This window comes from Aythya fuligula, chromosome 2, assembly GCF_009819795.1.
Source record: "Aythya fuligula isolate bAytFul2 chromosome 2, bAytFul2.pri, whole genome shotgun sequence".
Lineage (NCBI taxonomy): Eukaryota > Metazoa > Chordata > Aves > Anseriformes > Anatidae > Aythya > Aythya fuligula.
The window spans coordinates 125,986,891-126,131,069 of record NC_045560.1 but is presented as its reverse complement, the minus strand read 5'-3'; the positions used below and the strand labels follow the sequence as shown (position 1 = coordinate 126,131,069).

At 37.5% G+C, this 144,179-nt stretch overlaps 1 protein-coding gene across 1 annotated transcript; it reads left to right on the top strand.

The window, feature by feature from the left end:
* Positions 1–47,101: 47,101 nt before the first annotated feature.
* Positions 47,102–93,974, top strand: TRPA1 (transient receptor potential cation channel subfamily A member 1). Its single transcript, XM_032181562.1, has 28 exons — positions 47,102–47,285; positions 54,068–54,239; positions 56,972–57,134; positions 58,281–58,456; positions 59,880–59,987; positions 60,911–61,019; positions 61,372–61,517; positions 63,904–64,040; positions 66,581–66,629; positions 70,395–70,494; positions 71,581–71,681; positions 72,952–73,121; positions 73,209–73,373; positions 74,631–74,745; positions 75,989–76,155; positions 77,103–77,196; positions 77,549–77,608; positions 78,959–79,057; positions 80,970–81,040; positions 81,501–81,648; positions 84,265–84,354; positions 84,576–84,745; positions 86,854–86,983; positions 87,113–87,295; positions 88,310–88,378; positions 90,236–90,346; positions 90,880–90,977; positions 92,859–93,974. The coding sequence occupies exons 2-28, from the start codon at positions 54,120–54,122 to the stop codon at positions 93,088–93,090; spliced, it is 3,381 nt and encodes a 1,126-aa protein (XP_032037453.1). The 5' UTR covers positions 47,102–47,285; positions 54,068–54,119; the 3' UTR covers positions 93,091–93,974.
* Positions 93,975–144,179: the final 50,205 nt, after the last annotated feature.

The window sequence follows — 144,179 nt, the reverse complement described above, 5'->3', positions numbered from 1 at the left end:
AGTTTTGCACACATACAAAATCAGCACTTTGTCTCTTGAAGCATTCTTGCTGGAAAGAAGTACTCTCCTTGAGCAGAATGTTGGATCCCTTGAAGCCCTAGATTTCCATGAGGTTTATACTTGAATCTTTATTAAAATGACTTTGCAGACTGAGAGTTTGATACAGGGAACACATAAATGTCTTAGGCAAATGTGGAAAAAATAGCAGTTGCCTGAATACAAGATTTCAGCAAAGAGAATATGGCTAATAACTACCAGATTCTCATTCCTCCCTTTCTAATACAGTACTTTGTACTGCTCAATAGCAAATCTCACAAACTTACATAAGAAGCAGCAGAGCTCTTGAAGTAGTGACAATATTTAAAATGAATTATATTCCATTAGTTAAAAACACTCGCCCAGGCTTTCAGTGTTTCAAGGTTTTCTTTCTTATCTTCTCTAGAAAACTTCAATTGTTACTGTGATTGCACATTAAGGAGAGAAATTTCATCTTGTGTTACCCTCATCATTCTGTTTGTTCTCACCTCTAGTGTTTTCTGGGAAATCTACATCACATGATAATTGGAACAGTTTCTTTTCAATAAGAAGCAATCCTTTTGAGTATGCTGAGTTCTCTTTTTTTCCATCTTCAGTTGCTACGTTTGTCTTCTTATTTCCTTTAGTTGTGAACTTGGTAGAAGTAAAAATTTAAGATTGTAGAAACAGGCTTTTCACTTTATCAATTCAACTGGTGTGTGATAACATGCATAGGTTGGGTGTGAGTCCTTTTCTTTCTTTCAGTGCTCCTGTTTGGGGAAGAAAATGTTCCTGCTTTGGGTAATAACTATTTTGAGCTCTGGCACAGAACTCAGATTCTTAAGAGATCATTTATAGTACAAAGGCTCACTCTGTACTTCCTCACTGCTTGGAGGCACATTTCAGCTTCTAAACCATAAGCTTTTTATGGGTTTTGAAAACAAATTAGGGGTTTTACTTGGGCTTTTTTAAAAAAGAGAGAAAAAAATAAGAAAGCAAAAAGACAATTAATATTCTTTTCTATTTGAAACAAAAAGAAAGTTGGTCCATCCTTCTCTATATTTCAAACAGTTCTCTGAAATATATTTGACTCTCACACAGTGTCTGTGTAAAAGGGATTGTATTTCTTAAAGCTAAATGGGAAAATGATTCATAACATCCTATTCAAGATGACAACTGGGCTGATGGTTTAGCTAACTACATATCTATTTCCAAATGTACTAAATTTAAATTGATGTAATCATAGTATTTAGTACATACGTGATGTTGCATGATGGTTAGACAGTTTAGATGCATTCTTGCAATAGAAGTCTAGTACATGAGGGTGGGTTTACTCACACTGTTTATCACTATCACACTATCATTTAACCTGTCTCTATATATGCTCCACTTGTAGGCCAAGAACTGTTCTCAACAAAGCCGGTGAAAAGTTTCCTCAAAAATCCAGGGTAAAATACAGTATATGTCTCTTCATGCTGTGAAAGGGCTTTCTATTTTATTGCATGAAAGCAGTATTTTGATATTCAATATTTATTCAGTAAATTTTCAAGTATTTTATTTGCCCTTCCATTAGCAATGATGTATTGCTCTGCTTTAGTTGATATATTATCAAGGTAAATGTCTGTTTGTCCTTCTTAAATAACCAAAGGAAAGAATGAACCTCCTGTATTACTGATAAATATAGTTCAATGGGACAAAAATAGGATGAAGAAAATCAGTTTGGAAGCATTTTAAGACATCCTTTCTTTTCTGTTGTTAGTGTTTGATTCCCATTATTTTAATTGACTTAAATAATTGATGAGTATCCAGTTTGACACTTTAAATTATGTTTTTGAAGTTCTTTCTTCAAGCTCTTATATGCTTTCATTTTCTGAGAAAAGCATTTGTCTGTACCAGTGAGTACTCTGTTCCCAATGAACTATGAGAGCTTTGCTTCCCTTGGGAAACTGCCCCTCACCAAGCAGCAAGACCTGATGCTCTGCATGATGTGACTGAAGACATGAGAAAGGGAAGGACTTCTACAACGGCAACAGCAAGAGAAAGAAGAGGAAGATAACCACCTAGCAGTTAGTACTTGTTATCTTGAGGAAAGCTGCTTAAGGAGGAAGCTGAGACTCTACAGGAAGCCTTTCAGGAGAAGGAAATCAATGAGAGTGACGGACAGCTTTTCTCCAATCTATATTTAGGGAAAGTGAAAGTGTACAGATGAATGTAGCAAAATAAATAAATAAATAAAAATTTAGGAAAAACAAAACAAAACAAAACAAAACAAAAAAACAACACTAGGAGTAAATTTAGTACTTCTAATTAAATTGAATGATCACTTCATAGTCCTGATTTTGCTCCCCTCTATCTTGGGTCAGTAGTTCCTTATTCTGAGCATCCCATGAGGTTCAGTAGGAATTCTCTCAGTGTGACCGAAGGTCTTCTTTGTGAACCCGGGAGGTACAAGCAGCTTTATCTAGAAGGTGGCAAGTGAAAAGACACATGACATTTTGTATTTTTGCATGCAAATAATCAGAATCAATTTGCCAACCAGGAGACAGGTACTAACAGAAATGTTTAGATGTTATGTAACAAATTTAAAAACAGCACTAGCTTTTCTCTTTTTACATCTGCCATATACCTGTGGCCATTATTCAGAAGTGATTTAAATAATATGAAATCTCTGCACTCTTCTGGGGAAGCCTTTCCTACTGCTTTCATTTTCTGTACCTATTGTCTAAGTAGCTTCCTCCCACTGTTATGTATCTGAAAGTCTGTGCTTCTGCAAGCCAGGTAACTGCTTTGACAACAAAGCATATTAGATGCCTGCAGATCCCACTAGAGCAGGCTCTGCACCTCCAACCATACCACACTTAAAGGGGTATGAATTATGTTTCTATTATTATCACCTTCTTGACTTCCACTTGGGAATCATCTGTCAGAGCAACACCACCCAAATGACAGTAGGGTCTCCATGATGCTGGCTGGTCTGAGCACATGTGTAAAGCTTCTGCCCAAACAGATGGGAAGAAGAAATGGTTCAAGTTAAATATTTTTACTGCTGGTATTCACAAGACATTGTAAAACATGTGCCTTAGAAATTAGTCAGTGATTCAGTGTCATGGCAGGAGGGACATGGCAGTAATTGTTCAGGCTTTAGCACTGAATTGTCATAAATTGGAGTAGTCTGGTTTTTGTCTCTATTTCTGTCTCAGGCATCTGTGTGGGATACTCTCCCACACAGTCCTGGCTGCTGGTAGTGGCTAGGTAGGAAATACAAGTGGAGACACCTTCATGTGAGAGATGGATGCAGCTGTAAATGTGCCACTGCTGAACCATCTGCACATGACTCATAACTGCTTAACTTGGGTGAAGTTTTGAAAGAAAACTCTTGGTACAATTAATAAATAAAAGTCTTTTCTTTATGTATTACTTCTCTTTCATTGCTTGGGTGCTTTCATTTCTGCTTATTCCACATTTCATGGACAAAACATATGCTAAGGGTTTTTTTTCCCTTCTGAAAACAATTTTTGTGTGTGTGTGTGTGTGTGTGTGTGTGTGTGTGTGTGTGTGTGAAAATCTGCATGAAAAAGCCCTGTTTTTGTTAGGATTTTGATATTCAGGGTTTTTGGCTTCCAGTGTTAACTTGCAGGTATCATAAATCGCTTCTATCTTGGTTTGGGGCCATTTTATGAAATAAAGTAAATGTGAAAGGTCACCTTGTTCATGAAGTTATCATCTAGCATTTCAGATGTGAAAATTCTAAAAATATTTGAGAAATATTTTCAGTGGCTTAGGTTTATTACTATTATTATTATTTATTTTATTTTAAATTTAAGCACAGATGTACTCCAGCTAGCTGCTTTGCAAATGTCTCTGGGGTATTTGGGCAAGGTACTTAACCACATGGGTGCAAACCCATTTTTTAGAGCTCCGTTTTTTAAGGGACCTTCTTAGAGCACAGAATACTGTTTAGCTTAGTGTGTTGCTGTTAAATGTGGGCATATGCTTATGAGGAATTAGGAAAAGATTGGGAGGAGAGGAGAGAGAGATTTTCTTGTACAAGGTCTACTCCAAATTTGTGTGGTTGTGATTATAAAATAGCTGGATATCATCTGAGTCTTGGTGTCAGGCCAAGATGACTATATGGGACCATGACTTAAAGCAATATTATACTTCACACAACCCAGGTCTGAAAGACAGACTTGTGTTCACTTCCTTTTGTTAAGTCTCACTAATACCCACTTTGGCCAAAAGCTGTCCTCTGCTCTGAGGTTAGTCCATCTGTGATACTAGCTCATACACTGGTAACAGAGAAAATGTATCTGTACATCTGTGCATTAGGTGAACACTAACTCTTACGCATAATCTACACAAATAAAATGTGACACATCCTATCTCAAGTTAGATATGTCCTTGAAGCATTAAGGTCGGCAGCAATATAGCTTTGTGCTTCATGTATGGTCAGTGGAGAGGAACAGTCATCTCCAGGAGGCTGCTCTGGTCTTCATATCTGAATGCCCTGCAGAAAAACTTGTCTCTCTCCACTGCCAGCCTCTTCACTGCCAGTAATTTAGGTACCCCTAAGAAGTGTCTGATGTTAGCAGAATAAACCTGAGCCTGGGCTGTCACCTGTGTGGCTGCAATACACAATCTCTGTTGCTGTTGAGAGACTTATGTGAATGACAGCGTAAGTATGTGAACCCTTCTTGCGATTCTGTCTCCCTCTTCCAGTGTAGACCTAGGGGATTTGGAGGTGTGGAAATATAGCAACAGAATGCAACACAGCAATATACACCAGGAAAGAAAACGGGCAAGGAGGCTTAATCTGGGTTAAATAGTGTCCCTTGTCATCCTCCAATATAAAAGGGTCTTTCAGGAGGTGTTACTTCAAGAATTTGGAGGCCAACCTGATCATAAAATCTGAGACACTGTTGTGAGTGGGAATGGTAGTGAAAGCATTCTGCTGGGCATTCTGAAATCTTTAGTATATTTTCAGTGGCTGACATCTGAGAATTGCAAGTGTTGATTTCTAGATGGCAGAAAAAGACTCAAATGTCTACTCCCGTATTTCAAATAGATTTCTCTTCCCTTAAAAAGTCCTTTCACACTGTTCTTTTTCTGACTTGACTGGTGTGGTTTAACCTGACAGGCAGCTAAGCACCACAGAGCTGTTGGCTCACTCCCCCCACCACTGGGATGGGAGAGAGAATCAAAAAAGTTAAAAATGTGAGAACTCATTGGTTGAGATAAGGACAGCTTAATAAAAAAAAAAAAAAAAAAAGGAAAAACAAAGATAAAAAAAAAAAGTGACGCACAATTCTATTGCTCACCACCAGCTGACTGACGCCAACTCCCCCCAGCATTATTGCTGAGCATGATGCCACATGGTATGGGACATCCTTTTGGTCATTGGGTCACCTGTCCTGGCTGTGTCCCCTCCAGCTCCTGGTGCACCCCCAGTGTCCTCGCTGGCAAGGTGGAGTGAGAAGAGTCCTTGGCTCTGTGTAGGCACTGCTCTGCAACAACTAAAACATCAATGTGTTATCAGCATTATTTTCCTCCTAAATCCAGATCATAACACCATACTAGCTACCAGGAAGAAGATTAACTCTATCCCAGCTGAAACCAGGACATCTGGAAATGATCATCTGAGGTACTTCAGCAGAGTAATTAGAAGAATGGGGTGCAAACTGTAACACATTTAAATGAAGTTATGCTAGATATCTCCTTTCCTCAGTGATTCTACTGCAGCTGTAAGACCAAAACTACATTAGTTTCTCTGTACATTGCTTTTATACTTCAGTATGTTACTGCATATGATAAGTACTTTGCCTAAAGTTCTGTGTTTAATTGATTAATAGGAAGGTACTAATGGGGGTTTCTCTGGCACATGACACAGCTTGTGGTGTACTTTTCACATTGCACACATTAGGGAGTCACCGCATCCAGCAGCCTAGCAGACCCAAGACTGCTGCATCCCCACCCCCAGGTTCAACTGACAATGGGGCTGAGCACATATTCCTGGTAGGCACATGCACACAGAGTACACATAAACATTATGTATATAAATATATTCATGGCCAGACACATAGATCACAGACAAGTATTCTGAGCACTCACCCAAATCCAAACATCTCTAACAGTCTCATCTTGTTCTCCTCACAGGTTGTGCAGGACAGAGGCAGGCCCTTTAGTAGGAAACATGCATGCATGTGTAAAAGGTGGTTCCTCCAACAGATAGCTTGAACATTCAATGGATCCATCTAGTAAATGGCCTTAATCACAAAGCCCATCCACTAGTTGGTCCTGAGTCCCTGCAGCCTTCCTCTCCCATGTGGCCTCCTGCAGAAAGGCATGCACACAAGCAGCCCCATGGTCTTTCTAGATGTTGGCTTGGACCTCCTGGTCCCTCTTGTAGACAGCTCCTCCTGTTGTCTCACCCACAGAGGCACGCATGTGCCTGGCTCCTGGACCACTTTTCCTCCTTGCTAACTGGTCTGGTTGGCCAGATCTTCACCAATGATCACACACTGACTTGGGAACTCTCTGCTGCTCCAGCTGCTGGTACCCAGACCCATGGGTCCCCTGCCCCATGTTCTGACTCCTGTCGCTGGCCTTTGTACCCTCTACACACACATACACACAGAATGGGGGACACTAACACAGGAAAACAGTTAGAAATGGATTTCAACAAGAAACCAGGGAAGACTGCAGATATGACAGATAGGGCACCAGCAGACCAGCAGCCTGTTTGCATGGAACTGGCCCCATTTATTCTTTTATGACTCTGTTTTCCTGCTTGTTGCCCCTAAACCACATTCGTCCTTCCCTTTCCCCACCTCTTGTTCCTCCCCTAACCATTCCATAATAAACCTCATACAATCCCAAAATGCTTTTACCAGCATCTCATAATGTGTCTCACAACTCCTAAGCATCTCACGGCCATAAGGTGCTCTGCAGAGCCTTCAGGTGTCCCCCCAGCCCATGGAGATGAGGCTCCCTGAGACAGACCTGATTGGGCAAGGCAGGGAAGCCTTTCCCTGCTGCATTTTTGGGGCTCTCTCACCTTCCATGGTGTTCCCAGGCTCCTCTATGTCTTTAAAGGAGGACCTTTAATCCCATAACCTAACGTTGTGATGGTAAGCATAAAGCACAAAGTGACAGCATTCTTGTGGAAGACATACAAGCCTTGGCATGAATTTGGGAAGTCAGATCTCACCTCTTCTGGGTACCCACATGTCCACAGGAGAACATGTGTCTGTATGAAGCAGCCACATGCAGGACAGGTGTCAGAAGCTGGGAAGGGCCATTGCAGTAGCCACGTCCACCAGCCATGGTGCAGCCCCTGCCTCCCACTCTGTGTCCCCACACACAGAGCTCTTTGCCATGTCCCTGTGCCCCCACAGTGAATGTAGGATGGGGGGTAGCAAGGCAGCATGTTTTGGGCTGGCACTCTTCAAAGGAGGCTGGAAAATGTGATTCAATAGTCAACATGTGAGATTTGGCAGGTCTTCAAGCCTGGTAGTGTTTCTTCACATGTTTTGACATCAGCTACTGACCTCCTTTTAGCTCTCATTTATTCAGTCATCACTCTGGCAGGGATTTCAATATACGAGGAGTCGCACAGACCATGCTAAGCAGAATGAATCAAATAATGAAAAAATAACTTTGGAGATTGTGACTGAAGAATCTGATTAGCCTGTATCTGCCCTCTTATTATTCATTGCTTATATATGCTCCAACAACTGAAAATGTGGTGCATATAAATATTTTAAGAAAGCAAATTTCAGGCTTTTATTCCTGACTACTAACATCAAGGAATTATTCTGTCATTCATCTTTTGTTGAAGCAGAAGTAAGCTGTTTTTTAACAACAGTTTTTTCTAGCAGTATCTACAGCTTCAGATGCTGAAGCACACTACCCATGTCAGAAATGTTATCTTTTCTTTCAGTTCTGATGCATGAGATGTGGTGAGAAGAGGGACGCAACTTCCGAGGATGAAATACTTTCAGTTGTACCTCCAATGATAATGCAACATCAAGTCACTTTTTCAATGACTAACCACAAAGCAGAAGAGCTTTGATTAAATTCAGCTTTGATTAGGTACTTGAATAGTCACTATGATCAATTTGTGAATAATCCAGGGATCAAAGAGAATCATGAATATAACTGGTTTTAGTAGTCTGTGTAATGAATATATTGGTATGAAGTAGAATCGGGGACAATTTGTGAACAGAGAAAAGTTTAAATCTCAATTAATTGGTCATATTGAGAAACGTGACCAGCTGTAGTAATGGATCAGGAGAGACAAAGTCTTTCAAACTAGAAAACTTCTCCTGTTCTACAAGATCTGAGAGACGTCTGAAAGAGCTATATTAAAACGTCCAACCTAGAAAATTCTGTGATTCTGTGTGATTCTGTATTCTTGAAACAACCCCATGAAAAGTATACTAGCACTGCTAGTAGCACCAGTAGCTGATAAGGATTACTGAGAGAGCTCAGAAATGCATAGCTCTGCTCCAGCAAGAGCCTGTCAAGCCTTCCTGAACCTTCCCTTGGTGGCACTTGCAGGGCTTGGATCTGCCCCTGAGGCCAGGGAAGTGCAATGCAAGGCTTGTGGAGTTTTGCTTGAGTTCACCTGGACTTTCTTCATTCTTACTCAGTGTGCTCCTCCCCACATTCTTTCTCCAGCCTCAGCTGGCTTTTAGGGGTAATGACTAGCAACAACATTTGTTAAGGACTGAATTTCCTTCTATTAACACCTCAGACATTTCCATAGCCATGTGATAGCACAGGACACCAAGTGCAGTAGGCATGTAAGAAAATGGTGGACATAGCAGTGTGTGTGGTCTAGATGCAGAGGTGTGCTACTTCTGCTGTTTTCTGAGTTGATTATTGAAGTGGGTCAGTGTATTTGGGCTGTCCACAAACAAAGCTGTTGACATTTGCTTTTTTTTTTTTTTTTTTTTTTTTCCAGAAAAACTTCTCACTGTAAAAGGAAACATACAGCCAACAAAGGGATGAAAATGCAACACCTGTAGTGTGTTAACCAACTGATTAGGCTGATGAAGAAGCAAAAGTCCAAACTCAAAGCAAGCTTTACCCCAGAAAGGAAGGCAAGACAGAGACATGGGTAAGGCCATTAGGGAATAGTTTCTGGCATATGCAAGCATACAAATAGCAGCTCATGAGGTCTGAAATCACCAGCAGGTATCTCTGGATGATACTAGACACCACTGGAAGCATAATACTTCCGGATGAAAGCATATAACTGCAGAAGAAATATGTTCCGAGATAGATCCCTGGCAGGACTCTGAAATTACTTAGCACTGGAAACGCCGTAAGTATGTAGTCAGTGAAACAAAAGCCTGAGGTCAGATGTCTAAGATGCCTTTGGGAGGTGCAACAGCATGAGGTTAGGAAGCAAAAGTGAATCACTGGTCAGCAGACGTAAACAGATCACTTTGGACTAAGCCAGGACAGTTGTACTGCTCTGTTACAAACCTGGGACAAGCTCCTGTTTTTATTGCAGGTTTTGTATTCTCAAGTGATAGGTTCAATGTTTGCCATCTTAGTTTGGCCAGAACCAAAAAGCCTTCTGAAGAAAAATAGGCAATGTTCCTGTTTCCACAAGAGGTTGTGAGACTCTATTTTTATTTTATATTTGTAAAATCTTTTTTGAGTCTCTGAACAGCGAAGATCCCATTAAAATGAAAGCTACGTGGTTCCTTACCTCCTATTTCTCTCCACATATGCAGCCAACCTGCTCTTCAATCAGCTCTGTAGAGTTATCCACTAGGTCTCTTGGATGCTATTGCATCTCTTGTCCTAATGAGCCCTGCCCTGTGCTCGGGCAATGTATTTACAAACCGTCTCATGTTGCTCCTCTCAATAAAAACACCTGAAACTGGTGAAAATGACTTATTGTTGAATCTTTACAAAATAAGAATGCACAAGTTAGGAGAACCAACATGTTCTTTCCTTCAAACCTCATAAAAATAAGGATTTCTTCAGCTTGTCAATAAGTTGAAAACTACGAGAAAAGGAGTGCAAGATAGTTTGGCTAAGGGCCTTTGTAGTGTCCAATATAAGTGCACAACCATGTCCCACAGGATGGAGGAGCACCATAGTGCTGGGAACCTGAGAACAGCTGCAACCTTCTATTCTTGTCAGAAAACTAGAATGTGAAAAGTCAACAGAGATGACCTCCCACAATAGTGGACACAACTATTTTTGAAGATATGCAGGTATGACTGGGTTTCATACACTGGGACCTCAGAAGTCCCTCAAAACAAATGCTGGTTCTTCATGTGAGGTTTCTTGCTTCTGCTACCTCTACGACTTTAAGTACCATCCAACACTGAAAAGGCGCCTCCTCTCTCTCTTCCTATGCCACAACAGAAACAGAGAGGAGCCTGAGGAACACAGAAACATGATTATTTTTGTGTTCATAAACACAGAAAGCCTCATTCCAGGTAAGTAAGGCAGAATTATAAATGTACTGATTTATACAAATCACAGCAACTGCCTTCTCTGTGTGACCCTGAAGTTTCTCTTAGCAATTTTTGACCTTCAGAGGTCTGGGTGCTTTTATCAGATTAAGAATTATCCCCACCCAATGAAGGATTTACACCAGGAAAGGTTTACTGGAATACAGACTTACTTTCTGTGAGTTTGCCATATGCCACTATACATGGCTTGCCCGGTGTGGCAGGCCACCTCTAACCAGTTAGCTGTGTTTTTACTGTTATGCTATATAGCTTTTCACCTTCTATCTCTGCTTAAAAACAGACATATTGAAAATAATAGTTTTTTTGTTGTTGTTGTTTGTTTTTTTGTTTTGTTTGTTTGTTTGTTTTTAAACTAGGAAATAAATACGTGAATACGTGGCAAAATTTTAAAAACGTCTTAAAAACGCACAGATATCCTAACTCTTAATGGTTCTCACAAAGACTTCCAGAGCTCTGAACAGGAAGTCTTAACACCAATTTCACCTTCTGTGGCAGTTGCTATTGCAGCTTTTTGGTGACTGTACCATCCTCAGTTTCCAATTCACTTTTAAAGATTATTTCTGTAGTTGCAAATCCATAGCAAACAACAAATTTAATTTGATTTCTTCAGGGCACCACTCCAACAACACTTGATTCAGTGTTAGGATTTCTTTCCCTTGAAAACTGGCAACAAATTCACTTTGTTTTTCCTTCTTTACCTCTGCTGCTAATGAGGATGACAACATGATTGCAGTTGTTTTTTTTATTTGTTTGTTTGTTTGTTTGTTTTTATCTGGTAATCAGACTTGACTTTGCCTCTCTGCCTCTGTTTTGTATTTTGTTGAAATATATTTTGGTTAATGTAACCAGCTGACTAAATTGTGAAAACGAAGTGAGGACTGTGCAAGAAAGCGCAGGACCATAGGAATTTCTGCCTAGCAGTATTCCTAGCAAGAGGTCTTACTATAAATATAAACAAGTGTCATGATAGTAAATTATGTTATCTTTTTGCTGATTTTTTTTTTTATGATATTTGTTTAGTGGTCGTATTCTACCTACAGTATGAAAATGTGGATAGCTGAAATTAGTTAAATATCCTATATGATGCACTTTTCTTTATAATTAATCTGTGTTAGCATTCTGAAACCAAAGCAGCCTCTACTTTCCTCTCACTGTACAACCCTGTTATACTTGTGTTAGCTTCAGTTCTAATACCTGCTGTTTTACAAGCATGTGAGAAGAATGAGATGAATTTCTGAGAGAGGGAGATTGGGAATTATGGGTTTAAAATTTTAATTTATCCAGTTCGAATATAGAGCAGAGCTTCAGAAAGAGTAAAACACATTCTTATTTCTGCAACACAGAAAAATGAGGAACAGAAGCATCGTTAATTTAGGTAGAGCATTACATTAGGAAGGAAAATGGAAATTATTGATCTGTTACTAATATTTTTACCTTAGGAATTCTTTGAGCATAGAGTGCAATTATATGCCTAGTATTTCATTTTGGTACCATCTTCCTCACTAGTATGCATACATCCAAATTAAATGAAGGAACAACAGCAAGGAATATAAGATTTGTTCGCTGTGTCTGAGTGCTATATTTGACACCATCACAGCAACTCTGAGAAAGTCAAACTATGATTTAGTGGGTGGCATCTTAGTTAAAAGATAGTAACAGCCAAAATAAAGACATTCAAAACCTAGTGTGTAGTGCATACCCACAGCAGCATGACTACAATGGTATATACCTAGAATGTTACTTTACTGAAATGGGTTGAAGTGCCTTGTTAATTTGGGAACTAGAAACATGCAGAACTTTTTATTTATTTATTTATTATTATTATTTTTATTTTATTCTAGTGAAGAAATCTAAGGCAAATTATACAGGCTGATTTTGTAAATAACATAAAAAAGTCACTATAATACCTGACTGTTTAATAAATTTCTTGAAGCATGGGGATACTTCTAAAGTGCAGGCTCTTCTGTGGTTAGAGAGGTTTGAAAATATGTGAGAATGAAATCAGAGAGAAGAAAAGCATAAATAGATTCAAGTATACCTAAATTGGCCTAATTAATTTAACAGAAATATTTTTCCTTCTTCATTACCTTGTTCATTTTCCTTATTTTTCTATCTACCTACTACACAGGCTAACTATTGAAAATCTCAATGCCTTCAGTCTACTGACATCTACTTGTCCTCACATCACCCAATGATAAACCTCATATCAGAGAAATAATATCTTTACATAGGACAATCCCTCAGGCTCAAACTCAACTTGATCAACTTAATTTAGTTTTGAGAACTACCATGTGTCAGTTTGACTCTTGTAACTAATTGCATCTAGGGCAGTAACTTCCAGTAAAGTCAAGGCAAGAAGTTCAGGCTTAAACATCAGTGGGAGACAGATACTCAGTGATGAATAGAGAAGTCATAGCATACACATTTAAAACACCATATATTTTAAGTATTTTAAAATTTGTGTTCCCAAGAGCATTCCTGAAAATTCCTGCCAAACTCATTCAAGTCCCATAAATTTGCCATGTGCCAAAGCTCTGGGTAATGTAGGAATCAGGTATTCTGATGTTTGAAGCACATGTGTTAGGCTCTATCAGACATCAGTGGTGGCAGCCTCTTGCATGATGTCAGCCTTTTGGCTATTGGAGTACTCATCAGGGAGTTCATCACACCAGAAACTTCAGGTTTTAGCTCCAATGTGGAGGCAAAAACAGTATGTTCATGAAATTGTTTCTAATCTTGCATCCAGAAATGGGAAATTCATGCAAGCAAGGTGAAAGGAAATTACTTTGCAGCTTAGAGAAGGAAGAATAATAAGGTTTAATTCCTCTTGCCTTAATTATTTCTACTCTCAATTTTTTGGGGAAAAAAAAAATGTTGTTTGTGATAATAAACAAACTCATATTCTTTCTGTTCTGTTCTGTTCTGTTCTGTTCTGTTCTGTTCTGTTCTGTTCTGTTCTGTTCTGTTCTACTCTACTCTACTCTACTCTACTCTACTCTACTCTACTCTACTCCTTTTGCTGCCCTCATCAGCACATTTGAGCAGCAGAAGTGCATCATTCAGTACAGCCACTGCCAGGCACACATGGTTCCTCTTTTCCCAGCTGCTCCCTGAGGAAGATCTGTTTGCTGTATCGTGTTTCATTCTACATTGTTTTTTCTTTTAATGTGCCCTTAACTAGGTTCATGGACTGGAGCCTTTGTAAATGCTCGTGTCCCTCTTAGACAGTTTGGTGTGTACCAAAGTCACAGGACAAGTATCAACTATAAAAGTCCTTTCACTCAAAATGTTAACATTCTCTGCCTATCGATATGCACAGATGCTTACCTGACAGGCTGGTACTACCAGATGCCACTCTCTAGAAACTGGCACATTGAACAACAAGGAGTTGAACCAATCCCAGGTCCCAGTTGCCTCCAGGAACATCACATGCTGCCCATTAGCTTCACCAACGATGGCTCTCCACCTCTGCAGTCAGCTGATTCCAGGGATCCCCTTTAAAAGTAATGACAGGCTCAATGGCATAGTTATTGAAACAGATTATCTTTTCCTTATGTGCTTATACCTGAAAAGTTTACTCTTCTTGTATTTCCAGAACAATACAGTACTTAGAATAAGCATTTTTAATTCAGTGCCTATAACTTGTAGATATCTCATTATGTCTGCAATAACCACTGCTAAATCTCTATTATTTTTCCCCATTTTGGTTGGTGATGATCAGTGCCTTTAGATTATTTACTGTAATAGTAAAGCTAATTTAAAGTGTTAGCTAAAGAGGCTTTTATAGAAATATAAAAATTGAAAAGACTCTGTCTTCAAGGTTGATTTGCACAATGGGGAGAAAGTACAGTAGCCCAAATGAAAGAAGAACAGGGGGATACAGGCCTCCTGAATATTTTTAATATACACCTGATCAACCAAGCGAATGTTCTACCCCAGTAAGATTTCCAGCATATTAACCTTAGGATGTTCTTGAGTCCTTTTGTATCCCTGAAGCACAGTTTATAAAAACATATAGCAGAGTAAAAAATGGGCTAAAATATGCCATATTGATTTTAAAAACATTTGAAATGTAGTGAGCACTGCTGCCCTATGGAGAAGATTGTTCAAGTACATCTCCATAGCAGGAGGTTAAATGAGTGTATAAAGCATGTAGTCCTGAAGAGTACCATAACAGAACAGCAGTTTAAAAGGAGACACACACATATATATATCTATAAATATTGGTGAGAAATAAACATATTTCAAATTCAGCTAGATATCTATCTTTCACTTGAGTCTTATTGTTTTAGCTGACCTTGGCTGTCATTAGTCACATAATAAATTAATCTATAAACATAGCTAAATCTGTATTTGTTATGGATTGTATCTATAAAAAGCTCAAGAAGAGATGCGTTTTCTTCCCTCATGATGTATGTGTCAGTTCACCAATTTGGAGATTGCTGTAATGCAGTTTGAGTATAGATTTGAAACAGGAGACAAGTGGAAGTTTTGTTTCAGGGAACACTGCACTTTTCTGTTTGGTTTCTCATGCCCAGAGAGGTCATAAATTAGATGAATGGACTCTCTCCTCTAGTTTCCTCTCCATTTCTCTATGCTAAGTGCTACCATCAGACACCCGTGCCACAGCCTCTTCCCTTGACAGTCCTAGCTAATCCAGGAAACAGCAGATGATTTAGTATCCAGAGAGTTATGTGCAGAGTGGACCAAAGGTGGATGCATTCATCTGTAATTCTCCTTGTGGTGACCTGCTGGCTACTGAACCATTCCCATTTTCCTGCTGTCACAGCTGCCATCACTAGAAAATGGAGTGAATTCACCTTCTAGTGCACTTCTCCCATTCAGATGGAAACCCCACTACTCAGGAGGTGTATCACGGTGCATGTCTAGCTCAGAGCCTTGTAGTAAGTAGTTTTGAAGCAGCTTTTCTGATAATTATTCTTTTTTTTTGCCAGTCTTTGTTTCCCAGTTGAAATAACAGTTTAAGTAGTTTAAAGACACAACTACAAGACAAAGCCTGTGATTCAGGCTTTTTAAATCACTTGCATGTTATCTCAGACTTTTTAAAATTGTTTGAACAGGTAGACCTTGACAGGCATAAAAGTATTCAAAACTCCTTTAGTATCTGAATTGCTTTGTTGCCATCAAGTGGTATAAAGAAGCATTTCACTGCATCACAGGTTGATAAACCAAAACAACTGAAGTTACTCTAACAACCAAAATTAAGAAAGGTGGATTTAAAATGGAAACAAAACTTGTGTGGTAGCTTTTGTTTGGAATTATACTGAATTGTTTTAATAAAGTGAAATTTCTGTACTCTAGCCACAGTAATTATAAACTTGAAAATATGAAACAGATGCTGTTGGAGAAAGTGCCATTTATTTATTCTAGCTTTCACTTTCTTGGCCAAGCACAATTTATTTGCAAGTGGATGTTACAGATAAATGTTGTTATCCAGCACTGTAACTATGTGAACAATTTTTCTCAAATACCAGTGTTTTGTACAGCATCTGAATTATGTTAAGGCAATGCTGATGCCATTTTGTTTTTAAGGAGTATCTGCTTTTCTACTGATACGTATTCCTTAGAATTCATCTTACTCTTATTTCCAGCCTTCTGTCTTTCTCATTATGTCGACGTGTCATGCTTCTCAAAGCACCATATCCTCATCATTTCTTTGTATTGCCTTACATAATTTTAAGTACAGAAGAGCTTTTTTCACTATGGAGGTGAAGAGATTCATACTTTCAGATATAAAGCCCCTTTGAAAAGCAACAGAAAGGACTGCCTACTAGTCAATTTTGTTGATTGTTTTCCATCTCATCAGTGAAATTTCTGCTGGAGTGCATTAACACTGTTCAGTGGTAAGGCATTTCTTTCATGATGTCTCCACATTTTGCCCAAATACAACACATGACGACTGCCAGGATTTGGCTACAGATGGAACTGGTAACAGTCAAAGTTACAAGAGATGAGACTTAAAGGGAAAAAAAAATAAAGTTCTTAGTATAATCCAGCTTTAGACTTTACGTAAGTACTACACAGACCTAACTTAAAATTTCCTATTTATATGTAGCCTGACAGAGAATGACACAGAGAATGACACAAGAGTTAAATGATGTGCCTCTAGTTCTAATGGAATTATTTTTCTAGTGATATAATAAAAGAGCAGATGGTGATTTCAAGAAACTGAATGCTTTCATTGGCTGGAGGTTAGAGAACTAATTCATACAGTGATATTTTATTTAATACTTAGACATTTTTGAGTTCATAAATTTGGTACTAATAGATTCCATAGAAAAGTATAAATCTATAATTTGGTAATTAAATACATTGATCTATAGAGTGCTTGGAAATGTCTATTTGTGATTATTTGATACCTGAAGTGTATCTTTTAGTTTGAAAAAGTAAAGCAAGTTTGTTTGTAGTTGTAGTTTCTGATATCTGGCATATCAAATAAGTTTCATTCCTAGAATCAGGTTTTCAGCATAAGCAAGCCAATTTACAAGGCTAATGACTTCCCAAGAATAGGTACTAATAACTGCCTAAAATGTTTTGTTTTTTTTTTTTAAATTAATTAATTTATTTATTTATTTTGTTTTATTTTCTCTGTAGATAGCTCCCAAAGTCATCCTGCTCTGTTTGCTGGCAAATTAAATGAAGTGGTCCAGACAGAGAGGAAGCTCATTTAGTTTTGTATCTAAGCAAATTTTAGGAAAAAATATCTTGATTCTCTAAACTCAGGTTTACTCTGCCTGCTGTTAGCATGAGAATTACCTCTAGCAGTCCTGAGTGGACTTGGTGGACAAGATGGACTGTCATGTCCTAAGATTGTACAAATGTTGCCCTTTGAGTATTGATTCAAGAGAAACAGCAAAATGCACATGAATACTCTTTATTCTGATTCAGAAAAGCCCATTAATTTCTCAGCAGTGCATGAGGTGAAGTAAATAACAGGAGTGAAGTGTATGCTTAAAATTCCAAAGCTTGGAGAGGCAAACTCATTTTTTTTTTTTACAGAAATTTTATTCCTCCTAGTGAAGCATGTATATAACCTCTAATACCTAGAACATGAAGATTGCCCCTCACTTCTTGAGGTTTATAACCATTTTGGACATTTTTATAGTATAGTTCAAATTCATCAGTACTGGTTACAGCTTTTAATGCATCCATTAGTCCATACATCTGTGTGAATATATATACATGTTATGCATAAAACTACATATGCTCTGGAGAAGAAACAAACCTAAATCTAAGCAATTTTGAGCTCTGTGGCCATTTCCATTCATGTCACCTTACCACAGAACTTATCTCATACCAGGGCTATGTCCATCTTTCAGATACAATAAAGTGTTAATGTGAAATACCTTCTGAATCTCTTGCATAGGTTGGCTATAGGCTTGAGCAAGCATTGTTACACCTGGGTTGGTAAGAGTCTTGCATTTGCACATGAAGAAATAGACATTTTGTCACATGACTTTAAAAGTGGGAAAGCTTTTTTTCTAGCCTAGTCCTCTATACATGTTCTGACTTTATATATAGCGTCTTACAAAGTTTCATTAATCTTTCCTTCCTGACTTGTATTATAAAATGTGACTTAAAACACAGAAGTTGTTCTTGGCACCTAATGAGTGTAATAGGAAACACAGATGTTAAATATACACTTAGAGGTTAGGCTTACACACAGGAAACAAGGGGATGATTTTTATATATTGAAAAGACACTTGAAAAGGCATCATAATGGTGAGGGCAGACCACCTACTTCTGATTAATCTGCTACTCTATAAAAATGGAGGGATTTTCCATGTCAAAAGATAGCATGTTTAAAATAAAAATAAGTGAACCATAATCTAGCCCAAATGATTCTTTACTAGAGAAAACAAAACTATAGAAAGTCGAAGACCTTAAAAGACCCTAAGTCCATTCCCAAAGAAGGAACAGCTTTCTGCAAGACAGAACTGAGGTAATGAATTTGGCTGAAAGAGACATTTATCTGGATTAAATATATATATATATTAAAATTCCATTTATATTGTATTTCAGAAGACCAATAGGCAGTCTTATGTTGAACCCTACATTAATAAATACCTATTTCCATTTATTTTTCATTTTAATTTCTAAAGCAATGAAACTGGCAAACAGAAGGGAGAAACTGAAAGGTGAGATTAATGAAAATGATAAATTATTTGGTTCATTTGATAAATAAGCAGACTATTTTAATAAGAAAATAGTAATCTGCAAAGACTAGCAAGAATTTTTCACTGTTAAAAATACCTACCACTTCAAAAGAACAGACTCATTCTTCCTGACATCAGGGAACATCAGCACACTTAATAAGACCTTCAATGAACGAGGTGTACTTTGTTACACTGCTAAGTGCAGACTCGTGAGGAATGTCATCACCTTCAGAAAGACCAGGCATATGTCTGTAAGAACATAGATTCTTACCTACACTGACAAACCCATGGCAGGTCTGTGGAGTAGTATGATCACATCCATGGTCCATGTAGCGCTTTGTGATTGACTATAGAGAAGCAGCATAGGTTCTCTGGAGGTCACAGCATGGGATGTTCAATAGAAGCTGAACAGGGTAAGTACACTAGGAACAGTGATAAACAGAAGTGCAGTTACTGCTTGGGAGGAAAAAAAAATGTTTTGGCTACAATCTAGTTACTAGACTGCAGTGGGGGACAAAAGGCTAAAACTGGAATGCATACTACTACTACTACTACTACTACAATTAAATAATCCCTTAAATTTTCGGATGTGATATGACTTTGCTTGTGTTTCCACGTGCAGTGGGTTTGCATGGCAAGGTTTTGGTAGCAGGGGAGTCATAGGGGTGGCTTCTGTGAGAAGAATCCAGAATCTGTCCTGTGTTAGATAAGGGCCACATTGCTGGCCAGAGCTGAGCCAATAAGCAATGTTGTTTGTGCCTCTGTGAAAGCATGTTTAAGACAGGGAAAAAAAATAATAATAATCACTGAACAGCAGTTGGGAGAGTGAGGAGTGAGAACCAGCCCTGCAGACCCCCAGGTCAGTGCAGCAGGAAGGCAGGAGGTGCTCCAGGCATGCGGCAGCAGTTCCCTTGTGGCCTGTGGAGAGGCCCCTGGTGGAGCAGGCTGTCCCCCTGCAGCCCATGGGTCCCACATGGAGCAGATATTTATGCTGCAGCCCCAGTGGAGCAGGTGGATGTGGCCTGGAGGAGGCTGCAGACCATGGAGAGTCCCCATAGGAGCAGGCCCCGGGCCAGAGCTGCAGCCCATGCAGAGGAGCCCACGCAGGAGCAGGGGGGTGGGCACAGCTGCCGCCCACCCATTCTGGAGCAGTTTGCTCCTGGGGGATGGACCCCGTGGTACGGAGCCATGTGGGAGCAGTTCTTGAAGAGTTGCTGCCTGTAGGCAGCCCCCTCAGGCTCAGTTGGGGAAGGATGGCATCCCGTGGGAGGGACCCCGCGTGGAGCAGGGGCAGAGAGTGACCATGAAGTAGTGGTGGAGATGAAGTGTCAGGGACTGAATGAAGCCCCCATTCTCCGTTCCCCTGTGCTGCTTGGGGAAAGGATGTGGAAGAGAGTGGATCAGGGGAAGGTGTTTTTGGTTTCTTTCCTTTGTTTCTCACTTCTGTAGTTTGTATTAGACAATAAATTTTGGTGCCTCCCTACTCTGAGTCTGTTTTGCCTGTCAGGATAATTGTTGGGCAATCTCCTCATCCTTATCTCAAACCCTTGAGCCCTTTGCATCGTATTTTCTCCTCCTTTTCCTTTGAAGAGGGGGAGTGAGAGAGTGGCTGTGGTGGAGCTCGGCTGCTCACCCGAATAAAACCACCACACCACGTACCCTCAGAAATTAAATGCATATGAGAAGGTCCAAATAACAGAGAATCTTCCATGCAAGGATCTCAGTGCAGTGCTTTATGAAGGATTATGCAAGACAGAATAGTTTTGTGAGGTCTGTAAATTACAGCTGGATACACTGAATCAACGTAGCATGGCTGGATCTGGTATAACAATCAGTCTGTATTGTTTGTTGTCCTCTGATGGTCAGATATGGTATACAGACTTTGCATATGTGTGAAACAGAATAAAAATTACACAAAAGAGCTTGATTTTATTTATGTAGATATTTAAACACTGGAACATTTTTACTACATATAATTAGAAATATACAATATACTGCTCTCTATGATGAGCACAACAAAAAAACTTTGATCCAAAAAGTAATAGAGGTAGAAAGATTAATGCAATATGGAACAACCTCTTTAGAGTTTTTAAAGTTTTTTTAATATAATTTTACGGCATCAGCATTTCTAATGTCTGTCTATGAAAGGCTCTGAAAAAATGAAGGGGGATTTGAATCACAGAACAACAGAAACGAAATCATAAAATTACAGAATCCTTGAGGTTAGAAGGGACTTCTGGAGGTCATCTGGTCCAATCCCCTTGCTCAAGCAGGGGCACACAGAGTCAGTTGCCCAGGAATGTTTCTAGGCAGCTTTTGAAGATCTGCAATGGGGAAGACTCCACAGACTCTCTGGACAACTTGTGCCAGTGCTCTGTCCCCCACACAGTGAAGAAGTGTCTCCTGGTGTTAATAGGCAACCTCTTGTGTTCTAGTTTGTTCCCATTGCCTCTTGTCTGGACCCTAGGCACCACTGGACAGAGCCTGGCTCCATCCTCTTTGCACCCTCTCTTCAGGTATCTATACACATTCATGAGACACCCCTGCCCCCACAAGAGTCTTCTCCAGGCTGAGCAGTCCCAGCTCTCTCAGCCTTTCCTCATAGGAGAGGTGCTCCAGTCCCTTCACTTTTTAGTGGCCCTTCACTGGACTCTCTCCACTATGTCCACTAGGTACCCCCTGTACTGGGGAGCCCAGACCTGGACACAGCACTGCAGGTGGCGCCTCACTAGTGATGAATAGAGGGCAAGGATCACCTTCCTTGGCCTGCTGGCAAAACTTTGCCTAACACAGCCTAGGATACCATTAGCTTTCATAGCAGCAAGGGCACTTTGCTGACTCATGTTCAACTCGGTGTCCACTGAGACTCCCAGGGCGTTTTATGCCAGGCTGCTTTTCAGCTGGGTGGCCCCCAGCCAGTCCTAGTGCCTGGGCTTCTTCCTCCCCAGCAGCAGGACTTTACCCTTTCCCTTCCTGAGCTTCACAAGGTTCCTGTCAGACCATTTCTCCAGCCCGTCCAGGTCCCTCTGGATGTCGCCACGACCCTCTGGCATGTCAGTCACTTCCCCCTGCTGTGTGTCACCTGCAGACTTGCTGATGGTGCCCTCTATGCCATTGTCCAGCTCACTAATGAAGATGTTACACAAGAATGGACCTGCTATTGATCCCTGGGCACTCCACTCATTACTGGCCTCCAACTAGACTTTACGCCACTTATCCTTACCCTCTGGGCTCAGATGTTCAGCCAGGTTTTGATCCATCTGTCTGTCTACTCATCCAGCCCATCCTTCAGAAGCTTCTTTATAAGGATCTTATAGGACAATGTCAAAGGCCTTCTTGAAATCCAGGTAGACAATATCCACTGCTCTCCCCTTATCTAGCAGGCTTGTCATTTCATCAGAGAAGTTTGTCAATTTGGTCAAGCATGACTTCCAGCAAATTAGCCAAGCATAATTTTCTTTTTTTCATCAAAGAAGAAAATCTTACCTTGCAACCTCGTAGATCACTGGAGACTTGCCAGTGTGGGACTGTCATATAATATTTACAAAATATTCAAATGCTAAAGAGATAATAGCATATTACCCAGACATAGGCTAATTTTTTATTCATCGGGAATGTTCATACTCATTCACAGTTGGTCAAAATAGCTACCTTATATCTTTCATGAAAGTAATGGCACTAGGACATGGAGGCCAATGAACAATTAAGCCTGGTGTTACAATCTCTCAGTAGTACTTCTGCATTAATTCTCCTAACAGCTGGACTGTTGCATGGTTCTTCTTATTTCCATCTATATAGCCAAAATGTTAAATAATAATAATAATAATAATAATAATAATAATAGAACAACAGATAAAGAATTACTCAAAAGAGAATAGTTTCCATTAAAAAAAAAAAAAAACACAAACACCATTAATGCTGAATAATTCAAAATGAGTGCACAAGACTAGTCAAGATTGCTTTATTGTAAATAAATATTTTAGATGTATTTTACAAGAAAATAGGCCCTAGAAATGATTTATACCTACATAAAATTTTACTATTAAACATAAATATACATAAATATAAATATTATTACCAAATGCAGTAACATTTGGCTCATCTTTGAAGTGCTGAGGATGGACAATCTCAGTGAAAGCAATGGGGCATTCTTGTCACTGAGCTCTTGAGAAAGGCAGTTTCTAAGGCCGTATCTCTTGAAGGTATGTTTATTTCACACATTTCTTAATGTTGGGAAATCTCTGTTTTGGAATTAAAGACCTAATACATAGAGTATATAGAATAAAATGTCAGATCGCAATGGATTTCCTCCATTTCCTCCAAGAAAACAAAAATCTTCAAAGTTTTTTTTTTGTTTTATTTTGTTTTTTATTATTATTATTATTATTATTGGAAAGCAGGCTTTATCATATTGCAAATATTCTTCCAGACAGATGCAGACTTTCTTGAGAGATAATCTGATGATCTCTGCTCTGGCTTTCCTCTTTTAAATACAGCTCAGCTGATGAGTCAGCTGTTCCACAGTCTCTTTCGCCATCTGTTTTGATTTAGAAATTAGTTTAAATTACAGATATGAATATGATCCATTCTTCCTTTTTTCCTGATGTTTTTAAAGGAATGAATTTCTATTAGGAAAGGAAGAAAGAGAGAGGACCATTCGGTTAGCAACTGTCAGTAAAAGATGTAATAATTTACAACTCTCAGAGCAACTTAATTTATCTTCCTCTGTCTGGTTTAGAGGAGTATTTGACTACTTTTGATTTCATAGCAAGTAATTACTAGGGTTGTTTTGTTTGCTCAGCTGAACAATTGTATAATAAATGAGAGAATATTGAATGAATTCAGAACTGCTGAGAAGTCAGACATCCAGAGAAACCATCTGATGGGCATTTGTGTCGGTTTATCCTTGTAGTTGAAGAACATGTCTTTGTATCTAAGGAAAAGCAACTTTTCTCACAATACATAACAAAACCAGCATGATGAACTTCATGATAAGGGTTAGCTGTCTCTATGCAACTGATTGTAGGCAACCTATAACCACAAGAGATCCATGAGGACCTCATGAGCATGTTTCAGGCTCAATGCCTTCTGAAAGCAGCACTCAAAGACATGAAGCATTTGTGTTTGTACACCCTCATGTAGAAGCAGCAAACAGCATTCAGGAGTCCAACTATCAGTGTTGCTTGTTCTGTGAAGTTGTTGCAGATCCTAGGTTCAAATAGACTTTCATCATTTTTCCTTTGCTACATGAACCAGGAAACAAAATAAGACTAAGTCACATGCTCATGCTTACAATCTCACAATGTTTATTATATATTTGGTAAAAACTACAGACTCAGCATGGAGAAACTCCACACTCAGCAAGGAGTTAGTTCCTATTTCAATTGTGAAAAAGGGGCATACACAGCTGTGAAAACATGAAGCCAAGCAATGGAAAACATATTTGTTCAGATCTCAAAAGTATTATTTTCCCTTCTAAATAAAATACCCATCAAAGTCTCATTATGTATTTTTTGTATGCAAACTTATTTTTTTATCTGACATATTTATGGTAGGATATACTTTTAATTAAAGAATACAAGTAACTTGGGTAGGGATAAGTATCAGAAATAAAAAAAAAATGCACTTAATAAAAAAAATTGCACTTCTTCACAATACCCTCCAATAGATTTCAAAACTGGAAAGTACACTGTGTGTATTTCTGTTTCCATTCCCACTCATTTCTTCACTGATGATTTCTATTAAAGCTATTTGTAATAAGCACATCTGTTTTGGTGGATATTCATAAACTGGCAAATCTCAGAAGTTTCAATTCTTCTGGAAGAGTATATGACATTTTTATGATTTGAAATAACTTAGAACTGTGAATTCAGGAAAAAGACAAGAAGATGATGTTGCAACACTAATATTCATGTCCATATATCTTGTAGAAATACCATAAATTTATTTGTAGTGATTTTTTTTATTTTTTATTTTTATTTTTTTTGGAAAAAGATGAAAGAAGAAACAGAAGTATTAACTAAAGATCACCCAGGAGATAAAGAACATGCCCACCATGCATAAATTAGAAAAATACTGACTGATAGTTAACAAATTCTTATATACATCACATCATTATTTATGGATGATAAACTGTTCTATCAGTTGCTAAGCACTTAGTTGGCAGCAGATGACAAAGAAGTCTGCTGTTGATTCTGGCAAAGAAACCTAACGTTACTCAGCAACATAGTTATGAGCATTGTAAATACCACATATGGAAAAACCAACAAGCGGCTCTTTGGGTGTGCAAGTGATTAAAATTCCATGTACTTCATTGTGTAAGGTCGGCTGTAAACACTCATTAAAACTAATTCTAAGTCATATATCTCAGCTGCTTAGCCTGTTCTTCTTTCCTGGGAGTGTCTCTTCTTCTTTTTAACTAAAAAAAAACACAGTGTTTTTCCTGGATCTCTCCTGGTAGAGGTCAACTACGGATCCCCAAATCTTCATCTCCTGCTGGTTCACTGTTACCTTTGTTGATGGTGAGGTCCTGTCTAAACCTTGAAACAGAGTGATTCTTGCCAGCAGAGGCTGTACCTAGGTCACATAGATATCTGTGGATAGTATTTGTGCCTTCAAACATCTTTTTTAAAACAGAATATGCAATCTAATGAGGTGGGTGTGAATGTAGATGGGTTATCTTAAAGTTTTTATTTTCATTTGTTTTTATCCTTGAAAAGTGAAGAGAAAGAAGTGGATGCTGAAAAACAAGATGATTCCTTACTTTTTCAGTATCTACCTCATCAAAAGAAAAACTCCAGCCTGTTTTTTTCAGGCTTGGTATTTCTATCTTTCCACACACCCAGTTACAGATCCAGTTTGGAACAGCCTCAGAGCTCAGGGAGGAACGTGCCCAGCACTGGCCCAGTGGCACCTTCTAGGGCGATGTGTGTAACTAGACTATATCCCTCAGCACCATCACCACCATCATCATCACTACCACCACCACACAATAGTGTTGCCCACTGGCCCTGCTGTGCTCCACCAGGGGGATGCTGCTGGAGGTGGAGACCTTGTAAGAAAGCAATGGGGAAGAGGAAGAGTTGGGCTGGAAAATGCCTGGGGCTAGGGCTTCTGTTCGCCTCTTCTTTTTCTCTTGTTTCCATCCCCTTCTCTACTTCTTTCTTCCTATTATTATTTTTTTCCTTTGAGAAATCTGCATTTCTCCAATCGTCTCATGGCATGGCTGGGATTCCTCCAAAAGTGCCCAAACAGTGATGCAGTGACTGGCTGTGTCATTAGATTGTAACACATCATTGCTTATGTGAAAAATTGGCTACAAATATTGTATCTTCACCTGAGAAATCATTTTATTTTGTATATTAATATCTAACTGGAGTGGTTTTATAGCTGAGCAAAGAGATATTTCTTTTTGATTGCAAGTTTGTGCTAAAAGAAAACAGCCTCAAATTCACTGAAGAGAAGAATGTTTAGGGCATCTGTAAAAGACTTTGCAGGCCCTGGCAGAGATCCTGTTCCACCTTGCATGACACTGCTTGCTGCTAACAATCCTCACCTCCACCACACTTGAAGGCAGCAGCACTTACTCTTCATATGGATAAATGCATAGGATAGTGCAAGATGCAACCACACCACAATAATGAGACACAATAATGAACAAAAGCAAGATACATCCTTCATGATCGCTTTTCACTGAATAAAAACAACACAACAACAAAAACAAAAAGAAAACCCCCAAACCCAATCACCCACTCAGCAACAAATCAATTTAAAGAAGTTTTTTGTTTAATTGGAGTAAATAACATTTTTCCTTGTTTAAGTAGCAGTAGTTGTAACTTTGGTAATGTTCGTTGTAATTAAATGTTTAAAATTAATCTAAACTAGTCGTAACCCACTGTTCTTATTTGGGGAATGGGGGTGATACTAATGCAGAGTTTTTCTGCATGTATCCAGGACATATGGATGATGATTAGATTCAGAAACATGCATGAAAGTTGTGGTCAAGTCAAAGACTAAGGGTACTGCACTAATTTCAAGCCTGCAGTCACAGTACTGGGACAAAGGCAGGTTTAGCCCTGATATACCGGTGCCAAATGAGACACTCCACATAGGAGTGGATCCATAAACTCATTAAACAAGGCAGAGATGTGCGTAACAATAACAGGTGGGTGGAAAAAATGACATGAGCTGCTTTAGCCCCTCGGAGGTCCTCAGCTCAGACATGAGAATAGGGGAAATGCCATGCCACTATTTATTAGTCATATATTCTGTCTGGCAACAGCTCATACTATTTGCTTCAGGGAAGAGAATCCTGTAACAGGTGATCACTACGCTGCAAAGAAAGCTGCTCTCCTTTAGTGAAGGATGAGTTGTCATCATGCAATAGTAATACTGTACTGTGCTAGTATTCATATTTATCTCATGATGCAGCACATTCAATTTTTTTGCTTTTCATGCTGCAGAGCAGGAAGCCCATGCCACAAATGTCCTCCATCCCTTGCAGTTGCTGAGCTTGTAAAGAGACAGGGTGCAGGCTGGAGGCTGGCAGGATGAGTCCCCAGTGACCTTCTGTTTTCCGTGCATCAGTGCCTGACCAGGCATTATTTGCTCTTAAATATTTGTTTTGCAAAGAGACATCAGCGACATGATACTAGCCACAAAACCCTGCAGTAAGCACTTCAGAATAACTTGGGGAATATTACTAGGAACTTAAATAAAGCTCTTTTTGTTAAGTAAAATAGTAAAGGAAAAAAAAAAAAAAAAAGAAAAAAAAGATAATATAAGAATAATTGAAGATTAGAGAAAAAGAAAGACAAAGCCCTTGAGTCTTTTATAATATGTAATTAAGTAGGAAGCACTTTTTTTTTTTTTTTTTTTTTTTTAATATTCCCCCACACTGCACAACTAAACTGTGAAAATACTGCCATCATCTGGATGACTTAAAATATAATCTTGATTTTCATTCTATTTTTTGGCAAAAAATATTTGAGAAAGCAATAGAGCAAAATCCTGCTTAAGTTAAAATTGTGCCAAATCACAACAATGAATATTTCAGGAGTAGAAAAATGTAGTACTTGTGATAGCCAAAGGCTGCAATGTGGCCAGATTTATATACCAGTTGATATAGTTGGGGTGCGTGAGGGTGTGTGCATACATGTGTCTAGGGGGAGAGAAACTTCAAGGAACTGGAAAAGTGTTGTGTTTGTATGTCCTAATAGATATATATAATTAATATATTTTTATGGCATTCAACAGTTTGTTAAAAATTACTTTCTTCCCCAACAGCACTTGTCTATTTTTGAGAGAAATTCATAATAAATACAATCAAGGCTCATAGTTTTCCTATAAATGCAAACATTGTTTAATTCCTTAAACATTGTAAACATTAATTCCTTAAACTTTGAAGTCAATCAAAATAGCATACTGGAAAGATAGATTCAAACCGGAAGTCTATATTTTATATTCAGTCTTAATAATCAAGAAAATACATCAACAATACATCAAAAAACAAACAAACAAACAAACAAACAAGCAAACAAGAAGGACTGTGAAAATGTCACAGGAATACTGAACAGACAAACTGCATAGTTTCATAGTGAAATACTTCCACAGTGACTAGATTACCATGGCACCTTGAGACTGTCAGCAATCTGCAAAAGACCAGCTTTCTGAGGCCTTTCTGAAACTCATGGCTATAAACTAAATTTCACCTCCTATACCTGTACTTGAGTGTACAGTGTGCTTCTTACATACTGTATACTACATAGAGAAACAGTACAGGAATAGAAGTGTGAGAGAGCAAGAAAAAGAAAGCAGAGTTTGGCTTCTTCAAGGGTCTGCCAGGTAGAGTTCAGTGAGATAAAAATCTGCACAGAAGAGGGGCCCAGAAAAGCTGGTTATTATTCAAGGATCACCTCCTCCAAGCTCAAGAGAGGTGCATCCCAGCAAAGAGGTAGTCAGATAAAAATGCCAGCAGGCCTGTGTGGATGAACAAGGAGCTACTGGCCAAACCAAAACACAAAAGGGACATGTACAGAGGAAGGATGGGTAACCTGGAAGAAATACAGAGATATTGTCTGAACATCTGGGGGTGAAGTTAGGAAAGCTAAAGCTCAAATGGAAATGAATCTGGCCAGGGATATCATGGACAACAAGAATGGCTTCTACAAGTACATCTTTAACTAGTGAAAATGCGGGCCCTCTGCTGAATGAAACAGGAGACATGGTTTCATAGGCCTGTGAAAAGGACAAGGCACTGAATACCTTCTTTGCCTCTGTATTTTCCAGCAAGAATGGCCTGCAGGAATCCCAGGTCCCAAAGACCATGGGCAAGGGAAATGTACCTCTAATAGAAAAGGATCAAGTCAGGGAATACTTAAGTACTTAAAGCCTGGAGCAAAGCAATTATCACCCTTATCTTCAAAAAGGGCAAGAAAGAAAAAGGGAACTATAGGCCAGTCAGCCTCACCTTGATCCCCAGGAAGGTGATGGAGCAGCTAATCCTGGAAACCATTTCCAGGCACATAAAGGAGAAAAAGATCATCACTAGTTAAGGGGAAGTCATGCTTGACCAACCTGATTAGCTTCCACAATAGCCTGATGGATGAGGGCAAAACAATGGATGGCCTTCAGGAAGGCCATTGACAGTGTCCCCCAGATAGTGAGGTGGATCAAAACCTGGCTGAACATCTGAGCCCAGAGGGTAAGGATAAGTGGTGTAAAGTCTAGTTGGAGGCCAGTAATGAGTGGAGTGCCCAGGGATCAATAGCAGGTCCATTCTTGTGTAACATCTTCATTAGTGAGCTGGACAATGGCATAGAGGGCACCATCAGCAAGTCTGCAGGTGACACACAGCAGGGGGAAGTGACTGACATGCCAGAGGGTCGTGGCGACATCCAGAGGGACCTGGACGGGCTGGAGAAATGGTCTGACAGGAACCTTGTGAAGCTCAGGAAGGGAAAGGGTAAAGTCCTGCTGCTGGGGAGGAAGAAGCCCAGGCACTAGGACTGGCTGGGGGCCACCCAGCTGAAAAGCAGCCTGGCATAAAACGCCCTGGGAGTCTCAGTGGACACCGAGTTGAACATGAGTCAGCAAAGTGCCCTTGCTGCTATGAAAGCTAATGGTATCCTAGGCTGTGTTAGGCAAAGTTTTGCCAGCAGGCCAAGGAAGGTGATCCTTGCCCTCTATTCATCACTAGGGAGGCGCCACCTGCAGTGCTGTGTCCAGGTCTGGGCTCCCCAGTACAGGGGGTACCTAGTGGACATAGTGGAGAGAGTCCAGTGAAGGGCCACTAAAAAGTGAAGGGACTGGAGCACCTCTCCTATGAGGAAAGGCTGAGAGAGCTGGGACTGCTCAGCCTGGAGTAAAGAAGGCTCATGGGGTGTGGGGGTGTCTCATCAATATTTATAATATATAGAGCCAGGCTCTGTCCAGTGGTGGCCAGGGTCCAGACGAGAGGCACTGGGCACAAGAGGTTCTGTGTAAACACCAGGAAGCACTTTTTACTCTGTGGGTGACAGAGCACTGGCTGCCCAGAGAGGTTGAGTAGTCTCTCTTCTTGGACATCTTTGAAAGCTGTCTGGATGTGGCCCTGGGCAGCCTGCTCCAGATGTCCCTCTGCTTGAGAGGGAGAATTGGACCATATGACCTCCAGATGTCCCTGTCAACCTTAACTGTTCTGTGATACAGTGATTCTGAGAGCAGCTCAATTTTAAAGAGTGCATATTTTCTGCAGGATGAAACCTAAGAAAGAGATCAAAAACATGGATCTTTGTATGTAGGAGGAAAATCATTTGTTATTGCACACTATTTTGACAGAAATCTTACAAATGTATATAAATTAAGCAGTCTGAAATACCTAACTCTTCTGCATATTTAGATCAATAGTAAATAACAAGTAGCTAGAAGGTAGTAAATACAAATCAATATATTTTTTTTCCTGAAAAGGTGATGGTGCAATTGAGGTGGTAAACATGTCATATCATTTAGGACAAAGATGATACAGATAATGTCTATATAAACTTGTGTAAGCCCAGATAAGATAACCACTGTAAATGATATCAACTTTCTTGCCCCAGAGCCAGCTGATCAAACACCACCAAAGTTTGCAAAGCTCAGAATGCAACTGTTGGAAACTGCACATAGTGGTTTTCATAGATATATTATTGACAGAAGTCAGAAGTAGGGGATAAAATTTGAAAGTGAATTTTAGAAAGCAGTGTGCAAAACATAGACTTGGCTTTGCAAAACAATTTGGAAATGATGAAGTCTTTCTCAAGAACAAGGCTATGTCAGGTCAAGTGAAACACTGTGCTAGGGATGTTGTAAAAAATGTGTGGGAGTAGCCACTACATGACATTGAAAGCAGTGAAGGCAAGGTCTGGTGGTGGTTTGAAACAGAACAAACAAAGCTTTTCTTCTTTTAAAAACTGTAAACAAAGGGTTTGTGCTCATATATCCATGGAGGATTGCTTTTTTGATAGATGTGATAAATATTTTCACTTTGAATGATAAATTGCTGTTTCATGCTTCAAGAACAGAATTTGTCATTGCTTGGGCATATTTTAAGGATCTTTACTGCCTCCACGTTTTTCCCTGCCTGTCTGTTGATGCCTGTTGCATTCAGGTACCCAGACTAGGAAGAAGAGGGAGAGGCCAGGCAGACCTGGCTTCTCTGCCAGGCACCCCAGCAAAACTGGCTGCCTTCATCTGCCTGCAAAAGCAAACTGCACCGTTGGCAGGGGAGTGCTACACCCTGGGCACTTCCAGTGCCTCCAGGTGGGAAGAGAGGGCACTGATGCCACATCCTTGCAGCAAGCTCAGAGCACAAAATGTTTCTGTACAGAGAAAGAAGTGGCCTTTAGGAAGAGGCCAGGCAACTAAATTGTCATGGAATCATAGAATATCTTGGGTGGGAGGGATCCACAAGGATCATTGACACTAAATCCATTGAATCAATGTTTTAATTAAAATGCACTTAAAAAATAATAATAATTAAAAAAAAATAAAAATATCACTGATACAAAACAGTAGTATCCTTTCCAATTCAAGGTGTCCATCATTTCAATTTATTAATTTTTCAGAATGAAGATGGCTATGTTATGATGGCACCAACATGTGAAAGAACTTCTTCACGGTGAGGGTGACAGAGCATGGGAACAGGCTGCCCAGGGAGATTGTGGAGTTTCCTTCTCTGGAGATATTCAAGGCCCATCTGGATGCCTACCTGGGCAGCCTGCTCTAAGGAACCTGCTTTGGCAGGGGGTTGGACCCGATGGTCTTTTGAGGTCCCTTCCAACCCCTTCAATTCTGTGATCCTGTGATGTTATCATGATATTCAACCTCAACTTCTTTATCATTCAAATCTGATATGGGCTGAATTTCACTTCTTCTTCCACTGGTGGTGCTTAGGATTGTTAAACTTCCCATAAATATATCTCAATTAAAAGCCTAAAGATTAATTGGATTACTTCAGGCTTCAACATCTTTTGATGTAGGTCATTCAGTAGTATGCAATCTCTATTGTACAAAATACTTTACACTAAAATAAAGTAACTAGGTTTTATTTCCAACATTTTATTTTCTATTAAAATTGAATCAGATATGGGGCAAATATGACTCTGTGTATAGGCAAACAATCCTTTACTTCTTCTACCGTTTGTTTTGTTGTTTTGTTTTGTTTTGTTTTGTTTTGCTTGTCTTTAATGGCATTTCTATATTTGACAGACACCCACAATTTAGGAACCCATTTTAAGGGATCTAAGCAAAAATATTTAAGCTGTATCTATAGCTGACACTCAAAACTAAATGGAGTCAAAGCTATGCTCCCACGTTTGTGATTTAAAGATAGGACTGTTTGTTGGATCAGATCCTGAATCTCTTGGTACCTTGTCAATGGAGCTCAATGCAGTACTACTAACCCTAGATGCTTTTGCATCTTAGGAAGATGAATGTGCCTCGAGGCACAGTGATGATAAAAACAAAGATTTTTCAGATGTGTAAGAGAAGATCTGCATAAAAAACAGAAGGCTTTATTTTCCCAGTAGCTCATTCATTTACCCATGATATGGTAGCTAAGAAGCTGAACATCGAAACCCCACAGATTTTCTTTAAGCAAATACAGTCAGTCTGGAAATAAAATTAGCTAAAAATTTCCACTGAAATGAGATTAGTCAGAAAATATCAACTGATTGACAGGGAAATGTTTCAAGAAAATATATTGCTTTGTGACAGCTTTCTAGGAAGCTGCTTAACTGCTGGCTCTGAGTAGCTTTGCTGTGACTACTGCACTGGCAGTGGGGACTCTGGAGCTTCCTCTTTCTCTTCCCTCAGTTGGATAGGAGGGCAGGAGATGCCCAGTACCGAACTATGTGGTCTTGTCAGTGAGTTTGCAAGGGGACAAAGATGGAACCATAGAACATCTTGAGTTGGAAGGGACCCACAAGGATCATCAAGTCCTACTGCTGGTTCAGCATGATACATTTCTTGGATACATCCAAAAAATTCCTGTTGCTTTGGTAGAAGGAAATGTAACTGATAGTTCAAGTAAGACTACACTGCTAAGGAGAAGAAAGATACAAAAGTGTTGCTATATTAATACACAATTTACTTATGTATTTATTTATTTATTATGGTTAACTAGGGTTGGAGGAGAATAAATAACATATTATTACAAAAGCCACTACAGTAATGATACATCTCCAGTGATCTACCCAAGCTGTCAAACAATATTGTACTTCTTTCTGGTTCTTTTACCAGTTTTGCCTTTTATTTTCCGTCTTTTTTTTTTTTTTTTTTTTTTTTTTTTTTTTTAAAGCCTGTGTGCCCCAAATTAAAGTTAGAGTGTTTTTGTTTAAAGGGAAGGACTGGTTTTGGTGATTATCTACTGCTTACTGAAACAGGATATTACATGTAAACTGTGGTTGGCAGTTTTGAGCAATTGGAAATTCCAGGAATTAAACTGTGATCACAGGGAAAACATTCAGAAAACATCTTTGAATTTCTTGTAATATTGTGCATTCACAAGGAAATTGTAAAACTGCTGTTCCTCAGACAGAAATAACATCACCCTGGGAGAAGTTTAATCTTAGCACAGTCTTAAGGAAGTGTGAGTTCTGCCAACATCCTGGGGTAAAATTGTTTATGTGTGAGGAATTTGCTTTTAGACAGTCTTTTCAAGGGTTTCACATTGACGCTGGCTTCCTCTCTGGAGCCTGCCAGCAGAGGTCCTGGTGTTATCAGGAGGGAAGAAGCAGAAGCAAACCACAGTAGTGGTTTTTAGTGATGCTATGGCATCACTAAAAAAGTGTAGGTATGATTAGGTGTCCATGAGGAAGGGACATTCTTACATAGGCTCCCATTCATTAAAGCATCCAGTTCTGTAATTTACATTACTCCAAGGAGGTACAGCAAAAGCAGCCCCTCTCTGACACCTTTCCTAAATATATTTTTGTCCATCTCGACCCATTTCTCCCGACTTTATGAAGGAAAAAGCTCAATGTATATTGCTATGTAATTAAAGTGTGCCTTTTATGCACAGGGGTAATTTGACTGTTCAGCTCACTGAGTTCCCAAATTCATTTGAATACAGTGAATAGATATTTCAGTTGACTTAATTAAAGGCTTTCTGTGAAGACACATAGTTTATATCCACCTTCTTCTCAGTTTACTTGGAAGAAATAAATAAATCTTATTTTATTTCACAGTTCTGTATGTTTTTGTCTGTTCTGTATTTTTTTGTCTTTGACCTGTTAGGCCCACACAGCATGCTTAAATCTAATTCTTTCATCTCACTGACAATGGTCCAAACTTAATTTGGAATTAAAAACACTGCTTTGAACACAAGGAGTTTTGAAAGGTATAGATTGGTACGTGGGAAGTCTAATCTATTTCTGATCTTATGTAGAGTGTGTGAGTGTATTGATGAGTTATGCTCATTTTAACAGCTAATCAAAGCCACTGCCATCAGTATATTTCCTATATCTTTATCAAAACATTATTGTTTCTTTTTCTCATCACCATTTTTTCAGAATAATGGAGAATGAGAGAAGGTAGAAATAATAAGAAAAGGCCATCAAACAGCTAAAGAAAATAAATATTTCCATTGAGTGTTTTCTCTCTGGCACGTGTCACATTTCTTAATGCAGTAATCTCACTGAGAAACAAATGAGTTTGATTTGGACATGACCATGACACAGGGACATGTAACGTTACTCAATATGATCATAATTTGTAGATTTGGATCGCATTACAGATGTAATAAAAAAAATTGCTAAACGACAACATTAAAAATATGGTGTGTTTTATATTTATAATGCTCTGAATTTACAGAACATCAGCAAAGTCAACTTAACCCTGAAAATATCATTCTTTGGTGTTTGGATTGAGAGGTAGAGGGCAAATGTTTTAAAAAGGTCACACACACACATCACTAGAACACTAGAAAATGTCAGTTCATTTTGCATAACATTTCTGATGCCAGAACTGAGCTATGTTTGAGCTGACTGCACTTTTGTGAACCAAAATGAAAACAGAATCTGACTTCAAACCTATTGTTGCATTGTTGCCCCTTGAATTGCACTTGCAGTTTTCTGCAGAAATAAGACTTACTAGTTAAGAATCTAGATATCTGTTCTGTGGACTAAGAATGAAACATAAAGATCCAAATTCACATATATAACATAATGTATTTCTATTTAAAGTAGAAGAGATGTCCTGTTTTATGCAAGTGGTTAACTGGTCTATAGCTCAGATATAACTAACTGTTTAGATAACTTAGATATCTTTGAAAAAATAAGGTCATTCTTGTAACAGGAAATTACACACCCTCATATAGGCAGTCTTTGAAATCCTTAAAGCTCGTCAGTGAAAAGACAGAATACTCTTTACTGCTTCAGAGAATTTCATCCAAGTCCAGGCTAGATAAATAGTGAATGTAAGCCACATTTTCCTGAACCTTTGTTTTCTTGGAAATATGTGAAAAGAACTCTGGTCATCTCCTCCTTCTGCTGGACAGATGTGTTTACAAACTACTCACAAAAGGAATTAGGTTGGCTGCATGTTTAAAAGGACGGCAAAACAGTGAATGCTTGTGGAAATATCTTAGAGTTATTCTGAAGCCAGTCTGGGAGCAAGTGGAGAAAGCTGCATTTCATAGGTTCTTTATCTTTTGACCAGCTGAATATTGAAACCGACTCTGAATTATTTGTGAATTTATTTTCTGTGTGTATTATCTAAGAATATTTTAACTGGTATTCTGTTACTATCTAGACAGTGCGTATGCAGACAAATCAAAGAGAAAGCTAGAAAAGGGAATTGAATAAAGGTCTTTTGAATTTGTTAATGCTCCTAAAGGTTTTGTTAGTATTTTATATTTTTTCTCATTGCAAATAATAAGGAAATTTACATTTGGAAAAGAAAAGGAAAAAAAAAAAAAAAAAAAAGAAGAAGAAGAAAAGAAAAGAAAAGAAAAGAAAAGAAAAGAAAAGAAAAGAAAAGAAAAGAAAAGAAAAGAAAAGAAAAGAAAAGAAAAGAAAAGAAAAGAAAAAAAAAAAGAAAAAAAATGAAAAAAAGAAAAAGACTAAAAGAGAAAAAAAGGAAACAGAAGCAAATAGCATAAAAGTTCTTTCAGATAAATGAACAAGATAGAACTAGGTGCAGGATGTGATGCAAAAGAGACACCTACAAAATATGACATTGGTTCATGGACCAGACTGAGTATACTGGTAGGATAATTAAAGTTACAAAGCTAGTATGAATGAAAGAAGCAGTAGGCAGATATTTTGTCCAACATGCTCCAAACTAACACTGCTGAGTTTTTATGAGAACTGAGAGGAAATCAATCTCATAAAAATCCCAATACATTAAAAGACAAAGTCTCTTCAGGCTTCTACTGTATTAAAAACTTAATCTTCTTTGTTATAATGGTCATTGTCATAAAATACTGTTCAGTAATGGACTGTAATAGAAAATTAAATACGGGATCTGCCTATCATATCCTTACTTACTTAAGAAACTTTCAAAGTCATAAGAGGGTTATTGCTGTCAACTTTCATTAAGGCAAGACAGAACATAAATACTTTATATTTGTGATGCTGAAAATCAGCCTTCACCATGATTCTAATCATTTGTAGAATAAGTACACTTTGCCACTTAGTAAAGCACAGATCATATCTACTAAGTTTATATTTTTTCTCTTCTGTATTCAGACATTCAAACACCACTTATGTCTTACATTTTAGAGAAAAAAAGCCCATTCAACTCATAACTGTCCCCTAAACTTGTATATCTCACCATAAGGATGTTGTTTGTGGTAAGAATTACATATCTAAATGGCCAGTAATGTTCCTTTTTGTTGAATAGCAGGCTAGACATTTTCAATATATTTCATTTTAAAATTGAAGAAAAGTTCTGTAGTACAGCAAGTATTCTTCTTTATAAGGAATTTACTGGCAATAAAAAATTTAAGAAGACATTTCAAACTTGCACACTAAAAGCAACCAATCCCAGCATTGCCTTAGAGAACTGAGGTTTTGTTTAATAGCATAGGTTGACAGTTTCAGCCACAATTAGAAGTGTCTTCCTGACTTTCATGACAATTGTAAACTACTTTAGGAAATTATTCCTTTTTGAGTGGGCAAGGAAAAGTATTTAGAATGAAACTTACTTCAGAATCCACAAAATATTGTCTGTTGGCAAAATAGGTCAATAAACCAAAGGGTCTAGGCACTTAAGTGCATCCCGTCCCCAAGAGAAAAGTCCTCAAAATGGCTGTGCCACAGGTAGATTGCCTGAAAGTCTGTAGGGACTGACAAAGTCCCTTTTATACTCCTGAAGACAGCTAGACGTCAGTTTATACACATGCCTGAAACAGCTCTTCTGTTGTCTTGCTTGGAGATGCTCAGCCTCGTGTCTCTCATGCAGTCTTCCTTAGAATGTGTGGCTTAACCATTTGTCTGCCTATCGGCTGTGGGTGACCCATTGCAGGAGGTGAGCTTGGGGCATTCTCAATGCTTGCTACCTTGGGTTTATTGCCAAATGCTGTTGTCAAATCCTATTTCATTTGAAGCAGTATACATGTACATGTGTCTCTATCTTGTACTGGATCTATTATACAGCTTCTTAAATAGTAACATTTTTATCTCACTAATCCGGGAAGAGAGAGACTTGCATTTAATTCTCTCATAGGCTCACCTTAAAAGATGTCCAAATCCGTATTTCACACTTACGTGTGTTAGAACTCTAAACAAGGAGACATTTAGGATGCAAGTATTCCCTAGGCTACTTATTGAAGACCTGCCAGATGAGAATGCATGTTCTGCCTAGACGGAGTGTCAATGTTAGCTTTAGCAAAGTCCTCCGGGCAAAAACTCTGATTCTTAACAGGGCTGTTTGTACCTTTTACATTCAGAAACAGTCAGATAAAACAAGTGAAGAATACTTCTCTCTACTTCAGTTGCCCCCAAGCCTCAATTATTGTTACAAGGGAAGAGATCAGTAATTGTGACCATTACTTTGTGAAAAGAGTGAGCCTGGCCATATTTACAGACATGATTTACACGGTTGCAGCATCCAAAAAAACATCTTTTCATTGTATTATTACCACTGCTAGTGTATTCTCTGCCTCAGTTCCACTGAAATGTGTATGAAACTGTTGGTGTGCTGCAAACAGAGTATGTCAAAACAACATGTAGTAAAAGGAGTACAGGAACATTTAGTGCATTTCTTATTCCACCATAACCAATTAGTGCATCACACCCTGCACTAACATAAATGTTATAGCCTTTCTGTAAAGTAAAGGGCCAACTGCTGTCCCTACTGCTTTTGCATTTCTCAGTTAAATTTTTCTCTGTGAATTTTGAATACATGAATTCTTATGACCACAGAACAAGCAGTTGGAGGATTTTTGGAGGATAGTTGTTGGAAAGCCAATGGGTATAAGTCATCTACAGGTTGCTAAAGTGCCTGTAACTCCAATAATGTAGCGTCTTTCCCACAGTGGAAGTGTAGGTCAGGGTATGATGGTTTAGTGCCCCTCATGTCTATGTGATTCACAACAAGTTTGGTGATCTGTATGATGTTTTTTTTTGTGCTACTAACAGTATTGCAGAGAGAGCAAAACCTAGGGAACTATCTGGCTTGTGTTAGACACTGTAAGAGTATCAGAGACTGTTAGTTATTTACATTACACCTTGAAATACAAGAGATGTCATGTCAGCATCTCTGGAGGTTCTAGCCAAAAAGAATGAACTATATGTGACCATAACAGAACCAACTGTCCAGGAAACCCTAACAGCACTGGAAAGAGTCTGTACTGGTGCAGACCATTTTGTTTTCACAATATTATAAATGTGTTTTTATATTGCTAGTACCATATGTTGATCACTTATATATTGATAGCCCAATATTTACATTAATTTAACTCTGGGCTTAGTTTTATACTTTCCTGAAGATGAGTTTTAATATATAATACCACAAGATTACTGGACAGATCTGCTACTTTTTTTGTTTTGTTTTGTTTTATGTTAGGAAAAAAACAAACAAACAAAAAAAAAAACCAGCACGTATAGAACCTATGCGATATTTCTCATATGACCTTGTGAGAAATGCATGTATTTTCTATGCAAGCAAATCATAAGAGACATGGTAGTTGTATGACGGTGGGCAAATAGACAATGATCATGGGGAGTTCCATGATTTCATAGTAATTCATGACCATTACCCAAACATGCCAGCAGCTTATACAAATACTTGTTTATCTTAGTTGCAGACGCTGTGGTATTATTCCATTCAAAATCTGCATGAGTTCTGTCTCAGTAATGCCAAGCTTAGCAGCCCTGGAACAGTACATTCTCTTCTAAATCACAGAACGTACACAAATGATGACAAGCCATGGTGTTCTACACTGTATTCAAATTTACAATAAAACAAGATTTAATGGCCAGAGCTACTTTCAAGCTACTGCAAACAGTATAATGAATGTTACATTTGCCCACATAAATACCTCAGAATCAGCATTTAAATTGATAAAATTGCTTAGAATACCTAGTGGGAAAACATTTTAACACAAAACTAAATTCTCGGCTACTTTGAAATGCAGAATGGAAAACCTGGAAGAGAAAGCAGTAGGAATGTTTTTGAACCTACTAATATTGAATGCTCAATTTTTATTTTATTCTTTTTCCAGACAATACAAAAAAAGTCATTAAAAAGTTAATAGCTCAAGACCTGTGGTTTATTCTTTATTATGTTGACTGAATAATGTGTGAAACAAACAGCCGGATATACCAAATATTAAGAACCTAAGTCCAGTGAAATCACTTTGCAGCCATCATGAAGTTAGATGCTAGGTGTCATCAAGGATTTGGGCTTCAGTGATGAAGAAATCTTTGCCTTTTGTGAGTCATGAGATTAAAACTCTTTGTATAGATCAGAAACTAACTTTTTGCCACAAAAGGGTATGATGAGGCATGATTTAGTTGTGTAACACTCAGAGTGCTCTCTAGTACTTGTCTACATTCCATAATACAGGATAAACTTCACATAACTACATGGTGCAGGAAACTTCAAGAGGAAGTTGCTGACTGCATCATCCCTTTTGAGTATCAAAATCCAATGGCAAAAGAGCAGGAGAACCCTGCCCATTCAGAAAAAAATGCTTGTATAAATAGATGTCAAATGAAGGAGAACTTGCATTTAAGCCTCAAGCAGAATAAAGGAAGAAAACACATGCAGAAGTGATCATTGGTCTGTTCATCCAAGACCTTGAGATGCTTAAGCAGTGAAAAGAAGTAAAGGATTTTTCCCTTGGTATATCCTCCACATCAGCTTCTTAGTCTGGCCCACTGCTGCTTACACAGAATAATAGGCAAGAAATTAATTACTTTTGGAAATACCTTATTTGATCACTTCCTTTCTGTGTATACTCAGAATACACAATCTATCTGTGAAGAAAAAGAAGCATTCTATGCTATTTCTACAGTTTACTACAAATCTAAACTGTTTATATCAGCACCGGCTGTGAAGCACTTACATACTGAGGGGAAAAAAAGTGGAAAAGGTAGGAGCTGATAAATGGATTTGATCTTATGTTTCATCATGCAGTGTGTTGACATCCATCACAATTTCAATGACACTTTGACTTGTGAAATATTTGAACTGAATGGCAGTGGTCTAAGTGTAATTTAAGTACATAATTCTTCATCTTCTCAGCTCCCCATGTTTCTGAGGGCTTCCATTTCCGCATTTGTGGCCATCTGGATGCCACAAGTTGTTTTTATTAGTCTCAATTATGTTTAAATCTGCAACTTTAAAGAAATCCATGAAGTGAAAGATGGCAAGGGAGGGTGCATCACGAGCTATTTAGTAATTATTCAGGCTGTTCATTGCTTTGTGGCTGTGTGAATATTTCTTAGTTCCTCATCTGACCTATCGGGCAGGACACACACCAACTTCCTCTAGAAAGCAGAAAAGAGATAATGAAAGAATAACTGATGAGGAGGGACCTAGCAATGTTTGATGCTGCTAAGGAAATAAGGATGCACAGAGATTTCAAATAGATAAAAAGTACATCATGCAAAGAGAGACAGAGAGCCCCTCCATGATGGTTTCTAAGAAGTTACATTTGCCTTAGTAGACATTGTGGTGTGACATGCTTTAAATATCATTTATATGTAGAATTGTTCCTTACCTTTCCGCTTGTTTTCTCCCTCCTTAGTTAATATACAGGTAACTGGAAGCAAATTGTTTGATTGCTTTTGTACAGGATCAATAGGCTGGATCCTTTTTTTGTTGTTCCTACAAGGCCAGTTGTTTGTTTCCTGAAATTTTGGGGATTTTTATCATAAATTGACTCAACTGACTTTAAAGCAGTAACTTCAAAATAAAGAAACTTTTAATTGTCAGGTAAATCCATTTTCCTGTGTGATGTGTAACACAAAAAAATATGTGTCTTATGTTTTGTATGGTTTAAGCTTCTTTCATATTTCAGGTAGGAATCAGTTTATTCCTGTGTCTTGGAAAGACTAAGAAGAGGGGAATCAATTTATGCTGTTTCAAGCTATCATGACTAAATTGCTCCTTGTATTCCTGATGGCTCTATGCTATACTTTTATCACTACAGAAAGTCAGATCCAAAAGGTCACAGAGGGTAGGCTGTGTAGAAGTTATAAAATGGTTCATAAATGGATAAAAACCACAACAGATATAAAATTAAAAAATATATGCAGATGTTAACTAGAAGTCCATTAAAATAAGCAAGAAAAAAAAAAAAAAGTCGTATAAAAGGGCACAAAGACATCTGGAGAAGAGTGAAAATAAGTGGTTATGACAATATTACATGCAACCAATCTGATCCTGTTTCAGTTAATTGATGACTGTTTTCATCATCTGTGGATCCTCTTATCATAACTATATTGTGCCTTGCACTTGAGTGTCTAGATCCTCAATCTCATGAGCAGCATGGCTTAATTACAGAGCTGGTAACATTTTATTTTCTATACAAAAAAAAACACGTGTGATGTCTATAATGTTGCCTTCAGGGGGCAGTGGCGACCTGGTTCAGGAACGGCACGGCGACCAACCCCAGGCCGCTCGGTCCATCGGCTCACAGACACCAATGTGGTGGATGGCAAATGGCGTTTATTGTCGAGTCAGACCCGAGGCCCATAACGTCACTTCTGCTTGCTTACATCACAGACCACACACTACTGTCCATCAAGGGAGGGGCTCCACCTTTCCGTACAGCGCGACATCTTCCGGCCGCCAGACCCTAACTACCCACACTCTAAGTGTCCTTTCTGGCCTGTAACTCAGTTACACCTGTAACTTAACTTAACTCTGTAACTCAGTTACACCAAGGTTTCCAAACTATTTTGCTGGCATCGCTGCCTGCAGTGTTAGCAACAAGCATCACCAGTGATGGCAGCAGCAGCAGCTGTGGGGTCCATGACAAACTACTTGCCATTTTGAAGTGGCTGGAGTGCTGTTAATTGTACATAATTTGTATTACATTAGCTGACAACAATACATCTCTAGAGTTATGACAAACACAGATTGTTGTGTGCTTGAGTTCGAAAAGGTGAACACAGTGCATCTGAACAAGTCTCTCAGGTGATGCCATGGATTTTAAAGGATCCAAAAAAAGTTTATCCTGCAGGCAATGGTAGTTGACTCCCTGGCCATCATGGCACAGCTACGAGAGTGGGGAAGGACATATTTACAGACTCTTCTGAAATAGAGCTATTGCTGGCAAAAACAGCTCTCCATCTGTTTGATAGACTTATGTAGATGAGGGGGACAATATTGCTGATCCTAAGAGCAACTGACCAAAATCACTGTGGAACTAAGAGTCACCATGGATTTAAAGTGGAAGGACTGAGCCCATTTGATGGGGCAAGTGGCATTGTGACCCAGGTTATTGAATTTACTTGGTAGGTAGGCTGCTTGGACCTGCTTTTAGAAATCCTATAAGGAGACTTTCATGCTATATTACTTTTCCAAAGTCATTATTTTACAACAGCCAAGGTTTTACCCTTGAAGCTGAACAGCATTATTGATGATATTTTCTTCTATGCTTTTCCTGCCTGTTGCTTTCTAATTATCTTGTTCTATTTCCTCTTTTTTTCTTCAGTTTGTCAAACCTAGGGACATCATCAACAATGACTATGCTGCTTTCACTAACTAATAAAACATTCCACTGAACTCAGGATCACTAGCTTTATTGCCTCTGAGTTGATAATTGGTTTGGATCAGCTCACTGTAAGTGGCATAAGTAGACTGATGACTTTGTGCAACTTAATGTCAGATTTTCTCTTCTGGGATTACAGCAGTGCAGAAACAAACTGCGTATATACTGAAAGCTTCATCAGCTGTGTTCTGCTTCTTGTGTTATTTCCATATATATATATATATATATATTTAATTTAGACCAATTAAGTTAGTAAACAAAATCCCAGTTTACTGTGTTTGCAAGAACGCTATTAATATCCAAGTTAGTATTTACAGTTCTAAAAAAAAATCCACATCGTAAAGTTTCTACTAACGTTATAAATGCAAAAAAGGGACCCAGGGTAAATATTTAAAACACAGCTTTAAATAGCTTATGGCTAGAGGATATGGAGATGGCAGATGCAAACTGTCTTTTCAACACATTTAGCTAGCTTATGAAACAGGCAAGGCATTTGACATACCTCTGATTCATAAAACTTAGAGCCCATTTTTCTGTGATATTATGCCTCAGTTACTATGAGCTAATTAAAAGGTCTGAAGCATTTTTAGATTTCCAGCTTGTATATGCAGGTACATATATGTATATATATGTATATGTATATGACTCCCTCAGACAATGTACAAATCTTTCTTACAAATTCCTGTTTTGCAGCAGCTATCAGTTGTATTTTCAATTTTCACTGCAAGACAGTTATATTTTCAAATGGACTGGCTGCTTATCTTCATGTAATTTTAACAACACTTTTAGGAAAAAAAAATATATTTTTTTGAATGGCTTATAACTCTCAATAAACAGAATGAGTCATATTAACAGATGTGGTCTTGGCTGTCACCACAGGTAAGCACGCTGCTATCTCATGACTTCCTGTGCAACGTAATTGATTGGTGTATGAGTGTCACCATATCTGTTGCTCTGTTTAAGCACTGTAATCACTATGGCCACTCCAAACAGGCACTTGGAAATCTAACACAGTTGGCAAAGCTGACAACTATTGTAAAAGAACAGATCATTTCAGATGGTGTAAGAGAGTTAGAAATCCAACTTTAATAGAATACCTACCACTAATAGGATTCTTTGAAACTTGCTAACATGAAATTATGTACAAACAGATGCAAAAATATCATAGAAGGTCACAGTTGGACTGTTTATGAAAAAATGGTATGTACATATTAATCAATCAAATTATTTATTGTCAGAGAGAAAGGGGTAGTATAGAAGCAGCAATGGCTGAGAGAAGAGCTTTATTTTCTTTCATTATGAAGGTGATTCATAATGATTTATAATGAAATAGTTTTGCTAGTGTTAAAATTCTTTAAATGACCATCCTCATGCCTTAAATACACTGGATAATACTTCACAATGCCATCCCATTGAAGTCAGCAGTATCGTAATTTTCACTCAGTAAAAGAAAGGATCTATCCAAGAAACAAGATTGTAATGCACTTTTTGAGGTATGACATTAATTTTATACTTTAATTAAATGAAATGATAATGAAATAGGATACAAAAAATCTTCCTTTTCGTAAAAGTGAAACAGTCATTGAGAAGATAGCATAGTGCAGACACTTGAACTTAATACAGGCTGCATCCTTAGATATATATTCTGCATTATGTTTCTTGCTTTGAAATATAGTGCAGTATCTCTGTTCCAGAAAACAACAATAGAGCCTTTAGGCAGAGAAAATGTTGAAGAAAAATCAATAAATTATCCAGGGTATATTCAACTAGATGTATTTGGACAATTTTTCTCATGAAACCCTTCCTTTTGAACTTGTCCAATGTTTTCACCTTTTACAGTGCTGAGTACCTCGTGCACTTTGGCTTTATGCATATACTATGAATTTGTTTCCCCATCTTCAGTTTATAAAGATTGTTATTATAGCTCAACTTTCTGTCAGGAAAGAAAATACTTTGATAGTATCTTCCTAGTTTCTTGATTCCTCTCTGTTTTCCCTTTCCCACTACACCACCATATGACAATACCCTCTAAAGGCCCCTTTGCCTAACAAAGATTTGCCACTTTTCTATTTATTTATATACTTTTTAACCTTAGCTCTGGTCTCATTAATTGTGATATCTAAAATCTTTACTTTGACATTACCAGTACTAGCCCTTCACATTTTCTCAACTCTATGGAAGGTATTTTCACTAAAATAATAAGACATATTTACATTTATCTTTAAATAATAATAATAATTTCCTCTAATTTCTCTGCCGTTTTTTATTCCATAGACTATGAAGTTTTCCTAATACGTTCCTGTTGTTCTTAGGAACTGCATTCTTAAAAATGGATAAATGATTCAGGTTTAGATCCCCAAGGTACTTAAGCACCTAATTCCCACCCATTCCTAGGGCCTTTTTTTAAGTTAGCACTTAATGAGTTTTAAATGTTAAAAGGTGCTTTAAATACTTATGTGGCCAGGTCTATAAAATAAACCTTGAAATTTATTTCCACAGTGTAAGCAGCCTTGGCACTCCTCTGGCTGACATAAATGCATCCTGGAGTTCTTCCTTCATCATGTTACAAAGTCTTTTGATTGCTTTTGCCTTACAGGGACTATCTGTAACTTAGGAACTTAAATATCCCTACATATCCCATAGAATTACCTGGTGATGATAGACGATTTATGTAAGGAGAAGTTTCTAAGTTGCTTGATTTTTGTAGGTTAGAAAGCTGTTCTTCATGCATTCTTGAGTCACTAAGCTTTTCCGGTCATGAACAGAGCTAGCGTGGATGAGTTACAATGCTTGGTGCTTCTCAGCAGGCTAGGGAAGGATGAGCTGCAGAATCAGGTCTACCCTTGTCAAATGTTGATTTAGGAGACTTCATGTAAATTTAAGTACTTTATACTAAATATTTTGGTGTTGTCAAGCTTCAATGCGACCAAAATAATAGAAAAGCTTGAAAATGTGCTTCTCTGAACCACAGAACAAATCCCTGGTTTGAAAATCAGTAAGACTCTTAGATTCTGAAGCATGAAGATGATGAAATCACACAGACCTTAAATCTGTGATATTGATCAGAGTATATGAGCTGCTTTCCCGATTGCACAATTATGTATTTTAGTATATGTGGTTAGATAATTTGACTGATACATGCTAGCACACGGAAACATTGTTCCTTATCAGAAGGCTAGCCACAGTAACTGTTCCAGCATCAAACTATATAGTCTGACTTTCAGTCTAATGCAGATGGGGCCAAGGAGTCATCTGAGAATTACTTCAAATGAACGAAGCAATTTTGTGGCATTTTCAAAATAAAGTGCAGAAAACAAAGTATGATGTATATTTCAAAAAGTAGGAACATGTAACTCTTATGTTGCCCCACATTGCATTAGGTATTGATCACAGTCCACTACTTTTTGTATGCGAACTCTAATTTTTGAAACATTTATTACCAAAGTGAATCTTCATAAGTAGCCAGTATTCCTCTTCAGTGATATTTAGATTTTCCATTAAAAGCAATTAGTTCACTGCAAATAGGTAAACAAGTACCCTCCAGTGACTACCTAACAAAACAAAAACTACTCAAAGATATTGCATTAGAAAAAAAACTTCTGGTACAAAAGGTACATTTTCAGCCAGAAATGAAAATGGATGGGGTTTGATCAGAAGTATTTAAAAGAGAATGCTTCAAGGATCACTTGATGAATATTGATGCTCCTCCCATGCTGAGCAATGCATCCCACCTCTTTTAAATAAGTGTCTGGCTACACAGAGCAAGCCACCGGATGACATACCTGGTGGCTTCACACGTCACAAGAACTTACTGATATAAGAATCAGATAAGGATTCAAATAGTCATATCTTTATTTTCATTATATATGTGTTGCTTCCGAGAGAAATCACCTGCAAACATCTTGAATGGTAAGCGGAATATAGTTTTCCTGTAGCTCAAATTCTGTCGCTCAAATTTTTGTTGGGCCTATTTTTGTTACGCATTTAGGGAGCAGTCTGTGTTAAAAATACAGTATAGAATATTTGGAATTCATATTTAAATGTAATTTTCTCATACTTTCAGCTAATTGAAGAAATGTATGATACATAGCGTAGTGAATTTTAATAAAAACTACTTTTTCCAAGCAGGAAAATGAAAGTAATGTACAAATAATGTGCCATCCTTTCATGTTCAGTATGAATTTACATTTCTTTTAATTGGCAATACTTTTTCACAATCTAGCTTTTATTTTGGCCACCAGATATTGTTTCTTTTCCCCAGGAGATCCGTATGAAAAAAAAATAATAATAAAAAATAATATATATATATATATATATATAAATATTGAACCTACCTTACAAGTAAATATTAACTCTTTGTTAGTAACTGAAATATTTAATTATATTTGCTAAGACTAAAATAGACTATTATTACTGACGGTCTCATCATCATTTCATATCTATTATATATGACATAGAAAATATATTTCAAACAAGTACCATATCTATTCCACCTAAGAAACATACAGAATTTATTCTTGGAGAAACACAACATCTCAATGACTTTGATATTACTACCATCCTCAAGGATGTGAATGTCCAGAACTTGAGGAAATCAAATCAAGAATCAGCAAGTTACAAGGACTGTCTAACATGCAGGATATTGTATTTAAAGACATTTCATAAAGACAATTTGGCCTTTTTCTTTTTCCTGAATTATATTTGTTTAAACTAATTTTAAAAGAAATTCTATTTCTATATTTTATGAATTCAGATATGTAAGCATCATTTTCACTCAATTATATATGCAAACCCATTTTTAACATGAAAATAATACATATAGTTTATTTGCACTGTATTTGTATATATATATAATATATATAGTTTATTTGCACTGTATTTGCACGTAAATTTTAATAATTCTAGTTTTGAACAAGTTTTTTTTTTGTTTGTTTTTTTCCTATCTTTACAGAAATATAATTTAATATACCCAAAGTTCTGCTTCACGATTCCAGTGTAATTTCATGGGTAATTCATTGAGAAGAAAAATAAATAAATAAATAAAATCATATAGACATTTAGAAAAATAACACTGATGTTTGAAAGAAGTGAAAACCTGAGATGTAGTCAAACATGGATCATAAGAACTGCATTCTATTTTGAAAAACTGACATTCTGTTGTGGTTATATCATTCTGTGAGGATCCACAGAGAGCATATTACAAAGACCTCAAGTGTTTTCTCCTTTGGCAATATAGTTCTATTTTTTTAGTCACAGTTACTCATATAAAATGTTCAGGTTAACCACTGGAAAGGTAGGAACTATGTCTACTTTAGATATTAGAAATTCTGGGAGTGAAAGGCATGCTCTCTGTCCAGAAACTGTTTGCATATGAGAAGGTTAGAGAGTTAAGTGAATCTTCTTCGTCTGAAAAATGGAAGTATAACCAGCAGAGGCTAAGGGTAAGACAGGCTTTGGATGGGTAACAGAAAGAATGGGATGTACAGAAAGAAAATAATGTCAGGAAAATAGAAGAAAGAGGATTAAGCAACCATGAAATATGAACAGAGAAACCAATGTAGAAGAATTTGCAAGAGAGAGATGGCAGGATGATATTGTAGACAGGGTAGATTTACCATTGTAAAAAATAACTTTGAAATGCTGACATTAATACTGTTGGAAATAATGTGCACTGTTATTTTACATTCAGCATTTAGGATGAAGAACCACGTGCATGTTAGGACAGCAATGGTGGTATAAAATATGCAGTTAATGAGGAAAGAACAAACAGCACTAAGAAAAAATGTTTTCTGATTGTAACAATGGTCAATGGTCAGCAAGAAAGTCCTTAAATTAGACTGTAGGTATATTTAGGCTTCTTAAATATAAGAGTGTCTTGCCTAAAACAAACCTAACCCGTACAAAAACAAAATCCTAACCCGTACATGTATGAATATCCTGAGGCATGTGTCTTTCATGTCTGTTTCTCCAGTTGTTTACAGCTGGTACACCTAGAGGTATATCTCTGCAATATCCAGAACTGAAACGAATTTGCACATAGTAGCCAAGCTTAAGACTGATTGGACATTATGGACCAGAAAATTTCTGAAGCCTGATAGGTCAACTTTTCCTAAATTTGGCTGTTAGGGGATGTCCAGGGTTGAGGTCCCCACTTCAAAGGTGGTTGCTGGGTTTGGTCAATGATAGCTGAATGAAAAACTGCAAAAACAGTCCTGGAGGCAGAAACACGAAGGTAAGTTTTCCAGTGAGCTAGTGAGCCAGACATCAGCACTTTGACCCTGACATGGTCCTGGGCAACCTGCTCTGGGTGGCCCTGCTTGGGTTGGACCAGGTGACCTCCAGAGGTCTCTTCCAGCCTCAATCATTCTGTGTTTCTGTTTCGGTCTCTGGTTCTACATTAGCACAGCTTCATCAGGAGGAGTAGAGAGCATCACCGCCAGAAAGCAAGCTACCATATTATGGCCATGATTGTTTTCTTAAAAAGTAGGAAAAGTCTGAGGGAGTCTTATGTTGCAGTTTTCAACTGTACATGGTATGCAAAAAGCCCTATGCTTGCAAAAGGTAGCTTGCAAGGAACGTCTTAGTTCCCTCATTCACAGGAGGATTACTATTTGAAACAGGTACCTGGGTCACATTCACCTGCACACGCTTCACTCTGAAACATCCAGATCTCACAGGAGCAGGGTGTTTGGGATTGTATTCACTTTTGCAGTAGGCTACCACCCTTTTGTAGATCCAGCTTATACATGTATGTTATTTGTCTGAAGAATTAAGAGCAAGACTCAATATGTCTAGTATAGTATTTTGTATCTGGTTATCACCAGGAAAAAAAAAAAAAAGAGAAAAGAAAAAAAAAAAAAAAGAAAAACAAACAAACAAACAAACAACAACACAATGAAGCATAGTGGAATAATTATTGTTTTCTATATTCTTTTTTTTTTTTTTTTTTGAATGAGGTATGTAATAAATCTGTCAGTAACTTAAAATCTGAACATGCTGAGGATTACAGCATGTTCCTTACCTCAGCAAAATGTCAAGAAGAAAAAATACAATGAAAAATCTATTAGACGTATCTGTAAAATGTGAGTCAAATGAGTGAAATTCAACTTTTTCTCAATTGTAAGTACAACAATGTTTCTAAAAACTTGTAAGAGACAGTGTGTCCAAGCTTGATTAGGCAGTAGGTCAGACTAATTTCTAGATGACCATAACCAATATCTGAAGTAACATCAAAAATTCATTTGGCTTACTGAATTATGACAACACAAAATCCTCAATATAATTTTACACTTCATAATTTGTATAACACTGTTGCCAAACAAAGCACTTCCAAAGCAGAAAACATACAGTGCATTCTTTTCATTACTGTTATTTGCTTGAATTTGCAGTTCTTATGCCTACAAATTTAACAAAATTGCAGTACACTATTACTAAGGCTACAGGACTGGAATGGTGCATATTTACTGTATATACAATTTAATTATTAAACAATCATTTTTAATGAAATGTTACTCTGTGGTTACTTTTAGTGAACTTTGATTGTACTAATGGATCCACTATTCTACCATTAGCAAGATCATGTTTGAAATAAAATGGTATAAGTGTATTTTAATCCACTCTTGGGAAAAACAGTCGTAAAAAGGTTACTCTTTGACTACTTATGTGAATTAGTTCCTTATGTCAAATCATTATGTAGAAATAAAAGCTGTGGTCAGCCTACTTAAAATTCCATTTGATTCCTCCTGGGAATGGAAAATCTGTATTATTTTTCGTAGTCTGAACATTCTTCTGAACATTTACTAGAAGATTGAAAACTAACAGTAATTCTAAAAGAAGGGGGCAGCATTATCAGATTCAAGAAAATAAGTAAAACTGGTTGTTTGAGGATCATGACATCTATTTTTTTCACAGCATTATTCTGACTGCAGTTTATAGAAAAAATGTAGTTTAAGAAAAAATGCATGATATGAACTTAACAATACTTACCAATGTTTCAGCAATCTCTGTCTACTTCCAGGTAATGATTCTTGCAGAAAACAGCATTTGTTTTCTTTATACAGCACTTGTTGAGTTGAATTTCTCATAAAGAGGGCTATAGACAACAGAAAGGTAAAGGCTAGACAGGGAGTTAAAAGGGGCTTCACCATGGAAAGGTGAACTATCTCACCAATTGGGGCTGCTCTTAATGGAAGTACCATGAAATACAAAGGGCTACTCCAGTGACTTAATCTCAAGACATAAAATTAAAATTATTGAAGTCACTAATGGTCAACTTTCTTGAATATAGCTTTCTTGCTGTAGCAGAAATTACCCTCTTTTATGGTCATGGTTAAAGATTACATAAAAATGTACCTTAAATGTGCTTCTGTTGAACATATACAGTACCTATGACTTCCACAGAATGTGGGCTGAATATATGTTTTTTTCATTTTTTTTTAATGTTGCATGAAAAATCTGAAGGTCTACACCACAAGCATTTAAAACCACTGAGTTAGTTTGAGGACTATACATCTTAGGATTTTAAGACTATTGAGTTAAGGGTGTGTAACTTAAATCAACTTACTATACATGGTTCTGGAGTTAAAGGCTCTAAGATCAAAACAGTGAACATAGTGTTCATGGAGAGAAGTCTGGCATTACACGTGGCTGTGGAATTATCTGAAGGAACTGGCAAGTGCAAAGGTATAAATGATGCCAGTGATACATGCATTTGGGAAAGTCCTTCAGTAAGGTCTCTCCTTGTTGTCTCTTAATGAAACAAAAATTGTCCTAGGATGGGCAGGTAGGATTTCCTGAACCTGATTAAGGGCTACAAAACACAGAATAGAAATAAATGGTTAGTATTTTCAACTCAAGGAGGTTCCTTAGGACTGCACAAAATCAGTGTTGGGACCAGTGGTATAAAGATATTCTGGTGATCAGGAAGGCATTGTTGAATTTTTCAGAATGGCCAACAATTAAGATAACGGCGGGGTATCCCACAAGATTTGGTGATAGAGTAATGCAATGTCAAATGAAATTTAATGTTGATAAATGCTAAGTGGGCACACAGGGGAACCATAAACCCAACTACCCTCACACGATAATTAATGCTATTTATACTATCACCACTCAGAAAAGGGATTGTGGTGGAGCAGAAAAAATTCTCTAGAGACTTAGCTCAATGGCATTCAAAAAAGCAAATACCATTGTGAACATTTAGGAGAGGAATGAAGAAAAAAAATGAGCAACTAATTAATAGCATTGCATGACTACAAGATTTCTGTTCGTAGGTCTTGTCATCCCATTTCAAAAGAAGCACAGAAAAGAAGCAGAGTAGCAGGATGAGGATGCTCAGGGATATTAAATGGCTTCCCTCAGAAAGGTAACCATGCAAACCTAGTCCCATCAGCAAGAAGAGATGGAAAAAAACTTCTTGAAATATTGAGCAATAACAGGAATAAAAAATGGGAAACAACTCTGCATTTCTCCAAATAAAAACGCTAGGGAGCACTAAGTGAAATTAGTGGTAAAAAGAAACTTTTTTTTTTTTTCTCCCACAAATACACAATGAAATTATGGCACTTAGTGCCACAGGATGTTGTGGCACGAACACCATAAAAAGGGCTCCAAAAGGGCAGAAGCAAAGTAATGGAGAATTGCGAAATGATGGGTATTAAACAGGCTGGACTGGGTGCAACACCTGGGTCAGGAAGCTGTTGAGAGCTGCAAACCATGACCTCGTAGGCAGAAAGTGCTCCCACACGCTTCCTATTGTTTTTCCCGAGCATCTGCCCCGGCCGCTACTTTGAGCCAGGACTGCAAGCCTGACCTTTGGTATGGCTTTTCTTATCACATTAAGTAAACTGTTAGCTTTCCTGAATTACAAACGATTTCATTAAAGACTCAGTATGACTCAGTTAAAGTTGCTTTAGTGGTTAACCCTTTGACATACGTCGCACTGTTTCTTTCTAATTTTTTTCTACAGCTTTCCTAAACTGCTCCGGATTTTCTGGTACAACAAGGGCTAGAAGGATGAGTCCCCATTCTGCCGCTACAAGGCAGGGGCTGGCCCGGAGGAGTGTTTCTTCTCCTCACAGTTTCGCACCGGGTGCCCCATTTTTGCACTGCCTCTTCTTTCGGTGCAAGTTTCGCCTTCACAGATGCGCTGAGATCTCTAGGGCTGCTTGACCGGCAGATACTCCGGAAATCTCGCAGCACTGAGAGAATTAAACAAAAAAAAAAAAAATAATATGTGTGTGTGCTCGGCTCCCTCCCAACATTGACCCCACCGCAGGCGGCCGGTCGTGGCACCGCTCTCCGACGGCGGCGCCTGAAGGAGCCGGGCTTCTCCCCCTTCAAGAAGCCGGGTTTCTTCCCTGAGGGAATCGGGCTTCTCCCGCTGAGGGAGCCGGGCTTCTCCCTTGACAGAGCTGAGCTTCTCCCCCTGAGGGACGACCCCGAGCGCTGCCTTTTAGAGGAGGCACGATCCCCTCCCCTCCCCGGGAGCGCCAGCAGCCCTCGAAGCCGCGACACCCGAAGCCCCCTCCGGGCCCCCGGCCGCACAGGCGGCCCCGGCCGGGATCGTTTCGCCCTCCCAGGGGCAGCGGCGGAGCGCCCCCGCCCGCTTTCCCCGCCTCCTGCCGGCTCCGCGGCGGGGCGGCCGGGTCCGTGCCTCGGCGGCGGCCGCCACTCGGTCTCTCGCCCCGCAGGTAGCCGGAGCGGGCGGGGCGGGCGCTGCTCGGAGCCGGGCGGGCGGGCGCCATGAAGCGCTCTCTGTGGCGGCTCTGCCAGTCTCGGGAGAAGGCGGCCGGGTCCAGCGCCTACCAGGGCGTCGTCTGCGAGGCGGATGCCGCCTCCGTCGCCTCGCAGGATGTCTTCAAGGTGCGTGGGGAGGGCAGCGGGGTGCTGCCCGGAGGGGTAGGATGGAGGTCCCCGGGGTGGAGGGTAGCGGGGGTAAAGCCCGATGGGGATACGGCGTTGCCCATTGCAGGGACTTGGGGTGCGGCAAGTGGGCGAGGAGCATGAGGTGGACAAGATGGGAAGAAGGTGCCATGCTCCTGATACCCTTCCCTCCATGACACCTTTTCCATGGCCATGCCGAGGTGTCCCCGAAGAGCTGTGAGGGATGGGAGGTGACGTGGTGGTGGTGGAAAGGCCAAAGTATGGGCAAAGGGAGGGTGTGAGAAGCCGAAATGGGGCTGCCCCCCTGCCCCCCCCCCCCTCCCCAGCATGGCTCTGTAGAGGGAGACCCCTCTTCTAGAGGTCTACAAAGTGATGTGGGCATGAGTACACCCTCTAGCAAAAACATCCTAAACAGAAAGTTGAGTACTGGAGCTGTTACGGAGGGAAAGGGAGAATAGGACAAAAAGTGCATTCATGTTGCAAAGAGAGAAACCTCAACCAGATGCTAGAGAAGCCTTTTGTAACAGTCAGAATAATTAAGCAAAAGCAGAGGTTAATTAGATGCCAACCTGTTCTTAAAATTTTCCAACGTCTTCAAAGTTACCTAAACAAATATGCCAAAGTACGTGGATGGGTTTGATGTCATTTCCAACCTCAAGCCCCATGTGCCAGCTCTAGTCCCAAGCAACACCTCCTCTGCGTTACATGAGTTGCTGCTCAGGTAGGTGATCTGTCCTTACGGACCAAGTCAGACAAAGCAGAAAGGAGATGCTGTTGGTTAAAAACAGCAACTGTTTGATTGCTGTTTTTTGGTGTTTCTTTTCTTTTCTTTTCTTTTCTTTTCTTTTCTTTTCTTTTCTTTTCTTTTCTTTTCTTTTCTTTTCTTTTCTTTTCTTTTCTTTTCTTTTCTTTTCTTTTCTTTTCTTTTCTTTTCTTTTCTTTTCTTTTCTTTTCTTTTCTTTTCTTTTCTTTTCCTCTCCTCTCCTTTCCTCTCCTTTCCTCTCCTTTCCTCTCCTTTCCTCTTTCCTCTCCTTTCCTCTCCTTTCCTCTCCTTTCCTCTCCTTTCCTCTCCTTTCCTTTCCTTTCCTTTCCTTTCCTTTCCTTTCCTTTCCTTTCCTTTCCTTTCCTTTCCTTTCCTTTCCTTTCCTTTCCTTTCCTTTCCTTTCCTTTCCTTTCCTTTCCTTTCCTTTCCTTTCCTTTCCTTTCCTTTCCTTTCCTTTCCTTTCCTTTTTCTTGCTTTCCTGTTTTGTTACTGAAACACTGCAGTATTAGCTAAACAATCTAATTTTTGATGTAAGATTCTCATCATGGGATATTTCAGCCACATTTTATCTTACATTGACAAAAAGTCCCAAGTTAGTGATGAAATGTGATTTAAATCAGTAAAACATTTTAACATTATTTACAATTAAAAATACATTATAATGTAAGGAAGAATAGAAGATACTCGATGCATATATATAGGGCTCTTTTAATAATCTCTTATAGTCCTTCAGTATGTATAAAATGTGTAGATGTTTGCGTATGTAATTGACCTCTTATTTTTATGACTGTTGAGTCACCCTGAATACCCATTTCACAATGATATATTGCCTGTTTTCTATCAGCCCTCTCTGATCTCACTTTTGGAGCAGATGCTACCCCTGTGTTTGGCCCCAGTGTCCTAAATCTTTAAACACATTTCTAAGAGCATTCACATGAGTAATCACAGTGATGTCAATGGGACTATTAAGCTGAAAGAAGTTAAACACATGCTTAAATGTTAGAATGAGCAGCCCCATAACATATATTTGCTTAATGACAGCAAAAATTCTTGAGTCTTTACGGTTTGAGGGGTCCTGGGGAAGGAGTTTTTCTTTTCTTTTGCTTCAGAGGAAGGAACAATGATTTTTGGGATTTCCTTTTTTCTTGCTTCGCTTGCTTACTCATCTTTGAGGAAGTTTGCGTTACTTTTGGTATGCATTTTTCTCATTTTTTTTCCTTTCTTTTTTTTTTTTATTCCCTTTCAATCTTTTTTAATAACTTGAATAAATTTATTTTTTTGCCCATTCTATTGCACTCATTTTTGCTACCACCTTTCCTCATCTGCAAGTATGTTTTTTGAAATATTTTAACTTCTAGAGGAAGAATCTGCAGGCTTTCCATACTGCGTTTAGGTTGCAAAGTGCAGCACCAGAGATGTATAAAAATATCAGAGGGCTGAGCTGTCAGAGGGTTTTTATTGTATTAGAGTGTGATGATGCTCGGTTGTTTTGAGCTGAGGCCCATGGGATGCTTGTAGGATAGAGCTGTAAACTGAAGAATTTATTGGTTACTCTGACATATAATCATAAATTTATATGCTCTGATTTTACAATCACAGAAACCCAAAGGCTGGAATCAAAAGCCCATATCATAATGTCAGTCTCTGTAGAAAAGTTCAGAAAGTTCAGAACAAGATTATCAGTTTTTCATCTCTCTTGAATTTGTTTGATTTGTCCACAGCTGCAGAGAGTATATAACAGAAAGTGATGACTTTTTTTTAGTTCGAGGTTTCCTGGGTTGGAGGGTCTTGATCTCACTGCAGAAGATGAAATAATATATTCTAGATCATTTTAAATTCTGTTAATTTTTATTCTGTTCAGTAAAATCAGTTTCACTCTTGACTTGATCTGATCAGGATTTGTGTACTGCTTTATGAAAGTAAATGAGAAAATATATGTTCAAAATAGGTGATTTCAGATGGAAGTGCCTGTAGGCTGCGGAGCTTCATTAAGAAGAATCGTTCTGGACTTACCAAAGTGGATGAATTAAATGCCACCCCACTGCATCATGCTGCAGAAGGAGGTCAAATAGAATTAATGCAGTTGATTATAGATGATTCGTCCTGTGAAGGTAACACACATTTTATGAATTATTTTATCTAACAGGATTAAAAAAAAAAAAAAGGTCAGTAATGAAAGTGTTTGTTACCCAACATAAGCAGAATCTGTATGTTATCTATGTTTCTACATTCAAAAATAGATGAAACTGTCACATTTTGAAGTGTCTTGGGTATGATTTGGGACACCCTTATTGTCTTAGTATTATTTGCTCTCTAATGTAGTGATTTGACACATCTTACATCATTTGGAACTCAGTTTTACAGTCTTCAGATGTAAAACTTCAGTCTTCTTTCTTTCAAAAGAAAACTTCAAAGAAGTACAGCAGGCCTGAGTATCTTCCTTATATGCATTATGTATCATCTTTCATCACATTTAAAACACTGGAAACAGAAAAGTGTTGTTTCTTGTACTTGTCATTCAAGTTGTTAACACATGTTAAATACTTCCAAGTTAATTTTGTTTTGATACATAATTGAATATTTTCTGATTGCACATAAGCACTTCCGACCCGTTTTAACAGAGTTCTGATATAATTCAATAAAAATGTCAGCTTAGGAGTAATACATTGAACATATAGTTCAATATAATATAGTGGAAACATACATCTGTTAAGCTGCAGATACATGGTTGGTACTAGCCAAGAGGAAACAGCAATGGCTGCAAAGTCAAAGAAGATAGGAAAGAGGAAAGGAAAGAGGTAAATCAAGTAACTCCGGGGGGGGGGGGGGGGGGGGGGGGGGGGCGCGGCGAGAAAAAAGAAAAGGAAAAAAAAAAAAAAAGAGTGTACAATAATGTGCAGGAAAGAGACAGATGTTTCACCCTTCCTCTGCTATTATAATTTCTAAAGATCTAATAAAAAGCTTTATTGCTATTTCCTAACCTTATCAAACTTCCTCTCTGCTATTGTAATACAATAATATTTTGATGCACTAATATTTTAATAGAACATTTTCTCTCACCAATACAGTTTTCAGCACAATATTTAGTTAGTTTAACACAGCACATTGTGTGAAATGTGATCTTTCTCTTTTTCTCTTTAAAGAAGCACAGTAGCACAGACCTAAACCTTCACTGAAGACACCTTTTTAGAAAACGTGATTGTAACATATGATGATTTTGCTTTGTTTTTGGTTTTATTTGCTCTCCTTTGACCTAGTATTAAACGTGATGGATTCTTCTGGAAATACCCCACTGCACTGGGCCACAAAGAAAAACCAGGTTGAAAGTGTTAGTTTACTTCTCAGTAGAGGAGCCAATCCAAACATTCTCAACTCCAATATGATGGCACCTTTGCATATGGCCGTACAGTCCCTGCATAATGAAATTGTTAAGGTAAGTCTAAAGTCCACATAAATATACAGATTTGATAAGCAGCTCAGCAGCAGCTGTGTGCAGAACAGCAAGATCTTGTTTATATATGCTGTATCCTGGATGTAGCTCCTCATATGCCTTCTTTGGCAAGCAGAATATACAGCCTACGATGCTTAAAGAAAAGTTTGGGTCTTCTCACAGCAGAAGGTTTTTTAACACTATTTTTTGTCATTTGACTAAGTATAATGAGAATGTTTTTATTCCATATATGGTATTTGGATATAATTTAATAATTTGTAAAGTTATTGAATTTACTAGGTCAATGAAACCACAACACTTTTTTTTTTTTTTTTTTTTCACTTTGAAGATGTCTCTTCTTCTAGTTCATCTAAAGGAAAGAAAATCACATTCCTGTATTCAAGATTTAAAACCTTTAGAGATTTTCATTGATAAAACATTTTACTGTACTCACAACTTTCACAAAATCTGTATTTATTATCAATTATGAATTATAAAACTATAAAATCTAAAATACAATGACATTTTAAAAATGGGTTTTGTATAAAGTTCTTGATTTGGCTTGTCTTGCAGCTCTGCCCTTGATTAAGTATATGCTCTAATTTTTTTCCCCACTCTGTTCTTTGTTCAATCAAATTCTCATGTGGTTTCTATCATCAAATTCCCTAAGAAAGATTAAAATGTGTCAGTTCATCCAGAACCAGAAAATTAAAAAAAAAAAAGGATTATTGAAGGAGAAATAAACAAATATATGGGTAAAGAAACAAAAATGTGGTACAGTATCGTCATGTTGTTTCCAGATCCTCTGCTCCTCATAAGTATGTAGGAAGCAGTCATAGAGATACTGGCTAACACTGATAGCTCAGTGTTAGCTGTCAACAGGGATTTAAATAAATCCCTAATTTAATTTAAATTAATAGGGATTAATGACTAGAACGGTTCCTGTTTTTCTTAAGTCTCATCTCCTTCAATCTTATATATAACTGTTCAATAAATGCCTAATTGACTAGAGTCTACAGCATTGCCACTTTGCAGGGATTACAGAATATCACCGTAATAACAAACTTTATTTGAAAATCCCTATCTGCAATGTGCTACAGAAAAGTTTTTCTCCCAGTATTAGATAAATTGTTAAATAAAACTTTAAAATACATGTACTCTGGAGTTAGTGCAGCGTTTATCTTAGGCAGTTGTCTGCCATAAAGAATTTAATTTGTCTGTTCTCACCAGCATTTTTCACCTGCATGTTTTTACATTCTTCCTCATTTTGTCCCTAGTCTGCTTCAGCACTGTGAACTTTTGCATGCAAAAAGAGCAAGTCATAAGAGTGCTATGGCTGATAAACAATTAAAGTAATAGAATAGGCCTTTGTTGTTTTTTGTTGTTTTTTACTTATGTGTGACTGCATGTTTTCTTAAATATCTAGATTTTGGTCCAGCATAGCAGTACAGATGTTAATTTGGAAGGTGAAGCAGGAAACACACCTATAATTGTAGCGTGTTACAAGGATAATCCTGAAGCTCTGACACTCCTGGTGGGTATAATTATCACATTTTTTGATGTGATTCTGTTTATGTTGATGCAGTGATGTTTTATTCCTATGTTCTTTGCTTAATGGAGGAAGGATCATAGATACAACATTCAAGATATTGTGCATACGTGAGTGCCTATGTGTGCTACTTTTATGAGACGTTTATACTGCAAATAAATATTCAGTGGATGCCCTTACAGCATCCCCATCTATTAAATAAAGACAACATCAGCTGGGGAAAAAATGGGATTTAAAATTCAAAACTAACCTTTTTTTTTTCTTTCTTTTTTGGGGGGAGGGGGCTGAAATACTGTGTTTTATCTTCCCCTTTGTCAAATCTGTTTTATAGTTTTCATTTATATGCTTCTGAAGAAAACTGTTTATGAAATACTTAGGAACTGTTTGAAAAGATGGTGGAACTAGTGCTTAAATATGTTCTGCGATCCCTAGGCTATATGTACTTTGGAAGAAATGAGACATTGTATTTTGTGATTTAGAAAACAGTAGAAAAAAATCAGGCATTCCTGAGTTCCTTTACTTGTCTGTACATTGTGTGAAAAAGTCTTGCCTGGTTTGTGGAAAAAAAAATATAAAAAAATGCGTATGAATCAAGTGATTGTCTTCAAGGCTACTAACAAACTTTAATCTTTTAAGACAGTATGTAAGCATATTTGTGTGGCAAACAAACAAACAAACAAAAAACTACTAACCTTGAAGGTCATAAAAAAGAAAGAAAACAAAACAAAAAGAAACACATGTATATATAAAAATATGGAGGTAACACATAGAAGATGCATACTAATTTCACAATACATATGCAACATAAAAAAGGAGACAGCTGCAGAGGAGACTATATCTGCAACAATGTATTCATTACTGGGGATTTTCTGTATGTCATTAAGCTATATCCAGACATTGTTTTTCAGATTGAAAATGGTGGGAAAATATGTAAACCAAATAAAACAGGATGTATGCCTATCCACGCTGCTGCATTTTCAGGTGCAAAAACATGTATGGAAATTCTTTTAAAAAAAGGTAAATACTTTGTTTAAAATTATTCTTCACAATGTATTATTTGTAGTAGCAATACCAATTTACAGCTTTACATCTCAAAGAACTGTAAACAAGCACTTAAAACTGTAATGGAGCTTAGAATAAGTTAATGCAATTATTCTTATGGGCAATTAATGTTAGTAACTTTTGTAGGATTACTGCAGAAGCTTCACTGCATTTCGAAATGTTTGCCCATCGATTGTTTAATGATAGGTTTGAAAAATGGGAGGGGGAGAATGTTATTCCACAGTTGTTCTAACTGTTATTAAAAAAATAAAAATAAAAACATCGTCTCTTATCTCATCTTTGCTTTCCAATTATTTTCATCTCTCAGGTGAAGAATTGGGTCACTCTGCTAAAACCCACATCAATTTTACCAATAATGGGAAGTGCAGTCCACTTCATTTGGCAGTTCAAAGTGGGGACTTAGAAATGATTAAAATGTGCATTGAATTTGGAGCCCAAATTGATCTAAAACAGGTAAAACTTGGAATGTAGTGAAATATAGTTTTGATAAAGACTAGATATCTCTGAAACTCTGAGTAGTACAAAGAGAAGATGAACTTCATTCATTGGTCATTGTGTTTTCCGATGCAATGCCTGGGGAGCAGCAAATGAAAACAAGTCTATAGCTCAAATCATGCAAAATCATATCATAGAACCACAGAATCACAGAATGGCTTGGGTTGGAAGGAAACTTAAAGATCATCTTGTTCCAACTCTGCTGCCATGGGCAGGGATGCCACCCAATAGATCAAGTTGCCCAGGGCTTCATCCAGCCTGCCCCAGAACACCTCCAGGAATGGGGCATCCACAGCAACTCTGGGCAACCTGTTCCAGTGCCTCACCACCCTCTGAGTGAAGAATTTCCTCCTAACATGTCATCTAAATCTCCCTTCTTTTAGTTTAAAACCATTCCTCTTTGTCCTGTCGTTACTGGCCCAAGTAAAAAGTTGCTCTCCATCTTTTTTATTAGCTCCCTTTAAGTATTGAAAAGCTGCAGTGAGGTCCCCGGAGTCTTCTCTTCTTCAGGATGAACAACCCCAGCTCTCTATACCTTTCTTCTTAGGAGAGGTGCTCCATCCCTCTGATCATTTTTGTGGTCCTCCTCTGGGCCCGCTCTAATGAATCCACATTCTTCTTGTACTGGGGTCCCCAGACCTGGATGCAGCACTCCAAGTGGGGCCTCATGATGGCATGTTAGGGGGACACAATCCCCTCCCTTAACCTGCTCACCACTCCTCTGTTGATGAAGCCCAGGACACAGATGGCCTTTTGGGCTGCAAGCAGACACTGCTGGTTCATGTTGAGCTTTCTTTCCACCAGAACTCGCAGGTCCTTCTCTGCAGGGCTGCTCTCAGTGCGTTCTTCTCCCAGTCTGTACTCATGTCTGGGATTCCTGACCCAGATGCAGCGCCTTGCAGTTAGACTTGTTGAACCTCATTAGGTTCACATGGGTCCACTTATCTATCTTGTCCAGGAGGACATCCAGGATGCCCTCTGGATGGCATCCCTTCTTTCTGTTGCATTGATTGCACTACTCATCTTGGTGTCATCTGCAAACCTGCTGACGGTGCACTTGATCCCACTGTCTATGTCACTGATAAAGACATTAAATAGTAACAGTATCAAGACAGACCATTGAGTGACGCCACTGACCCCCAGCTTCTACTTGGACACAGAGCCATTGACCACCACTCTGGGTGCAGCCTTCACATAATTCCTTTTCCACTGAATGGTCAAATCCACCCTTCAGATCCATATCTCTCTAATTTGGAGATCAGGATGTCACATGGTACTGTGTCAAAGGCCTTACAGAAGTCCAAGTAGATGACATCCGTTGGTCTTCCATTCTTGACTGATGCAGTCACTCCGTCATAGAAGGCTTCCAGCTTCGTGTTGAAAAAATATCTGACATTAATCAAATTGTTTGCAAGGCCGAAACCAGCTCAAGAGAGCAAAGATAAGAGTTTATCCTTCTTGTATTTGTTTGGTTCTTGGAACACACAGCTTTTGAATGAGATAGTTTGTGCTGAAGGTTTTGTGATGGGTAAGAACCATTTTGATAATGTTCATGGCTTTCTGGAAAAAGCCCATCCCAATACATTTAATGAAATTTTCATGTTCTGAAATGGACAAAGACAAAACCCTCGGGCATATATCAAAGCTGATTTGTCCCATATACCTAAATGAAACTGTGTTTTGGCAAATCTTGTTCCAATCATTTATTTATTGTTTAATAGTCGTTATGCTTGTTTAGATTACAATAGTTAATAACTTATTAGAACAAGTTGTTTTTAATGAAACCTGCTGAAAATTGTAATTAAGAAGCACTTCTGAGGAAGATAAAGAAATCAAAGATATTCTTAAAAATACATTTTCCGTATTACAGAAATCCGTTATGAAGGCAATTTTGTTTGCTTATTCATTTGTACCATTCTGCCAATGATTTTCTGTGTTTTTCTTCTCCATCATCTTTTCTATTTAAAGCTGCTGTGTGTGCTTGTTTATTAATTCAAGTAGAAAATTGTTAAGACTCGTTATGGTATATTGTAAAGGCTTAGCGTAGAATAATGATGAGTTTTGTAGTGATCCTTTAAAACTGTCTCTTTAATGGTTTTGGTCTTTAAGATCTCTTTAGAATTCCACTATTTTAGTTAAAGACTAAAGTTTCTTCACATGAAACAGGAATTCAGGCATTTAGGAATTATGAATCCCATTTAGTATGATGGGGGCTAGGTTGGCTTTAAATGTGTTTTTATTATTATTATTATTATTATTATTATTATTATCATTATTATCATTATTATCATTATTATCATTATTATCATTATTATCATTATTTGTTTTGTTTTCCTATTTATAGAATGAAAAATGTACAGCACTTCATTTTGCTGCCACTCAAGGAGCAACTGAGATTGTGAAGTTAATGATGTCATCCTACGCTGGTGAGGAATCCATTATTGATGCTGTTGATGGGAATAAGGAAACATTGCTTCACAGGTAGGAGACTGCTCTGCCACACTTCACTGGCATGATATTCTTAGTTTTTACTGCATCCAGTAACACGTTATAAGGTGTACTTGGGAACACCCTTCCAAATGTGTTGGAACTCTATGGGATGGGAGATGGGTTTTGTACTATATGAAAGTGTCTGCAATTTGCTCAGAATGTTAAAGATTTTGGTGTTGATACCAAAATCAAAATAGTGTGGTCTAGTTACCTTGGTACCATGTCAAGGAATGGTTGCTAACAGTTTGTACTGAAAATTCACTCCAGTGAAGAATAAGGAAGTGAACAAGACTATGGATTTGTTAACAGCTTCTGAGGTTGTGGAACAAGTGTCCTAATCTAGTGTGGCTTATGTCCACATTTTTTCCTCAAAAAATATTTTATACCTGCTCAAGTACAAGTAGATGTTGGTACACTTCCCTATGATTGCAAAGTTGTAGATGGTGTTTTGGTACATAATAACCTTCTAGACTTACAGTCTTTCCCAGTCTATTTTAAACTAGAGCACCAAACTGTGGAAGATTTTCCTGTCATCTTCAGCAGAAAGGCACATATTTAAATGTGATAGCTACCAGCTCTGTGGAAGATAATATATTTCTCCATCTGCACATTTTTGCAGTTCCACTGTATTAAAGTAAAGCTTGATAATTTTACGGTATTGTTCTATGATGAGTTTTACAATATGAATTGGTAGAAAGTTGGAAGCAGTAGAATCATAGAATTAAAGGATGTCCTGAGTTAGAAGGGACCCACAAGGATCATCAAATTCGACTCCTGACAACAGAACCACCCAAAAATCAGACCATGTGTCTGAGATCATTGTCCAAATGCCTCTTGAACTCCAGGAGATTCAGTGCCATGACCATGTCCTTAGGGAGCCCACCCCAGTGCCCAACCACCCTCTCAGTGAAGAACCTTTCCCTAACACCGAGTCTGACCCTACCGGGTCCCAGCTCCATGCCGTTCTCTTGGGTCCTGTCACTGTCCCCAGAGAGGACAATATCTGCCTGTCCCTCTGCCCCCCCTGTGAGGAAGCTGTAGAGCATGATAGTAGAGATGATTGTTCTTTGGAACATGGTATAAAGTAAAATGATTCCAAGATAACTGAAGAAATTAAAAAGGATGCGTGTTGTAAGGTTAAGATAAGGTTTGAGTACATTTGGAAATGTAACTGCAATAGAATGTTACTGAAGACAAAGTGATGACAGCATGCAAAAGAAAATTGTGCAGGCCCAATATAGCCTTACTACTTAATAGATAATTGGGTCTCATATCCATGGAAGTGATTGTCCTGGAAAAAACTTTGGACCAAAAAGAGTGACACATTTTTGCTCCCTGTGTCTGTGAAAGAAGGGAAAAATATAGTATCAAGAATCATTCGAAAGTAGAAAGTCACCCAAATCTCTCTGAATATAAATAAACTGAATTAGAGCATTAACTTTTTGAGAAGTGAAGGAGCCATAAAGCATAGGCTGGATGCGATCCATTCACATTCCTACTGTCATTTTCCATCTACATATTTTTATAAAATTTCACTCTCTGTTTGGGCACCTTGGAATTTGTTTTAAATGTGTGTGAAGCACTCAGTATTTATGCCTGGCTTGAGAGTTCTGCTATAGATAATAGAGGCATGTCGACTCATTTGGAACCATGATACCTACTTTCAAATGTCTTTTGAGTAATTGGTTCTATTTATAGTAAACCCTGTGTTATTAGCTCTTCTTAAGGGAAGTGTTATCTTTGAGATACAGTACAGCCTTGGAATCATCCCTCTGTGTTGCTCACAGAGTAAAAATATTTCATAGAGGTCTGACTTCTGAAATAATTTAGAATGTGTGTATTAACTGTTCTATACTTCCTGCTTTATTTAGTTATTTATTATTGAATAACACATAATTCAGTATCATAGAATAAAACCCAAGAATGTTTCATGCATATAGGCAACTGTAATATATTTTGGTAATGTAACCACCATTTGTGTCAGGTTTTATATAACTTTTTTTTTTTTTTTCAAGTAGGCTTGCCTGCCATAGTTAGAACACATTTTAGCTGAGTCATTACAATTTTAACCACTGCTCCAGCATTTTTAAACTAAATATATTATAAAAATTTTGAGAATCAAATGGATGGAATGAATTTCATGTTCTAGATCTGTTAATGTTCTAGAATGATTCAAATCCGAAGCATATGGAATTATATATTGACGTTGTGTGGGATAGAGAAAGATCTGGCATATGAAATTAAGCTGTTTCTGTTAAAAATCAGTAGCAAAATGCCCATTCATCTACCAATGAGGTGTTTGTTTCCCATAGTGTTTTCAGTGCATTAACTGAACTGTTAAAAAATGAAACCCAATGGCAAAAAAGGAAATACCTTTTTAAAATGAAATATGTAGTAAGGGTATTTCTGTCACTTTATTAAATATATATATATATATATATTTGAAAATATTAGCAAATAGAGCTAATAACAGTTTGAAAATTCATTGTCCATTCTAATGTTACTCTAATTTTGCATTTTTTTCTCCACAGGACGGCCTTGTTTGATCATTATGAACTGGCAGAGTATTTGATTTCGATGGTAAATATTTAATGAAGTAATATGTTTATAGAGATTATTGCTATCTGTTACTACAGGTCTGCATAGAGAAATTCATAAAGGAGAATGTTTTCTTAGCTATAGGTTTTATATATATATATATTTCATAAAGCATAATTGACAGTTAAAGTACAGTGGTAGTTAAGGCTCTGTAATAGTAATCCACAGTTACAGAGAATGAAAGCTTGCATTTTAATTTCCATTTTGCTTACTTAGAAAAGTTTCATAAACATCTTTTACCAGATATGACAGACTGGTTCAGGCATCTTCACTTTTATGATATGAAATACGAAATAAAAGCTAAACATGCATTAAATTTAATCTGATTTCTCCAGAAATAAATCATTGTCTAATATATGCACATACCATTCTTCTTGGATTATAAAGCCATGTATCGAAGCTTGTTCATGATCTAGAAATGCCTTTTACTCTGAGTAGCTTGGTTATATTTCTTCACAGAGTAACTACATGGGAGAATGAGGAAAAAAAAGTAACTGGTGATGCTGCTGGCAGTGCTCCAAGTGTCCATTAATACAAATTAAGCTAAGGCTCATACAACCATTATATGCCGCACTCTGTTTGCTGAGGAAACTTTCAGAAGTCAGTAGACTTTCCCATTTTGTGACTGCTAGGATTTTTTTACTTCATTTCTTGGTAATTACATTAAGAGCAATTCCGTTCTGCATATAGTTTTGCTTTTCCCAAGATTCTCTTAAAGGGATTTGATTTAGTTAGAAATAGATGTTGTGCTTATTTTCAATCCAGATGTGAAATGGTGAGGTTTGACTGCTGAAACCTGGCTGACAAAACAACCTGTCTGCAGAGTTTATTACCTGAGAAATACCGGCACATGTTTTCACATTTGGCAGTTTGTGTGCACAAAGTATTAGAGGGAAAGTCGTTCACACTGCTAAGAACACAAATTTGCTGAAAACAAAGTTAAATTCCTTGAGTGTCTTGGCCTCTTATATGCTGAGGGTTTTTTTGGCTTTCCGTATAGAATATAACCATTTAGAAGCTTTAAGACTGTTTTCATTTGTCTTTCTGGAAATGGATCAAAATATTCTACTCAAGATTAGTAGGGTGCAGCACATGCAACCTGTGTTACCTGCTGATTGAACTCCTGGTGAGATCACTAATTTTCTTCTATGCTGTTTTATGCATGAGAATAAAAAAGAAAAAGTGGAGTGATTTTTACTGCTCAGAAGGAATACCATGTTCCAGGTCAGAATGGCTTTCTGGTTTTAAGAAAGAACAAAGTTTATTTATTTTACACATTAAATATCCATATTTGTTGGAAATTGACTTACACTGCTTACTTTCTTTATCTCGTTTTTGGTAATTTTTGTATTTGAAAATAAAAATCATTGTAAACTAAGTGTTAAATGTAGCTCTTCTAGGTAGAAAGGTTATTATCTACACTAAGCAAAATTGTCCAGACACAATGAACAATTATACTGTTTTCATTTAAATTATACCAGTTTTATTTTGGAGGTTGTAGGTCAGTATTCTATGCAAAACTCAGAATCCAAATTGGTAGATATTTCTTCCACAGTTCTTTGTTATTTTGCATTTGGCTTCTACAAACCATAGCAACGAGTGAAAGATCATGTTTCAGTGACCTGGTTTAGGTCACTGAAGACTCACTGCAGCCTCAGCAAAAGGGAAAGACAGAAACCTGTCAGCGTTCTAACATTTAAACATTACAAACTTTATAGCTTTACAAAATTGGTGCATATAAATTGCTTTACAAATTAAGCCTTTTAAGCACAGTGACTTTGACTAATGTCAAAATGATCTTCGTCACATACATGTATGACAATTAGATGCACAGTATCTGGTCAGTGCATGCACGTGGCATGATTGTATTTGCAAGTTATGTACACAATTATAAAAAAGAATTAAGACATGAAAATCAGAAAGTTTGCTTTTTTTTTTTTTTTTTTTTTCCTGTGTATTGCCTGTGCATTTTACAATTGAGCATTGAGATGTCTGTTGTTTCCTGAGTTTAATTCCTTTAAAGATTGTTTATTTTCATAGACTTTGTTGAAATGTGCTTAGTCAAAGTAAATGAGCAGTGCTATTACTTTTTTTTTTTTTTGTAACTTCCCTTTTCCCCCATTTTTTTGATCTTAATTTTCGCCAAATGGAACATATTAAATTGCTGTAAATACTAAATGATATTCACAACTTTAAACATAATATTTTTATGTACCTTCATTTCTGTTTAATTAATAGATATTAATTTACATGCCAGAGTAAAAGGAGTTCAGAAGCTAAATTTACAAGTTGTTAATTCAGCTGTATTGTAAATATGGTAAATATATGTGGTAGTATGTAAATTACTCTGTATCATGATAAATACAGGATGAATACTGCTGAACTTGTTTTGCTGAGAGCTGGACAATAGAGTGAAGGTGATTTTAAGATTGTGTTGTTGACTAGAAGTTGGTGCCTCTGTATTCACTGAAATGAACAAGCCTTTTGGATAAACAGGTTTCTGTTTGTTTCTTTGATCAATAAGAACATTTTTCAGAGTTTGCCAGACCTTGCAGAAAGGTGACTGGTGAAAGGGTCCTGCACGTGTTACCCTCAAACATTTCATCAACATACATTGAAAGCTTCCTCTTTTCTTCTGGTAAAGTAAATATAGTGCATTTATTACACACTTCATATTACTATATTACAGGTTTTACTATCCTAGAAATTAAATATTGATCATTATCATTATTAGTTCTCTGTCAAATTTGGACTGGACCCAAAGATTATTCATGTTAATATGAAAACTCCAATTGATTTTTTTTTCAATGATCTTTGGATAACATCTGAAATAGATTTTTTCTTTTTGTATGCTTTGTTCACTCCATCCAATTTTACTTGCACTTGATATCTAGAAAAACTGTATCTACAGCATTATAAAATATATATCTCATTATTTCATTTACTTATATCACCATGCTCCCTTGTTGGCAGGATTTTTTAGATAGATATGTTTATGCTCATAACATTGTACTGATATGACCATAGGTCACCATGGTGACCACACTTTCCTGCCATTATGCACCTTGTGCAAAAATAGATAACATCAACATTGTGCTTTTGCTGGAATATCTCATTCCAGTCCTTGAGCTTCACCCAAGGAAAAAGGTCATATCAAAAACCTTAAGTTTGGAGAATAAAAATGTGTCTGTTGTTGATACAGCTACTTTGGGTTTAAAAAAAATAACTTGGCTTACATAATTTATGATCAATAATAGAAAAAGAAGGTAGATCAAGCTATACAGATCAACTTTATATTCCTGGATGTATCACTTCTTGATTAGTATTCATCTAGTATAGTACAGTAGTTCAGAAGGCTCTTGTTCTGCTAATTGCTTGATAGGTAAAAGATCATCAAAAGGGATGCAATTTTTGTATTTTCCAGAGTTTTAAGTATTTTCAAGTTAGAAGTATATATTTTAAGTATTCATATGCATGGGAAGGTATCCTATTAAAAATTATGAGGTGTTAGTGCAGTATACTTAGAAATAGGCATCTAAAGACAGATAGATGACTGTGTTGTGGCTGGTAGTTTAAAAACATTTTTTTTTTTTATATAAATACATAAAATGTTTATTGAATTTACTTATCTGGAGCATGTATATTTACTAAGAATGCCTATAGTTCTGCTATGCTTCTAAAGGGTAACACAATTTTAAAATCATATTTATTCATTTTTCATGATAAACTTTAAATTCTTTATTGCAGGGAGCAAATATTGATAGTGTTGACATAGAGGGTCGATCCCCGCTTCTGTTGGCAACTTCTTGTGCATCATGGAAAATTGTGAATTTACTGCTCTCAAAAGGTACAAAAGAATATGTGCATATGACATACTTTCTTTGAGCAGGGTTCATACATATGAAATCTCTACATTCAACTTTCCTCTCAATTTTAATGCAATACTTCAGCATACAGTCCAGATGTATCTGAGTTAAACAGCTGCTCTGTGCTGGTGTTTCTGGAGGTAAAGGCAGAATTAGACTGATGGTTTCACTGTTTTTCATATAGAATGGATAGGCCGTAGGAAAAAAATGTGGGCTATGTTTCATGTTTCTCAAGGCAGAGGTGGCACTGGCACCCCATCCCTCTATTCCTTAGTAGCTCACAAAGTAATAAGAACCATGGAATAAATACACCACTTACAAAAAATAGTGTTTCATATCAGAAATCAATCTTTAAGTGTTAAAGCTCATGTTTCAAATATTACTTGTGACTTTATAGATTCATGGTTACCTTGACAATGTTTGAGCTATATTTTTCAATTGTTATGCCTTTGGTGCAAGCCAATAATTGTTAGTGTATTTCTTCTTGTTAACGGTAACATAACTGTTAATAAACCTTATAATAAAAGTTTTAAATTTGTATCAAGGTCAAAAACTTTAATAAGACACTTTTTTTTTTTTTTTCTTTCATAACTGGGAAAGCTCCCATTTCCTGTGGCTTGCTTTATGTAGTATTTCTGTGGATTATTACTTAAATAGCTTTGCTAGATAAAATTACTGTAATTTTGAAAATAGTGAAACGTGAAGACAGTATGATTACAATTGGAATGGACTGTAAAACCCATAGGAGAAGAGGTTGATCATCTGCATCTTTAAATTACCTCTTGATCTGTGGGTGCTCTGTATCTCTGAATATAAGGGCCTCATATAAATCTTAGTGCTTCAGTGAACTGCAAAATGCATATGCATTGAATAAATCTGAGTGTCACTAGTTGTGCTGGGGGGGGGGGAGGGAGGTATAAGTAAAATGATATAACGTTGACTTGAAATGATATTTGTTATTTTATGGATTTATTTTCAACATTTGTTCCTCTGTTTTAAACATAGTCAGTTACTGTCAGGGACCAGCAGTTTTGAAGTTGCTGGTATTTATTTCCATATTTATCTAGGAGCAAATGTATCATTAAAAGATCATCTTGGTCGGAATTTCTTGCATTTGACGGTGTTACAGCCTGGAGGATTACAGCATCTGAATGAGAAATTTCTGCAGGTACAGTAAGCATCAATTTATGTCTATCTGTTACCCTTAGTAGAAAAAGTAAAGGAAGAACTACCTTTTTATTTTGGAATGTTGGTAAAAGTTTTTGGTGCTTTCTAAGTTGCCCAGTGTCACAGAAAATAGTTTGAACAGGTACATATCTCTCATGAAAACTTTTCAAAGCAATAATACAGTTTTCTTATTGCCAGGCAAAGGAATAACATAATCCCATAAATTATTTTGCTGTTGGGGGATTGAATAGCTCAAGAGGTAGGCAATAAAATACAGAACTTTTCACTTCTACTTTCCCAGTTTGCATGCAGTAAAACTAGAGGACATGCTCATATTCAGTCAAGCTCTAGGACTTAAATAGCTTACCTTATATTCTGCAGGAATTCTCTGTGGACTGGACTGTAATGAAGTCTTGGATTTCTTTTTAAAATGATTTAAAATACAGATTTGTATTTGTCTATGCTGAGATGAACTCATATTGATAGAACCCAAGCTTGCTTGAAAGAGTTAAAGTTGTTAGCCTCCAAAGTTATAGAAACAACCTTTTAAATGTGAATCACGTATAACTTATCTTATGTTGGCTGGACTCTGTAAACAACTTTGATTAGTAGTGCAGAATGGATTTATTCTCCTTTTTCAGCAAATGCTGGGAATCAACTTTAAAGAGTGATAACTCTTGCTTGTCTACATTGACTTTCTCATTATTGATCATACTAGTAATTCATACAAAGGGTGGAGCAGACTGAGGGAGGAGATTCTTGGTTTCTTTAAGAAAGGATATACATAGAGTAGTGTTAGACAAGGTACAGAGAAAAACAGGGAATGAAGATGAGGAAAAAGAAATTGGGGTAAAAAATTATACCACAAAACAGTGAACTGGTAGTTCCTGACAGCCAGAAGTTTTGCTGCTGAATAAAGACTATAGACTACCCTTGCTTTCTGTACAAGCCTTCTATTAACATCAATGAGTTGTTAATCATTGTGGTTGAATGGCAGCAAAGAAGAATCTCCTGTGTTACACTTGTTCTATGGATGGATTGCAGTGAGGGCACAGTTTGGCAAGTTGCTGTGTTCTCCAAAGAGTAATTGTTTTTAAAAATGATGACCCACTAATCAGCAGATATTAAGTGCTCGTTATTACTACATTTCTTTATTTTTTGTTTTTAGATACTGCTTTAAAATTATTAATGCAATTGTTAGGAACTGTTAGAAGCTGGAGCATCATTGATATAAATGTAATTCTATGCTTTTGTTCTTTTGGGGGTAACAGATGGAACATATTAAAAATCTCGTAGTGGATGAAGATAATGAAGGATGCACTCCGTTGCATTATGCATGCAGACAAGGTGTGGCCCTCTCTGTAAATAATTTACTCAGCCTCAATGTTTCCATTTATTCTAAGAGCAGGGACAAGAAGTCACCCTTACACTTTGCTGCCAGGTTAGTAGTACAGTCTAGGCTGTGCAATCAATGCCATTTTCCCATCCATATTTCTCTGACAATAATTTACATATTTATCTTTCAAAGCTATGGACGCATCAATACATGTCAACGACTTATAAGAGATATGAAAGACACAAGACTTTTGAATGAAGGTGATAAGAAGGGAATGACTCCCCTTCATTTGGCAGCCCAGAATGGTCATGAGAAGGTAGTTCAGTTTCTTCTGAAGAGAGGGGCCCTTTTCCTCTGGTAAGTGTTCAGATTTCTGTTCATTAAGTTAAAGAACTATCACCTTACATTTTATGTCCAGTAACTGGGAAGCTAATACAATATATAATAATAAATAGTATATACAATTTCATACATATATATAAAATAAAGTAAATTTATATAATATTTATAAAAATAAGCTGATTGTACCTCCCTCCTGCCTCATGCATAGAACCAGGACTACTAATGCTGGCAAAACTGAGATTTCTCTAAATCCAACTGAGAGAAAAATACTGTATTTTTTGATGGAAAAAATACTGTTTTAGAAATAAAATAATCATGTCAGCTTCACTGATATTCCCTTCATATTCGCTTACAGGTTTGGGGATGGGTTCTCAGAATTGGTGTTTCGCAGGCAACTTGCCTTTCACTCTCAGTCGCAATTTTGACAGGATTTTCAAAGTTCCCTGCAAAACCTGGTGTGAGCCAAACCTAGTGAAAGTTTAGAATCTTTAGAGTCCTGTTTACATGGTACATTCTAGAGCTTTAATTTTCAAATGCTATGCTTCTAAATCCTTGACAATCTGTACTGCATCTGCACCTTGGAGCTAGGGATCTAGGTGTTCTGAAGAGATCTTATACCAAACAGACCTGTCATACATTCAGTATTTGTAACTGTGGAGGACCCACTAAGTGGACTGCTGTCAGGCTCTTTATTTCATGTTTCCTTAGCTAGGATAGGGATGTGTGTGCACAGGTTAGTGTTTATGTATGTATTTAGGCTTAATTTAGATTTAAAATTATCATTTTTGATGAAATGACCTGATAAGTTCTATGCGATTAAAGGCTTAATTTTGTTAAACTACAATGAAGTAATATTAATTGGAATAAATTTGTGTGCTTACAATGATTTGTATATTACTGCCTTTAAACACACAATTCTATAACACGGTCATGATCTATGCCATCTCTGTTGCAGGTATTAGTAACAGAATATTGTAAATATTTGACTCATTTTCAAGGGACACCTAAGAAAATGGGTGCAATCCCCATTTATACATGAATAGAGAGATGAAAGGAGAGAAGGGGACCAAAATACTTTTATTGCCTTGAACCTTTTACTTCAGAGTGATGCATTTTTATCACATAATAGTTGATAGAAGGCATGCACATTTCTATGGTAGTCATGCCAAAACAAAGATGTTTGAGTCAAAGAACAAGGCAATTACATTTATCTGAAATTTATGGAAGGCTTTTCTGTTTCTAATCAGTATTTTTGTATCTGCTATATGTAAGTGATTATAAAGGCTGGACAGCCCTGCACCATGCTGCCTTTGGAGGATACACTCGCACAATGCAGATAATTTTGGATACTAATGTGAAGTGTACCGACAGAGTGGATGAAGAAGGGGTATGTGTTCACATAATGTTATTTGTTTGTCATCTGTTACTTCTAGAGCAAATATCGGTGGTATACTGTTAGTAGATTGCATTTCACTGTGTATTGCATATATAATATTCTATTTTTTAAAGTCAGTTTATATTTCATTGCTGTTAAAGTTTATCACTTAGATTAGCATAATTAATGAAATTATTTTATATTAATACATATGTTATAATTATTATTATGGGATACAAAACAAACAAACAAAATATCAAAAAGCAATGTGCTGAGTATATTGGACTTGTCTCTCTTGCCCCCTTTACAGCACAACAGTAGTTTAATAATATAATACAAGCATTGGTAATTTAAATTTTAGAAACTCATACAGATTAAACGAAATCCAATAGCAAATAATACTCATCAACATACTGTTTGAAATGCATCTGTTCTGAACAGCCATATCCAACAAATGCATCTTCTGTCTTGTTCTGAAGTCTGAACAAATCTTTTGAATAAAGACAACATAGTTCCTGGGTTGAAGATTTCTTGTATGAACCTGCCTAACAGTTTTTCATCAGAAAACACAGGGCGATCATTTTAAAGAACTGTTCGTTTGTCAACACATAAGATGTTGCTAATTTCTCAGAGAAATGATGATGAAGACATCCAGAACTAGTAGTTTAGGAAAAACTGTTGCCTAGAAATCAATCAGAAGCCAATGTTTAGTTTCTAAGTTCCCTCAGGAAAATATGGGTCACTTGGGAAGGCTTTCAAATGTCAATTTCAGTGTCACTTGATTCCTATACCACTCATTGCCCTACTTTTATGAAAATAACAAAGGAAAAAAAAAAAAAAAAAAAAAAAAGGTTTCTCTTAAAAAGCTCTGCCTACAGATTTGTTTGTATGAGTACATCTGGATTGAATGCTTTTTTTCCTGATTGTCAAATGCAGGCTTTTTGCGTCTGGCAACACTGTCATTTTTACCTATCTGTGACTCACTGTTTGTTAGCTACAAAACTAAAAGATATTGACAAATTGGCCTTTCTTATCTACAGTTGAGTTTCCTCTTCAAATGGAATGAACTATTCTGACCGTAGACGTAGAATGAAGAATTTGTCTACAATTTCTCTGTGACAAGATTCTACTTGTTCATATTGCCAGTAAAAGCATTTAGGTCTTGTAACTGAGAGTGTCATGTGGTTTTCAGTGTGGGAAAGGCATTTTATTTTTTTGAGTCTCATTTGCATTTCCGTCCTACTTTTCTGTACAGAACACAGCTTTGCACCTAGCTGCAAAAGAAGGACATGCAAAAGCAGTAAGGTTACTTCTTGACTATGGTGCAAAAATTCTGTTGAACAAAGCAGTAGCTTCTTTTTTCCATGAAGCAATACACAATAGGAGGAAAGATGTAGTATCAGCTGTAATCTTGCACAAAAGGTAAAGTACACAGAAAATGCTTTTGTGTTTAATTTTACTTTAAAAAAAAAAAAAAAATTAAGATTGATTAAGGTTTGAAAATCTGTGGTTTAATAAGTAGGACTGAGTTCTTATATTAAATTTCTAGAGATTGCATTGTGATCTAGTGATAAAATAGCATAACTGTAATGAACATCAGGTATGTGGCATGTTTTTTCCACATTAGACTGTGTATTCAGATTCTGGAAAACAAAACAAAACAAAAACAAGAAAAAAACAACAACAAAAGCCAAATGTAGAAACCATGAAAAATAAGTAATCCTTCCCATGTCATCTCTCTACATATATACATAATTTTGTCCTTTCACAATATGTTTCAATACCTACAGACTTTTAATAAAAATATAACCATATATAAAAATATATATAAAAGGATACCATTCAAGGGAATTAATTTTCAAATTTTCTTTTAAATATTTTGCAAAATTTTAAAAATGTGTCAATTGAACTGCAATTTAGAATGTTTTATATTAAAATATAACCAAGTTCCACTTCAGGAGCAAAAGTATTGCACCACTGCTAGATGAGTGCATGTTTTGGTAAGAGTTGCAGGAGCACTGACAGTATTTAACTGTATTTATCTTACTCATCTAATCTTGCAACCTGAGATTTCAGCTTTAGTTTGTTTCCTGTGGAGTAGGAAGTATCCTTTGGAAGGATACTTATTCTTGAGAATGTTTTTACACAGTTGAAACATTTCTGCTTAGCTGCTAACAGAATTAGATATGATGGCAGCATCCAAAATGTTACTCAATTACAGCTGATTTTCCATGTGATGGTATGTAAACTTACTACATATTGTGATTTGCAAGATAATATCTAAAATAAAACTCAAATAATCTAAAACTAGTTTAATTTAAAAGAGAAGTAACTCATTCCTTGTTGATTATTTCAATTTATTTTTGCAGATGGGAAGAAGCTGTTCTAACATTCTCTCACTATTCTAATGCCAATAAGTGTCCTTTGCTGGAAATGGTTGAGTATCTTCCTGATTCTTTTAAAGTAAGTTCACTGCAAATATTAAAAACATAACTGCACCAAAAAGCCCCTTTGGTTACATTGCATCATTTGCCTTTGTTTTTCTAATGCCATCCTCACTAACATGGGTTATTATAAAATAGGAACAACATGAATTCATACATTGATTTAATTTTATTATCCTACATGTAAACTCTGGAGTTTTATGTATTCATAACATAAAACATATATTTACCATATAACCTGACTGAATGAGCACTCCCATGAGATGACTGCCATATTTGAATGTTATTTTCTTTAGCTACAAATGTTTTCTGTTCATTCTGATAAACATTATCTGTATCACCTTCATTCACTTTTCTGTTCATCTTCAAAGCTGGTTTTGGACAACTGCATAATTGAGTCTTCAGAGGAAAAGACAAGTCGAGACTTCTATGTAAGTGGACAAAAAAAATTATGAAGACAGTACATTTTATGGTCTTAGAATGGAATATGTCATAACGTCCCTGGTAATAACATCAGTGCATTATCTGGATAATAGTTAACTTAGAAAATCATCAGCTTGCCTTTTAGCCACTAATATTAATAATTTTACGTTTTTTCTGTAGTTACATAAGTGTCTTGATTTAAATTCAAATTGACTAATATTTTAACTTCATTCATTAATAATTCCATAGTTACAAATAATTAAATTTAGATTTATGCTTTTAATATGTATTTGTTAAAAAATTGTCAGTATTGGGAAGACTTTTTAAAGTCACTTCATCAGATACTAGCAATCTTCAACCGTTGGTCTTTGACTTTATTGCAAAGACAGTAATTCTATTTATTGTATGTTTGTATGTAAAAAAATAAAAATAAATAAATTTACTTGAAAGACAATACATATATTCTATACATATATTTTAATGTTTGTCAAGTTCTTATTGATACAGCATGTTTGTAGAAAAGTATAAGATCTTAACAGAAAACATTGGTGACTGATCTTATTTTATCCTTTGGGCTGCAAATGGCTTTGAAGTTCAGTTTCTGTAACCTTTGTGCTTATGCATTTTAGCAAGTATAACATCAAACCTGAGCAAACCATTGACTTTAACGTTGCTGTGTAAATTCTTACAGTCAAGCTGAGTGTCAGAGGTTATGGATATAGCAAAAAAACAGTGACAGAAACATTAATATCTATTAATGTATATGAAATGCATGCCTATCATAAGAAATACAGTTGTCATAAATAATTCCAAGTTGAATACATTTTTTTTTGTAAATTCTTGTCCAAAATTTTAAGCAGTAAATTGCTTCCACAATGCTGAAGAGGCATGAATGTTCTACAGTTACATTATCTTTAAAACCATATTAAAAAAAAAAAAATATGATTTACTACATTAACAGAAAACTTGAGAATTTTCTGCTACTAAACATTTTCTTTATATTGTATTACCAATGCCATATAACTTTAAAATACAATATTTTCTTTGAAGTCAACATAAAAAATGAATTATAGATATGAGAATGACCTTTTCAAGCTATAATATTTTAAGAACAAATGTCCCTTTTTTTTTTTTTTTTAACAATGTTTAAAATGACTAAGATTTTAAAATTACTATTCTTACAAGCTTACATCTTGCAATCATACATTGTATTTTGATGGCATGTGTTCACGCTGTCTGTGACTACACAATATTTTTTTTCTCTCTAAAGGATTAGTATTTTAAAATTTAGCACATTATCTCAGTCTTAGACTATGAGTTTTATCATATTCAAGTGCTGATGTATGTTTATTATTCAGATTGAATATAACTTCAGATATCTTCAGTGTCCTCTGACACTTAACAAGAAATTAAAGGATGGTGAAGATATTTTCTATGAACCACTTGCCATTTTAAATGTAAGTTGTTTTTTTTTGTTGTTGTTGTTTTTGTTTGTTTGTTTGTTTAATTGACATAATTCCATGCTGTCTTGTTTGAGATAAAATCAAGTGTTTTATATTTTTATCATAATATTTCTTCTCCTAAGGTCCTAACTGTATATTTAAAGTACATTGTAATAAAGTATGAGCTAAACTTCACAGAATCACAGAATTTCTAGGTTGGAAGAGACCTCAAGATCATCGAGTCCAACCTCTGACCTAACACTAAACCATATCCCTAAGCTCTACATCTAAATGTCTTTTAAAGACTTCCAGGGATGGTAACTCCACCACTTCCCTGGGCAGCCTGTTCCAATGTCTAACAACCCTTTTGGTAAAGAAGTTCTTCCTAACATCCAACCTAAAACTCCCCTGGCGCAAATTTAGCCCATTCCCCCTTGTCCTGTCACCAGGCACGTGGGAGAACAGGCCAACCCCCACCTCGCTACAGCCTCCTTTAAGGTATCTGTAGAGAGCAATAAGGTCGCCCCTGAGCCTCCTTTTCTCCAGGCTGAACAAACCCAGTTCCCTCAGCTGCTCCTCGTAGGACTTGTTCTCCAGGCCCCTCACCAGCTTCGTCGCCCTTCTCTGGACTCGCTCAAGCACCTCGATGTCCTTCTTGTAGCGAGGGGCCCAAAACTGAACACAGTACTCGAGGTGCGGCCTCACCAGAGCCGAGTACAGGGGGACGATCACTTCCCCAGACCTGCTGGCCACACTGCTTCTTATACAAGCCAGGATGCCGTTGGCCTTCTTGGCCACCTGAGCACACTGCTGGCTCATATTCAGCCAGCTATCAACCAATACTCCCAGGTCTTTCTCCGCCAGGTAGCTTTCCAACCATTCCTCTCCCAGCCTGTAGCTCTGCTTGGGATTGTTGTGCCCCAGGTGCAGGACCCAGCACTTGGCCTTGTTGAACTTCATGCAGTTGACCTCAGCCCATCGGTCCAGCCTATCCAGATTCTCCTGCAGAGCCTTCCTACCCTCGAGCAGATCAACACACGCACCTAACTTGGTGTCATCTGCGAACTTACTGAGGGTGCACTCAATGCCTTCATCCAGATCATCGATGAAGATTTTAAAGAGGACTGGCCCCAGCACCAAGCCCTGGGGAAGGGCCTTCATATAGTCTAAATAATAAATAACTATTCTTTCAGGATTATATATAAATTCTTGGTTTATTTAAACAGTTACGTGGGTTTCGAGAGAATATGCTGTAAATAAAGGTAGTACATCAAGGAAAACTGTTCTCCAGTCCCTGTAGTGACCATGTTCAGGAATATAAGACATTGAAAAACCTGACAAAGATGACTTTTTAATATGTGAACTGAAAAAATAATCTGTGCTTAAAGCAAATTTTACTGTTCTCACAAACCGCCAATCTGTTCTTGCTGTCTTTGGCAGAAAACATTTACAGAACAATATTGCAGGTTATATTTGATTACTTTTTGGACTTACTGTTGGCAACTAGATTTGGTATAGTTTTTAAGAATAAATTATTTTCTAATTAAACACAACTAGAAAATCACGGTCATTTCACATCTATGGTTGGCAAAATATTTACTCCCGAAAAATCATGTAAGTCTGTCTCTGTAGAGCATTTAGAGCTTTTACCTTTTTTTTTTTTAAAAAAAAAAAGCTTGAAATAGACCTGTTATTCTAACAAGCTACAGGAGAGAAGAGAATGGCTGGGTAGGCTCTTCTCATATATAAGAAGAATTCTAATAGCTTTGGACAAAAGTGAATAATCAAAAGAACTTTGCAATATTTTACAAACAATGTGGTTTTCACTAGGCTAATATTCAGGCTAAGAAGGTGGTCAAACTTGTTTTTAAGTGCTTTACTCATCTAGAAGAAACAAATTGGATCCTTGCACTTTCTCGTTTTGTAGGCCATGGTACGTCACAATCGCATGGAGCTACTTAGCCATCCTGTGTGCAAAGAATATTTGCTTATGAAATGGTAGGTGTATTTTTATAGATACAATTTATAGACACAATATTGCATGTCAGGATGAAGGCTATTGTACCTGAGAGCTGTTTAGTAAAGTACACATACTACTATGATGTTACTAAAGCAAATATGTATTTGTACAACACACTCATAAGCATACTTAGATTATGCTAATGTGGTTTAGTACTTAGTAGTGATTCTTTGATGGATACAAAAAAAAAAAAAAGCTGTCTTTTTTTTTTTTTTTTTTTTTTTGATATTTCACTTATCACTGAGCTAAAAAGAAAAGGAACAATATTTCAGAATGACTGATATACTTTTTTCCTCACAAAGCTCAGTGATTCATCATGAAAGGATGTTTGAAAAATGCTTGTTTCCTCATCATGAGAACATTGTTGGCTATTAAATTTAAATGCAGGCTCTTATAAATTTGTAAAGTGTTGTAACTGTGAACATTTTTACTTTCAAGGATGGCCTATGGGTTTCGAGCACATCTGATGAATCTAGGCATATATTCTCTGGGTCTCATCCCATTGACCCTTCTGGTCACCCACATACAGCCAGGAAGACCTTTGAATGGAACAGAAATCTATGAAGCAAGACCATTAGAATATGAGGTACTGAGTTTTCATACTATTTAGAATATGTTTAGGATTTTTATAGCAAGAAGATGTGATTGTTTATGTATTTACTACAGTTATTTATTATTTAGCAACTCTGAATAGAATTGTTTATGTTTAAACATTGAGCAACAACTTCTGTGGATAAATTTCAATTTCCATATCTTATCTTCAAAGTCTTTTCTGAAAAGTTCGTGTCTGCTACATGGCTATATCAGCCTCTTCCCTGAAGTCAACATTTCTTTAACACTGAAGAAAAAGGATTAACATGTATTTAATCATGAAAAAACAGCAAATAGTGGACTTTTTTAGAATTTTTTATCCTTTTAATTTTCAGCAAAAATAATTGGATATTACTCATTTTAATTTTAAGACATAGAAATAGTTGTCAATAATAGTGTTTCTGAATGTTCAAATACAGTTTTCTTTGCCTGTGTTATGCATTACTTCTCCTTGCTGGCCCAGTATTTCTTCAGTAGGTCCATAAACTGTGTGGCTAAGACAAAACAGTTTTTTCTAGTCTGTATATAGCTACTTTATGTACAACAGTAGTAACAAATGTAACAGCAGAATTCAGTATATATGAATGAAAAACTCTCTCAAAAAAAAAACAAACTTTCAAATGTATTGGCTCATTTCTTGTGTATAAACATTAAAAAAAAAATAATAATCGTGTTGTGCAAAAATGTGAATGACATACCCTTGTTTTGGAATTATGATATCTCAAAAGGAAAAACATAGCTAGGTAACGATGTAAATGCATATCATGTTGACTTCTGAATATTTATCTTCAAGTCAAAACTACAGTAGATGTGGGGATACTCTAATAATTTGTGAATATTGATCTTGTTCATGATATGCATTGGGTGAAAATGCTGCTTTAGGTGGGGCTGTAAGGAAAACAGGCCAGGATGAACTCTGTCTTGGGATAAACCTGTCCTCTAGAGGTACTTTGGGGTTGTTAGGAGACAGAAATGAACTTTTTTCAGAAGCTGGAACTGCAATAAGTAGGACCTGAAGTGACCTGAAGAAGTTAGATTTGCCCGATCCAAAATGACATTTTAGAAAAGACAGACATTGGTGTGACTGGTTGATTTCTTTGTAAGTGTTTCCCTCCTGCAGTTAAAACTAAGCAGTATTCTGTCCCTTAGGAAGGCTGTGTTGTCCCAAAGCTGAACATTGTACTAGACTTTCAAAGAAGAAATTGCAAATACTGCTTTTTGCTGAACCTGTGAATACAGCTCATGCATAGTTATACTCCTGTGTTCACCCGAAGAGCAGGAGAGTCCCAGAGCTCTGTCTCAAGCTGTGGCATACTGGCATTAATGGACAGAAGTTATTGTTGTGCAGTGATATCTTCAAATTAATCAATTTAAAATGGTGATTTTTATCACTAAAAACAAGGATTTTGAAGAAAATAGACAAGAAAAATATTTTATATGTCATTCCAGGGGAGAAAAAGAAAAGAAAAAAAGGAATTCAAAAAAAGATATGCTAGTAGAAATATGAAATAATGTAAACTCAAGGAATATAAAAGGTCCATGAGGATATCCTGATGCATGAAAAAGTCTGGAGAACCACACACCCAGGCCAGTGCATGCAAGTTTCTCAAAAATTCAAAAGCCAAGACTAGAACTGGAATAATTCATGCTCAAATTAACTAATCTTCCTGATGGAAGATAGGAGAAGGACAGAAGCAGACAGAGGAAAGGTTCTGATTGCCCCAGGTCTTTGAGACATCAGGAAGAAATGTAACTGGACTAGGGAGTTCTATCCTTCAGTGAGGAATGATGCCAACTGGTGGAGAAGCAGTGTACTGATGAGGAGCTGTGAAGTTGCTGCCTGAGAGACTAAAGCAACACCAGCATATGTCATGCAGTGGGGCAGTCAGCGTCGTAGTGATTCTGTAATGGGAATGAAGCCAGGAATACCAGATCCTGAGGGGAGCACAGCATTAGAGAATGTGGTACTGTTCTCTGAATCCAGGTTAAAGAGGGCACAATGGGGCAAATGCTGACATGTATAGCAGCAAGACCTCTGATGGCAAATTGGCTTTACAATTTATTTATTAAAGATAAAATTCCCTGTTGTTATCTATGCCAGTATAAGGCATTTCACAATAAAGTTGGCTTTGCTGATACTAATTGTAAAGAGAGATGTCAAAGGGAGCAGCCACATAAGGATGCCAGGACTCCAAATTGTGCATCTTCCAAAGACTTCTGTTGCTATTCCTGACACTACAATATGATAGTGAAGTTATGGACCATAGAATTTATCTTTATGTTCATGTAGTAGCAAAACACACCAAAAAAAACGTGGCATAAATACTGCAATTTCAGTTCCCAATCTTGAACAGTAGTAACAAGGAAGCTGCACAGCAGTGGTTTATCATTGGAATGTGCAAATTTTAATATTTGGTTTGCATTAAACATGATATATATTACATGAATTTCACAATAAACATTAGTAAAATATAATTTAGTCTGTTTGTTTGCTTCAGATAAGCTTATTACTATCCTAACTTGGCAATATAATGTATATATAGTAGGTAGAGCAAAAATAAACATTTAACAATTTCTGATTTGTTTTGTGCTGTTTTTTTTTTTGTTTCAGGACTCATACTTCACAAGGGTGTGTATGTGTTTAGTTTTAATTATGAGTTTACTGGGAATCTGCAAAGAAATATTTCAGCTCATTCAGCAGGTAAGTTCATAAGGAAATATATGCATAACATCAATCACAATCATGTGCATAGCAGTTTGTATTATATTGAAATATATCTGATTTTTCTCTAATTGTAAGGGAAAGATAATTTATTCCTATATATGAGATTACAAGTGAGAAGAGGATTTAAAACCTGTTATTGAATTCAGTCCTTTAATGATGCATGACTTGTAAATATGCATCTCTCTCTTAAATCCTAGAAATTGAAATATTTGTTGGATTACTCCAATCTACTGGACTGGACAATTTATACTACAAGCATAATTTTTGTGTCTTCTTTATTTATTAATACACCAGCTCATTTGCAGTGGGAATGTGGAGCAATTGCTGTATACTTGTCTTGGATGAACTTCTTGCTTTACCTTCAACGGTAAAAATTATTTACAAGCTTTACAATAAATACTTTCAATATTTTACAAATTATATATATTCTAGAGTGTAACTTATCATGTGATAATCCTATTTTTAATTTATGTATTTATTTTAAACTATACAAGTTTCCAGATTAGGATCATAGGATTTTTTAAAGTATTTTTATTTTTTAACTTATGAACTGTGAAGTAGTTTTTTGTGCTTTTCATGTATGGAATCACAGTGTGTAATGGAAACATAAGAAATAACAAAACTTATTTTAATGCCAAGTGAGCAAAGTCACTGGATATGTCTTTTAAAAAAGTGTTTTATTATAGTATGTAGACTTCAACTTGAAGAACAAGCAAACAAACAAAACAAACAAAAAAACCACAACCCAAAATAAAAATATATACCATCACAAAAAAAGAATGCAAATTACAGGAGGCAAAAGGACAACAATCTGTTGTTACAACACCTGAGGGAGGGTAATATCTTCCATCATTTTACAGAGTGAATGGCACACCCCACTTTTTTACACCATGATGTCCTGTAAAAGAATTCCAATGGGTGAAATTATTTCTTTAGTTGACATTAAGTCTATTTATTGCCATAAATGACCCCAATCATATGGGTAATACAGTGGTGTCTGAGAGTCATGAACTTAAGGAGAGTTATGAAGATGGAAAAATAGGGTGGATGTACTGCTTAATATTAATAAAACATGTTTGTACCTGAGCAGGAGTGTCTTGCATAAAGATGATATATGGCTGAACAGGAAAAAAAAAAAAAAAAAAAGTGTTTTGAGCTGCTAAAGAATCTAAGTGATAACCCAGCATATATGCTTTTCAGACTCTTATTCCATGTGGTTTGACAGATAGACAAACATGCATTTGCTAATTAATTTTAACAGCATTTTACTGTAGTTGGGATGTTTGAGGACAATATCTTTGATATTGAGACAATATCTTTATGATATTGTCTCTTTATGATATTGCCTCTGTTGACAAACCTTGCCTTGCATGTGTCTGACCTTAGATGACTAGTGAATGGGCTTATCCTTTCTTCTTGGCTGTGTTCAATGGGCAAAATGAGTATGGAACCTAAACAGTAAAAAGTACCCAACCTTACCTCTTTTGTGAGATTAAATGCTTCCCTTCCCTGCTTATGTCGGTAGAACTTTACAAGTACTCTACAAGACGTTTCTGTAACTGAGTCAGGCCATCTCTTCTGAAAGCAAGTAGTTCTGTTGACTTCAGTGGTGTTGTATCTAATAAATACAAATTTATTTGTATTAAGATTAGGTTTGTTTTACTTCCAGTTTGATGTTTTCAGACTTGCAAATAATACTGGGGGGAAGAGGGAGGAGGAGGAACCCCATGAAGGGATTTCCTCAGTTGCTATTTTCATAGCATTAAAAAGTTATCTGGTCCCTGAATCTGCTTTTTGGGGAAAACAGTTCATGTTCTGAGAATTGGTTTTTGTATAAACCAGGAATGGAAGGGGCTTGCAAGCGTACAGACTGTTGTTAGAAACACAGGTGACTTAAAATAGTGCTACTCACCTTCTCTTACTGAGCAATATTTTTTTCTGCTCATTTGTTTTCCATGACTTCTAGTGTCATAAAAAGAAAAATCTTTTAAAATCAAGTGTATGACTACTAGATGTATAATGGTGCCAGTTGTCCTTTGTTCTAATTGCTAATTTGCCTCACAAAACAGCAAAAAAAAAAAAAAAAAAAAAAAAAAAAAACAAACATACAATTAATTTCCTAATATTTAGAGAACAAGTTGTACAGTATAGTACTTTCAGTGACTATGGACAGAGTAAAAGTTGTCGATAAAAAATACTTATCTTGAAATGCAGCTCTAGTGCATTAAGCATAAGATTCTGTAATTTAATCTTGCCATAAATAAGAACATTCTTTTGCATGTGAAAATACAAAATATTTAGACCATCTCAGAATGTCCAGAGGCGAAATGTTTCTTATCACACATAGAAAGTAGGATAACTGATTTCATATTTAACTGTATTGCATATAAGAGACTGTAACTGTAATGTAACTGTAAGAGACTGTAACTTCAGTATTTAATTTTGCTTATCTTTTTCTGTTTACTTATTGCCCAGGTTTGAAAATTATGGCATTTATGTTGTAATGTTCTGGGAAATTCTGAGGACTTTGATTAGGATTGCTGTTGTTTTCTTTTTCCTGATATTGGCCTTTGGACTGAGTTTCTTTGTCCTTTTGGGTTCACAGGTTAGTTGAATGGCACAGTTAATTTTTTATCATTATAAATATTATCTTTGAATAAAGAATGTCAAGAGATTATTTAGAAATTTCATAGTTTTGTGGTATTTTCTTGACTTTTTTTTCTTCTTTTTGCAGCAAACATACAGCACGCCACTGCTTTCTGTAATGAAAACATTTGCAATGATGCTAGGAGACATAAATTATCATGATGCATTTCTTGATCCATTACTGAGCAGTGAATTGCCGTATCCATTCCTGAGCTACACAGTTCTCATTATATTTACCTTGCTTATTCCAATCCTTCTTATGAACTTGCTAGTAAGTAAACTACTTCTCAATATACAGAAGTGATTATGCATATATTTATACACAGTTTTGGCATATAGCATTACTTTAGTGCTGACTTGTGACATTCATTCGTTATTTAACAAATAGACGTTCTTAGTAACATATTAAAAAGTTGCCTTTCCCTTGACTCACATTTCCTCCAGTTACTGTACAGTTAATTGTTGTAGAGTTATCTTGTATCAGGTAGTAACTGTATGGAATTTGCTGAACTTCAAGAAAGTCTTCCCCATTTCCTGGGTTCAACTTTAGAATAGGCAGGAGCACTATTAGAAGCACTTTAGAATAGGAAAAGCACTATTTTTATTCTTTGCTGAGGCATAGTCCCTCTGGTCTCTGCTACATTTCTCTGAGTTTGTACTGACAGTGGAAAAAATGTAAGAATTAAGGCTTAGTGCTCTGGGGTGATTCTGGACCAACATTCGCACATTTTGGTCTAACTTCATGTTGGAGAGAGTAAAGTAAATAAACAAAATTAAGTAAACAAAATGAACTGGAAAACCTATACGTAGTGAGAAAGGGCTAAAATAAAATGCATGTATAATAAAAATAATAATAATAGTTAAATCATTTTCAGCCATATTCCATTGAACATCAGTTATTGTATTTAGTAAATCAGGGTTTCACAAGAGATGAGCATTAATGATCAATTATTTTTTCTTAGATTATTTATTGTCACAGTGATAGTATTCAATCAGTGGTCAACATGTATTTTTCTCTTAACATAAAAGCAATCATGGATTACAGAAGAAGGGATTTTATTCTTGACAAATCTTTTACATTGTTTTTATTAGTAGTAGACAGTTGACCTTAAAAAAGCTTACTACATTTCTTGATATGTGTTTTTCAAATATGCACAAAGGAGTTGTGTTTCCAGATTCAAGTAAGCAAATTTAAATTTCAAGTTATCTGGACTTAAATGTGAGTGAGAAATACAACAATAAAAACACAATAAAATGTTTCTTTGATCCTGTGATGTATTTTTAGATTGGTTTGGCTGTTGGGGACATAGCTGAAGTGCAAAAATATGCTGCACTCAAAAGGATTGCAATGCAGGTGAGTAGCATACCATAGAAGCAACAACTATAGGAAGTAGATAGCATAACTAGAACACTATCAAGATAATTAACTAATTTATCATCAACATCCCTAACTAACATTCAACATCTCTATAAAGCAAATTGTTGAACATGGGCATCCTAACTTAACCTTATTTTCAATCATGGGAGTCACTGTCAAAAAAGCATATGTAAGCAGGTGCATTTTTAAGGAAATTAGAAGAGCCAGATCAATGAATTTTGAGTTATTTCAATAACAGAATGTCAAAGTGAATAAGTGCACTGTTTGAAACTGGAGTGTTGCATGTTAAGGTGAGTCAAAAGAGGGTCAAAGTACACGAGAATCAAAAGGAAGCCAAATACATTGCAGTATACTGAATGCTCATGGTGGTTTGTGCACCAAGACGATACTCTGCGATGCCAGGTATAACCAAGGAGCTTAGGGTCACATTTACAAGTGTATTTAGATACCTTAAGATGTATGTAGACATCTAACAGAATTTGCATTAAAAGCAGAAGAGTTTAGTAATTTATATGCCTTTTTACATTTATTTTAAGAAACACAAAATTTGTCATATATTTTTTTCCTTGTGAATTGCATATCAAGCTTGATTTTTCACAAGTGGAAATATGCTAAGTATACACCTGTCAACTAAAGAGTAAATATTGCTTCTCACAATGTGTTCATAGAAACTGGCTGTTCATATGCTGCAGAGAGAAGTGTCTTTGCTCATGTTCCCTGCTGGCTCTGCTTTTTCTAGAAAGTTTCAGAGCCTACATAGTGCCTATAAAAGGAGAGATGTGTACACAGACAGAATATCCAAAGACAAGAACAGTTCAGAAGTACCTTCTGCTGGTAGTTACATAACTTAGAATTGTGTGCCGTACTGGCTTAGTTCAAGCATATTTGAAGAAATAAGTAACATTTCCTTCCAAGAGTTATAAAAAAGACTGAAGTAAAGGTATAAGGACAGTTAATGTTTTTCATCTGTTTAAGTATTTTGTTGCCAACAGAATGCTCAGGAATGGTGGTGTCTTGCCACTTTAGACAGTGCTGTGAAATCTTTATTAAGCATGTAACATTTAGTATGTTTGATAGGATTATGATTGTCTGCTTATAGGCTTATGCTGTATGTCCTTTTCTTTTAGATACATATGCTTAGTATTTCTGTAACAATGTGAGAATGAATGGAAAGGTGGCATCTGCTGAAAAGGCCACTTACATATTCATTTTACCTTTGGGAATACTTTACTCACAGGCATTCTACTGGCCTCCTAATCTATACTGGCTTTGCCAGAACCTAATAAAAGAATATAGCACAGTTAAAGAAAGAAAGATCACTCTCATTATTTGGTTTCAAAATCTGTTGCTATGATAAGTATTCTGTCTTTGAACTTTTTTGCTCTGTAATTCTATACTGTAACCCTCAAGGTAAAAAAGATGTTCATTTCACAAGAATTAACTCAGGTTTTTTATTTTTTAAAAACAAAACAAAACAAAACAAAAAACAACAACAACAACAACAAAAAACATTTTAATTGTAAGAGTGCATAACTGTGGAATACTTAACTCTGCTAAAAAATCTCAATGCTGTTATAAATAGTGTCTAGTTATTAATAACTATTATTATCTAGTCATTATTAATTATTATTAATTATTATTAATACTGTTATTATCTAGTGTCTGAGCTACACAGATCAAATATTATACTACGGTGTGCAGTGTAGATATCCTCTAGGACTTGATATCTAGTAATAGTGATTTGAATGTAATGACATAACTGTTATTTTCATATTGTAATGTGTCATTATCTTAAGAGAATATATCTTACTCTAAATGCGAAATAATGTTTAGGTTAATCTTCACACAAACTTAGAGAAGAAGCTGCCATTTTGGTTCCTAAGTCGGGTGGACCAGGAATCAATCACTGTGTATCCTAACAGACCAAGATACTGTGGATTTATGGTAAGATGTTGAATCTTAGACTAAAGATTTCATATTTATATGTGTTATGATTGACTTAATTTGTACACAGATTGCTGGCAATGTTGTATTAATAAGACTTGATCATTATTTGATATCACTAGAAGCATGTTTAAACCTTGATTGTCTTAACTAAAAATGAACAGTTAAGTCTTCAGTTTGAGTGCAGCCCAATTTATTCAAATATAATTAGTGTTTGAGTTCTTAGTGATCTGTGACATTATGAGATGAGACAAACTACAGAAGTCATTCAGACTGAAAATGTAATTACTCCCTTTTGGCATTTCTTCTTTTATTTGTTTACTTTTAATTTCAACTGTTGTTGGTAGAATGAATTTTCTGATTAAACACATTTTGCAAAACAAATGTTTGATATACTAAAAATAACTTTATAACTGAAATTGTTTTCAACTTTTAACAGTGTGTTGAAACTGTTACCATTCACCCTTTTGGGATTTTTAATCTGTTTTCAGACTATAAAATCTGGTTTCATTTTGGTACTTTGTTTTGTTTAGAGTGTGTTCCAGTATTGCTTTGGGTGTGAGGACTCTACCACAGATGCACAGAGCACTGATACAACCTTAGAACTGGAAGTTCTGAAGCAGAAATACAGGTATTCATTGTGTTACTTTATTACAGTAAGCACAGCGAAATTACAAATATATTATTTAAATGAAGTGTTCTAAAACTCAATGCTACACCTGAAAAGTAAAATCCAGTGTATCTTTTGTCCTTAAATAAGCTCAATCACTATGGCAACTTAGTATTTTATTTTATATTCTGTAATGCATTTACTTTCAAAATACTTGAGGGTTAGAGAAATATTTTTATCCCATGGCAGCAAAGGAGGTGGAGGTCAATTGTACATTAAACTGAACTAAACTAATGAGGAAAATGAACTTTCATTTCAAAATCAGAGGTTTGGATATGGAGGTTTTCCAGAGTTACACTAAAATTAAAATTAAAGTAATTCCAGTTGGTTTGCAGATACACACAATCTGTAACTGACATTGCAGTGGTCAGATGGTAAATCTGCTTCAGTTTTTTTTCCCAAAAAATTGATTGTTGTCCTGGTTCTCCTTCAGACAAATCATCTGTTTCCTAAAACCTTGGAAAGAATTCTCTGTATTGTACTTTTCTTACTTATCTTACCGATGTTATCCATAGGAATGGTTTCAGAAAAGCCTTCCATGAATGTACAGCTAGAAAAATCTATTTTTTTTCTCTCTCTCTCTCCCCCCCCATCAATGCCTCCCCTGCCTCCATATCCAAGCTCATTCTGTCTCTCCTTTTAATCTACTGATTTTTTTTTGCCCTGCACATAATCTGATGAAGTATGTAGGACTGAAGCATGTAGGACACAGCAAGAATTGAGGGGCTGTGGATACACCCTACAGATGTTGGCAAGCCATGGAACTTAACAAGTCTTTCTTCAAGTCTATGCCACATCAGTGTATTACGAAACAGCATAGAACATACTCTTTGTTTTTCTACAAAGAAGGAAGAAAAATAATATTTTCTATAATTATAGAATTATTTGGAATGGAATAACTTGTGGCCACTTCACTATGGAAAATTCTGCTCCGAAAATATGTCTCAAAACTTCGTTTTACTGTGTTACCAACATGTTTTTGTTGTCAGAGTTCAAAACAGCATTCAGTTCCTGCTGAAGCTAGTGGCAATCAGCACCAAGTATTTACACTCTTCGTTTTGTTTTGTTTCATTTTGTTTTCATTAATGCTAGCTAATTGTTACACTACTTTAATTCTTATGGTACTTGATTGATAGCCACATGAAAACAACAGTAACTAAAGAAACCCCAAAGTGTTCTTCAAAGAGTCTTTTCAGTCACTCTCTATATGACTTTGTGCTGTAATTTTGTGAATTCTAAAAAGTAGAATTTTAAAAATCCTGCTTCATGCTTTCATAAAGACAGTTTCTACACACATTTACTATTTATTCCATTGTTCCTTAAAAGTTAACAGATAATGTGTTCTGTATGTGTGATGCTAAATGATGCTTTTTATTTGTATTGATTGCACTTTGGATAGCACTTTTAAAGAAATTAGTATGTGTCTCATCAGTTTGACACATGTGCTGTTAAAGTAGTTGTGAAGTCCACCAGGTGTCTGAATGCTTATTTGCTGTTGCACACCTGGTCTTTTTTTCCTTGCCATACTAATTGAGTCAGAACTATGGAAGAAAGTTCAGAATTTTACTTTATTTGAGAGTGAGACTGCTCTTACATTAAATATATGTCACTTATCTCAAGATCCATAAATCTGTTCTTTAATATAATTTCCTGGAACCTGGAAAAGTACCACAGCTTAAAAAATCAAATGTACTCCAGAGATAATTAGCAGAAGGGAGAAATTGAGGACTGACAGATCTTTTGTATCTGTCCTTTGAAACCAAATGGCAAAGCCCCTTTTATGCATATATTTTTTTTTTCTCTCTCTCACTCTTTTTTTTTTTTTTTTTAATCTTCTTTTAGGCTCAAAGATCTATCAACCCTGTTGGAAAAGCAACACGACCTCATTAAACTGATTATACAAAAAATGGAGATAGTATCAGAGGCTGAGGATGAAGACAGCAATGATTTATTTCAGCACAAGTTTAGGAAAAGGCAGTTAGAACATAAGAATAGTAAATGGGATACAGTGTTAAAAGCTGTTAAAACAAATGTGCCTAACCCAAGCACAGAAAAGAACAATAGCTTCTTCTAGACATTTCTGTGATAGTATGGTGTATTAATATTTTGCTTTTCTTTGGGGTCAGTTATCTTAATGTCTGTGCATAATGTCAATGTGACACATTATTTATTCAAGTATAAAAATAAATTCAGATCCAAACAAGGATGTAGGTGCTCAAAACAGTATTTAAGGAGACTAAAGATGTCTACATCCAAAACTGTGATCCTGAAAGTAGCTGACTAATCAGGAAAGTGCCTAACTCACCAGATGCCAGCCTTGCTGTCCTGACAGTTCCCAAGGCTTCTTTCTAGGTCTATTCCTGAATTTGGCCCTAATGCTGTTATATACTTAACTACGATGCTTTCTGTTACAACTATTTTTAGAATTTCAGAATTTTTAGAAATTCAAATTCCAATTCATCTAGTGTTCAGATGTTTTGAGAGAGCCAATGGGCTTTATGTAGACTAACAAAAAGTAAGAAACTAACCTGGCAGATTCTTTGGAAGCTTTGCTGAGTAAGGACTGCAGGATCAGGCCTGAAAGGTAAGAAATAAAAAAGATTACAAAAATGTAATCTAAGGCAAGGACCATTTTCTTTTGTGGATAACTATATGCAATTCTCAGAGGAATCATTTGGACTAGTATGCCTATAGCAATGATAGAATGACATGCTAAATACTAGTAATTTACAACTTAATGTCCTTATACTGCTAGTGTGATTTTGGCCTTCCTGATATCCTGAAAACTGACCTTTCTGCTTTAATCTGCACACTGTTTTTGTTATTTACTAGATATTCAATGAATTATGTAATATACGGTAATATACCAGATGTGGAAATAAACATGAATTAAACTGTGTTTAAGTACCTGAGTATATTTGTTGCAAAAATAGTGCTAATAAAATAATTATGACTATATGTGGTTGCAGTCTTCTGTGGTATGCCTTTGAATTTAGACTATTTGTTTAAGAGCTTACTATGCATTAATTCTTCATGTAAGGAACAATTACTGTTCCTGTTTATTTAAAACCAAGGTAGACACCAGAAAATTAATTCTCACTGTACAGAACTTGTCCAATCCTCAAAAAACACAGAAAGATGCACTACTAATCAGGGAGACTTGTACCTTAAAATTACCATGGACAATGCTCTGTTCAGTAGGGAAAGTGCTTTCTCATCCAACTGCTTTATCCCAGTTTTGAGACTTTTAATCCTTGCCTGGTAAATAGAAAAAGGAGGAGGTTATCACTTTTTTTTTTTTTTTTTTTTTTTTTTTTTTTTTTTTTTTTTTTTCCTTCCTATTATGCTGTACTTATTAAGGTGAACCACAGCTTAATATCTAATGGTAATGGTAATGAGATTCAGGAAGCCCTTGGTGTTCGTTTCTTTTCACTCACCAGATTCACTGATGCCTTCGAATTCTGTAGCATAAATCCACAGCAGCTATCACTGAAAATGTTTGCTGTTAAGACTGAAGCTCTGTTCTGCTTTTGCCTCCCAAGATCTGAACAGGCATTTGGTATGTAAGTGTGACTCAATAAAATTAATCCCAAATAGCCTGAGGCAAAACATTCAGGCAATTAAATGGGTCATGGACATATGCATTGCTGTATGACTGTGTTCACAGTCGTACTCCTTGGTGCTCCACCACTTGTTGAGTCTGCCTCTGGACGAATTGTTTGTACCACCACTCTTACCTAGCACATAGCCACATAGCAGTGGCTTTTTTTTTTTTTTTTTTTTTTAGACAGAGAGGGAGCGAGGAACATGTGCCACAAAGCACGTGGCATCTACCCTGCAGGCTGCAGGAGGAGTTCAGGACCAAGTCTGACACATGACAGTGTGAAACAGGGAGAGTAAGCAGACAGAGTAAATAAGGTAAAAACAAAGGTAACTGTAGTCAAATGTATTTATTTAAATAAACTGTTCAGATTTTCTGAGCTACTGTTCATCTATGGCTCCCTCTGGCAGCTGAAACAGGAATGTCCAGGTTCTTGGGTTCAGGGCAAACTTGAAAAAAATGAAGATTTTTAATTCTTAAAGCCAGAAAAGTTATTTCAAATTGGTGACAATCTGTACCATTAACACTAGATGGCAGTAAGTGATAACATTTTTGAATAAATAAATTGGGCCTAAATGCATAGCTTTAAGTGAAAGGGAACAGCAACATGGTTACAACAGAAGCAAAGTAGTCATTACATAGTTTTGAAGTTTGAGCCTTTCAAGCAGAACTCTGATACACTTACACATAGCAGCCTCTTAGGACAGGGATTTAATGTTTTCTGAATTGTTAAATTTCGATTGGAGATTTTATTTATTTATTTATTTATTTTATTTTCTCAGGCTTTGCTGCTTTCATTCATTTAGCAGCTGTTATTATGACGGAAAATATGGATAACCATATCCATCCTTCTCGTGGAGGCATCCAAACCTGATATGAAAGCCACTGCATAGTTCGTCTGCATAGAGGACAATTTGATGGTGGGAGATAAGAAAATTCCAGATCTCTAAGTGGTTTTGTTTTATTTTATTTACCGTGAGTTAGCCATAGCAGGCTTGCAGCCTGTTAAAATTCATAGCATCTGCTTATCCACAAAACAGTGACCTACTAGTCACTAGTCTAGTGTGGGTCTAAATCCCAATATTGGTTCATAGTTAGGATGCCAATGCATATCATGGCATATAGAAGTGATTTTATTTAATGACAAGCTTCTGAAAAACTGTAGAGATGTAAAGTGTGTCATAATACATTTTAAAAAGAAAAATGCGTTCATATAATCAACTATCATTTACACATATAATATAAAAGCCATTATAAAGTAGACTGGTAATATTTTAAACCGTCTGGATTTAAGGAAAAACTATGATATATACATTGTTTACTGGAGAGTTTATATACAAATAGGTAGTTGAGTAGATATTGGGATCTATAAATATATTGTTATAGGTAGTTTCTCCTGGTTTTAGTATGCACTCTCAGGCCATGAGGGTAGAGTGGCAGAAGAGTAGTCATTTCTATTTTGGTGGTAGTAGGGCTATACAAACCAAGGGAAAAAGTAAAAAAGCTTACAGAGGTTGGGATACGTAGAGCCTAGATTTTAAGCTTAATGACGGAGCAGTTCTCAGCAGGTACAACAGTGGATAGAAAACAGTTTAACCACCTATATGTTAATTAATATTCAAACAAAAATCATTTTTGTCAAAGGTTTTTATATGGAAAAACAAGGTATTTTATAACTATCTAATATCACAATATTGAATTAGATATTTAACTCTGTATGGAAATCATCAGACTATGATTATTTGATTGCCTCGTGATAGAAATACCTAACAGTCTCGGTGATCACAGCACCGAGCCTGCTGGAGTTCGAGGCATTTGGACAGCGCTCTCAGACACGTGGTATGATTTTTGTGTGGTCCTGTGCAGTGCCAGGAGTTGGACTTGATGAATCTTGTGGGTCTCTTCCAACTTGGGATATCCTATGACTCTATGATAAGTTTCGAGCTTACAAAACTTAGTACACATATTATCAATCAGAAGACAAATCACACGTTTAAGAAGAATTGTGTAGGCTGAGGTGAAGACAGTGGGTTATTTCAGCCATCTCTATAAACAATCCTGTTGGATACATCCATATACGTTAAATGAAAGTGTTAAAGTGTGAATTTTTCCACATAGGAATTATCTAACTACAGGTACATTCAACTGGAATTGGTTATTTGTCTGTGGATGTATCCACAACCTGTAAATGGTGTTTATCTGCATCTGATCTTCATCACCCACTTCCATTTAACAAGTAGCTCAGGGCTAACAGATCTCTAGAATGTGCTTACATGTGTGTGTAATTCAACCTTTACTTCACTATTTTCTTTCAAATTATTCTTCATGCTCACCATTTAAGTGTCCTAGTAGTCTTTCCTAAAATATCCAAATGCCAGAAGCATTATGGTGATTTCACTGTGGGTAACTGAAGAGAAAGTTAAACCATGAAGAATGCCATTGGCATTGTAACTGTTAATCTATGTGGAAATGCTTCCTGCTCTTTATTCAGGGTGCAGAGGGTACTGCAGGCACATATAGGTACCATTTCTCTCTCTCATGATCTTACATCAAGTATTTCTGATAGTGAGGGTAAGTATTCCAGCTCATTTCCTTTTGCTCAGCAGCACTCCTTAAGTGAGCAAAGAGAGCAACAATGTGGGCAAGGCAATGGCATAAAGTTCTTCTATCAAAACCAGGGCGGGGACATTCTGGGACATCTCCAATAGCTCTAGGAAGGTCACAAGTTGGGCCAAGAAGTGCTTGCTGCTGCAGTATGATTTGTCAGTCTGAAACAAATCAGCAGGGCTGTGGAACATGAGTGGCAGTGTGGTGGCTGCGGAACCCAGAGGTCCAGAGGCCTGGATTTCTAGTGAATGCATCAGACTGTTGTTAAAATGGTAATAATGCTGTGTCCACACGAATTGAAATCTGTTGGAGCGATGAAATACATCCTTACAAGCAAACCTGAAGTAAGCAACTTGGAAGTGGACTACAGTGAGGTTATTTTAGGATGGCAAAACCCAGTAGGTAGGTTATAACCCGCTCCAAACTCTGCAGTGTGCATATTTGTGTCCTTTTTGTGATGTTATGCTACTGGAACAAAGACAAAGCTGCACTATAAACCGACATTATATTATGGCTCTCATTTTGTCACCAAATAAATAACCTTGCATTCTCCTTTCTCTACTGTATGATGCCATGTTCTTACCTGCAACATCTTGAAGATGTGGCTGTGAAAAACACTTCAGAGCCAAGCGTAGCCATATCAGATCTCTAGGCAATACCTGCTGTGTGGTAAAATCTGTTGTAGAGGATGGGTAGAGGAGAAAACCCCCACTGAAATCAGCCAATAAGGTTTTAAAAACCTTAGGAGCTACATCTATTGATGAAGAATAGAAATCTGTATAATCAAAGAGATGGTCATCCTAACTGCTTAGGATTTTGTTTTGTAAACTTTATGCCCATAAGTAGAGCATGCAGCTAGAGGAGAAAAAAAAAAAAAAAAAAAGGAAGTGAGAGAACACCCTTAGTTGGAGGACCCTAGAGAAGTAACCAGAGCAAAATTTTCCTTTAGATTGATTCCCTTTTATACCACTTCATCTGTCAGTGTAATGAAAGTTGCAACATAGTATTAAGCAATTTGAATTTATCTTTATATCAACCGTCTGATGGCAGGTGTGGCCAGAAATTAGACCCAAGGCATCAGTAGTAAATGGAGAAAGCGTAGGAATGTATGAACCCCCACCCTAGAGTTACTGACAGAAGGAGAGTGGAGTTTGATCTCTTTTTGAAATTAAGGGAAAGCTATTATGGATGGCACAGAATGTGAGAAAATCTTTGATTCAAACTGTAAGAGTGTTACATGAAGGCAGCATCTTCTGAGCTGTACAAAGATAGAGGGTGGTACCAAGCTGTACCTCAGCTCACGAGGTGACAGAGAGCTCCTGTGCATCTCCATACCATATATGTAGTTATGTAGTCTGTGCAGGGGCAACTTGAGAATGTCTGAGCCTCTTGCATAAAGATGTTGGCATCCATCTAGTTTAGAAAGGAAAGAATTGGGAAATGCAGGAAATATAATATCACAATTGTCAAGAGAGAAAGTGCTTCAGACACTTAACTCCTTTGCAAAGGAGTTTCTGTGCTTGCAGAGATGCGTTACATTAGTTTTGTGGCAATGCAATTTAGTTTTGGAAGTTGTCTTGCCCTTTTCTACATCTGTAGCCCCCTTCCTGCATCCAGAGGAGAAGCTGTGAAGCTTGACGTTACAAATCTCTTATGCAGAATATAAACCCCACAAAGTTAAGGTAGTTGTTCATCTTGGACGGGGTACGTTTGAATCCAAAACTCATCTTTAGGATAGAAGCAAGGTATTAAGCTCTTTCTGTTAATAGGAACGTGAGTCTTTCTGCCTGGAGCACAATTCAACAGAGCAGTCAACCATTTCTTTAGCTTTGAAGATGCTGAAATGGACCCTGGGTTAAAAAGAACCGGTTCCCAGCCTGCCTCGAAAGGTAGTTGTTTAGTGCTAAAATGTGAGTTTCCTTTCTGGTACATGAACATCCTAGCCTTAAGATTTTCAGTACTCAGTCACGGTCCCCAGAGTGTTTTGAGAGGGATTGTACTCCCCTTACCTAATGTGGGAATCCCGTTTTTTGTGCCTCAAGGGTCAATGGTGTAAGGCACTTAGAAATCATTGTGGATTGTGGTTGTTGTCAATTGTCACGGTAATTAAGGCCATGCAAGTACCTTCTACTCCTTCTTCTTCCCTTTCATTTGTTGTCCGGTTACTACTCAATATTACACATTTGCTGAGATGTCCTAAAAAAAGTATTACATCCTAATGTTAACAACTCTTGTTTTTTCTTTCTCTAGGTCTGCCAGTAGCTGACAAGGTAGAAAGGTGACCTCTTCTCTTTCATTCTTGTGAAGTTAGAGGCAGTGCCCATTTAAACTGTGGCTGAGGCTCTGCGATGGTGCAAGTCTATCTTACTCCTTCAAATTCAGTGATGCTGCCAGAGTTTTCAGTAATAAACTTTGAAGGATTCAACCACTCTAAAGCTTTTGGACAGTGGCAATTATCTGAAAACATTCCTACAGGTTTATCTTCTTCGTCTACATTTGTTTGCTCTCTCCATCTCATTCAAAGCAGTCAGGACTGGTTTGCTTCCCCCTTCTCTGGAAATTTGCACTAGGAACCATTGTTAGAATCAGAATCCTGATCTGAGAGCACAATGAAAAATGTTGCACTCCAACTTGGACATTGGAGAGGAAAATGTTCATGTATACGTCAGTATGGTACTCAAACAGCTGCTTACACCTTTTAACTTTTAAACCTGAGAAGCAACAAGTAGTTTCTACGTTGCCCTTGGGGATAGTGTACTCTTCTGTACTTTGCTTCTATACAAACAGCTCAAAATTTTAAAGTCATGTTGTCGCTCATACCACCAAACAACCTTGCACGGCATTACACGTTCCCCCCGAGATAGATCTTGCCCTGAACGTGAGACCAGACAAGGAAATAATGCCGGCACGTAAAACTAACTCATAAATACATCTCTTTTTGGCTGTTTTTGTTTTGTTTTGGTGCTTTGTGGGGCTTAGCTGTACTTCAGTGAGATGAATGTCTTCTGGTGTGAACTGAAATTATACCTCTATGCCACAAAGTCCCTCTATTTTTTTTTTTTTTTTTTGGGGGGGGGGGGGGGCTTGGGGAGGGGAGAGGAGGGTGTTGATAATTCCTTGTGGACACCTGAAGGAGTTGCAAAATAATAAAATTTAGGTGAAGGAAAAGTTCCTTCTCTTAATTTCTGTCGTTGTTTTTCTTTTCCATCTGGTCATAAAATGAAGGTCCCATTTTCTGGCTTTTGGCAAAGTGCAAGCATGCTGAAACAGTTCACGTTACATAGACTGTATTTGTCTGAAATGATAATATCATACCTATAAATATCAAAAGCAGCCTATGCCTCCTGGACTGTTTTATGCCTTTGCTTTTGTTACTACGTCCTTGTAAGTCTTCAACAGGGAAATGAAATTACCCTATACAGAAGAAACACCATCCAGAAGAAACTTCAGGTGCTAGGGCCTGAATTTTCACTGAAACCAAAGGCAGGTATCTTACTGACGTGAAGAAAGGGGCTTTAATCTATCCTGGTTTGTTTACTAATGAAGGAGCGTGAAAGAGATGCATGTCCTTGTCTCTGAAGAGGAGGCGAAGGAACAGCTAGTGCAAGGAACACAAAATTCAGTTATGCCGAACTAACAGGTGGTTGTATCCCAGCTTGGAGACCGCAACACAGACCCACCTAGGTTGGAAGAGACCTCCAAGATCACGTAGTCCAACCTCTGACATAACACTAACAAGTCTTCCACTAAGCCGTATCCCTAAGCTCCACACCTAAACATCTTTTAAAGACCTCCAGGGATGGTGACTCGACCACTCCCCTGGGCAGCCTGTTCCAATGCCTAATGATCCTTTTGATGAAGAAGTTCTTCCTAACATCCAGTCTACACCTCCCCTAGTGCAACTTTAGCCCATTCCCCCTCGTCCTATCACCAGGCACATGTGGGAACAGACCAACCCCCACCTCGCTACAGCCTCCTTTAAGGTATCTGTAGAGTGCGATAAGGTCGCCCCTGAGCCTCCTCTTCTCCAGACCGAACAATCCCAGCTCCCCCAGCCGCTCCTCATAAGACTTGTTCTCCAGGCCCCTCACCAGCTTTGTTGCCCTTCCCTGGACTCACTGGAGCCCCTCAATATCCTTCTTGTAGCGAGGGGCCCAGAACTGAACATAGTAATTGGGGTGCGGCCTCACCAGAGCCAAGTACAGGGGCACAATGGCTTCCTTAGTCCTGCTGGCCATGCCGTTTCTTGTACGAGCCAGGATGCTGTTGGCCTTCTTGGCCACCTGAGCACACTGCTGGCTCATATTCAGTCGACTAGCCACCAGTACTCCCAGGTCCTTCTCTGCCAGGCAGCTTTCTAACCACTCAGATGGCTTTTCCAACCATCTTCAAACTTCCAGATCTAGAGGAACACTTTGGCTGCAGCCTAAAAGCCACGTGCACGTAAGCTGCCGCAAGCCAGCCAACCTTCTTCCCATGACCTGCCAGGAAACAGCAATGTAGGCATGTAACCAAATTAAAGCCAAAACTTGCAGCCCAGTCCTTGACCTGAATAGTGAGTGAGGATCCGGAGCCTGGCATTTATGCGTGATAGCTTCTACGCAGACGAAGTAAATACACCCCGGGTGCCCTGAGCTGGAGGACCATGATGGTGGGAATAATCAACTCCCAACCGACCCTGAACGTGTGCGGGATTTGCTGCTCCACCTGGATCTATACAAGTCCGTGGGACAGGGTGGGATTCATCCCAGGGTGCTTAAGGAACTGGCTGACACCATCGCAGGACCTCTCTCAATTATTTTTCAATGATCTTGTGAATCTGGAGAGGTCCCAGTGGACTGGAAGCTGGCAAATGTCATACCAATTTTCAAGAAGGGCAAGAAAATAGACCGTGGCAACTACAGGCCTGTCAGTCTCACATCAGTGCCTGGTAAAATTCTGGAGAAGATGATCCTTGAAGTTCTTGAAGCACACCTGGGGGACAATGCAGTCATTGGTCCCAGCCAACATGGGTTCATGAGGGGTAGGTCCTGCCTAACAAATCTGAATTCCTTTTATGATAAGATCACCCATCTAGTTGATCAAGGGAAACCAGCTGACATGATCTTTTTGGACTTGAGCAAAGCTTTTGACATGGTTTCCCGTGGGATCCTACTGGACAAAATGTCTAGCATACAACTTAACAAACACATCATACGGTGGGTGAGCAATCGGCTGACAGGCAGGGCTCAAGGGCTTGTGGTAAATGGGGCCACATCAGGCTGGTGCATGGTCACTAGTGGGGTCCCTCAAGGCTCCATTTTAGGGCCGGTCCTCTTCAATGTTTTTATAAACGATTTAGATGTAGGACTAGAAGGTGTTTTGAGCAAATTTGCTGATGGCACCAAACTTGGAGGAGTTGCAGACTCGGAGGAGGGTGGAAAGGCCTTGCAGAGAGATCTGGGCAGATTGGAGAGCTGGGCGATCACCAACTGCATGAAGATTAACAAGAGCAAGTGCCGGGTCCTGCACCTGGGACAGTGCAACCCTGGCTATACGTACCGACTGGGTGACGAGATGCTGGAGAGCAGCCCCACAGAGAGGGATCCGGGGGCGGTGGTTGACAGCAAGTTGAACATGAGCCAGCAGTGTGCCCTGGCAGCCATGAGGGCCAACCATATCTTGGGGTGCATCAAGCACGGCATTGCTGGTCGATCGAGGGAAGCGATTGTCTACTCTGCTCTACTCTGCGCTGGTGCAGCCTCACTTCGAGTACTGCATGAAGTTCAGGGCACCACAGTACAAGAAGGACATTAAACTGCTGGAGAGTGTCGAGAGGAGGGCGACGAAGATGGTGAAGGGCCTAGAGGGGAAGCCGTATGAGGAGCGGCTGAGGTCACTGGGCCTCTTCAGCCTGGGGAAGGGGAGGCTGAGGGGGGACCTCATTGCAGCGTACAACTTCCTCGCGTGGGGGAGTGCAGAGGCAGGTGCTGACCTATTCTCCGTAATCACCAGTGATAGGACCCACAGGAATGGTGTTAAGCTGAGGCAGGGAAGGTTTAGGCTAGACGTCAGCAAGAGGTTCTTCACCGAGAGGAGGGTGGTCGCACACTGGAACAGGCTCCCCAGGGAACTAGTCACTGCACCAAGCCTGTCTGAATTTAAGAAGAGATTGGACTGTGCACTTAGTCACGTGGTCTAAACTTTTGGGTAGACCTGTGCGGTGCCAGTAGTTGGACTTGATGATCCTTATGTGTCCCTTCCAGCTCAGGATATTCTATGATTCTATAAATAGTGTAGTCAGAGGTCATGGGGCTAGATTTAGAAAAGTCCTGCATAAAGAAGGGATCTCAGAGAAGAAAATGTAAATAACATTAATATCAAGAAAAGGAATTCTGATTGCTAAATTCTTTATCTGTCATGACTAGACAGATGAAAATCTATGATGCCCAGTCTGAGTGCCACGGTGGTGCTTCAAGGACCATCTGATTCAGCTGCATTCAGCCATGTGAGATCGAGGACAAGGAGAGCTAAGATCATTTAAACTTTTAAAGCCAGGAAGCGTGTTTTGCAACTCAGTCCTAATGACAATGCTTGGAGCTGGCAATGTCCACTGGAACAATTTGGCAAGGAAGCATGGAAGCGATGCTGTGATAGATAGGCATAATGGACTGCAGAATAATTTCTCATCACTGAGGTGACTCACTTCCTGCCAACCCACATTTTAACATTTATTGGCATCTTTTACCCATGGTTGTGATAATTACAGTTGCATTAAATGGATGCAAGCAATCATGGTAAAAGTTACCACTGACACTGTTACTTTGTCATGGGGAAAGGAGCATCTATTTCAAAGAATTTGGTCTATTGTATTTCATCTGGAAGGTAATCCACATCTGTGCATGAAGAAGTAAAGGATGGTGGCTTGTGGTATTGTTGGGGCAAGAGACAGCTGCACTTTCTCAGACTGAAATAGTATATGTTGCATTAGCACTGATCAGCCTTCAAGTACTCTTTTGACACTAGGGACATTCTCTCTCAGAAGCATTCGTATCTCTGCCTTCTGCTTTGTATATTAAACCTCTTTTCTCACTGCATCTGCTGCTGGAATGCCATCTTCAGTGGCCACCAGGCCTCTGCTAGGCTATGAGAACAGAAATGATGACCACAGCTGAGTGGGTCCTTTCAGCACCTAAACTTACCAACAAAATTCCAAGTTATTAAAACTGAAGAAACTCTATGTGAGGGGACAGGCAGAATTGGATTCACATTTTCAGCTTGGGTAGAGTACTCGGCCAAGGCACTGACACCTTCATTTCATTATCCTAAGAACAAGGTATCTGTAGGTAACAGGTTTGTATGCATGCATTATATTTTAGATAAAAGCTGGGAAGCAGAGAGATCTTATCATCTAGAACCCCAGACCCCAGTTTGCTCCAGTAGGATATGCTCTCACATATCTGTGATGATGACAAGACTACAGTATTTCAGGTCTTTAATATGACTGCTCCTCTTCATTGACAGGAGCAGGAGAGAAACGGTTTTGCTTTGGGGAAATTTCAGCATGTCTTCAGGTCTGTGCCACTGCAGAAGCACGGCATCCAGGGTGTTATACATAATATCTATTTTCCTCTGTAAACAAAACAGATTCCTCTATAAAACAAATAAATAGAAGTAAATTAAGTGCTTTCAAGTTTAAGACAGATCTTGCTGGGAGCATGATGAAGAGACAAAAAAAGAAATATTTGTTCTAGACAAAAGAATCATTGTTATTCTTCAGAACAGGATCATTTCTCACATTTAGCATGGCACATGGGATGCAAATCACTTAGAGAAGAAGAAAAAATATGGGAATGCTGTTCCTTCATCCTAACAAGCTAAGAATAAAAGTCACTGCCTCCTAAATGTGCTGTTATCCCAGAGCTGTTTTGGTCACTGTTATGATGAGTTTCTGCCAGAAGTCAAGCATTAATGAACTACATTCATTGCACACCAGCACATGAACGTGTAATACTGTTACTAATTGTTGATAGGAAATTTAACTTTTAATGTAGAAAGAGAAATGTAATGAGGTTTCAGTGTGGCCTGGACTGTCTGCAAGGACATTTTATTTATAGTGAGGCCTCACATTGTTTATTGCCAAGTTAAGGACTGTACTAGTAGTTTTGTCTGTTGTCTGGCCAGAAGGTGGTTTTGTCTAGCCTTGACCATAAGAACTCAGCTTTTCTAAATGTAGGAAGGGACAACTACTGATTCTCTGGGAAAAGTAACAAACCGGCCCATTTAAATATGGAGTATGTGAAGTAAAAGAAACCCATGGTGGACAGTTCATCAAATGAAATGCTTTTTGACAAAATGCATACCTGAAAGCAAATATGTCCTAAGGGCAATACTCTGTCCATCAGAAGCAACATCTTGGCTCAACAGAGTTGCCTAAGGGTTGGATCCTTGCTCTGGCACTCTGCAAGCATCCAGCTTTCAAGGAGTTGCCTCTGTTTCATTCAGGAAAAAAAAAAAAAAAAGCAAACTAGCTTACTGTCTGGAAAAAACAGAGGCAACTTCTTTGAGCTAAGCAAAAGGATGTGTAAATGTGCATTTATGTCTGAACATCTGATTAGTAATGCTCCACGTACTTATATTGAAATAATTAATGTCTTTTTTTTTGGCCCATATACAAATACATATAATATAGCATTATTTTAACTATTATATATATATATGATGATGCATTATATATGAAATAAATGGTTGGTATTTCACACCAGTGATAGTGGCAATCCATGTACAGGGTTAGAGTGTGGCCCCCATCTCCAAGTGGAGGATGGGGGGGCACACTACAGCCAAGAGTAGAGGATATGGGACTGCCTGCACAAAGAGAGGTAGTCAATAGGCAGAGGAGCACCTCTTCTCTGAGTCTTCTCTGAGATGTGTGGGATGGGCTGGATCTGGTTCTCAAGGGCCAAAATGTTTCCATTGTCAAATTTTAGCTGGCTTGTTAAAAATGATTTATTTATTTATTTGTTTATTCCTGCATGCAAAAGAGAAGTTGAGAGCTTGACTCTCAGCCTTCTCTAGTAAGTTTGTAGGAGGTGTTCTGAGTAGGTGTACATTGTTTCATTTTGAGAAAAGTCTGACATGCTTGCCTAGGATGTGTTTCAAATTTTAATTCTTGGAAATCTGGTCCAAGTCTGGGCATTGACTATCTCTCCCTTAAGAAAGCTAGCTGATATTCCTGTAGAACATGCACTGCTTTGTGAAGAAGTTTCACATACAAAGAAAAAGACAGGGAGTTGTACATTACCTCAGCCTTTAACTTCAACCCACCAAGCTTTGCTAGTTAATAGACATGGGCTGATTTTATTTCATTACAACTTGTTCCTTGGCTAGTTATAGTAAGTCTTTCTTTCTGAGCATGAAAAAACTTTCATGGTTCTTAATTAACATATTAAACTAGTCAAAAGATTTTGGTACTTTTTTTCATTCCTTCATCTGAAGCAAATAAGTGATATTTTGTTTTGAAGCCTTCTCTGTAAAATAAATAAAAAAGTTTTAGGTATGTAAAAATATATGCTACATTATGTTAGATTACAAAGAGAGAAATGACTGTGATCAGAACCCTGCACTTCCAACCTCCTATCCTCCAGGCACGATGGGTCTTGTGGAAGGGCTGAAGGCAATCCAAAGGTTTTGCTGTCACAACCTAGGAAAATCATCTGGAGAAGTGAAAGAAACAGTTTCCCACAAGCTGTTACAGGAAGACAAGGAGGAAATACGTGTTTCTGAACACAGTAACAGGATGTTAGAAAGTGAAGGTGATAGGCAAAACTCATCAGCTGTGGCCTGCATTAGGGAAACCTCCCATGACCTGGTGGTTCCCTGTGTCCATTCCTCCCTTATACCAAACCTGAATGTTGCTTTGCAGCAGCTGAGGTGGATCTGGGATATCTTCTCTTCCTGAGTCCAGTCATACAACTGGTATCACCCCTGGGAGAGATCAGGCATAGGGTGTGCTACCCCCTCAATACCCTTTCCTGTCCAGGGCACACAGAATCACAGAATGGTTTAGGTTGAAAAGGACCTTAAAGATCATCTAATTCCACCCTCCCTGCTATGGGCAGGAACACCTCCCGCTAGACCAGGTTGCTCAATGCCTCATCCAACCTGGCCTTGGACGCTTTCAGGGATGGGGCATCCACAGCTTCTCTATGCCAGTGCCTCACCACCCTCTGAGTGAAGAATTTCTTCCTTATATCTGTTCTAAACCCACCCTCTTTTAGTTTAATGCCATTCCCCTTTGTCACTCCCTGACAAAAAGTCCCTCCCCAGATTTCCTGTAGACCCTCTTTAGGTACTGGAAGGATACTGTAAGGCTCCTTGGAGCCTTCTCTTCTCCAGACTGAACATCCTCTACTCCCTCAGCCTGTCTTCATAGGACGGGTGCTCCAGCCTCCAATCATCTTTGTGGCCTTGAAGCCTCAGGCACACCCAAGGCTTCCCCTGAGGTATGTAAGATGGGTTTCTCCGGAGAGAACATGCATTGTTAAAATTACTATTTTCTCAACTGTGTAACCTATAGATGTGGCCAAAGAGCCTAAGAAAGATCAACGTGGTGTCAGTGACAGAAGACAAGGAGAAGGAGAGATTTAATCGCAAAAGGTCCAATGCACATAAGAAGCTTAGCTGACCCAACCTGGGGCTGTAGGCAATTATGGCAGAACTTAGAGAAGACAGCATGAAATGTGTTGTAGGACAGATAGCTTAGAGGACACTGATCATGTCAGGGTTTGGTATAACGATGTTTTCAATGCTATAAAGCTCTTCAAGTTTCACTGGTGAAAGAAAAAGCAAGGGGTACTGAGGGAGTTAAGGCTGGAGCCAATAGTCCACAACAAGGAATGTGAGTCACCAAGGAGCTTTGTTTATTTTCCAGCAGAATCATAAAAGCATCATCCACTTATCTAAATAAACACAACAATGCACAAATTATTCCTGAGGAACTCATAAAACGTGTATAAATGACTCCAGAGATAAACAATAGAATTCTATCTCTAGCATGCATATTTTCTGATTTAAAAGTCTAATTTTTAATCTTCTCCCTATAATCCTACTTTACCAAAAAAAAAAAAAAAAAAAAAAAAAAGACCAAATAATTGGTAAGGAACTTGCTCTTGAATTATAAAATCAAGTAATAATACTTTCCTAGGTCACGGATTTCTTTCCTCTTAGGCTTTAGAAACAGTTAAAATGTCTAACTAGAGAGGAATGAGAGGGACTGAAAAAAAAATATAAAAATAAACATCACTTAAGCTTGGATATTTGGTTTACTTTATGATGTATCTAAATACTTAGGGTCATTAAAGGCGAAATGCTTCAGTAAGACTAAAGAACATGTAAAGCAGGGATGGTCATTCCTAGATTCAGCATCTGCAATCTTTATCTGTCCTCGTAGCTCTTGGTACGTCCCAGTGTATGCATGTGAATAGTACTGCATTAGACAACAGCAGATAAAGGTGGGAATTATTTATTCTGGTTATTCTGCCCCCCATGACAAATCCACAATCGATTTCCTTGAGAACTCTTTTTCTCTCAAGCAATAGCTCCTTTGAGGATCTCGCATGTGGGGGGTCATTCTCGTACAGCTTCACCTTATGCCATACTGCCCCGTGATTGCTTTCCTGAGCCCTGACCCAGACCAGGTGTTCATCTTTGAACCTTTGGAGTTCACCTGTATCTCCACCAAGTGGCCTATGGCTATATTGATGCTCTGTTGCTTTATTCAAATGAAATGAGATAGCCTTAGGGTAATTTATTTCAGGTAGTCCACTTCTGAGTTATTAGGGCTGTTTTTCACAGTGAATCTTCTGTACTTCTCTGCCACGTTCATCTTCATGTTGTCTAGGAACTTAGAAAATGCTTGAAGTGCCTACAGACTGCAGGTGACTACCCCAGTCCATGTCTGGAAACACAGATGTTCCTAGCCTGACAAAACTTTGGAAATAGCTGGTAGATTCATGCAAACCTTCTAGCAAATTATGCTGGTTTATGGTGGCAGCTCAAAGTCTCCATAGTCCACAAGCACATCCTTCACCCACAGCAGCACCAAGTGGGTCAAATGTAGTGTTGACCCAAGTGATTGCCCCAGTCAGCTGCAGAAATTTTTGACTTGCTGCAGAAACTGGACTTTTACCAACTTCTTTGTTTTTTGCTGGTTAAGTGGCCTGTGTTCTTCCTGTAATACAGCCTCAGTATGTTTATAAGGAGAAGCATATGTATTACTGTGGTGGTGTTATCAAAATAGGAGGGTTTTCAAGATCACCTTCTACACCAGAATCAGCAAAGCAAAGCAAAGCAGTGACTGGCAAAAATGTGTAACAGGTGGCACAAGCACTGCAATGTGTGTGGTCTTTCACAAATTGAAGCCATATGAGGTTTTCTGAAAGGCTTTCGGAGTCACAGAGCCTTGTGGATGCCCAGTCTGTAATGTCTTGTGCTAGCACTTTGCAGCATTTGTAGCACAGTTTGCAGCCATGGGAGTGGAAGGATGGTGCAACTGCCCTCGAAGCCATCAATGGCTGTTCATCCACACCTTGTATTTTTTCTGTTAGGCTAATTAAAAGCTGCATAGAAACTACAACAACATAACCATGGCTGCAAGTCTCTTAGGTCATTGAAAGAAAAGGAAAGATTTGTTTTACTTCAGAGAGCTTGAGTTTATCTTCCAAGTGTGGCTTTATGCGGAAAGCAACTTGAAGATGCCTCAGGCACAGTCAGTATAATAGATAGACCAAAAGAAAGTAGTTCCAAGAAGGACGGAAGGTTGGAAAACGACAGCCTGTTCTTCAAAACCCATAAATTAATTCATCTGTTGGTACAGATGGAGGACTGCTTGAATTTCTATTCTGATGCCTGTATTTGGCTTCCTTTGTGCTAGCTGAGAGCACTTGCACTCATAGTAAACTTTGCAACATCCTTAATTTACCAATGACTTGGATGATCTAACTTTAAAATATCCTGTCAAGGTTGTTCCTTTGGTTTGGCATAAGGAGTCTGAAGAAAAGGTTTACGATTCCCTCCTCATCCGGTGAAGGCCTAATCTTATAAAAGGATTTCACTAAATACAATAAAAGAGACATCTATTACAATACATGTAAGACAATACCGCTGGCCCTGGGAAGCTGTTCTCCCCATCTCAATATACAGTAGAAACATAAGATATCTATTAGGAAATAATAGATTCTTCCCTCCTAGTAGAAAAAATAAAGATCCGAGAATCAGTTATGATACATATATTGTATTCTTAATTATAGTATGTCACTTCAGGAGCCTGAAAGAGCCTGAAAGCTTTTAGATAGGAATTACCATTCTTCTGTTTTCTCTTCACAACAAAGCAAAAACAAACAAAAAATATCATACCTTAAATAAAGCTTTCCATTTCTATAACACCAAAGAACCTAAGGTGCTTTATAAATACTTCATAGCATCTTCATTAGGTTGCTGCTTCTAGAAAGGAAACAATAGCACATGGTCATTGGATTGTTTTTTGTTTTTTTTTTTTAAGAAAAAATAGAAGTAAGTTTTTTCATCAGAAAATACTGATTGTTGAAAATATAAATCATACACAAGAAAAGCAACATTTAAAAAAATGATAAATTGTGAAAACACCCTATTTGGTTATTTATTTATTTATTTTTAAGTTAGAAGGTGTTATTATTATTTAATTTTAATTTTGACATTTGAGGTTATTTAGTAAATAAAAAATAAAAGATAAATACTGAAGCTATATCACAATGATAGGTATCAGAGTTCACTATACCATGGTTTTGTTTATTTATTTGTTAAATAGCTATCAGCTTTATGGGTTTTATTTTGGATTAAGATTTGTAATTCACTGTCTTGATTTGGCCCATGAAATATATTTTTTAAACCTGCACGAAGTCATAGGAAGTCACAGCTGTCTCTATCTGCAGACCTGTCTGGGTGCTCCCGATTTGCCCATCATACAGATGGCTGCGGCCAGGACCTCTGGAGCTGAAAATACTGTTTTCCTTGTTTAGCCGCTGGAGGCAGAGTTATGCTAGCCCCTCTGGATGGCCTGTGGAAGGTGGAGTAACTCTCCTGCTCAAAAAACTGCAAGAAGATCTGAAGATAGGGCACAAGCCCAGCTCTCTGGAACACTGTCTTAAGCCTTTGCTCCTCCAGCAAATGGTTTAGGAAGATAGTATCAAGGAATACAGATAGAGAAACCTCTTTTTTGTTCTTCCTGCCAGCTCTCCGTTAACCTCCAAGCCCTTTGGATTAGGAATACAGTGAATATGTATGTTTTGTACATTGTTTGTTGACTTCCAAATCACTCTGTAATGCTTCTTTCTGGGAAAGTGAGCAGTGAGGACTGACTTTAGGGGAATTGTAGTTTGATGGATGTGGGAGGTTTTCATTTGGAAAAAAAAAAAATTGTTCCAATTTTCTTGTGATTACTTTTTTGTACACATGCCCAGAGATGTGGCTATGGGCCCACTTAGAGCTAATTAGTAAATACATTCAAGGCTTTGGGTGTTTTTAAGGCAAATTTAACCCCCTCTATCATTCACTACATGAACAGTAGTGGTGAGTGGCTCACTGGTCAGACACATTTTGTACTGAAGGCAGCATACAGGAGATGCAATTGTCCCTCTGTTACCAGCTCCAAGCCCTGCCACTGATGTTAATTTCAGGTGCAGAGGAGAGTGACAGTATCAGCAAATCCATCACTAAGAGTTCATCAGTGGCTTTGCCTTTCACCCGTTCCTCTCTTTCCTTTGGGTCTTTTCCAGATATGATGCTTACCCACATCTGCATGCCGCCTGTGCCCTGAGCATCGTGTCCCTGGCAGGGACAAGGCTGCTCTCTTCTCTTCTTCCTGCCCCAGAGGCAACCACCCTGAGGTGTGACACCCTACCCTTTCTTGCCTTCCTCGGAGAGCCCTGGGAGCTATTAAAGCACTGTTATAAATCACAGTTATTAGCCAGCTGACTCATCTTACAGCACCGAGAAGGAATCTCTGATCTCCTGAGTGCACCGTGTCTCGCACAGAAAGCACTGGGGTGTTGATAAATCGTTGTGGAGGCCTTATCTTGCATTTCTAACAGCAAAACTCGACCTATGTTTCACTCGTGCTGTTTATATATCTAATCAAAGTGGGTCAGGAAACGTGGAAGACAGCACCAGGGCTGCCTGAGAAACATAATATTTGTCAGAGAGCATTAACTCAGCCGCTCTCTTTCAAGGAATGATAGATGAAGTGTGCCTGAAACTCTGTTTAGATTATGTGAAGTAATGCACTGGTGGTTACATTCATCCTAAGCAAATCATTTTCACTCACACGAGCTGCCTTACAAAATTTTCCAATAACACTCTAGGCAGCCTAAAACAAAATGAAGTCTTCACAGGTCCTTCACGTGGGAGTTCCTTTTGGAGCCCACTTGTACAAAGACAGGCAGATTAAGGAGGCTCTCTGTACATAAAATAGAGGTGGGCACCAGGCCAAAGCTTGGATCAGCATTGGGATCAAAGTTTGGGAGGTGCCAGGGTGAAAGCCCATGTCCACTGCACAGTATTTAAGCTGTTCCCAGAGAGCTGGACACCAAAGGAACCCCAATAACCCTTTGTGAAATGGTAGAGTGGCCTTCACAGAGGATCTAAAAAGCTTCTGTATCCCCACAGCCACCCACTAGGGAAGCCACCCACTTCCCTTCTGGGGAAGCAGATGTGGGTACCTCAGCTCCTGCTGGGGACTGCTCCCTCACCCTGCTGGCTTCACCTCCAGACAATGGTCAGCCAGGAGACATCTCTTGAGCCCCTTGGCTTAAGAAATGGAGTCCATCAGCTCCTTGAGCTCTTGAGAAAGAGAAATAAACCCATATGCTGCACCTCTTATTCCCCAGGTGAGTGCAGCACAAGAAGCCTGCCCAAGGCCATTCACCAGCAAAACAGGCTCTGGACCGATGCAAGCCATGCTGCTTCATGAAGTGTAAATGTAAGGGTTGCTCTGACAAAGAAGACTTTAACTTAAGCACATTTCTGCTGAAGTCCAGGGACAATCACTAGGGATAATTACGGTTTGCTCAGTTTCATACTTACACAGTGATATGTCTCATCTGCATTCGCTGATTCTATGCTAATCTTGAAGTATTTAATCAAGTTTAATATTTTTTTTTTAGGGAGGGGTGTTATAATTTTCAGGGAAGGAATGCAATTAGATGAAGCCCGACAATTTTTCTGCTAGCCAGCATATTTTTAAAGAGCATTGACTTTATCTTTTTTTTTTTTTTTTTTTTTTTAAACAAACCTTTGTTGACATCAGCTCCTGCCTTCACATGTGGTGTGGCTGCAGCAATTAGGAGTTCTGGGGATTAAGTAAAAGTCCCCTTTATAACTTTTCAGAAAATACTTTGAACAAGAGAGGAAAACACTTAAGTCAGCTGCTTCTGTGCATGTCTTTTTGTGCTATGAAATATGACTTCAAAGAAAACCCTTCTGTTTCCATTTCAAGGTCTTTTTGTAAGGAAAGAAAGATAGGCAACCAGCACAGGAATGTTGCCTCCAGGAGATTTATTGGAAGTCTTGAAGGGCTCAGTAGACTGGGAAGGTAATTTTTGTATCCTACTGCACTCAAGACTGATTTAATTTTGTGTCAGTTCTGGAACTGCAACCAGAATATGAGCTGTGAGTTTATAAATTGCTCCTCCGAGTGCCTGGCCTTGCAGGGGGGTGGAAACTAGGAGGAATTGGAAGATAAAGAGATCTTGCACAGCCGAACAGATGCATTTCTGTGGGGCAGTGGACGACTCACTTGTTCTTCATTTCACCCTCAAGTGCTCCCACTCCGACAGGATGCTGACATTCTCATCAGTGCTCCTGCTGCACACATGCCATTGTCCACCAGGATAAGTCTGAAATTTCAATCCTGTTCTTCTGAATGGAGGACACAGTTACTGGGATGATACTCGTATCACCAGCACAGGAGCTGGAACATGAATTAAGAGAAATCATGTGGCATTTTAAAAAGCTTTGTGTATGACAATTATTACTAGGTATATATATATATATATATATATATATATATATATCTTAATTTTAATACTGTAATACATGAAAACCTTGAACTAAAATGGAAGTTCAGAGAAAATATTTATGGGCAGCAATTTTCATTCGAATAGCAGGAAAAATATATTAATCACTTGATTAGATTTGGGAATATACTCTGAAGGGGAATGCCAGAAGTACTATCATATGAGTCACTTAAATATACATTAGAGAAAGCTCTTGGGAAAGCATTTCAAAAAGTAGTTTGATTTTGGCAAAATTTAAAGAGAAAATGAGCTAATAACTGTAGGATTTTTCATTGTTCAGTTCCAACTCAAAAATCTATGATTCAAGTCCTGAAATGTGTGTAATCTATGAAGTCCCATTAGAACTTACGTTTCATTTCTAAAGAAAATTTGATTAGAATAAGTTGTACTTTCTCAACATTAAATCATTCCTATGCATAAAATATGAGATATAGGGTGACTGCCCTTAAAAATCATTTCAATTACCTGAGATTAATATAAATGTAATGCTGTTGTTGCAATGAGGTGGTTTTTTTTTGTTTGTTTGTTTGTTTTTCAATAGATCTTCTCAGTAACAATCACAGAGCAATTTAAACAGCACTGCACAAATCCAAATAATATTGTCTGATTGTGAGGACAATAAACACCACCATGCAGCAGATTCTCCATGTGGTGAATGTATAGTAAAGGACAGGCACTGCCAAATGGCAGCCCTGATCTGTGGTGGGCTAGCTAGTCACATTCTGCTGAATCTTATCCTTGTTTCCATTTAATATTTTTGCTAAAAGAAAGCTAAATTATTCCATAAATGTTGCCCCAATATCATCTTACCATGTAAGCACTCATTGCTGCACCAGGAATGCTATGCAATCAGTAGTGGAAAGCGAAGTGATCCATGAAATATGCCAGTAAAACAGAAAACCTGAAATCCCCCTGCTACACATCATATCAACAAAGCCTTACTGTATTATATGCAGTTCATTAATAAATGTCATGTGTGATTAGCATTGGTAGAGTTGCTAGGAGTATTACATATTTTACCTTCATATTTGCTACATTGTCCATTTCAGTGGTCATTTCACAGTTTTATCTTTTGCAGAAAATATCTCAAGGAGGAGTGGGAGAGATACCAAGCATTACCTCCTCATTCACCTTTTTCTTGTTCATTTACCACTGTGCACTGGACTCATGGAAGGACTGGGAAAGAGTTTTCTTGAGAGTAATATTTCCCAGAATTGGGATATTTCAATTAAATTGGGTATAACCTTAGAGAATCAATAGAAAATGCAGTAAACCCCATATATTCTACATCTTAATGGACAAATAAGACATTGCACATTTTTTATTATAGAAATATGCTGGTCATACTTCTATAATAAAAGAACATTTTATTGGACATTCTTTCCCTTCCACTTTCCATTTTGTCCAATTTTGGCTATCCCTTATTCTCTCCTCACTTTGGGGATTTTCGGGTGTGGGGGCAAAGGATTATTCTTTGTAGCTGACCCATTACAGCACAACTGCAATAGTCTGTTGTTTAGACCACGGTGAAATGTACCCAATGTGAAAATCCCATGTGAGACAGCCTATCAGATACCATCTTGGAAGCCTTTGACTTTATTTACTTTATTCCTACTTGCACGGGGGAGTTCACTTTTTAGTGTGTATCTTGATATGTCCTGTAAAAAAAAAATAATGAAAAAAAAATTAAATTGCAAAATGGTGGTTGGTTGAACTCAGCTGTAACTAGCAGTGGAAATCTCCAAGGGAACTTGCACATCATTTTATCTTAAATGGGGTTGGTTGCCTTCCTTGCTCACATAAGTGTTGTGATTGTACTCTGTGCCTGATGTGGTGACATTTTCTTTTTTAGACATCATTTATACTACAGAAAACTGTAGAAATAAATAGATCAGCAGTTGTCTCAGTGAGATTTAAACCTTTAAATGGGAAATCCATCACTCAAATGATCAGTAGGACCAAACAACACGCTAACTGAAGAAGCAAATACTCCTAGCTGGAAAGCACAAGGAAAGTTCTCATTTTGTGTGTTTTTGTTAGCTAAACAAGTGTGATATCCCAGCTAGGAACTGAACAGATAGGGGCTGGAACAGACTTGACTGGAAGGACCAGTCAAAAGGAAATGACAAAAGGTTAGAGCTGCATTGTTACAGTTGAAGTATCAATCCCTTAATTTTAGCTAGAGACTAATTTCCTTCTTGACACACAAGCTAAACTGCTTGTCATCTAACCATAGAGGACTGAGACGTAGTCCAATCTAGAATCCGGGGTTCTGTTTACATGACAAGTATTTAAGTCCAGAAGAGGACTTCACAGGTGCCTTCTTATTAGAGAAGATTGAGTAGTCAGATTACAACATTTGTGGGCACTCATGTGGCATTTCACCCCCTACCTTGTTTTGCACCAACCAAAAGGGGCCAAGAGTTGGAAGCAGCTCTGAAAAACTCCCTCTGTCCAGGCAAAGGGCATACCTTGGTTAATGCACTTTCAAAGAAAGCTATAAGTCACTTTCAGAGGACACCATGGGGCTGTACGGGCAGCACACTCTAGAGGCTGGGAGCTACATCTCCAGGGCTTCAGATATTGGCAATAGGTATGAGAGATTTGAGATATGCCCAAAACCCAAACCATGGCCTTGTGCCTTTGAAAGAAAGCTGAGGGGCAGAGAAGGAAGAGAAAAACTCTCAAGTTTACTCTTCACACACAACAGGGTTTATCAAGATGTGAGAAAATCGCCAACTGGATTTTGAAGCTCTTGCTTTACAACAGCTGTTTTAAAAAACTTTATGTAGACCCTGGGTATCTATATATAAATATATAATGTAATGTAATGTAATGTAATGTAATGTAATGTAATGTATTATATTATTTTATATTATATTATATTATATATGTAATATATATTTTGTTGACCTTAAGTGTCACTAAAAAAAGTCTGTTGCATCTGCAATTTGAGCTGGGCTAACCAAACTAAACCTAAAAATACAAGAGCTTTGGCCATGCCCACTGAAACCATCATTGTGTCACTGCATTATAGAGTCGTTATTGTTGTTGCTAACATGGAATAAGTTTTATGCTTAAAAACATCACTTGGAGACAAAACAGGCTAGGTGTTATTTCTAACAATTTTAGTTTTGTGTCTTAATAACTGAATTAATGCTTCCACTAATATTTAGACTTTTTATGCTCTAGAGAACATGCTGAGCTAATATGCCTTTTTTTTTTTTTTAGTAAGATTAAAAAAGATGGTGTTTAAACTGTAATGTAGCTTGATGTTAAGCATCACCTCCTGTTACAATTTTCTGGCAAAAAAACCTCAGCAGAGCTTTAATAGAAATGGCTCTGGTGGATACCATTAGGCATTGTCTGGCACTGATTTTACTCATCTTCCATACATGCTTTTTATTTTCTGATATGTTTGCAGAAGATGTATAGTTCTTAGAGTGTTTTATGTCCTCTGCACTGAGAACAGATCTACATAGTGAAAACTCACTGAGGCTTATGTGGAGATAAACACCTTGGGGGTCACAGACTGGAAGATCTATTTCATTTTTATTCTTTATTTCCCAGTGTGATTCATGCATTGTTTTGACTACATAAGTAACTCACACTATGGAGTTCTGCGCACAAAGCAAAAGAAACCTGTTTCACAACTCTTTATGAAAGAACCACCCAGACTGTCCTGTTGTTATCACAGTTTTCCCAATTAAGCAGGTACTTAGACAGCATTTCCCTTCTACATTTTATTGTAATTTCTTAGGTGTAACCTGGGGTGTTTTACAATAAAAGTTTGTTCTGGCAAAAAATACAGTCTGTAAAGTCCTTAAAAAATCTTTCATTTGGCTCTGTGGTATTCATGTATATATTTTTCTTCCCAAAACGAGCAAAAGTACTACGTGACATTCTGGTCATTTTTCCCTCTTTGGCAGCACTGTTCATTATATGGAACTTTCCCAAGTGGTTCTGATAAGTAGTAAGTATTTTTGTTAAAATGAATCATGTCAGTTACCTAAAGCACAAAAAATCAAACTTAAATAAATATTTTGGGTGAAGGAGGAGAAACATTCTAAAAATTCTCTATGTATTTTCCTGGGATCTGATCTTCTGCAATTTATCTGCAAACATGCTAAAAGACTTTTAACTGTTCCTGAATGAATACTGTATTTCTTTAGAACTCTTCCATGTAATTTATTCAAAAATATAGGGGATCCTTGGATAATTTGCTATACTATGATTCAGTTAGGGAATGAAAAGTCTGAGGAATGTCAAGGGATTATTATAACAGTATAATTAGCTTGCAGACAGCTCTGTTCTCAACAGCTTTCAAAAGCTCTTCTATCCATCTCAGTTACCCAAGTAATTAATTAAACACAGCTGCAGACTAGAACAACCACTGAAAAAAAAAAACAAAAAACTGTTGCTATTTGCTTTTCCTGCTCACTTCTAGTCGGTAGGAGAAGAGGAAGTCACGTAGGAGCAGTTACAACAGCAAAGGACTGTCTGCTTCACCCAGTGGCCTGAGATCCTGCTGAGTTAAGTAGGAGAGAGGGGCAAAATCATCTGTGCTGCACAACACCTTCTAAAGCCAATCCATGCCTGCAGCAGGGGTGAATCTTTTAAAATCGTTGCTGGTCTCATGTGACTATGTCCTGGAAATGACCTAAGGAGGAAAAGCCCTAAGGAACCTTGCCAAAACTCCTGTGTCATGTCTTTTTTTACATGGTGTTAGAAATAAAGTACATAAGTGGGAAAAATGGAATAACTGAAGCAGTCTGATTTTGGAAGGGAACTGGCACAAAACTGGAGCAGGTGACTTAAATACTTTCAAATGTTCCTGGAAGCAAACGGTGCTGAAAAATAAAAATAAAAAAAAATACTGGAAATGGTGCCGTCTTCTCAACTGCTAGATGTGGCAGACTCAAAGGTGCTAGGGACTTGCAATAAATTCCTTTGGGAAAATTAGAAGGAAAGCAAACTGCTCAGTGAAATCACCAAAATGTTCATGAATATCATGATCCATGGAAGAAAGTGGGTTTGGAAAGGTACATTTTCTTCTAAGAAGCCAGCTATCAGGCCAGAAAACCAAGCGTTATATGGCAGAGTTACATAATGAAGGTATCGTTAAATGCAAACTGTTAAGGCATGGACAAGCTGAGCAATGCTGGGCAGCCATGTTATTCTTCCCTTTTAATGGCCTGTACCAGCCAAACATAGCAAAGTCTGCAGAAAGAGAGTAACCACACTGCTCACCATAGCCAGTGTTGCTTTGCGCCCTAGGAGCATGAAGTAAGTAACTGTAGAGGTAGAGAAGAGTGAATCATGCTGTGTCTAAGTTGTCTTTCCACATATCAGCCAATTTCCCAGCAGAAAATGTGGAGAAGTAGTGGTTAGACTTTTCAAAGGGTGTCTGGAGATGCACGTTTGCTGCCACAGAGTTCCCTGTTCCACAGTTACAAATGGCCTGTTACAGTACAAAATATTTTATGAACTGTGTGATTGCTTTTCCACAAAATGCCAACACTGTGAAGGAGTAAGGAAGCTCTCTACCTGGGTTATTTGATTTTATTTTATTTTTTCTTCAATGTGTTCAATGGCAGGGATTCTGATTTGAAAAGAAATGTGGATTTTGTCCTGGAAGGGGAAACCATTTATCCTCACAAGGCACAGGTTGTGTAATCAGTGAAATGTCATCGCTCATGTCCCATCCAGCTTTCTTCACTCTCTACGTGATGATGGAGGTCTTGCCTGCTTGCCCTGCATGAGTCAAGGACCATAATGAGGTTTCCAGAGGCATGGCTGGAGCCTATGCCTCTTTCCAGACACTTCCAATGATATTTTAAGGGCAACCTAGACACGTATACTTGTCACGAGCTCCTATGCAGACTTGAAGCTTTACACTTTTTTCAGTTTTCAACTTCAACTTTTGAAAGCAGAACTATAGACTGTAAGCTGATACTTGAAAGGCCTTTGCACCTTCTTGTATATGTGAGGTGATGTGGGCTGGAGATTTGTATCTTGTCCTGACTGGTAAACAGGAATATGAGAAAGCACAGCCTTGTTCCCTGGTGAAGAAGATGTTTGGGACGTAGTGCTCAAAACAAACTGTAGGGCTCTAGCTGCCCATATATTGCATATATTATCTACTATGTATGGTACTGAGATATTTTGTCTTAGAAGGAAGGCCCAGAGAACACAATTAAATAATAAAGAGAAACATAAAACAGCAAAATGGGTCAAAAAAGCAGTGATGGCTCTTGGCAAGATTCTTCAGGAAAGGAGGCACTCTTACATATATATGTATCTCAATAGGTAGCCAGTATTCAAATTATGCAGTGTTGGATTCTTCTCAGTGTTGCATGGTCAGCAGGAGGGCAGAGTGCCAGCTGCAACAACCCATCACCTTGTACCTTCCCTGAGATCCTGAAGACGTATAGCTAGCAGGAAGAAAATACTTTTTGTTGTTGTTGTTTGTTTGCTTCTTTGTTTTTGTTTTATTTTGTTTTGGTTTTGTTTTATTTTGTTGTTTTTTTTTTTTTCTTTTTTCTTTTTTTCTTTCCAGACCTTGAGATACTATGAGATCTGGCAAAAGTGGGGGAAGAACAGTTTCCATGTTTTTCAGAACATATTTTTTTCAGGCCTTTCTTTAGGCAGTGTGGGTGGGTTGTGCTATTCCTTCTTACTCAAAGTTAAAAAGAAAGCTATATCTGAAGGCTATATATTTGGTGTTGTTCACTGTTACAATGTCATTCATGGACTCTATATAGATTTTAAGGTGTACATTGACTTCCTTGCAGGACATGGTAATAGAGCCCTAGATATTTTTTTACAGTGTTTCTCTTCAGGCTAGTTAGTAAAGCCTTATCCTGGAAGCTTATGAGAGTACTCCCACTTCTCTTTATTCAGTATTCATCATGATCCTCTTTCATTTGTATTTAACTGCATCATGTTTTAAATAAAGGATCTTATTAATTTTGTTTATCTTTCAAAGTCTCTAGGTTTGATCAGTAGCCAGTTTCCGTAATTCATTTTCCAGTGTCTTGTACATGCTTCTTGGTTGACAGTGTCTCTGCCAGATACTTGTATTGCACCTTCATGATGCACCAGTGGCTTGTTCACCATAGCACTCATTGCAATTCTCATCACATTTCTCATCACATGGCAGGGAAATCTTGACTCCCACTGCAGGCCAGGCTGTGTTGGTCTGCAGCCCACAAAATCTCCCACCTCTGTGTTTTGTCCTGGGTCAGGCTGAGTAAGATGATGGAAAATTATCAGAAATCACAACGTAGAGCTGTGATACACCTGATCTTGCACCATCTGTGAAGAAAGATCAGGCTGAGCACCATCTCACTGCTCAACTACCACCAGACAGAAACAAAGGCAAGGCAAAGGACCTAAAGGACCTTTCTCCCAGACATTTTCCACTATAAAAGGTGATGAACTTTCACTGCTCATGACTGCTCATGTTTTTCCAGTTTCTACTACATAAATCAGATAATTAGCTTGTTTTAGGAACAGTTTGAAGAGAATCTCCATATATATATTTTAAAGACATAAATACATGTTCTCTTTGTTACATCTGGGCTTTATCACTTTTTGTGTGTGTGTGTGTGTGTGTGTGTTTATGTGTGTTTTGTTTTGTTTTGTTTTGTTTTATTATTATTATTATTTTTTTTTCTTTTCCCAAGTTTCTTGCTCTGAGGTCAAGAGATGGACTCTTTTTGTGCACCACTCAATACCTGAGACTCACAAAGATGTCATTGACTGTTTCTGACTCAAGTATTGTGTGAGTCTGGGAGAGGTTTGATTTTCTTTATACAGTTCCATACTCCAGCTGATCTGAGACATTCCAGGCTATACTCAACCAGGCCTCTCTGCAGATCTGGAGTTGCTTTAAAAGGCTTCTTTGAACAACAGTACACTTTTTAGATGTAAATATAAGGAAATCCTTTCTAAAACACCAAATATTTTAGTTTTAAGCAAACTTGATAGACATTTATGCATTTATATTAAATTATCACTATAGAAGGATCTGGTAAGGCTTTTATTACTGAGATACTTCTATGCTAGGTTTTGGTCCTGATTTTGGTGGGGATACAGATAATTTTCTTCATAGTAGATGGTATTGTTCTGTGTTTTAGATTTTGGAGGAAAATGTTGATAACACTGACATTTCAGTTGTTCCAGAGCAGTGTTTACACAGAGCCAAGGTTTCTTCAGGTTCTTGTGCTGCCCTGCCAGTGAGGAGTCTGGGGGTGCACCAAGAGCTGGGAGGAGACAGAACCAGCACAAGTGGCCCAGTGACCAAAGGGATGTCTCATACCACGTGGCATTGTGCTCAACAGTAAAACTGGAGGGGTTGGCGAGGGGAGGGACACTACTTGGGAACATGATTGGCATCAGTTGGCAGGTGGTTAAGCAATTACATTGTGCATCACTGTTTTGTTTTAATTTGGGGTTGATTTCCTTCCTTCCTTCCTTCCTTCCTTCCTTCCTTCCTTCCTTCCTTCCTTCCTTCCTTCCTTCCTTCCTTCCTTCCTTCCTTCCTTCTTTCCCTTCCCTTCCCTTCCCTTCCCTTCCCTTCCCTTCCCTTCCCTTCCCTTCCCTTCCCTTCCCTTCCCTTCCCTTCCCTTCCCTTCCCTTCCCTTCCCTTCCCTTCCCTTCCCTTCCCTTCCCTTCCCTTCCCTTCCCTTCCCTTCCCTTCCCTTCCCTTCCCTTCCCTTCCCTTCCCTTCCCTTCCCTTCCCTTCCCTTCCCTTCCCGTCATTATCTTATTTCAACCCATGACTTCTCCCATTTACATTTTTTGGATTCTCTCCCCTACCCCACTGAGGGGGAGGAATGAGCATGTGGTGCTCTTATTTCCCACAATAAACCTTCAGAGATCTCATGGATTTTGCAGCCATACTAACAGTGGGCACATGCTGGATTTGAGCTGCCTACCCTGGCTGACCGCTAAAATAAAGGTTATAGGAGGTTTTCTGAGCATCCACTGTGCCCATGTGGGCTACAAAATGGCTATAGCTATTAGCAGCTCTTGACTTTGATCGAAATGAAAATCAAAGAAAGGAAAAGGCATAAGCAGGGTACCATCATACCAGGATCTCTACTTTCACTTCATGCACATTCAGAAAACAAAAAATTAATGAATTCTAAAATATTATCTGTGAATTATCTGCAGGAGGTTCAGAAAGGATAAGAAAGAAAAACAGAAGATGTACTATTTAAAAAAATAAAAATGTGGAGCAGAAAAACAGGGAGATGAGACACCTGTCTGATATCACCCAGGAAGTGTGGCAGAGACAGAAATTAAATCCAGATTGACCCCATTCAAATCCAGAAGAATGTCAGCAGTTTGACTACCGTAGCGTATACCATAGAATATAAGATTTTATTGAGATGACCTCTCCAAATGTTGCTTTTGTCCCAGGTAACAGTTTCTGTAAGGTGTACTCACTTCAAAGAAAAGTTTAGCATCCTTTCTCTATATATTCTAGAAGAAATCAATTAACCAGACTTTATTTCAATCAAGAGCTTGCTGCTGTTCACAAAACACCTTAGGCTGTCCCCTTGTAGTTTATGATGTCAATAGGCACCATGATTGAAATACAGCCTCAAAATCCACCTCTTTCTTCCAGACTCCAGTATATATTATTCCTGTAGTTTTTAAAGACAGCTGTGTGAATTAATGAACTGATCTGAGAATCGAGGTTGGCCAAGAGCGTCATTTAAAAGTCATGTAGATGACCTCATAAAAACTGCAAAGAATGCTTACAGCTTGCTTGTAAAACCAATCTATTCCTTAATAATTCAAAATGCCCACATAATTCAGTACACATTTTAACCCAAGTGATTGCTTCATAAGAGAAGATGAAAATTTCCCATGAAAAAGACATTTAACCGGTACAGGCAACTATAAACTTTAATTGATATTTCACAGTATGTACAAGTTTGCTCTCCAGGGAGTGTAGAATATCATTTTTGCACCTGCACTCTAACTGCAGTCTTATAGTATTTCAGCCATTAAACATTTTTCATTAAAGCACTTCATACAGAATTAGTATAATCTGATTTTAACAAAAGCATTCTATATATAGGTTTTTCACACCATATTAATGGAGAACTGTTAGAACTGGAGAAGCAGTATTAGTCAGCCAAACCCCAGGTTTCAGCCCACTGGCAGTAATAGGGGTGGTCTGTGCTCAGAACACTATTTGTAAAACATATTTATGGTAATGTACTTGACTGTATCTGAGGTATTTCTTATAAATTAGTTTTTTTCCACATAAATTGCTTTTTTGCGCTAGATTTCCCCAAAGAAATTGGGGAATCTAGTGAAATAGCAGTTTACAGTATAACACAATGATATCACATTCTTTACAACTTCCATCCTCGGCAGTCATAAAATCTAACAGTAGAAAGGGTGTTTGCATATTGGGCAGCAGAGGGAATATTTTTGGATGGTTATAACTTAGCAAATCTGCAGAAATATTTGTCTTATGGTTTGTATTTTATAGCTGTTATCTAGCTGGCAATCAGAGATGAACAGCTGTGCAGTTTTAAGATGTATGATTTTAAAACAATGAACTGGAGGCCTTGCTAAATGGTTTAAATTAGATGTGGGTAGTAGCAAACATCACAGGACTTTTCACCTTGTGTTTGAGGCAGAGGTTGTAGTTAAAAGTTCTCTACAGACTCAGTGAAGGCAGCACCTCCTTAGTCATTTCTAAGAGACCCTCGAGAATATATGCAGCATGGAGCTAAAGTTTCCTTGAAAATATTTTCTGGGATTCTGTGAATCTTCTGCGTGCAGTATTTCCCTCAATTAGGCCCTGCAGGCACTCAATCCCAAAACTCTTTCCACTTCAGAAGAACCAACCTTCATGGGCATTACTCTCCATATATCTGACGATGATTTCAGTGGTTGAGCAAGGGGGTGTGCAGATAGCTTAGCTGAAAAATAGAGAAAATCAGATATGTAGAATCCTGAAAGGAAATACAGCTCAGTTTCACAAAAGCCAGTAAATGACAGTGTTTCCAGCACAATTTGTGATTTGTATAGGCAGGGAACAGGGGTTTGCTTATGCCTATAAGAGACACAATTTGTGTTTATTAGAGGTACAGGGAGATAAAGTTGTTTTGTATAAAAATAACTCTTTCCATACTCCACAGACTTACAGAGGCAGTGTGTGAAGGTGTGACTGATTGACTTCGTGATAGCCAGTTTCAGACCACACACAGGAATGGCTTTAGGCAAGGATTTTTGCCTATAACACAAACATAAAATATAGTTTAGAATTCATAACAGTCCAGCAAACAGTATGCAAACACTACATCAAAAACATTTAGGAGGATAGTGTGGTACAATTTCCCATCTGAACATTTCTGTCATCGCTTTGTTCTGAGAACACCACCTGGCTCCTAATGGGGAATTGGTCAGATCCATGCTTTCAGCACTAAACACAGACAAGTAATTAAGGTATTCTCCCTTTCATTGTCCTGAAAAGGAAGGTTTTTACTTTCACAGCTACAGAGACAGTGAATGAGCTTGTATTTTACTCTGGATTTAGCACTAGATAAACTGCTTAAACTTTACAACTTTCAGGTGATCTTCCAAAACACATTGAGCCAAAGATTTCTAATGCAGTGAAAAATGTGCAGAAATAGTCTGTGAGGCTGCATGACTGAGCACTACTTGTGCTCTTAATGTCAGAATTTTGTTCCTGGGCTTGTCCTACTCGTGAATATTAAGCAGTCCTCAGCCTCCTTTTTCCTTACAAGTCTCCTCTTAACGCTTGACCAAAATAATGTTTTTGTTCGTTTGTTTGCTTTAAATATATTCTGACTAGCTACTTGTTCCTCAGGACCACTTTAGCTTTTTATTAAAAACTGTCACTTTTAGGCAAGTTTTTAACTGGTGAGTCAAACAGTGACATTGCTAGGAACAGGAATGGTCTATTTAACATGGTAGACTGGCAGAGTTTAGGAGACTACTCATCTGACTTAGCAACCAGAGATTTTTTTTTTCTTATATCATCCCATGTTCTCCTCAACAGGACAAGGTGAGGTTAACATTCCCAATATAACCTCAAGCAATTCTAAGAGTCATCCAAACAAGAAGTCTGCATTTGAAAAGTGATGAGCATGCAGCTACCAGCTACTCAGGAAGGAGAATGAAATGGGCAAACAGTATTTTAGGGTACCTGTCAGGGTCCCATGGCAATACAACTGTCAGGCTGCAGCCAGAAGGTATGCAGTGCCACAATCAGGCTCTTCTCCACCCAAACCACAGTCTGGCTAAACAGCTGAAGTGGTGACATGGTTGGTTACAGTTCAGAAGAGAGGGGATTACTAAGTAGATTACTAATAAGGCTGATTGCCGAGTGCTACTTATCCTATAATATATTTGAAAATAATGGGAAGCAATTCCTTGTTACTGGCTAACTTTCCTAAGTACATCTCAGGGAATCACCTGGTAAATAGAAAAGATGGGAGCAGGACCAAGCTGGGACTACCAGCACCGATGAAGTTGTTTAATGGAAAGCATTCCTGATTATCTTCCTGATTTCACTTGTGGTAGGGGATTATACTGTAGATGAATAGAAGAGCTAGATAGTTTTATCTTATATCTTCTTTCAATCTTAAATTCCTTTTTTAGACTAATGTGTTGTTTTTTACTATTATTGTGGTTTGGTTTGGTTTTAAATACAGTAAGGCCTATGTAAATGAACAGTTGAAAATATTTTCTGGTGGAGGGCACGATGCAGTGGTGGAGAAAGACTGATGGGGGGAGGAAGCACCACAGAACAGCCCCCCTTGCTTGAACAGCCCACTCTCAATGTGCTGAGAGTCCAACCCCTCAGAGGTGTGCTCAGTGACACTCACCATGGAGTGATAACACCTACCTCTCTGGGTGCAGCTTAAAGAGTACATTTTACAGGCAAATTCACATGTGGACCAAAACAATATGAGAGCCATGGCAGCAAACTAGGATAGGGAATACTTGGCTGTATTGCATGATCTTCAGCAAATCACTGTCCTGCCTCTGTTGCCATGCTATCCTCAATCTGCTTTGCCCAGGTAGATGGTAATATCTCCAAGGCTGGGATGGTCTCTCACTATATTGGGTTTGTATAGCAGGTAGAGCACAGACAGATTCTGATTTGTGCTAGCGTATCTCAACATTACTGTCGTGTAAATGCCAAGTAATGCCTTATGTGGAAGATCTTAATTCTCCGAAGTTGACAGCTGATGGCTAAACTCCCCTTGACTTTGGCAGAGTCAGGATTTTAATCCTGAGTTTTAGGGAAAAGGGTGAAAAAGAAACTTGCCTCCTTTTTAATGTAGGTTAAATTTTACATCATGCTCCAAAACAGATGTTAATGTGTACAAGTCAGACTGGCTCTTGCTGGTGGCATTTATGCCTCAGACAACCATGCTATTATTTGGATACTATCATAACAACAGAGAACAGCAGACTCTTCTCACTGCTAATGCTCACATATTGTCTAGGACTTCATTTGCTAGGGCTAATATTTACTAGAGATGTAATGGTGAATCCCTAAAATAGGATGATTTGTCCAATGGTAGAAAGAAAACAAAAAGCTAAGGATAAAATAATATATTCAGAACAAATCATTTTCCTATCTACTTGGGATTCCCTTTTAATTGCACTTCTCACATATCTAGAACAACTTCATTATTATGCTTGAAACTGAATTGATTCTGTATTTATTCCCATATTTCAAAAGTTAATTTTTCTTGATTATGTGTAAAATGAGTTTATCTATGCAGTAATCAATCAGTTCTGTCCATTTGTACAGTTCACATCTGTGATGGTAGCCACTTTTATAAATAAGACACAGTAAATTCCATAATCTGTGAAATAATTTTAGCCCAAATGAGCATTTTGTGCCCTTCTTTCATGGAGATTGTTTAAAACAAGGCACACATGTTTCAATAGTAACTGTACCCTTACTGAGAGAGGGAAGTTTTGCATACTGTCTTAAATCAATCATTCTTGCATATTTGAATAGGGCTGGGTACAGTGAGCTAAGCAGATAATTTAAGGCCAGCTCTGTCTTTTCTCAGGACTGGGAACTTATATTTTCCCCTTTACCTGACTGGCTTTTTTTTTTTTTTTTTTTTTTTTGACACAACTTCCTGCATCACTCCTTACAGAAATGCAGCTGCTATCTATTGAAATATAAGTCATTGTTCGTGGATAATATTTATAATCCACCCTACCGGTGAGATGCATAATTGTATTTGCCATATGCGAAAGCAATTACAATAGTTCGTATAAAAGAAAAGCCCTCAAGTGTCTGCTTGGCTAACTGAGCCTTATCAGATTTATATATTTGGGAACAAAGCTGAATTCTCGTTAAGGCAGCTATTGATTCCTGCTAATGGGCCATTACTGAGAATTTTACACATGCATACAAAAAAAACCAACAAAACAAAACCAAACAACAACAATGAAAAAAAATAAAACAAAACAAAAACAAAATAACAAAAAAAAAAAAAAAAGCTTTTTGCCATCCTGATCTTCTTACAGTTATGTTTGTAGATATCAATTTCTATCATGGTGTAATGGCGTAATATATATCATTCTTAAGCAAACAAACAAAAACAAACAAGAGAAAATCCTCATTTATTTTCAATACAAATTAAGTGTCAGGCTCTGATCTCATTTTCTCATGGAGTTTCTTAATCTGTAGATTTATTCATAGGCTTTCCCATGAGTAGATACATTTAAAATACATTTTAAATTATCACCTAACATTAATAATAATAATAATACATTGAAAAGATCTCTTCCTATGAAAAGATCTCTTTCTATGTTAACAAAAATACCTTTCTGCAGTCCTATTTCAAAATAATTGGCACTGTTCTTATGTTCGTGTAACACTTGTCCTATTCAGTGGAAGAGGTTTGGTCCTCTAGGCTTGCCTGTTTTTTTGAAAGTAGATATTCTGTAATAACACTTCTAGGAATCTTTTGCTTGGTGCTGTGTAAATCACCTTATTTTTTTTGATCACATAATACCAGAAAACAGCTCTCCTCTCTTAAATGTGAGCATGCCAAGAGTTTACGTTTTAATATGTCCTTTATGCTTATTCTGATTTTCTGCTGTAATGATTTAGGCCATTACTATATCATGTTGCCACCTAAACAAGTATATGAGAGCAGATTTGTGGGGCTGATGTTTTGTATTATTCCATGAATCAACCTAAAAATGAATGCCATGGACACTCCCAGACTACCCAAGGGTGACTGGGATAGTCTTTAGACTTTAACCTGCAGAATATCAAGGAGGTTAGAAATTCAATGGGAGCCCATGGTTTACCAGAACTTATCAAAATGAGGCTTTTCATCTACTTCTGTAGCAGAGGTGTTTGCCAGATTTGGTACTGAGGGGTTTCAGAATTCCATCTGCTATCACTTCAGTTTTCTAGTCACATTGAACAGTAATGAAGCAGAACACTTCCCTACTGCAGGCAAAGTATTGCAAGAAGGAAATACTTCTTAATTACAATACTAATATATATTAAACAGGGTCTTTTTTATTAATAAGGATAAAAGGTAAATCACAAAGTTATTGTGTATATTCTCAAGAAAAGCCCCTACTAAAATAGGGTATTCTGATTAGCAATTCTGTAGGCAAACATACACACTTCTGTGGAAAAGCTATGTCTCAGGGTATGTATGACCTACTCTGAGCTAAAGAAACTTTACAATTTCTAAATCTGAGTGCCAAGAAATTCTCTGTGTCTCTCTTTGGAAAAGCATGCTCTGTAAAGCAAGTAAACTGCAAATCCCTAACCATTTCTCATTGGGTTACTTTAGGAGAAAGAGAATGAGGAGAATGAAAGATATGTTTCTCATATAAAGCTAAATAATACCGAATCATCATTTCACTGGTTACATTCTCACCTTTGCTTAGTTTCCATGCCAAATCATTATGTATGCACCTGCAAAGGCAGACAGATTGCAAAATTGGCTTCCCAAGTCAGTGACGTAGCTTTTCACTTTTTTCCCAACAAATAACATCTGCTAGAGATCACTGAAGGCATCAGAGTATCACCAATCTCACTGTTCTAAGGCACAGCACTTAATTTTCCCTTGGGTAAACAAAGCCAATAATGGATAAATACTGTAGGATCAAATGTCTTCAAACTATCAGAGTTGTGACTGCAGACTTTAATCCACATCAGAAGTAAAAAGAAAGTAGAGATAAAAATGCTGCAAAAGATTTTTAATTGTTGGAGGGCTGGCAATTTTATATTAACTGCACTGCTGGTACAGCAGCTTGGATGGACTTTTTGAGTAGAAATACTGAAACCTGAAAGCCTGGCTTTAAGTATTTTAAGTCAGAGTTATTCAAATAACTGTTTAATGAGTCTGTGTCATTTTATAACTATATTGAAAGTATTTGGGGGTCTACAATTTCATTACGAGTGTAGTAGTTCCTTTTTCTTGACTATAACAACACACTGGGCATATGTGCAAAAGCTTGCTGCTGTGTTGCAACAAAAGGGAAAGTCTGGTGTACAAATGAACTTGTGGCACTGCTGCCATTTTAGTGAGTGGCTGCTGCGGTATCTACAGAGCAGATTCCCTGGTGAAACAAACTGACTTAGTTTATCTTTAAATTTAGGGTGTTGAGTTCTCTGGGGATGGATATTCTAAGTTAAGGCTGAGGAGACCACATGACTGTTTGAATAACAGTAAATAATTTTTAAATAGGCAGTACTTTAAAGCCTAACCAACCAAATTTTCTAAAAAAAAAAAAAAAAAAAAAAAAAAAGGGGGGGGGGTTAAGGAAAAAAAAAAGTGTCAAAAATATTCACAAATCTCTTTTAAATAATGATATGCATCCTTTACAAAGTCACATTTGTTATTTTTAGATGTTGGTACAGTGAGGGTGGAAAAAATTATGGGGAGCATGGACTTAACAGAACAGTCTGTTCAATATGTCTGCAGACTCCAGTAAACACATCTTCAAAAAGATAGAGAAAAGAAGAAATAAAGAAGGAAAAAAAGAAAAACCACCAAAAATCAAATGAAATATTTAAAGTCAATTCTCAGCTATAAAATGAATTTTCCTTTCCTTTCCTTTCCTTTCCTTTCCTTTCCTTTCCTTTCCTTTCCTTTCCTTTCCTTTCCTTTCCTTTCCTTTCCTTTCCTTTCCTTTCCTTTCCTTTCCTTTCCTTTCCTTTCCTTTCCTTTCCTTTCCTTTTTGAAAGAAAGCTGCTTACTTCTTTTTCTAACTACATGCACACACACAGAATGTTATTTTAAAGTTAATGCCGTTCTTCAGAAGTTGTTTTTGTGCTGGAATGACTTGCAGTGGTTTGAATGCTGGCAATGCAGTTTTGGCCATAGATAGCTCAGAGTAAGGAATGTGTGTGCTGTCTCGTTCAGAAAATGCTGATAGAAAATTAAAAGAGGATAGGCAGTCTCATATTAATAGTCATCTGGGATGTGAAATGTGGGACACGTAGATAGTTTCTATCCTGATCTTCATGTTTTGTTCTACATGTAGGCACTGTCTGACAAAAGCCAACAGTATGTTAGAAAGGGAACTGTGACTGATGAAGAAAGCCTGGCCTGAATGTCATCACTGTTCTTCTCCTGCACTAAGGACCTCTGAGCCCCACTGAGCAGGGCACAATGCACAAGGCAGCATTTGAAAGATTGACTCTTCCACATCTACAGACTTTGCCTGGAGCTTTTACTCTCACTTGCAGCCTTATATCTGCACAGTCCCAGACAAAACCGAACCCGAAGTAGTGAACAGCAAGAGGTGGCTTGCTATTTATTCATCGTGAGAAGATGGTAGACCAAACACAGATGCATAACAGCTCTCCTGGATGCAAAGCTCCTCCATCAGTAGGAGCTGGACCCCAAAACCCTTTTTCTTTTGCACACTGGTAGCAAATTTTCTAAACCATTAGTCTACTCAGTTGTGGCTACTGTGAGGACTGATCCCCAAATCAAAGTGAATTTATGGTATGAGGCAGTTCTGCTGTTTCTCTTGAATAATGTCAGGCTGCTTCACACCAACCAGCCAAAGATCATGGAAGCTTTAAGTAGAAAGAAATTTACTAGGCATAAAAGGTTAATCTGGCTCATTAAAGGCTTTAGTGTGCAAGAGGACCCCTGAGTGGCTATAAAACATCTCTTTAAAGGACCAAATGAGATGAACTGTTGGGACTTCTCTGAATAAATATGAGGGTATATCAAGAATGGGTTGCTGCATCCAGACAGATGTCCTTGGAATAGGCTGTTGGAAGAGCACAAGGGAAGTGAAGTTGAACTTTACTGTATGCTGATCCTTACCTTGAGCTCTACTTTACCTAAGTATTTTATTATTATTATTATTATTATTATTATTATTATTATTATTATTATTATTATTGGTGGTGGTGGTGACCATCTTAGGCAAATCTGAATTTTTGGAGGCTCTTGACTATATTTTCCAGTTTGCTGAAGGTAAAAAACACAACCAAAAACAATCTAGAATTTCATTATATTATTTTTTTTTAGATCTTGGATGTTATCTTTAATCAGTATCTTAGAATATCTTTCTTGTAAACATGTTTCCTTATAGGCCGATATTCACGTGCCCTAAAAGGAGCATTACAGAAAAGAATCTGCTGGAGCTCCACCCCAATGCTCTGCCCAGCACATTCATTCCCCTAAGTTTAAGCAAAACTTTACTGGTGTTTTGCTTCATGCTTATCTGGTAAACAGGAGTGACTTTGTATCTGCAAAGATCGTCTACTTGTTTTGCATAAAATAATATGAGGTGGATGGAAAATTGAGCCATTCTCCCCATTATAATGATATGTGGGATGCTGATACTAAATTGCAGGCAATAGCCTGCCTTTGTAAATTTCCGCAGGGAGTCTTTTCCTGGCATGAAAAACATTTGTAATGGCAATGACACAATTAAAATTGGTCTTCCAGATCTTCCTTGCTCTGGTAGATCTTCTGCTTTTTTTGAAGTAAAATGGAACTTTACCACTGACCTCAATGAGGGCCTGGATACTTTTAAAAATGCTCCTTTTTCATGGCCTCACTTGCTCCATCTAAAACTGCAAAAGAACTCAGCTGTATGGAGCCTCTTGCACTAAGCAGTCTTTTCCTCCATGCCTATTAAAAGAATAAAGATGTTTTCTTTGGCTAAGAAATTCTTGTTTTTACTTCTGTGCTTTCATATACTTTCGAGGTCAGTTGGGGCTGGCTTGTCTGAGCTTATAAGAAGTTTTTGATTAATTAGCAGAACCTCATTTCAAGATGTTACTAGTAATTGGTAAGGCTGGGTTGAATCTTTTAAAGGAAAAATCACTGCTCAGCTAAAAATAGAGAAACATTTACCTTAGTTCACTGCAAGATAAATCTAGACACATAAACAAAGCAAAGAAAGGAACAGTGCTCATTTATTTTAGCTTAAGAATCTAAAAGATCAAAGAACTTACAAGTGATTAAAAAAAATATCTCTGCAGCACTTTGGTTTTAGCTGTTGTTTCTCTTATTCTAGTGTTTCAGCCACTGTGAAATATTAGAGTAACTTTAATTACAATGCCAATTAGATTTTGAATGGATTCTGATAAGAAATGGGTAAACTTCTAAACTTCCTGTGTTGTGGAGGAATTTTGATTTGATTGTTCAGATCTATTTCCCACTCTACCTTAAATAGTTATGCTAACTTATGCTGACACAGCTATAACTTCTCAAGATCAGCTCTTCACGTTCAGTCCAACTTAAATGGAGCTTAGAATTTATTTGCTAAACTCAAAAATACCTATGATTTTTATAAAGGGGGAAAAAAATGAAAATGAACTGAGATAATTTTGGTCCTAACTCTTTTCAAACTTTTTGAAATATCTGTATTTTTAAGAGATTTATTTTCTGAGATGCTATAAAATATAGCTGTGGTTATATAAACTTAATAGATTTGGTATGTATAAGACAATTAATGATCACATGTTGAAGTTTACAATCCGAGGGAAGCCTGTTTTACTGCTTCTTCCTCTGCCATCAATGTCAAGAACTCTATGTTAATGTGAATATGAATAATGGATTGCAAATTGGAAATGACGAAAAATCTACAGATTGTTTCTCAACATTGCAGTATGGAGGCAGCCTGCAAACAAAATATCTGTGAATCCTTGGGACTAATGAGCTATTGTGCTCTAACAACATTCTTGGAAATATTGCCATCCAGACAGAGTGCTTCTGGCACTTACGTGCAGGCTGGGAAGATGACAACTGGAAGGAATCAGGCCCCAGAAACATCTGCCCTTGCAGCAGTAGGAAACTGATCTTGTGGGATATACATTTGTGATCGCACATGACAGATACTACAACTGTGCAAGTCTCTGACTCTCTCCCCTTGCTGCTCAGAGAGGATGGACAATCTTCCCAACCTTACCTTCTGCCACCATAGCACGTGGTCCTGGGGGCCCCAACCAAGTTGCACAGGCTTGCCCATGCCAAGCAGCAATTTACTTCAAGTGTGGTCCTATTAATCATGAGTAAAGTTTTTAGGATCCTACTAATTCTGTGAGAATTATGACCCTATAGCACCAATGTGCACTTCCAGTCCTGCAGCTTATTTCCAGACATTCTTCTGGGAACGAGCAGGAAAGCAACATGACACAGAGATGTCCAAGATAGGCAGTTTATGGGAAAAGAGCAATTTTATTAATAACTCAAGATATTCCCTTATATGAATGAGATTTCTGAAACCTAGTTTAGCCTACCCACACAGAGTTTACATGCAATACTTCATTTCAAAGCAGATTTACCCTGGCTGTGTATGTGCTTATAAAGATAGAAATCTGTGTTCTCCTAAGGTCTTAGTCTCACTACACAGAAAATGCCGCACAAATTGACTCCAGCAGAAAGCCATTTCCCTACTCTGCTGCTTTATCCCCTTACAGGATGTGATCTGGTTTATAGTTGTAAGATGAATTTAGCTGAGATGAACAGAATGATTTGCACAGTAATTCATATCATATAACGCATCGATTTTGTTTATATCTATAGCATATGGGGGATTTCTCTTGTATACAGTCCCAATAGTACTGTAGAAGTGGGCTGTCCCCCATCTTCTGCCATTAAAGACCAGAGAGACTACGCAACATATTGAGAAGCACTACAGAGGTAATAATATTGCTTCTTTACTTTATCTAACTCTCTCATATTATTTGTCCACTCCTATGGGTATCATGAATTCCTGGACAAATATTCCAAAAATCTGCTTCCAGAGAGCACCTTATCAATCTTTCCAACACCATACATTCCTCGCAGCTGTCAAACCCAGCTTAATTCCTATTTTGGTTACCAGTCCTTTTCTTACAGTGCTCCAAGGCATGTGTATGCAGTGATAAATAAAATAGGTAGAGACTTTTCAGAGCTTCCCCACAGTACATGCGTAGGAGCGATGAAACTATAATGAGAGCACAGCTTTAAAAATTCCTCTGCCCTTTGGGGGAAGATTTATGACAATTGTCAGCTGTACCTATCCCTATGATGGGTATTATCTGACCATTATAGGACATAATGCAGAACTGGTTGCACCTGCAATTTCAGTTGTACCTTGAGCAGAGAGGCTGCTCCCTGCTAGCTTCTTTGCAGGCCACTCCAGACCTAGAGATCCCTGCTGAAGGAGAGATAACTAGGTTTGTCTCTTTCATGTCCTTCAGGACTTTTCTGGAAAGACAGATTGCTAAAGATACACTGTCTAGTCAGCAACTATCCACAGCATGCAAGGGCCTCTAATCTCCCTTTGTTTGACCATCTTGAGAATCACTTTATCCAGACAATTAGTCCCTCTGATTGAAAGGAACTAGTGCTAGTTTTGCACAGCAGAGGAAAAGTCTCTGGCCATGCACCATAGTGTAATTTCAGCCCTTCTCAGTACTTTCCCTACATATTAAACTTTAATAACCTCAGTGTGGCAGGAGTTCAAGTCTACTAGTTTTGCTATGTTTCTGGATGTTAATGTTAATGTCCATTTGCAGCTCTGCTGCACAGGAAAATGTCTGTTTAAAAATGCTAATGATTTGCAGTTGTGACTTCTAATGCATCAAACACTATCAGTTTTGCTTAGTAGCATTTAGGTTTGCTCATTCCTGCGTGTTTCATTAAGACAATTTTCAATATAAATTTTGTTGTAGTTTTTATGACAGTCACCTGAGATGAAATTTCTCAAATTTACAAACACAAACTCCAAGATGTACCCAGGGGTCTCATTTGCCTGTACATAAATACTACAAATACTTTGTAAAAGCATAGAAATGATTGGAGCTGCACATGTGTCATTTATTGTGAGGCAGCAAGTAGGCAAACTAAGAGAGGGCCACATACAGGCATGAAATCTGTCCCTGCTGTGATTTTCCCCTTAAATAAAATACATGCTGAGCTCCATAAATCACTTGCAGGATCTTTGTCTAACAAGTGGTGTATGTTACAAGTGAGGTCTGCTTGGCAAGGTGAAGACAAAATGGGCAATACCATGATGAAATTAACAATTAAATCTAGAGTAAACCTTTAAAAAGGGCTTCTTATGTACTTGCTTAGTCTTAGGCAGATTAGCAGGTAAAGAAACACATTAATACATTGCCTTTGATGAAAATATGAGAAGTATGTGATTTAATTTAAATCCACAAAAGCTAAGGAAATCAAGACTTAAGTCAAGTGAAGAGATCTGGCTGCAAAGCTGGAATCCAGATCTGCATCTGAACTGCTCCAGGTTGAAAGGATTTTGGTGCTCAGGTGATTTTGATTTGATACCTGTCCTGAAGTAAAACTTTCTGCCCCATTTAAATACACAGCTGGATTTAAACCTCTACTCAGTCCATAACTCGTGGTTATTTTTACTGTTAAACCTAATATTCTGTTATGACTTTTCATTTATAAATTATTATCAGTGCCCCTTATGGCCTGTCACCTTAACCAGATTGCTTTGGGAGGTTGGATCCTGCAAATGTATGAATATATATTTATAATCTTCTACTGGCATCCCAAGTCCAACATAAAGCCAGAGACACTTTAGGCAGCTTTTCTTCCTTTCCTGGATATCCATAATACCCTTTTGCATTCCATTTTCCAAAGATTACAATAGTTTGTGTATCCTTTAAATATCTTCTATCAGATCCACTAAAGAAGACATAGCAGTGTAATAGGCTGCCAAGCACAGTTGCAAAACCAAAAATGTGAACTTTCTACTGATAGGAGTAGATTTCCAATTTGATGCTTGCCAATGCCTATGAAAATTTGTCTCTGAGTGCAAATAGATTCATAACCTCATACTTAACACTATTTTGTGCTCTTCTAGGTAAAAGTTTTGACACTGCTCTTACAAAGCATTTCATCAGAGTTCATTGGATTTTTATATGATGTATTTAAAAACAATGTTAGCAATGAAAGATAATACTGAAACACATTTAGCTCTTTTCTAAAGGGGCACAAACTAAATGGTGTTTTAACCAATACATTATGATTCTGATTCTGAGTTCTTAAATAAGGATGTCCCAATATGATTTTTTAGTTAAATCCCAAATTTCCCTGACAATAATATAAATATATATCACTCTGTACATCATACTTCAGTATACTAATTACAGAAAATAATAGGTGAGTCTTTTCCTAAAAGCTTCCATGACTTTTTCCCCATTAAATTTTTATCAAAGCACCCTAAGATTCTGTGAAGTCTGTATGCAGAGATTTTAAACAGAGCTCTAGGTACAGCTCTTTGGGTTGGGCTTGAAAAGCAGCAGGGTAAATGAGAAGGTAATATATGGAATCAGCCTGAGCCAGTGTTAGTGTTTTTCAGGTTTCTGTCTCCTCATTTCCTGACCATTTTAGATCTTAACATATGTGATGTGCTTCTTAGACTTAGTAGAATGTCCAACTACTTGTGTGCCTTATTCATGCAACATTCAGTGAGAAATTTCAATCTGACACAAACTTTCTTGTCTTAAGTTCAAAACCATCTGGAGCACCTTCACCCATTAGTGAGAAATGAGACATGAAGGAACATCTAGCATTAAATTAAGGGCTGCAATGTGAGAAATGTTGACCTACACTATAGTTTTAACCACAGCATCACTGCGTCACTTTATGATACAATACACTAGTGGAAACTCCAGGAAATTATGTGTACTGGAATTCAGGGTCTGTAAATGCTCTGTGGGTTGTTTCTCAAATGACCATCACCAGCTTTCAGTGGTCCCTTTGCTGAGTACTACTGCTGTGAGTGGAGGCAGAACCAGGAAGAATCATAAACTTCATTACTTATTTCTCTGGCATGCAACAATGGCCTAGAAAACAATAGAAGTATTTATGTAAATGATTCTATACTCTCTAATTGAAATTATATGCATAAGGGAAAATGTTCTCAGAATCAGGCTAGCGTCAGATTCACTGATGATATGTACAACATATCTAGTTGGAGGTGTCCTTGTCCATGGCAGGGCAGGGTGGAACCACAGGATCTTTAAGGTCCCTTTCAACCCAAACCATTCTATGACTGTAATTCAATGGACATTAGTCCTCTGCTGCCTGGTATGTTTAGTTAAGTATTTTTAAACCCTTACAGTTATTTGTAGTTTCAGTCAAATAGACTCTAGATTCATGCTCTGGTGGGCTAAAGGGTGGGAATCAGTCCACTCATAATTTCCATATCAACCTTTCAACCTTTGTGGTTGTGTTTTGCTTTGTTTTTAAAGAAAACCAATACACCACTGAATGAGAAAAAAAAATAAAAAATAATAATAATTAAAAAAAGGAAATCATTATTCTTTTTGAACGTGCCCTTTAGTAGTCCATAACCTGTTTACATGATCAATTCCCATGAAGAAAGCATAAAACCCCTTAAAATGTAACTGAGGCACCCAAGCAATGCTGACTTAGGCTACTCGTTAATTATTCCATTTGCTAATGTGGAGTTGGAGGGTGCTCTAATTTAATGGGGTAAAGCCAAAGGTTACATTAGGCTGGTGTGAGTAGACATGGAGCTCTCAGATAGAGTTGCTGGGAGCAGACAACACTGAAAGGAGCACCTGGCCTGGACTCCCAGCAGTGCATTAGTTAGAAACAGGAGAGAGAAACAATTGCAGCACTAATGAGCCCCAGGTGAAAAGAATATAGAGCTCAACATGGGTCTTTTCTTTCTTTCTCTCTTTTTCTCTTTCTCTCTCTCTTTTTTTTTTTTTTTTTTTTTTTTTAATATATATATGAATGTTTTGATTGATGAGCCAAATTGTTTGAAATTCCTAATTGTCCATTATAATAAATCAGCTATTGTCTTCCTTTTCTTTAAAACACTATTTTTTCACTACAAAGAGCACATATAACATAATGATCAAGGAAAAAAAAATATCCAGACACATTGGGAGCCACTTGGTGAGATAAAGCTCTATCCTATCCTGTGTTTGTTGAGTGTTTATGAGTCAGAGTAGTGCAATGGGATTCCCTTTGAGCTAAAAATGGCTTATTAAGCATTTACAATACAAATTTTCATATAATTGCTTCTTCTGAGAGTTTGGACTGTTCCATTCCTTTCAGCAAAGTCTTTTTTAAATGTGTCACTAAAAAGTGCTTTTGACAGCCATATATATATATACACAATTACATATGTGTTCGTGTGGACAGATTTACTCTGAAAAATTTGTTAGTCTAATACACAACTATAGAGTAAGATGCTAGCTATAAGCATTGGTTGTTGTCCTTTGCCATTGTTGTATTATTTCTACAAAGTCGCAGAAGGATGGCAGGGACCTCTGGAGATTATCTGGTCCAAGGTCCAACTCCCTGCTCAAGCAGGGACACCTAGAACTGCTTGTCCAGGACCATTTTATTGCTGGTTCATTTCATATACTAATATTTTAGTATTGTTAGCAATAAAAGTCAGAGCAATAATAACTACAGAAGAAGAAATTATAAAAATTAATTCTGGTTCATATAAAAAAATACCAAAAACATCATTATTTGTGTCCCCTTCTTTTTGAGTATCTAACCACTGAGAAGATCCATACTTGCTTAAATATTGGGCAGTTTTCAGTTTTAATCTCCATAGGGCAGAATTATGTTAAGAGTCAAAGCAGATCATTTCCATGGTGAAGGAGGCATCCAGGTACATGTCTGGGACTGATGTCAGAGTCTGGCTGTGTGTTTTGTTTTCCAGTTTTCCCAAAGTAAGAAATCAAACAAAGGTTAAAAATGAGCACTCAATTTCTGCTTTTGCAAGAGACTGTCTCTTAATCATTGAAATGTTTTCGTGATATCACTGTCCACTTTTGCTTGCTTATGGCTGTCTTTGACAGGCAGTGAAAGGACACACCAAAGGACTTCACCCAAACTTTGCTCTTAGACAAATTGTACATATTAACTTTAATTCATGCAGTAGCTTCACTGGGTGTAATTAAGCACAAAAAGGGAGCTCATTTTGACACCGCATGATTAGCAGTGTGGCCATAAAGTGAAGGCTGTTCAGTGCGGGTTGCAGTTAGTATGTTTTCATGGCTTGGTTGCTTGGTGCCATTGGTACGGGGAGATTTACAGGAGCTGCCCCAAACGTGGCAGTTGTTAACTTGGGTTCTTGGCCAATGTCTTTTCAGAGAAGTTGTGAGTGGCAGTGAAATAACAGTAGCAGAATTCACACCTGGACCCTGACAATGCAGTGCCTGCTAGCATGTTCTGTGTGGGAAATAATCAGCGAAACCCATTGCTGCTGGTGCAAATGCAGAAATGGAAACTAAAACATTTAAAATCAGAAACGAAAGCTGCTTGGGTTTGTGCAGACAGAATTTAAATATTAGTGAATGCCCACTGCGAAAACTCTTACCACGTGAGATTCTGCTCTTTTAACTGAGCACCAGATCTAATCAATGTGAATAAGCTCAGAGAAATTCACTTTGTATTCAGCGAGGATAATCCATCACAATTCTTATAATACACTGTATTCATAATGAGTGGTATGAAAACAGACTAGGCAATTTTTAGCTAGAAATGTTAGGAAATGCACCTGCTGATAAGTCCATCAATTTTAATCTGCTAGGGAGTTTAAATGGGCAAAATCAGAGCTATGACCCGTCTGTAAACCACACAACAACTTTCTGGGCTTCCCCACAGGAGAGCAGTGACCATATCAAGCTTTAGTGGCTTATCTTGACTCTGCTCTGCCTAAACCAAAACCTCAGCTGCTAAACAGCTGTAAAAGCTCAAACTCTTTTTTTTTTTTTTTTTTTTTTTTCTTTTGACATTGCATTTGAAGGGTGAATCCAAAGGCCTAATAGATCTATTCCATTGCCAAGATTTCTTTGCCAGTTGATATAAGTACATGTTGGGTCTTCAGAAATTTCTCATTACCACAATGTGAGTCAGCCAAAGTATAATCTGTTCGGCAGCAGAACTGTCACACACTTGCTCCATTTCTGCACCAGATGGATGGGTTCACAGTAAATACTCATCTTGGTTCCTAGACTGGAAATCTCACATAAGAATTGACTTTTAAAAGGTTTTGTTTTAAGAGGTACTCCATTCCAGTGAATTTCTAGTTAGCTTTCAGCCAGAACAGAATTGCTCAAATTTGCATCATGTTCTTCTCCTCCCTATCCATGCAAGATACAAAGTTGTTTTCCCTTACAAAGAATAAGCTATAAGCCTACATTTTGTTGGCTCTTTATTTTCATCTGACCACTTCAGACACAATTTGCTTTTCCCAAGGAGGCTTGTCTTTACTTACATCCAGGCTTGTTCCCAAATTTTATTGTTTAAATCTTCAGCTTTGACTACATTTCAGCTGATGATTTTGTCTCTTTCAAAACAGTTTTGGATGAAACTTCCAAAATGAGTCATCTGAGTGAGTTTTGCCCTTGCTAATTTACTGGCTGCTGTACAGAGTTGGTTGACGAAATCTTACTGATTCATATGTTAATTAGAGGCAAAGACCAAAGTTTAAAAAAAAAATCTGGAAACAGGAACTTTATTCCACACTAAAAAGTCTTCACACATATAACCAAAATCCAAGTTGAGATAAATCAGCTCTTCTTACACCACCAAGTAAAAATTCATACTGATAAATACATGCTGTTATAAATGCAGTGCTTACATTTAGTTCAAAATGATACTCCAGGGAACCAGAAGCAAACTGCATGCACATTGCTAAGGCACTGAATGCAGAACTTAAAAATGGGACAGGACACAATATAAAACTAATATAATTTAATATTAAAATGATCCTATTAGAAGCATGATGAGATCTCAGCACCCCTGGAAATGAGGATATATATTTATGTAGAGCAATGATATGGTCCTGGCGGCTATGTTATTAAACTTAATTAGATTACCTATTGCAAGAGGAAAATAGTTGATATTGAAAATTTTCCACTGACGGGTAACAAAAAGTCTAGCGACAGGGTATATGAGTTCAGTCCAGTCCAGTATTACTACAGAGACATGTTTGGAGTCTTTAAATATTTAACATTTGTTTAACAATTAATGTTGAGCATTTTAAAATTGTTTCAGAATTTATGGTTTTAATAATTTAAACTAAAATTCAGAATAAACTTTATGACATTAACTCCTTTCACTTTATTCATTTATTTATTTATTTATTTAGATTTATATATTTTGCATGACTCTTGATAGGATTTTTAACTTGAAATTCATAAAAGTGTTCAAAGCTATAAAAGTTAAGGCCCAGATCATGTAATTGGTTATGCAAATGTTGATATATGGTAAAGGCTGTATCCATAGTATACATACATTTGTATTTCTTTCAGTGGAATAAAATATTTGACGTAGTTATTTACAGTTTCAGCAATGATAAATCTTATTTTAACTTACAATAAATTGATGGAATCATAATTTATATGTGCATATGCTTGTGCATATACATATATGCATACCTATCTGCACATAAGTGGGCACATAGATATATGTATCTCCAGGCCAACTTTTAAATATGGGAACACAAGTGAGCAGAGATTAAGAGTATCAGAGTGATGTATCTGTTTTATCAGTGCGTCTTTCTGGAGCTAATATACTGTATTTGTCCCAGGGCTAATGAGCACTGATGATGTGTATTGCTAACACTGCCCTCTTCTACATCAAGTTCCTCAGCATTGCACTGTGGAGACGTATAAGTAAAGGACACTAATTTCCTTAAAACTCCTGAAGGAAAAGTATGCCTAGACAAAACATCTGAGCTTTTTGTAACTGTGGAATTTCTATACGGGGGAAGAGAGCTTTGGCTGTATGTACAGCATAAGTTTATTTATGTCTGAAAGTGTTTTCCTCATGAAAACAGTTAATTATACCTCCCCTCCCTTTTTTTTTTTTTCCCCAATGTCTACATGAATCTTTCAAATATAAGATTTTTTTTTTTTTATTAAAAAGCTTTCACTTCAAATCTGAAATTTAACTGATTTTTGAGAAAACAGTTGGATAAAACTTGTACAAGTATAAATTAAGATCATAAAACCAGAAAGGAAGTATGAAATTATCATATGCATTTTAAAACATAATTTCTTGTAAAAAAAAAAAAAAAAAAAATAAACTTGTTTTAACCAGGCTGTTAAAAACATTGTAATACAGACTCATTCATACAAGAAAAACAAACAATTATAGTTACTTCATAGATAGATATTTAACAGTCCCTGTCTTGGTGGTATGTACACAGAAAGCTCTCGATACATGTAGTTGCACACAAGCATAATTATTTCTCTCCATAATAAGAGTTTAACTAATCAGAAGTAAGCTGACTATCTGATTTCAAGCTGCAGTAAATACAGGGGTCAGGGAGAGGGACATAATCTTCGCCAGACACCTCCTTTCCTTCTTAACCTTC

Excerpts from the sequence above, each read along its gene's own strand:
- TRPA1 (XM_032181562.1), top strand. The coding sequence starts at position 54,120 with ATGAAGCGCTCTCTGTGGCGGCTCTGCCAGTCTCGGGAGAAGGCGGCC. Across the intron at positions 64,041-66,580 it reads AAGGAAACATTGCTTCACAG|GACGGCCTTGTTTGATCATT; the intron begins GTAGGAGACTGC and ends TTTTCTCCACAG. Across the intron at positions 81,649-84,264 it reads CAAGACCATTAGAATATGAG|GACTCATACTTCACAAGGGT; the intron begins GTACTGAGTTTT and ends TTTTTGTTTCAG.